We start from the raw sequence: 144,179 nt of genomic DNA on the forward strand, positions 1-144,179 counted from the left end.
TGAGGAAAGTTATTGTGTTTGAGGCATGATTTCTGATTGAAGACCAATTTGAGGCAACGAACCAACCACTTGATTAGCCATAATTTTGTGACCTCCTTTAAGTTTGTACCCTGGAGGATAACCACGAAGCTTATAGCATTTATCAGCTATATGACCTGTTAAACCACAATAGGTACAAATTGGTCTTTCTTTCTTAGAATGCCCTCCTTTACCACCATTGAAATGCTAAAATTGTCCTTTGTTGTGATTAACAAACATTGCAGCAACATTTGCTTCAATTTTATAACTTGTAATGCCATGACCAATGTTTCTTCTCTTTTCTTCTTGTATAACTAAAGAGCAAACTTTGCTTAATGACGGAAATGGTTCTATTAGCAGTATTTGACCAATAAGATTGCTATAGCTATCATTTAAGCCCATCAAGAACTTGAAAACATGTTCCTTGTGTTGAAAATCCAATTGAGAAGCCTTGGATCCACAAATACACGCGCAAGAACATACGGTAAAAGGCTAATAGTTGACAAACTCATCCCATAAAGTCTTGAATTTTGTAAAGTAAGAACTTACTGAGAGTGATCCTTGTGAAAGATGAGAAGTTTCTTTCTCAAGTTCAAACAATCATGGTGTATTACCTCGTGAAAGTCTATCCTTAAGATCAAACCACAAATCCTTTGCATTATTGATATACATCACACTAGCTTTCAATTCTATAATCAAAGAATTGGTTAGCCAAGAAAGAACTGTAGTGTTGCAGCGACTCCAAGAATTGAATAAAGGAGAAGAAGGATCTGGTTCAGCGATCGAGCCATTCACAAATCCAAACTTGTTCTGGAACTCAAAGCCAAGAACACTGATCTAGCCCAACTCATATAATTTTCTGGACCTATAAGAGGTTGAGATGTAAGAACAAAACTTGAATTCTCATTCGCAGGAAGAAAGTAAGGATTATTAGCATATTCATCCGCCAATGTTGTGCTTGGATTGGACACAGATTGCAAAGTAAATGTTGTCTGCGATAAACCAATAGCGGAAGCCATTGAAAAACTTGAAGAAACTCAAATTCAAGAAGTAAAGAATTCTTTAATGCTTGAAGAAGCTCTGATACCATGTGAAATTTATGAAAATATATTCATCTTCTGCATTGCAGTGAATTACTTCATATATTCTCATTATTTTGTGAGTTTACAAAGATCTATATATATATATATATATAGAAAAATTACAACTGAAATTGATAACTGATAACTGATATCTAAACTGACAAAGTTAAACTAACAGCTTAGTTGACTTGCTATTACAAATAACAAAAACAGTTAATTAATCTGCTGCTGTTGTTACTTCTCCTCTGCTGAGATTAACAAGATGCAAAGGGAGGATTGATGTTGTAGGTGCATATCTGATGCCTTTGTGTGATCTCAAACTGAACTGGACTCGTCACTCACTTTGAGAGAGAAATTAGAAATTTAGATAGGGACACGGAGAGACAGAGAGAGAAAAGTGCTGATACTGTAATAACTTGAACCGTGATAAATGGGTTTAAATAAATAAGAAAGGGACAAATTGGGAAGTTGGCAAATTTCGTCGACGAAGCCAGATTTCGTCGACGAAGGCCATGCATTTCTCGTTGACAAAATTCAGAGACTCGTTGACGAGGAGAAGTCGAGGAGTCTCGGAAAAATCGGAGATCCCAGATTCGTCAATGAGGCCATCAATTCATCGACGAAGTTAGTGAAAGATTCATCGACGAAGGCACCATTTTGTCGACAAAATTGGCCAGGGTCAAAGGGCTATAAATAGAAATTCCTTTACTTCCTCACTAAGAAAACTTAGATTCTCTCTCTCTCTCTCTCTCTCTCTCTCTCTCTCTCTCTATAAAACTCTCCGTACTCTCTCTCTCTCTCTCTAGATTTCTTCGTCGATCGTTGACAGAATCAAAAATCTGAAGTTACCACGAGGATCGTGGAAGGATTCTCTACAACTTCTACGGATCAAAATCTAGATTCGGAGATTTTTGGGTTTTGGTGTAAAATCGAGGTAAGGCTTGGTTTTCAATTCTGATTCAGTAATTTTGTAGGTAACTGTCTTGTGAGCATATTCTGTACTATGATTTGTAGGTTTTGGAACTCAGTTCGCTGTTTAGGGACCTAAGAATTCGAGATTTGTTTTTCAGGGAAAAGTTAAGGGGAACTATGTTTATATTGGTTATTTTTGAAATTGGACTTGGTGGAACTATAGTCCACGGTCCTGTGTGTGTTTTGAATACTCATTTGGGGGAATCTAACGGGGAAAGCTATGGGTTTTTCATTATTACAGTTTTAGGAAAAAGGAGGCGACAGGCTGCATCCCTGGTTTTGTTGAAAACCGTGGGTATATGTTGATTTATACTGTGATTAAACTGTATTTGTTTGGAAAACTATGATTTAGATTACCAAATGGGTGTGATTTTTTTGGTTATATGAGCATGCATGTGTGTGTGATATGTTAAAGTGCTAGTAGGAACGGGATTCTGAATTGTTCCAGGTACTGAGAGTGTCCGGCTCTATATCCGAGGGCGTGTGTTTATTGCCTACCACGTAGGCAAGAGTGTCCGAACTTATATCCGAGGGCGTGAGCCTATACCGGCAGATTAGGTCGAAGGGTGTGGATCCACTAGTTATGCGCTGGTACGATGCCATGGAAGTCGGGGATTAGCCATGTGCCAGTGGTGCCGTGCTTCGCGGGTTGGCTGGGCCAACGTCGGATTGTCGTGGACCGGCTTCGGGCTGAAGAGTGTGACGACGCTATGGATTACTGATCATGTGTATGTGTATGTGTATGGGTACGTGTATGCACTGTGGAAATTAGTACTGGAATGCATTTAACTGCGTGTATGTTGTATCATGATAACACTCAAATGCCACACACCGATATAACATGTATTCTTCCTTATTGAGAGGTGTCTCACCCCTGCTATACGTACATTTTTACAGGTCCTTCGAGTAACCGGAACTAGCATCCTGGTGTAGGGAGCGTAGTGGCCGGTGTACCGCGTTTAGCGCTAGGGTAAGTGCTAGGACTGTATTTTTGTTGGGATGCCATTTTGAGATGTATTTGGGCACCCAGTTGTACGTTTGATAGAGTTGTGTTTGGCTCGTGTATAGACTCTGGTATGATACTGTATATGATGTTAAATTATCTGAGAATGAGACCCAGTCATTAGATATATTGTTGTCAGTAGCTACACCATCAAGGTCAGTGATTAGATGTCAGAGGGTATTTAGGGGCTATCCGATAGAAATTCAGGGAAAAGTGCTACCAGCAGATCTTATTGTATTTCATATGTGTGGGTTCGATATAATACTGGGTATGGACTGGTTGGCTGCCAATCACGCCAACATTGATTGTTTCTAGAAAGAAATAATTTTCAAACCTCCTAGAGAGCAGGAATTCAGATTCGTTGGTTCACGGGTACGTGCTCCAACACAGCTGGTGACAGCCGTGCAAGCGGGTAAATTACTCCTGGACGGAGGTCAGGGGTTTATAGCATTTGTGAAAGAAGCATCAAAGAATGAATTAAAGATTGATAGCACTCCAGTAGTACAAAAATTTCTAGATATTTTTCCAGAGGAGTTACCAGGGTTGCCTCTTATGCGCGAGGTAGATTTTCCTATAGATTTACCTCCAGGGACTGCGCCGATCTTTAAGGTCCTGTATCGTATGGCTCCAGCTGAATTGGGAGAATTGAAGGAGCAGTTGCAGGATTTGTTGAACAAGGGATTTATACGACCTAGTGTATCGCTGTGGGGAGCTCTAGTGTTGTTCGTGAAGAAGAAAGATGGGTCCTTGAGGATGTGTATTGACTACAGAGCAATCAACAAGGTTACTATTAAGAATAAATATCCTCTACCCCGTATAGATGATTTTTTTGATAAGCTCCAGGGTACACGAGTATATTCCAAGATTGACCTCAGATCCGGGTATCATCAAGTGAGAGTAAAAGCGGAGGACGTCGTGAAGACAGCCTTCAGGACCAGGTACGAGCACTATGAATTTATCGTTATGCCGTTTGGTCTGACGAATGCCCTAATCGTGTTCATGGACTTGATGAATAGAGTTTTTCACCAGTACCTAGATCAATTTGTAGTAGTTTTCATTAATGATATACTGGTGTACTCAAGGAGTTTTGAGGATCATGAGATGCATTTGAGGCAGGTGTTGCAGACACTCAGAGAGGAGAAGCTTTACGCCAAATTTAGCAAGTGTGAGTTCTGGCTTGAGAAGGTGGCATTTTTAGGCCATGTGATCTCAGGAGATGGTATAGCAGTGGATCCTAGCAAGATTGATGTAGTGGTGAATTGGTATAGGCCGAGAAATGTGCAGAAAGTCAGGAGTTTCTTAAGACTAGTAGGTTATTATCGTCGTTTTGTTGAGGGGTTTTCAGTTTTGTCAGGACCTCTCACGCGATTGACCAGGAAGAATGCTAGATTTGTGTGGGATGAAGAATGCGAGCAGAGTTTTCAGGAATTAAAGCAGCGGCTCGTCACTACACCTGTTTTGACGATTCCATCGGGAGGCGATGGTTATGTTATCTACAGTGACGTGTCCTTGAAAGGGTTCGGTTGTGTGCTGATGCAGCATGGTAGGATGATGGTGCATCCAGACAATTGAAAGAATATGAAAAGAACTACCCTACTTACGATCTAGAATTGGCTACGGTTGTACATGCACTGAAGATCTGGAGGCATTACCTTTATGGTGAGAGGTGTGAGATATTTTTTGATCATAAGAGCCTCAAGTATTTCTTTACACAGAAAGAATTGAACATGCGGCAGAGGAGGTGGTTGGAACTCATTAAAGATTACAACTGCACCATTAGTTACCACTTAGGTAAAACAAATGTGGTGGCTGATGCTTTGAACCGTAAATCAGGAGACATAGCACAGCTAGCAGCGATAGTTCAGCATCTGATTCAGATGGACTTAGAAAGACTCGGTGTGGAATTAGTGAAGGATGAACCTCGGGCACTTATTTCCAGTTTGGTTGTACAGCCCACATTGTATGAAAAGATTAAAGCTGCTCAGAGTGATGATCCAGAGTTAGTGGAGGTGATAGCCAGAGTTCAGGACAGTCAGGGGGAAGAGTTCAGTATTTCTGATGATGAAACTTTGAGATTTCGCACCAGATTGTGTGTGCCTGCAAATGATAGCATCATGAGGACGATTCTAGAGGAGGCACACAGGTCTCTATACACTTCTCATCTTGGTAGTACGAAAATGTATAGGGATCTGCGAGAGTATTTCTGGTGGAGTGGCATGAAGAGGGAGATAGCAGAATTTGTGCGGTAGTGTTTGACGTGCCAGCAGGTTAAAGCTAAGCACCAGTGTAATAACCCCAAAAAGGGTTATAGAAGATTAGTGGAGTGGTTCCCAAAAAATAAAAAATAAAAAATAAAAATAAAAATAAAATAAAATAATTAATTAATTAATTAATCAGATTTAAAAAAATTTTATTTTTATTAATAAAATATATTATTATTATTATTATTAACATCTTGAAGCTTTAAGATGAAGTTTTTTTTTTTTAACTTCTTCTTCTTCTTCTTCCTGCGCAGGAGCAGACCCCCCCCCCTCTGAACACACACTCTCTCTCCTCTCATTCTCTCTCCCTCTCTCCTTGATTTCGTGACAGATTTTCGCCCGATCAAAAATCCGAAGATACCACTGGGCTCCATTCTCCGCTGCCGTCATTTCTACCAGAGCGGATCGGTGGTAGGAGCGGCGTAGGTGTATTCCTTGGGGTAAGTCATTTTTCCTTTTTTCTTTAATTTCTTGCAAAATATAAGCCCAATCGACGAACGGACACCACAACGAGAATCTAGGGATGATTCTCTACAAGTCTAGTGAGACGAAATTCTCGTGGAGGTGTCGGGCCAAAACCCCAAATTTGGGGTGCGGGGGTTATTAAGGGGTTTTTTTTTTTATTAATTAGTATTAATTTAAAAATGCTAAAATATTGAGCATCTAGGGCTGAAGTAGGATTTCTGGAATTTAGGGCCCAGGTGAGCGCCGCGGGTATAATTTTGGGACCCATAGGCAAAATTCAGAAAATTAAGTGGGGGTGTTAAATAATAGTTTAAATATTAATTTGAGGTATATGGAGCCTAGGGAAGGTTAGATGGGTATTATTTTGGAGAAATAGATTAATTAATCTGGGAAAAATGCAAATTACAAGAGTTAAATTTCAGGCACCAAGGGCGTAGGATTTGGGTCCTAACGAGTCTCTCAGTAAGTCAGATAAGGGGAACAAATTATAACAGTCTTTTTATGAAAATTATGGGTTGAGAAATATGTGAAAATAACGTATGTTATTTTACCTGAAATTTATTATGATATAAATATCAGATGAAATTTGTGTGACATATGATTTATATTGAGAAATGTTTGAACTGAGTTAGATGATTTACTCTGTGAAATATGTAATACTAAAATGTGTTTTAATATGAGAATTGAAATGTGGAAAAATGATGAAAGTAAAATGTGCAAAAAATGTATTCTCTGAGAAAATGAAAAAAAGGTGAAATATGGAAATGTCTTTTGAGAAATATTGAGTAATTGTGAAATAAGATATGTATATGATAGTATGAGATGAGATGAATTATGAACTGAGAAAATATCATTTAAATGATGAAATGTGTTGAGAATACTGATATTGAAATGTGAATATGTGAAATGAAAATATTGCAATGTTAATTCTGCAATATGAAAATGAGAAATGTGGGAATACGTGAAATATGAATGATAAAATGCCAATACCGCATAATGATTGCGGTATGTGGTGGTAAACCTTGTTGGATGGTTATGATATTGAGCACGGTACCGTTGCGAGTGGTGTTAGTGCAACCACATGGACTCTTGGAGCGTGTAGCGTGACAGTCGACTGTGTCATTGTGTAGGGTTGTTGGGCCCCCTGAGTCCAGATCAGGGTTATAGGCCGGCCAGTCGTACTACAAACGCGATATGTGATATGATATTTGATCTAACCGGGTCGGCCAACCACGATTAGATCCAGCCTTCGGGCCGCACAACCTTGACCATGGGGGGAAGCATGGCATGTATGGAAAGATCCTCAGGGTGGCCATGAGTTACAAATGCGATGTTGGTATTTGATACCAAGGATACTCATGACCAAAAAGTAAAGTGGAAATGAAAAGTGAAAGAATGATAAAATTGGCAAAAATGAGAAATGAAAGAAAGAATGGAAATTGAGAAATAAGGAACGATAAAATTGAGAAATGGGACTGCGTGAGTTAATAATATAAATAATTGAGGCGAAGTGAGACTCTTCGTCTGAGGGCTTACTGAGTAAGGTGAGTGGCCTGATAGGTATCAGATGTGGTTATACCTGGCTACATAACATGTTAGGGCAGAGGGAAACTACTTGTATGGGCGAGTAATCTTCTTTATTCTCAGGAACTTCGCAGGTAAAAATGTGTTTGAATGATCGATTTTGAGAAATGATTTTTAAAGCTTATAAAAGCTTGTGTTGTATATTTATACGATTATGAGAATGTGTATATCAGTGTATTTTCTCAGATGAAATGATGATTTGAAAAGTAAAGTGTATTATAATTGTACTCATATGGCCACACACTATAAATAATTTATTCCTTCTTACTGAGATGTGTCTCACCCAAATTATCTAAATTTTTCAAGGGACAGAGATAGGCCAGGTGGTAGAGCTCCGTGATCATAGGGAGTTGGGACCCTAATATACAGGGTGAGTTTAGACTAGGGAGGTGTAATTCCCTAGGGTTGCATTGTTTTTGGATATGAGATAGTATCGTGTATATGTGTATATGGATACTCTGGGTATTGTATTCTAACTTATATGCATATACTGTCTTCAGCTGTTAGGTTGTATAATAAAATAACTTTTCACCCGGTACCCAAAGCGGGTCGGGTCGTATGAATGATAGTAGGATTGTTGAGGTGGCCGATTTGTGGATTTATAACGTGATTATTTATTTACTTATTTATTTTTTATGAAAAATTTGTACGAAAATCAGGGCGTCACAATTTGGTATCAGAGCCTAGGTTGCTAGGTTCTGTAGACTTTAGTAGACAGCGAAATACAATACCAGAGTATAGGAGTGGATTTTGAGGAAAATAGGTGATGGGTAGATTGAAATGTGAGTTAGTGATTGTTTGAGGATGAGGTGAGAATTTAGGGTTCGATCTTGCGGCCTAGAGGCAGGAGTACTGGGGTTATTTCTGTGTTTTTCCTAGGGTGACGATTTCAGGAAAATCATGGACACTACCACTGGGTCTTGTTTCTGAGTGGTGGGACTGAATCTTAAATGAGAATTAAGGATGTGAATAGAAGAATAATTTATGAGTTATTGTAGCGTATGGGTTGTGTGATAGTGATTGTATGCTGAGATTAGTTGTTTCCTTTGCAGGATGGATCCTGGGAACAGTAACACGAATGCGGGAGGTGATGGAGCAGGACCTTCCAATAAGGGTGGTGCAGACCCTGAGGCAGTGTTATGTAGCGTCACTTAGCAAGTGATGGCTGAAATGGCCAGGAGTTTGGGGGAGCGTAGCTGCACGATCGAGCAGTTCACACGTATGCGACCCCCATTTTTTCTGGAGGAACGGACCCACTGGTAGCAGAGAACTGAGTTCAAGATATAGAGAACATACTAGTAGTCCTCTCATGTACAGACGAGCAGAAGGTATTATTTGCTACCTTTAAATTGACTAGGGAGGCAAAGCACTGGTGGAGGTCAGTGAGAGTACTAGAGGAGCAGAGGCCTGACCCTGTAGCGATGACGTGGAGTCACTTCAGAGTGATTTTCTTCGAGCAATACTTTCCCGCTATAGTCAGAAGTGCGAAGGGGTAGGAGTTTTTGTATCTGACACAGGGGTCTATGACGGTGCAGCAATACGCAGCGAGGTTTGTTCAGCTGTCCCGGTTCGCCCCGTATATGGTGTCAGATGAGGAGAGGAAGGCGAGGAAGTTTAAGGAGGGCTTGAGCCAGAACCTGTATGAGCAGGTGGTAGGTTTCTGAGCTCAGACCTTCTCAGAGATAGTAGACAGAACTGCAGTGATTGAGAGCAGCATACATAGAGGCACAGTAGCCCAGAGCTAGAGGAAGAGGCCCGCGCCTTCTCACTTTCAGGCAGGGCCCAATCGAGGGTCGTGGAGGAGATATGATACCGGAGGAGGACGACAACAGGGAGGAGGAGAGCGAGTAGTACAGGGCAGACAGATGCTCCCTCCATGTCCTAGATGTTTGAGGAGGCACCCAGGAGAGTGCCGAGAGAGAGAGAGAGATGGTTTGCTATCAGTGCCACCAGCCTGGGCATGTCGCGAGAAACTGTCAGGCACTACCAGCGGTGGCGGCTGCTCCTCGACCATACAGAGGAGGCTATCAGGCACCTCGAGGTGGACAGCAGAGGAATACTGCGCCAACGCGAGTTTATGCACTAATGCCGAGAGATGCTGATGCGGTGGGAGATGTGGTGACAGGTACGGTTTCAATACTTTCATTTAAAGCTACTGTTTTGTTTGATTCTGGGGCGACGCATTCGTTTATCGCCCGGGATTATGTTAAATTGTGTGGGTTTGAGCCTCAACAGGTAGAAATTAGTTTTTCTGTTGTTACGCCGACTGGGACTATAGGGGTATGTAGAAAGGTACTCAGGGACTGTCCAATGGATATTCAGGGGAGGTATTTGTTGGTAAATTTGGTGGTTTTAGACATGCATGTGTTTGAGATAATCTTGGGTATGGATTGGCTAGCTACCCACTATGCTAGCATTGATTGCCATCAGAGAGTGGTAGTATTCATACCTCCAGAGGGACAGGAGTACAGATTCGTGGGATCACGTGTGCGCACCCCACCTCAGTTACTATCTGCTATTCAGGTGCATAGATGGCTATCAGAAGGCTGTCAGGGATATTTAGCCTGTGTGAAGGCTGTATCAGAAGGGGAGCTAAGGGTGGAGGATATCTCAGTGGTGAGGGATTTTCCTGATGTATTCCCCAAGAATTCACCGAGACTACCTCATGATCGTGAGGTAGAGTTCGTTATTGATCTGGTTCCAGGGACAACGCCAATTTCGAAGGCGCCGTATAGAATGACACCAGCAGAGCTAAAAGAATTGAAAGAGCAGTTGCAGGAGCTGTTAGAAAAGGGGTTCATTCGGCCCAGTGTGTCGCCCTGGGGAGCACCGGTTTTGTTTATGAGAAAGAAGGATGGCTCGATGAGGTTGTGCATCGACCATCAAGAAATAAATAAAGTAACTATCAAGAATAAATACCCCCTCCCGCGTATCGATGATTTGTTTGACCAGTTACAAAGGACACAGATTTTTTCGAAGATAAATTTACGCTCCGGGTACCTTCAGGTGAAAGTCAGGGCGGAAGATGTTTCGAAGACGAAATTCAAAACACAGTATGGTCACTATGAATTTCTAGTTATGCCGTTTGAGTTAACGAATGCTCCTACAGTGTTTATGGATCTGATGAACAAGGTCTTTCACTAGTACTTGGATCAGTTTGTGGTAGTATTTATTAATGATATACTGGTGTATTCGAAGAGCCCAGAGGAGCATGAGGAGCATTTAAGTATAGGGCTGCAGGTATTGTGAGAGAAGAAGTTTTATGCGAAGGTCAAGAAGTGTGAGTTCTTGCTAGAATAGGTTACCTTCCTTGGACACGTTATATCCGGGGGTGGTATTTCTATTGACCCGAGCAAGATTGAGGTAGTAGTAGACTGGGTACGACCAAAGAACGTACACGAGATCAGGAGTTTCCTGAGATTGGTTGGGTACTACCGCAAGTTTGTTGAGGGCTTCTCTAGATTATCAAGCCCACTTACCCGATTGACTAGGAAGGGAGTGAAGTTTGAGTGGTCTGATGAATGTGAACAGAGCTTCCTGGAATTGAAGCAGCGACTCATCACTGTGCCTGTGTTGACGATTCTTTCAGGAGAAGAGGGGTTTGTAATTTATAGTGATGTGTCCCATAAAGGGCTCGGATGTGTATTGATGCACCGAGAGAGAGTGATAGCCTATGCCTCATGACAGTTGAAAGAATATGAGAAGAACTACCCTACCCACGATCTGGAGTTGGCGGCAGTTTTTTACGCTCTGAAGATTTGGAGGCATTATGCATATGGGGGTAGGTGTGAGATATTTATTGACCATAAGAGTTTAAAGTATTTCTTCACGCAAAAGGAATACAGGGCTTCATCGACGAGTGTATAAGGAAATTCGTCGATGAATACAGGGCTTCGTCGACGAGAAAATACCGAGAGACGGACGGTTTGAGCTACTCTGAATTTCGTCGACGAACACAAGGTTTCATCGAAGAATTTACTGAAGGATTCGTCGACGAAGTGACATGTCTCGTCGAAGAATCTGACTCTATAAATAGCTAAAAATTCAATTTTTATTCACTTTCAGTGCACCTCTCTCTCTCTACGTCACTCTCTCCTTCTCTTTTTGATTTTGGCCCCTCCAGTCGCCGGATTGAAGATTTGAGGCTACCACGATGCTCTTGGCGAAGTTCTCTACAAGTCTGCCGGAACGGATCATTGGGAAAACGACTTTGGAAATCATCCCTAAGTTGAGGTAAGGCTTTTTAAGCCAAATTTGATCTTATGGTAGTTATAAGAAAAGATGTACACGTAGAAATACTGAAGTTTAGTACTGTGAGTTTTCAGTTTCAGGGTATTGATCAGGAAATCCTGCGGAGGTTAGGCCAGAATATTTTAGGGTTTTTTCAGTAGTCAGGTAAGGGAAATATGTTATGCTAGGTATTTTAAAAATATTATACAGTTTATTAAATGATGAAAACCATGTATTAAAGTATCGTGTGGCTTGTGAATATGAATATAGTACGAAAATATGTTTTACGATATTTCAGTATCTTGATTTTACGATATTTCAGTACCATGATTTTATGAATCCTAGTACCATGATTATACGAATATCAGTATTATGATTATGCAGTTTCAATGTTATGATTATACAGTTCTCAGTATTACGATGTATGAATTACAGTGCAGTTATGCAGTATCATGGTTATTACAGTTATTTCAGAATCATGGTAAATTAGATAATTGTATATAGAAATACATTATATGGTATCAGACCCTATTAGACTATGCAGTTATAGAGCACAGTACCGTTCCTACAGATATTATGTTACGTTATGAGTGCAACCTTCTATTTAGATAATACGTGGTAGTAGGTCGATCACCTAGGCCCTTGACGAGGACAGACTCCCCATCAGATATGGGTTGAGGTGGGCAGATCGACCGATGGAGTATAGTGATTTATTCCTGGTTGGCCAGCCAGGGTAAATCTCGCCTACGGGCTGCATAACCCTGTCATGAGGGGGTAAGTCATGACACACATATATCCACAGGGAACATTTTTAGCTACTATTCGTCTTACTGAGCGTTGGCTCATCCCAGTGTTGAATCATTTTTCAGGTGATCTAGGTAGGCGAGCAGGCCAGGCTCGCAGATAAAAGGGCCACGGTACTGCCCTGTCAGTAGAGAGTGAGTACATTTTGGGAGTGTTTTTGTATATCCCAGCATAGTTGAGGGAAATTTTGGGGAAACAGATATATGTGTATATTTTGGAAAACATGTTAGTACTCTGGTATTGTTTGGTATTGTATGGATATGTTTATTTAATTTTCGCTTCTTGCTGCTTAGGTTTATGGTTGGGTTTACCCCAGTTTGGTATCAGAGCATGTAGATTATCACAATATTAAAAAAAAAAAAAAAACACCATTTAATTGAGCAGGTCGTTACAAGTTATGATGAGTTGGAAATTAGGGATACTTTAGCGTATGAGGAGATACCTGTTCAGGTTCTGAACTGTAAAGTTTAAAAGCTTCGTACCAGAGGGATACCGTTAGTGAAGGTATTGTGGCGAAACCACGAGGTTGAGGAAGCTTCTTGGGAACTGGAAACGGAAATACGCCGGAAGTACCCACAGTTGTTTTAAGCACTTGTATATGATCCTACTGTGGGTTGGGATAGGTGATTAGTCGTCAGGAGTATGTGTGTATTGTGAACTCCTGAGACCGATGTATATGTAACCACGGTATTCCTCCGCCATAAGTGAGGGTATGTAGGTGTATATGTATGATGGGACTGCATTGTAGTAGTTGCAAGTTTCTTGTTGGTAGTTTATATATGTGTATTCCGGATATGACTTTATGAATAAGAGATGGCAAATTTCGAGGACAAAATTTTTGTAAGGAGGGCAGATTGTAATAACCCGAACCGTGATAAATGGGTTTAAATAAATAAGAGAGAGACAAATTGGAAAGTTGGCAGATTTCGTCGACGAAGACCATGCATTTCTCGTCGACGAAATTCAGAGACTGGTCAACGAGGAGAAGCCGAGGAGTCTTAGAAAAACCGGAGATCCCAGATTCGTCGACGAGGCCATCAATTCATCGACGAAGTTAGTGAAAGATTCGTCAACGAAGGCACTATTTCGTCGACAAAATTGCCCGGGGTCAAAGGGCTATAAATAGAAATTCCTTTACTTCCTCACTAAGAAAACTTAGATTTTCTCTCTCTCTCTCTAAAACTCTCCCTACTCTCTTTCTCTCTAGATTTCTTCGCCGATCATTGACGGAATCAGAAATCTGAAGTTACCACAAGGATCGTGGAAGGATTCTCTACAACTTCTATGGATCAGAATCTTGATTCGGAGATTTTCAGGTTTCGACGTAAAATCAAGGTAAGGCTCGGTTTTCAATTCTGATCCGGTAATTTTGTAGGTAACTGTCTTGTGAGCATATTCTGTACTGTGATTTGTAGGTTTTGGAACTCGGTTTGCTATTTAGGGACCTAGGAATTCAGGATTTGCTTTTCAGGGAAAAGGTGAGGGGAACTATGTTTATATTAGTTATTTTTTAAATTGAACTCGGTGGAACTGTGGTCCACGGTCCTGTGTGTGTTTTGGCTACTCATTTGGGGGAATCTAACGGGAAAAACTATAGGTTTTTCATTATTACAGTTTTGGGAAAAAGGGGGCGACGGGCTACATCCATGGTTTTGTTGAAAACCGTGGGTATATGTTGATTTATACTGTGTTATTGGGATGGTCGTGCCTTAACTTGTTTAAACTGTATTTGTTTTAAAAACCATGATTTAGATTACCAAATGGGTGTGGTTTGTTTAGTTATATGAGCATGCATGTGTGTGTGATATGTTGAAATGATAGTAGGAAGGGGGTTCCGAATTGTTCCAGGTACTGAGAGTGTCCGGCTCTATATTCGAGGGCGTGTGTTTATCGCCTGCCACGTAAGCAAGAGTGTCCGACTCTATATCCGAGGGCGTGAGCCTATACTGGCAGATCAAGCCGAAAGGTGTGGATCCACCAGTTATGCGCCGGTATGATGCCATAGGAGTCGGGGACTAGCCATGTGCTGGTGGCGCCGTGCTTCGCGGGTTGGCCGGGCCAATGACGGATTGTCGTGGACCGGCTTCGGGCCGAAGAGTGTGATGACAATGTGGATTACTGATCATGTGTATGTGTATGTGTATGTGTATGGGTGCGTGTATGCACTGTGGAAATTAGTACTGGAATGCATTTAACTGCGTGTATGTTGTATCATGATAACGCTCAAATGTCACACACCAATATAACCTATGTTCTTCCTTACTGAGAGGTGTCTCACCCCTACTATACGTACATTTTTACAGGTGCTTCGAGTAACCAGAACTAACGTCATGGTGTAGGGAGCGTAGTGGGTGGTGTACCGCGTTTAGCGCTCAGGTAAGTGCTAGGACTGTATTTTTGTTGGGATGCCATTTTGAGATGTATTTAGGCACCTGGTTGTACGTTTGATAGAGCTGTGTTTGGCTCGTGTATAGACTCTAGTATGGTACCATATATGATGTTATAGAATGACCTTTTTCCACTGCATATATGATTGTGATTGGATGTGTTTAAGGTGCCTGGAAACCCCACGGAATCGGACCCTCATCCATTGTACTGTATCTTTGGATGTTTTTATTGGATACAGGGACATGTTAGATTACATTTCTCACCCCCGGGTTTGGGGCGTGATAGATACCATGTAAATAAATAAAGAAATTGTAGTACGGAATGATGGAAAAAAGTTAAAATGAATGTACAGTACATCAGTATTTATACTAATACATATAATGAAAATATACATTCTAATTATATCCCTCACTATCCAACTATTTACAAACAAAGCCAACTTTATTTCTAACAGCTGACGTGGGCTTAGGACGCTGATTTAAGTGGGTTGGGCCTGCACTATTTTCTTTGTTTTTACCTTTAGGTGAAGTCACCTCTAAATGGTCAGCCTAGAGATCCGCATATGGACAAGAAAGAGGGTTTTTTTTTTTTTAATTCCCTTTTTCTTTTCTTTTTTTCTTTTTTTTTTGATATAATTAATTGGACTTTGCATAAAGTTTGTAATGTGATGTGAAAAGATGCAAGTGCAATTCATTTTCACAATAAAGGAGATGAGAGTTAGAATGCTAGGCGAGAGCTGCATAATAAGGAAAGGCCTTAGAGGATATCTTTTATTTAACTATGATATTATTATCAAAAGAAAATTTCCATTTATTAAAACGCGACTATTTTAAAAATTAAAAAAAAAACACTTGAAATAATTTTGAAACTTAAATTTTAATATTCCATTTTGCTATATAAGGCTCATATAAAATTTTAATTGTTGTCATTGAGAAAAAAAAATTGCAAGAAATAAAGGTACCATTTTGTATTTACAGTTTATTAACTCATTGTATAATGTCAATGTTTTTTCTTCAAATGGGACCTAAATAAACTCATGTCTCCACTTATAAGAAAAATTTTAATGCAACACAATAAAATTATTACATTATAATCATACATATTGCTTAGCTCTTGAAGCTTTTTCTTATCTTCATTAATAACTTTTGAGGAAGGACATGTAAAATTTACACCATATCAATCTTATCAATTATGTTGCAATGACCTTTTTATTCAAGTGGAATTCACATTATATTCTAGTGCAAGTTTGTTCCATTTGTAAGAAAAAATACAAACCCAATGCAATAAGATTGATACATTGCTCCCACGGCATGGTGCGGTGGAAAGGTATCAGTAAGTAAGAAGGAGTATCGGAGGTTCAATTCCAGGTAGATACACTCACGGAGTCAGCGGTACCTATGGATGGTAAGAGTTTACTCTGTAAGTTAGCGGAAACCGTAGATGGTGAGAGTTCACTCTGTGAGCCAGCGAGAGCTGTGGATGGTAAGAGTTCTCTATGAGTTAGGGGGGACCGTGGATGATAATGGAGATGTGTCCCGGGGGTCGGGTTGGCCGAACGTCCAACTGATGCATAGAAGTCGTGTCCGCATCCTGACTTTACCCTGATCAGCGAGACCTGGGGGTGGAGGACGCTAATCCGTAGGTTTGATGCCACATCAGGGGGTCCGAAGAGCTCGCTGGTGACTGGAGTTCCTATGTAATCGAAAAAAAAAAAAAAAGAATTGATACATTGCATAAATGCATTTCAAAAATCATTTCTTTATGTATGCTTAATAATAAGATTACTTTCTTGCATTGGGTGATGACCTAGTGGTTCACTTTCCCATTCTTCAGATGGGAATTAATTGATTGCTTGAAAGCCTAATTATTTATGTGTTTAGTTCGACTTTAAAATTTTTTTAATATTAGTATTGTTGCTGTTTGTTGTTTGGAGAGGTATATTTTTGTTTCATCAAGTCAAAAATGAATTTTAGACACTCATGTGGTGAAAGTTATTTTTGTATTTGGAAGAATCCAAGACACCTGTTACACAGAATTCTCACATAAAATTTAAACATGAAGACAGAAAATTCAACAACATTTTTACCACCGAACTCCCTCCCCCACCCCTACACCCCAAATTATAGGTAAATTTTCAACGAAAAGGTTGGGCAATTACCCAAACTAAGCACCAATGAATTGAAAAGCTTCTCTGGCCAGAAGCTGTCCCATTGAATTGAAAAGTTTTTAGTTCACTAATCATGCAGCTAATTACAATAAATAGTATTAAAAAAAACAGCAATTTCTTTTTCTTTTAAAATGCTAATTTTAGTATATTGGTCTTAGCATGATGACCAGCACCCATGGCATTTGTCCATTAATAGATCTCCAAAAACTGCATGTACAATTCAAAATTACAAGAAGTCAATTTTGTTTCTCCCTTTTAATTGCATCTCGAATTATTTGGAATTCATAAGGATTCTGCTGGATTCATCAAATTTCTAATTCAGCTGTTCATCAGATAGACTAATTTCTCAGGTATATTGGCTTTTTCAGCCTCTTCAAATTTCTGCATTTGGGAGCATGATTAAATTTAAATTTGCACCGCATGAATTTGCATAAAACTCAACACAATATTCTATTATATTTCGTCCAAATTTGTGCAAATCCAAATTCAAAACGCCTCTCAAACAGTCTGAATCTATTATTCCATTCTCAATGAAGCATGCAACTTGCACCAAGCTTTCTAGCCTGTTTGAATTTTCTTGCGGAGTTTACTTGGAACTTTTATTCAAATCAAAACATCAAGTTTATACGATTTCTAACATTATACCGATTAAAAATTCATAACCGACAAAGATTTCCTTTTTTTCATTTTCTTTTGTAAATAGGATTGATGGAACGCACATTTGCAAAGCATTTATCATTTGTATATCAATATCCTTGCCTTTTGCGCTAAATATATGCAGAGATACATACACACCCATGGATGTTTTGATTTAGCAAATGGAATTTAGATATTTAAAAAACAAATTTTGGTTTGGAATCATGGCATTCAAGCCTTCGATTTTGAGCTAGGGAGAGTTTAACAAAATTCAATACGATTATGCATCATGGATTCAGGGCTTGAATTTCCTGATCTCAAAACACATGGTATTAAGTAGTCTAATCTTCTGCGTCTTCATAACTATAACAGAATTGGCTGATCATCATCAGTTTTGGTACAGATCAATTAAAGGTATGGGCATCAAAGGTCCTCAGAGTATAGTTTCTCCCAGAGCGGAGGCGGGAGAGATTGACACAAAAACTCAATTTCAGTCTGTAAAGGCCGCTGTTAATTTATTCGGTGCAATGCAGAGAACGAAAGCTCTAGCCAAAATGTCAAAACCTTCTACAGAGGTATATATGTGATCCAACGCCGCTTTAGAAACTGTTTGTATTTGGTTATGCAGTTTTCGGTTTGATGAAACTTGTGCTCTAAAAATCTGCACTCTTCTGGTTTGCAACAGAGAATGCTAGACAAGGAAACCCAACTTCACTTGGCCGAGAAAGAACTAACAAAAGTGAAGAAACAGCTGAAGAATGTTGAAGATACAAAAGCCAAAGCACATTTTGATCTCGAAAAGGCGAAGAGAACGCTGCATTATCTAACTAACAAGCTCGAAACCGTCATGGATTCAAAGAAATCAGCAGTTGAGGCTACCAAAGCAGCAAAAGCTCGAGCTAAACAACTTGAAGAAGCTCATTCCATGAAACCCTTTGGAAGCAGGAGAACATGGAGAGAGCAATTGGATCATGAGAGGGACCAGTATAGAACTGTTAGTAATGAGCTTGCCATTGTGAAACAGAAGCTCAGGAAAACCCAACAAAATTTTGATTTGTTCCTAGAAGCGAAAATTGCGGGGTTTCAGCAGGCAGCAGATGCCCAGCATGCAGTAAAGATGAATAAACAAAAGATGAGTGAGCTGACTAGGGACATAGCAGCAATGCAGGAATCCGTTAATCGTGTGAAGCTTGCCACACTACTTGCTAAAGAAGAGCAGGCAAAGATTATGAAAGAGAGAAGCGAACACCAAAAATCCCATAGAACTGTGATGGAGGAAACCGAGAGGAAGCTGGTGTCTTCAAAGAAAGAGTTTGATCCTGAACTCGTTAGAGATCTCGAGGATAAGCTTGCAGAAACGACCAAGGAGGTCGAAATTTTGCAGGAGGAAGTAAAAATTAGCAGGGCTTCAAGCCTAGATTTTGTGAGGATCCTAGGTTTGGAACTCGATGATGCTAAAAAGGTGCTGCAGAAGATTACGGAAGAAGAAAGCTCACTTCGAGGTGTGGTTGATTCCCTAAAGCAGGGGCTGGAGAATGCAAAGAAGGATTGCTTCGATTTAAAGGAAAAGGAAGCAGAAGCAGAAGCAAAAATCAGCAACAGGGAACATGCACGTTGAGGTTGGAAAGAGCAAGACCAAGATTGAAACTGCTCTTGCAGAAGAAGACAAAGCATGAGAGGCTTCCAATGAGATGAAACCAACACCAACAGCAGTCCTCAGAATCTCAAGACGCAAGACAGGAAGAGGAATAAGTATTGAAGAGCAAAAGATAGAAGCCCACACAACACGAAATGCAGTAAAGGAGGCAGAAGAAAAGCTACAGGTTGCAGTGGAAGAGGCTCAAAAATCAAGCAGAGGAAATTGCTCTGATCAGATTAAGATAAAAGTTTTGTATGCGAAAATCAATGCTGCTTCTGCTTCAGATCCAGAGGCTGGGGCCAAAATCAAGAGGAGTTCGATTCCGAACGCTGAAGGATATGAAAACTCGGCCCTTGGAAGAAAGTGGCAATTGCCATGGCTCAGATGCAAGCAAATCACCTTGAGGGAAAGAAGCAATTCAGAAGTTGGAGGTGTGTTTGAGAAAGATTGAAGCTGTCAAGACTATAACAGAGGCTGCTCTGAAGAAAGCAGATATGGCCGGTAGAGGCAGCAAAAATGGCGGGGAAAGGCAAACTCGAGGAAAAACAAAAGGCCTCTTACACTGCCTCCCCAGTTCTCATATTGTAAGAATGTGATTTAAAACATTGCCCAAACAGCTTTAGATTTGTACAGCAAAAAAAAATACATTAAAAGGACTGCATTTTTTTATTTTTTATTTTTTGGCACGAGATTATGATTGTAGTGCCTGAAAAGTTGTAGCTTTGAAAAGAACATTACCTTGCATTTGAGAAACTCTGAGAATCAAATGTACCAAGGGAAACAAAGAAAAAGATTAATTCAATACACAGGTTTCAATTCGTTACTTTTTTAATTGATTTTTTGGCTTCTCAAGTTGCATGCCTTGTCTCCCATTAAATTTCAAATCTTCCGGGTGAGTCCCTCTCCAGCCTTAGCATTGAGCGCATTCAGCAAGCAGCCGGCCCTTCATTATTTTACTTCCACTTACACAGAACCTCCGTCTGCAGCAGCACCTCACCAGCGCTGGTCGCCTTCTTCACTGCAGCAACCTGCTGCTGCTCTTCTCTTCTGCAACTGTGGCCTTGGATTATTAACAGAATTTTGGAATTTCTCTTGTTTGCATTTTTGGTTGGTTATTCTTTTGGAACTTTGTTCATAATATCTGGTGAGACTTTTTTCATCTTGCTGCATTTGTCACACACCATTGTGTATTTGTAAGGCTTGTGCCTTTTGTATTCACTTTGTACAAATCTGGTGATAGTATTTGGACTGCCTCCCGTGGACGTACCTTAACATTTGAGAAAACTACGTTAAATTTTTTTATCTCATTTTATTTATTATTTGTATTACACCATTGATTTACTTGTAAGAATTGTTCACATATATAATTTTTCCCAACAGATCCTAGTTAGTGGGAGCCTACGCGAATCAAGGTTATGCACAATATTCTTTGTTTCCTTTTTGTCAAGAAAATAAGAAAAGGATCCTCCCATGCCACAGCCACACTTGCACCACATTTCAAAAAGTGGCACATCTTCTCTCAAAGAATCCTGAAAAGACTAAGGGAACAGAAAATTAGACACTGCCTACAAGCAACGAACAAATGAACCCAATATTTAATATCAAGTCACTTTGTTCTCACCTAATCATAAATTGATTCCATCTTGACTCTACATCGACAAGTCCAGAGTCTCCAAATGATGAGATAGGTATGAGACATACTAAAATGCCTAACTGTGAGGTCCGTCTTGCACAACTAAGCCAGACATTAACTTTACCTTTTCAAGTACTCATTGTCATACAACTAACACCCAACGCCACTGCTGCTTGATTTCATACCTCCTGGGCAAAAGATCCAGTGCAAAACACATGGTCTAGAGATTCAATTTTGGCATTTGAACAACAATCACATCGAGAGGCCATCTGAACACCTACTTCTTTAGTACGAGTATCAATCGGAAGACAAGTAAACCAAGACTTCCACATACAAATTGACACCCTTTTGGGCAACATAGGATGCCAAATCCATTTTGTGTGGATGTATCTCAACATTTGAGGAAATCACATTAAATTTTTTTGTATCTCATTTTATTTATTATTTGCATTAAACCATTGATTTACTTATGATAATTGTTCGCATATATAATTTTTCCCAACAGATCCTAGTTAGTGGGAGCCTATGCGGATCAAGGTTATGCACAATATTCTTGTTTCCTTTTCGTCAAGAAAATAAGAAAAGGATCCTCCCCATGCCACAGCCACACTTGCACCACATTTCAAAATGTGGCACATCTTCTCTCAAAGAATTCTGAAAAGACAAAGGGAACAGAAAATTAGACACTGCCTACAAGCAACGAACAAATGAACCCTTGTCTAATCATTGAATTAGGTAATTTAACAAAAGTTCTGCCATGCTATAAAACTGTGAAATGGGATAAAGACAAGGCAGACATATCTTAATATGCTATATAGAGACAGCAAGTCCAGCATAAATTTGCCTTTCAGTGGAATTGGAAATCCTTGGTGAAACAAAAGGAGGCAAAACAATCATGGTTATTCTTTTATCTTTTATTTTTTTTATTGGGAGCATGGAAAACCAATTAATAGAATTACAAACCGGCCTGAACCTGAGGCTATTTAGATTGTAGATTGGAAGCTAACTTGTCTGACCATATCCTCCCTGCTGCGATTGACCAGATCATGCAACCCTTGGTGCAATATCATATCACAGGGAAGTTGTTTGAGGAACAGGCATTCACCTAGATACACCCTGAAGTATAATAATAAAGTACTACCAAACCACAAAATCATTCAAACAGAGCATTAAGGCCATTTGAAATTCAGAAAAATATTAGAAGAATGAAAGAAAAATATAAAAGAATTTATATTTTCATGTTTGATTATCAAGTAAAATAAAAAAGGAAATAAAAAATATACCAAATTTATGAATAAAAATTTTATTTTATAAATTATTAATATTTTATTTTCTAAAAATTTTTAATCATGTTAAATCAAGCTTTCATTTTTAATAATATTTCATATAAAAGGAAAATATACTAGAAATGAGTTTTCTCCTTATTTTCCTTTTTTTACCTTTCTTTTCAAATATAATCTTTAATCCAAAGGAATCCTAAGAAATAAAATGATGATAAAATGGAGGGAAAAGTTTTTTATGTGAGTATGTGAATGTATGCATGTGAGTATGTCTCTATGCCTGCATGCATGCACGTTTACGTGTAGGTATGTGAGTTCATATCACAACATGAATTTATAATGTACATGAATTCACACATGTATGACTGTGAATGAATATATTTTACATACATATAAGTGCATGACGTGCAACATGAATGGATGGAATGAGTGTACATATGTATGACTGTGTTAATGTATGTGTCAATACGTTCCAAAGGGTCACATTTATTGGGATGAATCTTCGAATCATCTTGACATGAATGATGAACTCAAAATATAAAATTGGTATTTGGAGGATGAAATATGAGTCAATAATATGTCAATGGAGTTGCTAGTAAAACCTACTGTCAACGCCAGATTTTGTTTAGGATGCGAACGAAAGGGGATGACTATCCCTAAATGAGAAAGAGTTTAAGAAAGGAGGAAAAATAGATAAAAGCACATGATACAGAGTCGTCACTTTATTTTTTTAAAGAAAACATGAAAAATAAAGAAAAATCCTATGTTGACTTTATGAGTCTAATCCTATTTTGATAATGACAAATCACTTGGTATTTTACCTGTGCATTGAGCTTTTTGAACAAGATCATGACTTTCCATGCACGGATGGTAAGCACGCTATAGAAGCCATGAGGAACACGAAGTACATACCCCTTGGCTCAATCCATGGAAGTCGAAGAGTAGAAGGATAAAGGCGCTCCAAATTTTCAGTGTAACGCCCCGATCCGTCACGTGGGCCCGGAGTGCTAGAAAATATAATATAAAACAAAATACTCTCTAATACCATAAATAAGAGGGTCCAACCCTGAAGGGTTCACGGTTGCCCTATCCATAAACAACATACAATAAAGTAGCGGAAAAGTTTCATTCTCAAAATACCATATCAGAGTTCTAAGTCAATACCATTACATAAATACTTCCAATGTTTCTATTACAACCCCAAAAAGATAACCTGACCATAGTCCAATACTTACATGAGTACTTACAAAAAGGACTCAAAAAACACTACGCTCCTGAACCCACTAGAACGCTAGGTCTGGTTTCCTATAGGACCTAAAACAAGATTTGTATATTGGGGTGAGACACTTCTTAGTAAGGTGGATCTGATTACGTCAGTGTGTGATTATATGAGTTTATTTCAATAGAAAACAATAGTAGTTTAACTAAAATGAATTATGCAATTAAAACATTCTCAACCCTGTAATATAGAAGATATATATAATAATTCCAGTAAAAGATAGTTCAGCTCGTTACGAGCGAGAATTCCCAAGGTTGGGGTAGGATACAAGCTCATACACTATGAAATCCCTCTCCTTGGTATTCAAAGCTATGACTTCACCCATTTTATTTTTAAATCATGTATATGCATATCGAACTCCTCCCTACCTTAGAACACCACATGAACACCATTTACTTCCCCTATGGTACGGGTTGTGCAATCTGTAGATCTGATCTAGCTCTGGTAGCCCACCAGTCTAATCACTTCAATGTTACAAGCCCGCTTTGATCAACCCCACCCTAGATCAAATACCAGAGCCATTCGCCAATCGACTTTTTGGATACCCACTCTCATCAATAAGGTGTGGTTGCACTGTATCACCCACTAGCAATGGTACCGTGCTTCCATAGTAATCAGTTCCTCAGGTGGTTCATACATCATATATACAATTTATAATGAAGGCACTGTAACCTGTCTTCATTCCATAAAGCATTTAATCAATTCCAGTATTATCACAAACTCATTCATTCATCAGCATTACCAGACATTCACAGCCCTCAGTCTTAAACCGGTATCTCGTTTTCCACAATTCCTAAAAACAATTTGGAACTCCAGTTCCCATATTTCATACCAAATATTTGACAAGTTCAGTTTATTACCATTTAACATCTCATGTCACACTCATTTGATTAAATATGTTATAATATAGTAAATGGTTCGGAAAATATCATTTAATTTAAAAATAATGGTTCAAGCATCTCCAACCTTTAATATAATAAGAATATATAAGTTTAAAGAAAAATGGAGACCATACCCCAAAACCATAACTTTCCCAAAACCATAAAATACAGTTTAACTGGTTTAGATTTCAAAAGCAACTTATGAAAGACAAATCCCCTTACTTGGCTTGCAACAAAGCCCCTTGGAAATCCCAAACTCCACGCCCTACAACGTTTGCAATTCAAAATCTTGAAACCACATTTTTTCCAAATAAATAAACACAAACTCTAGATCAACAACCATTAATCCTTTCCTAGGCCTTCCTATAGACTACAACAACCATAAAGCATAAATTAACCTACTTACCCTGATTTTGGAGTAACGCCCGAAAAGCTCAGATCAAAGATCTACTCCGCTAGACTTGTAGAGAATCTCCCTAGACCCTCATAGTAACTTCTGATCATTGAATATGTCAATGAGCAGTGAGAAATTGTAGAGAGAGAGAGAGAGAGAGAGAGAGAGAGAGAGAGAGAAATTATGTTTCTTAATGAAGAAGCAAACAAAATTTCTATTTATAGACCCCTTGACCGGGTCAAATTCGTCGACGAATGGCTCCTTCGTTGAAGAACTACTAAAGGTCGTTTGTCGACGAACGAAGGGCTTCGTCGAAGAACTTTAAGCCTGATATTTTCAATTGTTTTGGATCTCTTCGTCGACGAAGCTCTGAATTTCAGTGACGAACCTCAAAAGGGCCTTCGTTGATAAACACAAGGGACTCATCGATGAAGCTTGCTGAAATTCCCTTTTTATTTTCCTTTTCCTTCTTTTCTCATTTATTTCTTTATTTTCCGGATTCGGATCTCTAAAATCTTCCCTCCTTATAAAAATGTTGTCCTTGAAATTTGCTAACTAATACCGATTACCTCTTTATCTCATACTTCATCTTTGCCGAAGAGTCAGAAGCCACCCACATAGCAGCCCCATCCCAAATTTATTACCTACCCTCACTTATGGCGGAGGAATACTGTGGTTACATACACTGTCTCGAGAGATAACAATATCCATACAAAACTCTCCCAAAGACCAAACATACACCAAGCTATAAACAAACCTACTCTAAACACCATACATACAAACTGACACTTACTTACCGTTCCAATTACTTGTCGATCTCTTAGCGTCTCTGAATAACTATACGTACTTTTGACACATCTCTGACTCTAATTCCCATGAAGCTTTCTCCACTGCGTTATTGCACCACAGTACCTTTTCCAACGGAATTCTCTTCGTACGTAACTCTTGCTCTTTATGATCTAGGATCTGAACCGGTATCTCCTCATATGCTAACGCGTCCCCGAGCTCTAACGACTCGTAACTGATCACATGCAAAGGATCTGGAGCATACCTCCTAAGCATGGATACGTGGAACACGTCATGAATCCTATACAATGCAGGAGGTAATGCTATCCTGTACACCACCGAACCGACTCTCTCCATAATCTCAAACGGTCCGACGTAGGGCTCAGCTTGCCCTTCCTACCAAACCTCATCACTTCTTTCATCAGAGCAATCCTCAAAAATACGACATCACCAATCTCGAACTCCAGCTCTCATCGGAGAGTATACGCATAACTCTTCTGCCGACTATGAGCTGTCTTTATTCTCTCCCTGATAACCTGGACCTTCTCAATGGCCTGCTGGACAAACTCTGGCCCTAAAATCTATCGCTCATCCTCCTCATACCACTACAATAGAGATCAACATCTCCGACCATGTAGTGCCTCATACGGTGCTATCCCGATGCTGGCCTGATAACTGTTGTTGTAGGCGAACTTAACTAACGGCACATATCTAATCCAACTGCCCCCAAAATTCAGTACACACGCCCTCAGCATATCCTCTAAAATCCGGATGGTCCTCTCTAACTAACCAGCTGTCTGTGGGTGAAATGTAATACTGAATGTGAGTTGAGATCTTAACGCTTCCTAAAGACTCTTCCAGAACCAGGAAGTAAACCGTGGATCCCTATCTAAGACGATCGACACTGGTATTCCATGTAATCTGATAACCTCATGGACATATTACTCTGCTAGCTTATCCATGGAATAACTGACTTTAACTAGGATAAAATGGGCTGTCTTCGTCAATCTGTCAACCACAACCCAAATCGCATTCTGCCCGTGAAGTGTTGATGGCAATCCCATGACAAAGTTCATGGAAATGTGCTCCCACTTCCATTTAGGGATAAGAAGTGGTTGCAACGGTCCTGCTAGCCTTTGGTGCTTGGCCTTCACCTGTTGGCTTGTCAGGCACTGCTCTGCAAAATGAGCGATCTCTCTTTTCATGTTAGACCACCAGAAAGATTCCCGCAGACCCTGTACATCTTCATACTTTCTGGATGTACTATGTAGAGTGAACGATGTGTCTCATCTAGAATGACCCACTTGATCTCGGTGTCATTTGGTATGCAAATCCTGGTGTGGAATCTCAATACCCCATCATCTGAGATGTTGAAATCTGGTTTCAACCCATCTCGTACTCCTTCCATAACTTCTACTAGCTCTGTATCTTTCGTATGCGCTATTCTGATCTTTTCCCGTAAGGTTAGTTATACCACCAAGTTAGCAATGAAAGCCTGATGATTTCCTTCCACTAACTCCATGCCTAACCTTTCCAGGTCCATACCGATCTGATGCTGAACCCCAACTACAGAAACTAACGCATCCATTGACTTCCGACTCAGAGCATCAGCTACCACATTAGCTTTTCCTGAGTGGTAACTAATGGTACAATTGTTGTCCTTTATCAGCTCCAACCATCTTCTATGCCTCATGTTCAGCTCCTTCTTGATGAAGAAGTACTAAAGACTTTTATGATTAGTAAAAATCTCGCACCTTTCACGGTGTAGGTAGTGCCTCCAGATCTTCAATGCATATATTACTGCTACTAATTTCATATCGTGTGTCGAGTAGTTCTTCTCGTACTCCTTGAGTTAATGAGAAGCATAAGTAATTACCTTTCCCTGTTGCATTACAACACACCTGAGACCCTTCTTAGATGCATCACTGAAGATTATAAATCCACCATCCCCTGATAGAATGGTCAGAACTGGACCAGTAACCAGTCGTTGCTTCAGTTCTTGAAAACTCTACTCACACTCATCATTCCATTCAAATTTTACGTTCTTCCTCATCAGTCGTGTTAATGGACCTAATAGTCTAGAGAACCCTGCTACGAATCGTCGGTACTATCCTATAAGACCTAGAAAACTTCTGACCTCCTGAACATCCTTCGGTCTCGTCCAATTCACTACCTCTTCTATCTTACTCGAGTTCACTGATACCCCTTCCTTGGACACTACATGTCCTAGAAATGCCACTTGCTCTAACTAGAATTTGCATTTCTTAAACTTCGCAAATAGTTTCTTCTCCCTGAGTACCTAAAGTACCAACGTCAAATGAACTGCATGCTCCTCACGGTTCCTCAAATAAACCAGGATGTCGTCGATAAAAATGACCATGAATTGATCCAGATACTCGTGGAACACCCTGTTCATCAAGTCCATAAATGATGCAAGAGTATTAGTCAATCCAAAAGGCATAACTAGAAATTCATAGTGGCCATACCTAGTTCAGAATGTAATCTTTGGTACGTCCTCTGATTTCACCTTCAGCTGATGATACCCAGATCGCAGATCAATCTTAGAAAAGACCTGTGTACTCTGTAGCTAGTCAAATAGATCATCAATTCTAAGTAACGGGTATTTATTTTTCACTGTCACCTTGTTAATCTCCCTGTAGTCGATGCACATCCTCATCGACCCATCCTTCTTCTTCACAAACAACATCGGCACTTCCTAGGGTGAAACACTCAGTCGAATGTAACCCTTATCGAGTAGCTCCTGTAGCTGTTCCTTCAGTTCCCTCAGTTCTGTTGGAGCCATACAATATGGAGCTCTCGAAATCAATGTCGTGCTTGGAGTCAACTCTATAGCGAACTCGACTTCCCAATCAGGAGGCAATCCTGGCAAGTCCTATGGAAAAACATCTGAGAACTCCTTCACCATGGGGATATCCTCCAATTTACGTTCCTCTCTCGATGCCTCTTTTATGAATGCTAAATAACCCTGGAATCCTTCTAGAAGTAATCTCCTCGTCTGCATAGCCGAAAGGACTTGTGGTGCAGAGAGCACACACGACCTAACAAATATAAACTCTTGCTCCCCAGTAGGTTTGAACACTACCTCCTTCCTATGGCAGTTAGTACTTGCATAACTGACTGCTAACCAATCCATACCCAGAATAAGATCAAAGTCATGCATATCAAATATAATCAAACTGGCAGGTATCATTCTCCCCTGAATCTCTACTAAACATTCTCGGATTACTTTATTACACACTATCCCTGCCCTTGTCGGTGTGACTACCTCTAACTCAACATCTAATGACTGTGGTTCTACCCCGCACAACTTAATGAATTCCCGATAAATGAAGGAATTTGTTGCACCTAAATCAAATAATATAGTGGCACTATTTTAAAAAATGGAAATAGTACCTATCACCTTGTCACCAGCGTTCTCAGCATCACCAAGAGTTAAGGAATATACTCTCGCCTGAGTCATACCCCTCTGGTAGTTTCCACGTGATGCCTGGCTACCACCCTAATACTGCTTCTGTGGAAGTGAAAAATTCGACGGCGTGCGAAACTCTTGCATCTTATGTCCGAGCTTACCACATCGGTAGGAGTCACCTGGTCCATACTTGCATTCTCCTGAATGCCACTTGCCATACTTAGGACAAACAGGGTGTGATGTGGTACCCTGAAATGCCCTAGCACCCGTATCTTGGTGTTGGCCTCTGTCGTGTCCATACTTCCTCCAAGAACCCTACCTCGCACTTGAATACGAACTAGAAGGTCTTGGCCTCTTCTTCAGAATTTGAACCTATGTATCCTCCTGTGGGCTCTCCTCGCCGGTGGCCTTATCCACCAGCGTAACAAAATCTTGAATCTGCAGTATCATCGTCTGCTTTCGGATCTCCTTCTTCAGACCCCTCTCAAACTTCCAAGCTTTCCTCGCCTCATCTGGTACCATAAACGGAGCAAAGTGAGACAGCTCCATGAATCTGGCGGCGTATTGCTGCACTATCAGCTGCCCCTGAGTCAGGATCATAAACTCCTCCATCTTCGCATTGCTGACCTTGGCTGGAAAGTACCGTTTAAAGAACACCTCTATGAAACGGCCCCATGTCATTGCCACCTGTACTGGCCTCTACTCCTCCAACATCCTCACTAATTCCCACCATCTCTTGGCTTCTTCAGTCAACTTGAACGTAGCATAGAGCACTTTATGTTCATATATGCAACATAAAACAACCATAATCTTCTCGATCTCCTGAATCCAATTCTCTGCTTGGATCGGGTATGTACTCCGTGCAAAGGCAAAAGGCTTCAGTCGGGTAAACTGATCAATAAAACCTCCCAGCTCAGCCATGGGACGAGCCTGTCTCCTAACATTCTGCATAACTTCTGCCATAAACTGCTATGCGAAGTCCCGAAATGCTACTATAGAGTCGCTACCACCCTCGTGGGCAGCTCCCTCGCTGTACAATGGAGAAAATTATGTAGAATCTTAGTACCTTACATATCTGCTATAATTACAAGACCATAAGACTTACTTTTAATAACTTATCGCCCCTAATGACGCCATACTCTACCAGCTTAATACTCTAATTCTAACTCAAGTTCCGCCCCTCCACTCGGAAATAAAATCGTCAATGGATTGTCGTGATTTTCTGAACCCATCCACTGATCTAGAAAAACACAAAAGTCCACCAAAGGATTTTTTTCTCCAGGCTTACGAAGAAAAACTCAACATTCCTATTCTACCTGTTCCTATCTTCCTATACTTTAGTATGATGTCCTAACCTCGTCTAACCAAGTCTACAATACCTAACAACCTGGTTAGTTCTGATACCAACTGTAACGCCCCGACCCGCCACGTGGGCCCGGAGTGCTAGAAAACATAACATAAAACAAAATACTCTCTGATACCATAAATAAGAGGGTTCGACCCTGAAGGGTTCACGATTGCCCTATCCATAAACAACATACAATAAAGCAACGAAAAAGTTTCATTCTCAAAATACCATACCAGAGTTCTAAGTCAATACTATTACATAAATACTTCCAATGTTTCTATTACAACCCCAAAAAGATAATTTGGCCATAGTCCAGTACTTACACGAGTACTTACAAAAAGGACTCACAAAACACTACGCTCCTGAACCCACTAGAACACTAGGTCCAGTTTCCTTCAAGACGTGAAACAATATTTGTATATTGGGGTAAGACACTTCTCAGTAAGGTGGATCAGATTACATTAGTGTGTGATCACATGAGTTTATTTCAACAGAAAACAATAGTAGTTTAACTGAAATGAATTATGCAGTTAAAACATTCTCAACCCTATAATATAGAAGATATATATAATAATTCCAATTAAAGATAGTTCGGCTCGTTACGAGTGAGAGTTCCAAGGTTGGGGTAGGATACAGGCTCATACACTGTAAAATCCCTCTGCTCGGTACTCAAAGTTGTAACTTTGCCCATTTTATTTTTAAATCATGTATATGTATATTGAACTCCTCCCTACCTTGGAACACCACATGAACACCATTTACTTCCCCCATGGTACGGGTTGTGCTATCCGTAGACCCGATCTAGTTCTAGCGGCCCACCAGTCTAATCACGTCAATGTTACAAGTCCGCTTTAGTCAACCCCACATCAAACACCAGAGTCAGTTGCCAATCGAATTTTCAGATACCCACCCAATAATGACTCGAAAAATAATGATTTTTAAATAATAAAAAGAGAGGGAAATGGAAGCAGAAACAGAAGGAGGCAGTAGGCTTCATCGACGAACACACATTGCACTTTGAAGATAATAACCCGAAATATTTTTCCACAGGGCCTCATCGACGAACACAGGGAGTTCGTTGACAAGCAAATAAGGGGACCTCGTCGAAGAAGCCACACCTCGTCGATGAGAAGATACCAAGAAGGGTTTTTGGGACAGTCTGAAATTCATTGACGAGGGAGGAAGTTTGTCAACAAAATTATTAAAGGACTCGTCGATGAGGTGATGTGTCTCATCGACGAATCCAGCTGTATAAATAGTGAAAACCTGGATTTTTGATGAAATTTCAACGCAGGAAACCTTCTATTTCTCTCTCTGCGTCCCTCCCTCCTTCTCTCTTTGATTCCGGCCCGTTTCACGCCGGATCGACAATATGAAGCCACCACGACGCTCTTGGCGAAATTCTCTGCAAGTCTGCTGGAGCTAATCGTTGGTGGAGTTGGTTTGGATTTCATCCCAATCTCAGGGTAAGGCATTTTATTCAGTATTTGTCTTTCTCTCAGTTATAAGAAATACAATATACGAAGAAATACTGATGTTTTTTTTTTTGGAGGATTTGATTTTCACGGTGTTGAGTGGAGAATCGTGCAGGTATAGGGCTAGAGTACAGTGGGGACTTTTTAGAGATAAGATAAGGGAAATATGCTAAGTTAGGAGTTTTATAATGTTATCAGAGATTTATATATACATACCAGCTTATTACCCAATTTTACAGAATATGAGTTTTAAATGCTTATGTGGCCTGAGTAGATATTTATGTGATGAAGAACTTATATAGTTTTTACAGTATATCATACTATACTGATTACACAGATATAGATAGTATATTACAGATACTTATCCAGAACAATATATTACAGTTTTACTCAGATCAGTATGTTATAGTTTTATACAGATCAGTATATCACAGATATTTATCCAGAATAATATATTACAATTTTACTCAGATCAGTATATATTACAGCTTTATACAGAACAACATATACAGTATTTATAGTTTGTCATGTTTCCTATTACCATAACATATAGAGTATACAGACAGAGTATATAAATAGAGTATACAGACAGATATACAGAGATAGCATCAAAATGCAACTGATACAGAAAATAGAGATTACAGAGTTTACAGTACAGAAAGATAGCGTTATGGTAATTTTGGAAACATGATGAAAACAGTAAAAGAGTATATATATATATATATATATATATATATATATATATATATATATATATATAATCAGATCCCTGAGGAATGATTACAGATAGATACAGATAAAGAATACAGAGTACGGTACCATTACTAGATACAGATAGAGTGCAATCACATATCTCAGATAGTGTGTGGGTACGGTCGACCGTGCTCGAAGAGTATGCAGCTCCCTAGTTCGCTGGGTGGAAGGAGCCGATTTGATGAGGTAGCAGCCAGTCCCGCGCCTAGGAGAGTATGCAGTTTGCCTGGGCTGAGGTAGTGTAGAGTATATTGACTTATCTGGAGGGCCCACCAAATTAAGTCTCGCCTACGGGCCGCACAACCCTGTCATGAAGGGTCAAATCATGACATACAGAATTCTAGGGATAAAGCACAGTTATGTATATGTATACAATTTTACAGTATCTAATGAGTATAGTATGATATTAACAATACAAAAAGTAGTAAATACAGATGATACAGTTATATTTTAAATTATGAAAAGAAAGATATGCTTTACAGATTTACTATTGTATTATAGTTCAGTTGTTATTTAAACAGTTTTCCTAAATTAGTTGTCACACACTAGTAATAGCATATTTCTACTTACTGAGCGTCGACTCACCCCATGACTCTAACAGTTTTCAGGTGAGCCAGTTGGGCGAGCAAATCAGGCTTGCGAATAAAGAGTATATTGGTTACCCTGGTTTTGAGGGTAAGTTTAGGTAGAGTTTTGTATTTTGTTACAGATATTTTGGAGAGGGTTGTATTTTATATAGTTATGGTTGAGAAACACAGATACCCAGTACTGTATGATGTGTATGGATTACGTTTTCATTGCATAGGTATGATTTTATATTCAGATTTACCCCGGTGCCTTCCGAGGCTTGAGTTCCATAGCAGGGGATATTAGAACAATTTATATATAAATATATATATAAATGATATAAATTTTGAGGTCGTCACACACTCTCATCAATAAGGTGTGGTTGCATTGTATCACCCATTAGCAACGGTACCGTGCTTCCATAGTAACCAGTTCCTTAGGTGGTTCATACATCATATATACAATTTATAACGAAAGCACAGTAACCTGTTTTCATTTCCATAAAGCATTTAAGCAATTCTAGTATTTTCACAAACTCATTCATTCATTAGCATTACTAGGCATTCACAACCCTCGGTCTTAAACCGGTATGTCATTTTCCACAATTCCTAAAAACAATTTGGAACTCAGTTCCCATATTTCATTCCAAATATTCCACAAGTTTAGTTCATTACCATTTAACATCTCATGTAATGCTCATTTGATTAAATATGCTATAATATAATAAATGGTTCAAAAAATATCATTTAATTTAAAAATAAGGGTTCAAGCATCTCCAACCTTTAATATAATAAGAATATATAAGTTTAAATAAAAATGGAGACCATACCCCAAAACCCTAATTTTCTCGAAACCATAAAACATAGTTTAACCGGTTCAGATTTCAAAAGTAACTGATGTAAGAAAAATCCCCTTACCTAGCTTGTAAGAAAGGCCCCTCGAAATCCCAAACTCCACGCTCTACAACGTTTGCAATTCAAAATCTTGAAATCACATTTTCCCCAAATAAATCAACACAAATTCTAGATCAACAACCATTAATCCTTTCGTAGGCCTTCCTATAGACTACAACAACCATAAAGCCTAAAATAACCTACTTACCCTGATTTTGGAGTAACGCCTGAAAAGCTCATATCAAATATCTGCTCCGCTAGACTTGTAGAGAATCTCCCCTAGACCCTCGTAGTAACTTCTGATTGTCGAATCTGTCAACGAGCTACGAGAAAGCGTAGAGAGAGAGAGAGAGAGAGAGAGAGAGAAATTATGGTTCTTAATGAAGAAGCAAACAAAATTTCTATTTAGAGACCCCTTGACCCGGTCAAATTCGTCGACGAATGGTGCCTTCATCAACGAACTACTGAAGGTCGTTCGTCAACGAACGAAGGGCTTCATCAACGAACTCTAAGTCTGATATTTTTTGTCGTTTTGGATCTCTTCGTCAACAAAACTCTGAATTTCGATGACGAACCTCAGAAGGGTCTTCGTCGACGAACACAAGGAACTCATTGACGAAGCCTACTAAAATCCCCTTTTATTTCCCATTTCCTTCTTTTCTCATTTATTTCTTTATTTTACGGATTCAGATCTCAACATTCGGTTGTAATTCACATTAGGTTTGATTGTATTTGCATAACTCATAAGATATGATGCAAAACTCAAAATGACATATTGATTGACCTTAGGATGCATGTAAAGACCCGAAAAATTAAAATGATTAAAATAATTAGAAAAAAAATAAATAAAATAATAAATAAAGTTAATTAATTAATTAAAATTATTAATCAATTAATTAGTTAAATATTATTAAATTGATGTATTAAATAAATAAATAAAAAGAAATATTATGAAAGAATTAAAAAAAAAAACTAATTGAAATAAGATATATATATATATATATATATATATATATATATATATATATATATATATGTAAAAAGTAAACTTCCTGAAGCTTACTTCAGGAAGAATTCTGTTTCTGCAGAGAGAAGGCCACCAACCCACCCCCCTCCCCCGAGAGTTTCCCACGTCAACTCGCCTTCCTTCTCCGTTTCTCTCCCTTCTTGGTTCCGCTGTCGATATTTCTACTGGAACAGATTTGTCGTGAGAGTGGCGTAGGCACCATTCTTAGGGTAAAGCAATTTTTTCCTAATTTCTCAATTTCTCTTTAAATCTGTCATTAAATCGACGATCGGACACCACCACGTGGTCCTAGTCACGATTATCGTCATTTTGACATAGGTAAATTTTCAATTGGGATTTTCTAGGTCTCACTCCAAAGCGAGAGTGGGATTTGAGAAATTTGAAAATTTGGTTATATTTGAGGGTATAATTATTTATTTGGAAATTATGGCCTTAGAAAATATTTAAATAGTATTTTATTTAGGGATAATTTAATGGAACTAGAATTTTTGAACCAGGGTCCGAGTGAGCACTACAGGCATCTTTTCGGGATCCCTGTTGGCGTAGTACAAGAAATCAAGTAAGGGGAAAATATATATTAAATTAAAATTTTTATGAATTTAATTGAAAATGAATTGTGTTATATATATGTATATATGTTTCGATATGGGTTTAAAATGTCAACCATTTAAATTATGTTTTTCCCAGCTTAGGGCTATTTATTAGATACGTATATGCGAAAATGAATTAATGAAAGTGGAAAATATTTTCAGGATAATTATTTAAGAAATGAAAGGTATTTTCGGTATATAAATATTAAATGTTGGTTGACTTATTTTATAGGTAATGTATGAATTTTATTACTAAATTGTGTGGCATGAGATTCAGTGCAAATATATGTTAAATGTATGAGATGCAAGTTAAGTAAGTAAAGTATTGTGAATAAAACATGATATGGACTATGTTACCTATGTATGTTAAATGCAACCATGTAAATGTAAGACAACTGAAAAACAGTCATGTTAACAAATCTAACACGATTCTACGTAGACTAACTGATGACAGCTAAAAGGAGTTGTAGTAATGACAGCTAAAAGGAGCTGTAGACTAACTGATGATGGCTAAATACCAGTTGTAGTACGAAAGAAATGAAATGAAAATGTTATGCAATGACAATGAAATGACTTGGTATGAAATGACAATGTGAATGATGTAATGTTGAAGAATTACGTAAAGTGAAATGCAATGCAATGCTTAAGCTATGAACATGAACAGATGTGTATGATTGAATAATGATATAAAGGAATAATGTATTATGATATTAGAAGTATCTATGTATGTATAACATGTTACGATTAGGCGAGGCAAACTCTTCGCCCGAGGGCTTGCAGAGAAAGGTGAGTGCACTAGTAGCTTCAGATGTGGCAGTAGCTGCATAACGTACTAGGGTAGAGGGAACCTACTTATATGGGTGGGTAGATTTTCCTATCTTTAGGGCCTTTTCCAGTAAGTTATTGTTGAACAATGTGAGTACGAGATCAATTTAACACTTGAGAGCTTGCTGAGTAAGGTGAGTGCTCTAGTATGCATCGGTAGTGACCTTCGGGTTACTTAAGTATCAGAGTAGAAGGGTGCTACTTGTATGGGCAGGTAATCATGTAACAACCTGCTTATTAAATTAATTTTTTTTTTCATAATAGCAAATAACATACTCTGGTGCCATAGTGAGGAAAAACCCATTCATAAACCTAAGCAGCAAGAAGTGGAAATCATACAAACATAACCATAACCATTATATACAATACCACATAATACCAGAGTACTACATGTTTCCAAAATATGTACATGTATTTGTTTCCCAAAAATACCCTCAGCTAGCTAGGGTTTACAAAAATGTTCCCAAAATGATACTCACTCTCTCACAGGGCACTACAGACGCCCCTCTATTTGCGAGCCTAGTCTGCTCGCCTACCTGGATCACCTAAAAAATATTTCAATACTGGGATGAGCCAACGCTCAATAAGAAGAAATATGCTATTACTAGTGTGTGGCAAATGAGTTACTCTATATATATATATATATATATCATGAAATCTGTTTCATATAAACATGAATAATTGAGTACAGTACAGTACAAATAATAAAGTACACCACCCCTTTTTCCCTATTGCTTGACATATCAGTATTATGGTTATAATTCAAAATACTTCTAATGTATATAAGTAGGATCCCCGTTTCTGTAAATCAATACGTAAGTAATAGTAACTGAAATTGTTCTCTGTGGCTATCTGTGTCATGACATACCCCTCATGATGAGGTTGTGCGGCCCATAGGCTGGATTTACCCTGACTGGCCAACTAGGGATAAATCACTTAACTCCATCAGTCGACCTGCCCACCTCAACCCATATCTGGATGGGGAGCCTAACCTCTTCAAAGGCCTAGGTGGTCGACCTTATCACGTATTATCTGAATAGGTGGTTGCACTAAATAAGTAACATAGTATCTGCAGCAACGGTACCGTGCTCTGTAGCTGCAAGTCCAACAGGGTCTGATATCATATAATATTTTTCTATACATATTGATCTGATTTACCATGTTTCTGAAGTAATCATAATAACCATGACGCTGCAAAACGTACTGAAATCTAAATAATCATAACATGGAACTGCATATTCGTAATACTGGAATTCGTATAATCATGGTACTAAGATTCGTATAATCATGGTACTAAGATTCGTAAAATCATGGTACTGAAATTCACATAATCATAGTACTTAGGTCCGTAAAATCATGGTACTGAAATTCATAAAAATCATGAAACTACAATTCGTAAAACATATCCCTGTACTACATACATATTCACAAGCCACACCATACTTTAATACATAATTTTCGTAAATAAATACACTGTATAATATTTAGAATTTTCCTAACATAGCATATTTCCCTTACCTTAACTCTGAAAAGTCCCTACTGTACTCTAGCCCGATACCCGCAGGGCCTCCTATACAACACCCTGAAAACGATATTTGCCAGAACTAAACATCAGTATTTTTCTGCCTACATCATTTCCTATAACTGCCAGGAAATCAAAAACTGGATAAAAGTCTTTACCCTAAATTTGGGATGAAATCCAACTTCTCTTTCCTGACGATCCGCTCCGGCAGATTCGCAGAGTACTCCGCCAGGAGTGTCATGGTAGCTTCGGATCTTCGATTCGGTGACTGGTGGGGCCGAAATTGAAGAGAGAAGGGAGAGGGAGTCATAGGAGAGAGAGAGAGCGGCGAGAGAAATGAGAATTATCCCGGGTTTCCATTATTTATAGGGCCAGGTTCGTCGACGAGACACGTCACCTCATCGACGAGCCCTTCATAAATTTCGTTGACGAAGCCCTGTGTTCGTCGACGAAATTCTAAAGACCTTCGTCGACGAGACCCTGTGTTCGTTGAGGAAGCTAGGCAATTTCTTGAATTTATGATTATTTAATATTATCTCCAAAATGCAATGTCGTCGACGAAGTCTACGGCCTCCTTCTGTTTCTATTTCTATTTTCTCTCCCTCTTTAATACTTAAAATGCTATTATTCTTCAGGTCACTACAAATCACCCCTATCCTTGGGTAATCTCGTGGGTTAAACCTTTGTGTATGATTGTTTAGATTTAGAGAATGATTTCAAAGTTTATGAAAATGCTTTACACATGTTATTAAAATGATATTTATATACCTCATGTTAGCCACACACTGTGTTTAATATATTGTTTCTTCCCTTACTGAGATGTGTCTCACCCGAATATGAACTAATCTTTTTCAGGACCTCCACGAAATCGAGCTTAGAGAGCTCGAGCTGTGATAGCACTTTTCAGGAAAAGGGTATAATTTTGATAATACTTTGGGATGGAAATATTTTATGTTTTATGTTTTATGTTTTGAGTTTGTAGAGAAAGGGATGATTGTGAAAATACTGGTATGTTTTGGTGATGTATGTATTTATGGAAATACAAGTGATGGATGGAAATGATGGTTTATGGTTAAAATTAGGAAACTCTGGTATTATAGTATTATGTTATATGGAGATTATGTTTTTGTTTTTCGCTGCTTATATTATGAATTATGGATAATTAGGATTTTATTAGGTATAATGCATCGGACCCTGGTGGAAGGGTTCGGGGCATTACAATGCATGTTTTTCATGACATATTCATATGCATTTGACCTAAGTTGGATCGGGCTGAATAATAGCCAACTCGTCGATGATTCCCCTGGTCTCGTTGACGAATGCATGAAGGCCACTCGTCGACTAATGCTTAGTCTCGTTGGTGAGAAAATATCGAGAGCATAAAAATATCAGACAGCCCAATCGTTGACAAATCCTATGGTCCCGTCAACGAACTCATGAAGGACACTCCGCGACGAATGTATCCACTCGTCGATAAGTTTGAGGCGTAGAACGGCGCTTCAACGTAGAAACAATGGGAAATCTTTTAATTAAATGATCCAATGGTTGAAAATTGATCAAAGGTCGAGAATACTTATTTAAACCAACCCTAAACCCTAGGAAAACACCAAGTAACATTAAGAAGCAAGTATAAATACGTTGTGAAGAGTCTTGATGATGGTTCACTAATTTTTCTGTTGCTTTATGTTGATGACGTGCTGATTATTGTGAAGGATATAACTGAGGTAAATCGGTTGAAAACTCTCTTGACTAAAGAGTTTGACATGAAAGATTAGGGTGAGGTGAAGAAGATTCTTGGGATGGAGATTTATAGGGACAAAGTTGAAGGGAGGTTGTGGTTATCTCAGGATAGCTATATGGAGAAGGTGTTGGAGAGGTTTAGCATGGTTAATGCAAAACCGGAAAGTACACCATTAGCAAATCATTTTAGGCTATCTACCGCCCAGTGCCCAAAGACGGATGATGACATTTGTGACATGTCAAAGGTCTCATATGCTAGTGCAGTGGGGTGTTTAATGTATGTTATGATATGTAAAAGACTGGACCTGGCACAAGTTGTTAGTGTGGTAAGCAAGTTTATTAGCGTTGTGGATGTAACTAGAGTAAGGGATAGAATTATAAAAATCAAAATGGTATTAGGACAAGAGATAATAAATATCATTAGTACTTATGCTCCTCAAGTTGGCTTAGCAGAAAATCTTAAGAGACAATTTTGGGAAGATATGGATAGTATTATACAAGGCATACTAGGGACTGAGAAAATATTTATAGGAGGAGATCTGAATGGGCACGTTGGAAGAGATAATAAAAATTATGAAAGGATACATAGAGGATATGGATTTGGAGACAAAAATGAGTCTGGGGAGATGATCTTAGACTTTGCTATGTCATATGATTTTAGTATAATGAATACTTGCTTTAAGAAGAGAGAAGAACACTTAATAACCTTTAAAAGTGGACAAAATAGAAGTCAAATAAATTTTTTTTTAACTAGGAGGGTAGATCGTGTATCATGCAAGGATTGTAAAGTTATTCCAGGTGAAAGTCTAACCACACAACATAGAGTCTTAGTGTTCGATATATGCATTAAAAAATGGAAGAAAAAGGATAAAATAAACCAGTGTAGGAGAACTAGATGGTGGAACCTAAAAGGAGAAAATGCAATAAAATTTAAAGATAAAATGATCAAAGATGGGGATTGGACCTTAGAGGATGGGATAGATTCAAATACTCTTTGGAATAGATTAGCTAGTTCTATTAAAAAGATAGCAAAAGAGATTTTAGGCGAATCAAGGGGAAGATTCTCAAATAGCAAATAAAGTTGGTGGTGGGATAAAGATGTACAAAAAATCATAAAGACAAAAAGAATTTGGTATAAAACGTGGCAAAAATGTAGAAACAACGATAACTTTGAAAAATATAAGAAGGCAAGAAAAGATACAAAAAGGGCCGTTAGTGAAGCTAAATATAGATCATTTAATAGTTTGTATGATAGATTAGGTACAAAAGAAGGGGAAAGAGATATATTTAAACTTGCTAAAGCCAGAGAAAGGAAGAACAAGGATTTAGGAAATGTAAAATGTATAAAAAGTGAGGATGATATTGTCTTGGTTAAGGACGAAGATATTAAAGAAAGATGGCGAAGTTACTTTACTAAATTGTTTAACGAAAACCAAATAGAAGGCTTAAATTTAGAATTTTCAAATGAGGAAAAGACTAAAAATATAAGATTTATTCGAAAAATTAGAGTTAACGAAGTTAAGTTTGCACTAAAAAAGATGAAAAATGGGAAAGCTATAGGACCAGATAACATCCCAATTGAAGTTTGGAAATGCTTGGTTGATAACGGAATTATATGGTTAACTAATTTATTTAATACAATTGTAAAAACTAAGAAAATGCCAAATGAATGGAGGAAAAGCACTTTAATACCTATATACAAAAATAAAGGAGATATTCAAAATTGTAATAACTATCGTGGAATTAAACTTATGAGTCATACGATGAAACTATGGGAAAGAGTAGTTGAACAAAGATTAAGGTTAGAAACGAAGATCTCTGAAAATCAATTTGGTTTTATGCCTGGGAGATCAACCACAGAAGCTATTTATCTTTTAAGAAGATTAATGGAAAAGTTTAGGGAAAAGAAGAGGGACTTGCATATGATATTTATTGACCTTGAGAAAGCATATGATGGGATACCTAGGGAAGTTCTATGGTGGGTTTTAGAAAAAAAGGGTGTATGTTGTAGGTATTCCGATGTCATTAAGGATATGTACGATGGAGTAATGACTAGTGTAAAGACTATAGATGGAGAAACTAGAGAATTTCCAATTACCATAGGTGTACATCAAGGATCTGCTTTGAGTCCTTATCTTTTTGCTTTAGTGATGGACCAATTGACTAAGAGTATTCAAAAGGAGATTCCATGGTGTATGTTGTTTGTAGATGACATTGTATTAATTGACGAAACTAGGGATGGAGTAGAGGCTAAGTTAGAATTATGGAGAGAAGCTTTGGAATCTAGAGGTTTTAAGATAAGTAGAAATAAAACAGAATATGTGAAATGTAATTTTAGTAATGATAGGAGGAATATTGGAAACAAAGTTAAACTTGATGATGAAAAAATAAATAGCACTTGTAGATTTCGATACCTTGGATCTATTATGCAAACTGAAGGAGAAATTGAAGATGATGTAATGCATAGAGTTAAAGCAGGTTGGGTAAAATGGAGAAGTTCTTCAAGTGTTCTATGTGATCGTAGAATACCCTTAAAATTGAAAGGGAAGTTTTATAGGACAGTTATAAGACCAGCTATGCTATATGGATTAGAATATTGGGCGACGAAGAAACATAATATCCAAAAAGTAAAAGTTACCGAGATGAGGATGCTTAGATGGATGAGTGGTATAACATTGAAAGATAAATTAAGGAATGAACATATTCGTGGTAAGTTAGGTGTAGCTCCTATAGAAGATAAGATAAGGGAAGGACGACTCAGATGGTATGGACACTTGCAACGTAGGCCTTATAGTGCACCTGTGAGGAAGAGTGACTTAGTTACTGTGGGGGGCAGTAGAAGGGGTAGGGGTAGACCTAAAATAACTTGGGAGGAGATAGTGAGTAAGGATTTAATATCTTTGAATCTATCAAAAGAAATGGTCCATGATCGCATAAATTGGCGGAAAAGGATTCATATAGCCGACCCCACTTAGTGGGACTAAGGTTTGGTTTTGTTGTTGTTGTTGTTGTTGAGGGGTACCTCAGACTATGGCATCATGTTCAGCAAAAAATAGGGTGATCCTTCAGTGGTAAGTTATCTAGATGTAAACTATGCAGCGGACTTAGATGACAGGAGGTCTACCACAGAGTACGTATTCACCCTCATGAGAGTGTCTATTTGTTGGAGGTTCATGGTGTAGTCACTTGTTGCTTTATCTACTACTGAATCGGAGTTCATGACAGTGGCTGAGGCTGTCAAGGTAGAGTTATGGCTCACAGGATTAGTCAAGGAGCTGAGTATTCCATAAGGTGGAGTTCAGCTGCTTTATGATAGTCAAGAGTATTGTCTATTTGGCAAAGAATCAAGTGTATCATGCAAGGACCAAGCACATAGATGTGTGGTTTCACAAGATCAGAGAACTGGTTGCTTCTAGTGAACTACTACTTGAGAAAGTTCATACGTCTGAGAATGCAGCAGATATGTTGACAAAGCTTGTTCCAACGGACAAGTTCAAGCATTGCTTGGATTTGATCATCATCTCCAGTTGCTAGATGAGAGGCGTCCTAACCTATTGTCTTAGGTGGAGCTACGGGTAATTCTTTCAAGTGGAGTTGTGAGTTATGCTTTTGTATTTCTCCTAAGGAGTGAATATTTGCTAAGGTGAATATTGTTGGAGTTTGTGGCTCATATTGAGTGAAGCGTATGCATGGGGAAAGCATGGTGAAAAAATAAGTTGAGTTATAGGAGGAAACAGTCAACTGTTTGGTCAACGATTACATCGACGATTTACGCTCGGGAATAAATCGTCAACGGTTTCAATCCAAACTATTAACGATTAGCTAAAACCGTCGACGATCTAGTTTGGCAATGATTTTAAATTTTGAATCGGGAAGATCAATAGGTTAGGAATTTCGAAGAATTTTCCTTCGAGAATTGCTACAAAGGCACTTGGGGAACTTCCTAAGTCTTTTGCACGTATAGGGTATGCATATAGACATTATTGTAAGCCTTGTTTGATGATTGACAATGAAAATTCAGCCGCTTGCTCCCGTGAATGTAGGCACATTACCGAACCACGTATTCTCGTGTCATTGTTTATTTGTTTCCTCTATTATTTGTGTGATTGATTATTTCTGTATTGTTCATCATTGGTTACTGCATTGTACAATCCGTTTCAAATTCTCTACTAAGCATTGATACTTTGCACAACATTTTTAATTTTATTTATACATTTTTTTAATAATTAAAAAATATCACCTTTGAAAAAACAAAAAACACCTCTTTGATATTTATTAGATTTCTTAAAAAAATAAAAACTATCTCCTCAATATCTTTTTAGAGCATGAAATTCAAATCTTATATTTTTATGCATGAATTGTGTATAAAATTTCTTCTAAAATCCATTCAAAACTAAATTTTCAAATATTATCTTATATAAAAATTTAAGTATTAAAAAATAAATTATTTGTATAGTTATTTTAAAATCTAAAAATAAAAATAAAATTCATTTTACATATTTATACAAACTCTTTATTTTCTACATTTTTTATATAAATCTCAAAAAATGTTTAAAAGTTCAAATTTTTATAATATTTTAAAATTTTCAAAATTAAAAATAAAAACTATTTTCTACAGCCAGCAGCCAGAGAGCCCTACATTTTCCCCCATCGCATCCATTCCAGTTCATGCCCTGTACCAAACTCATGTAAAGCTATAAATAATCCAGACACTAGATGATCTGAACTTGCTGATAAAAACAAAAAACCAAAAACAAAAAACAAAATGATCTGAGCTGTGCCATAGAAATACTAACGAAACTGACGCCAGAAGCAATTCTCGTAGTTGCCATGGTATATAAATATTATGCTACTTTTAAATGAGCTTCGTTGAATCAGACAATTAATTATTATGCAGGAAATTTCTTGATCACCATGAAATATTGAATGAAGCTTCAGAATACAAAAGAGAGTAACAACACATCCAGATACACGTATAGAACATAATTACAGTATCACTCCGATCTCAACTTGATCACCTCAATCACGTCCTTCACTGTCGACCTTTGCATGTGTCACTAATTTTATTTTACTTTGACGAGGCTAAGACACTTAAAATGACGTGTCGCCTGCCTCGTGATCCGGAGTTCTGTGCAAAAATCCCGATTCATCACTAGGACGCCTTTGGACCACAGTAGCCCTTTGCATTAACCGAACCAGTGCTTGCACTACTTCAGACATGGGAGGCCGAAACTCCGGCTCGGGCTGTACAAAAACAAATATATATATATATATATTGTCACTTAATAATTCTGACTGATGATGATAAACTGTCAAATGCTATTACGCAATAAAAACTGAATAACTGAGCAATATTAAAAAAATAAAAAATACGTGTTCCCCCTAAGCAGAAGAGGCTAGATACAAAACTGAACCATAATGTAATGCTGTATCAGATAGACTCGCTGGACACACGTTCATTCAACAAGTTTTTATTTAAATCCTGAGGGACGTATTTTTTTCTGCCGCTTATGCTTTGCTCTCCAATGGGCATCCAGGCAAAATAAAGACCAATTAACAGGCACTTAAGTGGGCAACATCTAAATATTCATCAAGGCAGCACCTCTGCAACACCCATCCACCACCACCACGCGTTGAGTGCCGGTGCATCAGTTAAATGAATTATATTTTCTATGCTGTCAATACCATTAAAAAATAATGTCTAGGTTCACCTAATTTAACTCAAACAATGTTATTATTTTCCTACTGTCTAGCTTATCACATGCATTTATTCCTTAATTTATCAAGGGTGTAATTGTCTAGCTTATTATTTTACCAACTGTGTTCAGGATTCTAACTGAAATGCTGTTGTGTTAGATGTGTTAGGGTACTCGTTCATTCAATAAACTTATTTAAGAAATTACAATGAATTATAAAAACATCTCCAGCCATAGTTGCTCAAGCAAAAGTACAGTATCACTCTAAATCTAAAAGTAACTTAATAATGTCTTTTGTCAAAACTGGATGCCTACAACTGATGGTGATCACAAGTTATTTATAAACTAGGCCAGAAACCCTATTATACTCCCTACTCCCAACTCTTCCTACCATCAAAAAAGTTTATTTGATAGTAGAAATAGGATAACTATTTTCATAAAATAAGAATATGATAATACTCTTTAATTATCACCTAGATAGCTAATACTCTTCCTAAGATAAATATTGTCCAGTCTAGATGTGCGTGATAATGGAGCCACACTAATTCTCTTTTAGAATGTTTACATTCTCGCACTTGGCCCACTAGGCACAACCAAGGACACAGTATAATGTGATAAAGTATTAACCTGAAAATTATAATTTCTGGAGTAACTTTAGCCATGAAAAACTCCCACTCAAATAAAAAATTCAATACGTGAATCATGATGGTTGTCCTTTAAAAGAGCACTCTATAAGATAAGATGAATGAACTTCTTATAAGCCATTTAGGATCCTTTATTTATGACATACTCCGTATGTTATACATAAAAATGTACTTTATTTCAAAAATAAAGTCAGAAATAGAAGTGAAGAAGCAAATTTAAATACAAATTGAACTAACAAGCCCTATATGACATGATCTCTATATCATTTGTTCTGCAATCCTTTAGTCATGGGATTAGTGATCATTAATTCACAACTAATATGTTGGACATCCAATTTAAACTTCTTGACATGATCTCTAACAGTAAGGAATTTTATGTCAATATGTTTGTTGCGGCTTCCACCCTTATTCTTAAATAAAAATGCAGCAATCGATTTGTCATTGTTAGTGATTATTAAGTCATTTAGTGTTATTATTATGTGCTAGAGTTATGTTAATAAGTGTGAGTTGGTAAGAGTATTATGGTCATTGGCATTGTACTTGACATTATATTATAAATAGAGGGAGACCTATCACCGATGGAAGGTCTTCCATTTTACCCAATTATTCCATATGGTATCAGAGCAAGATTCGACCTAAACCCTAATTTTATGATTGCCACTAAATCAAACCTTAAACATCATACTACCACGCAATGTGTTGCAGTACAAGGGTCATCAGTATCACCAAAGTCCAGGAGAAGCTTCAACAGTTGCCAGAAAAAACTGCATGCAGCTGCCCTCTTCTACACCTGAAGAAATACCTCATATTTTGCAAAACTAACCACATAGCAAGCCACAGAACCTGCCAATCTTCTAGCCCTCAAAATTTCAGTCAAAAGATCCTCCATGCGCCCCTAGGCACCAGCAAAATGCCAACAGTGCCAAACCCACGTGCTGAAACGTGAGACATTTTTTAGCAGTCATTTTGCTCCAATTTCCTCCCCAATAGCTTGAATCCTTCCTCGCCGCATAATACCAAGTTGCCTGTCATCTTTTTTGTCCAAACGTATCACCTTATTTAGGTGTTCATGTGCTGCATTCTGGGAATGATTGCTTGCTAATGCCTAAAGATGTTGGTCAATAATTATAGAGTTCATTGAGGCCTAAAACAGTGATATTTATGTGTTCATTAGCTTTTTATCTTTCTTGTTCATTGCATGCTTGTGGTGGTTTGCTCCAGTTGTCGAACATTGTGTGTTGGAATGGTGTTCATGAATTCCAGGAGGATGTTTTTCGCTGTGTACTTCAGATGTTCTACAGTATAGAGGCTGTTTGGTACTGCATGTTTGTTTCTTGAGGAAGTGATCAAGTCTCTTGGAGCAAAGGCAGCATTTATACATTGATTTTGTAGGGTTGTGGCAGTGCTATGTCCAGCTGTTGGCGAGTGGTTGAATCAACAGTTGACTCGTTTGTGTTTGGTTCAGTTGGTCTAAAAATTCACTTGTGGTTGTTTCAAACAAAAGTTCACTTTTTAGAATCCCAAGAGCATTTTGTTCATAGTGTAATGCTGATTGCTGTTGTATTGAGGTTGTGTGTGTGTGTTGGGATCGCATCCTCAAAAATTACAAGTGTAATTCGATCGTCAGGCATATGTTCAGGTGATCAGCATACTATAACTATCTCGGAGGAAGAGTATTCAAGTTTCTTACAGTATCAAACATCCCAACAAGCATCTCATCACATTGCATTTTTTGCTCAAAAGGGTAATCCTACAGTTTGTATGTCATCTAATATCTCTTCCACTAGTCCTTGGATTATCGACTCTGCTGCTACTGACCATGTGACAGGATTAACCAACTTCTTTTCTACCCTCCAATATCCTAAAAATCTACCTCAAGTTACCCTTGCTGATGAGTCCACAATTACAATTAAAGGGATAGAAATAGTAAATCCTACTCCCTCATCTTTCTTTCTTCTGTTTTATACATTCCTAAGCCCCTTTTCAATTTTATGTTAAATAGTAAGCTTACAAACGCACTGAATTGCTCTATAACCTTCTTTCCTGATTCTATGATTATTCAAGATCTGAAGACAAGGAATGCAATCGGTACCAGATGCGGACGTGAGGCTTGTGGACTCTACTACTTTGATTCGCCCTCTTCTCCCATTGCCTACACAGCCGCTACTATACCACTTCAAATCCATTCTCGCCTTGGCCATCCGTCCTTCAACAAATTAAAACAGCTAGTTCCTACCTTGAGCTCTATGTCTAGTCTTAAATGCGAGTCATGTCAATTGACAAAACATCATCGAGTTCCCTTTTCATCCTGAGATAACAAACGGGCAGATAGTCCTCTCATGTTCGTGCGTTCTTATGTCTAAGGTCCAACTTGTGTCACAATAAAATTGGGGTTTCAGAACTTTGTTACATTTGTTGATGACTACTCTAGGATGACTAGGTTGCATTTAATGAAAGATTGTTCTGAGTTGTTTAATATTTTTTGTCTTTTGTTCTCAAATAAAGACTTAATTTGATATGCTAGTCAAGATACTTCTTAGTGATAATGCTAATGAGTACTTCAGTACCCAATTCAGTACCTATATGACCAATTCTATTGTGATCCATTAGTCTTCTTGTGCCCACACCCCACAACAAAATGGAGTTGCAAAATGGAAACATATTCTCAAAGTCATTCGTACCCCATTGTATCAAATGAATGTCCCCGAAGTTTTTTGTAATGATGTGCTCACTGCTTGCTCTCTCATTAATAAACTGTCATCCTCTCTCCTCGGTGGTAAAATCCCATATTTAGTTATCTTCCTAAGGCTCCTTTGTTCTCCCTTCCTCGTATATTTGGTTGTCCATCAATTAACTGCATAAACAAATAGGTTGGATCCCCACACTATCAAATGCATTTTTCAAGGGTATTCTTATACTCAAAAGGGATATCGATGTATAGCCCTACTTAACATCAATTCTTTGTCTTTGCTGATTTCACCTTTTTTGAGTCCACACCATACTATTCTGATTCCTTGAGTTTTGCTAACCTTAATGGGTCCCTTCCTCTGTCTTGTCTTCTAGCTCCTAACCTAATATTTGTGCCCAATCCTCCAAAATCTTTATCTAGTTTGGGTCCTTCTCATCCCTAGGGTCATCCCAATTTGTAGGTATACACACGTCGACTTAAGGGAGGAGAGCCTCCTCTAGCTTCCACTTCTACGCCTTCAGTTCCCTCGTACCATCATCCTATTTCCTAAGATGTTGGTCCGCCCATTGCAGTTCAAAAAGGTAAACATAATTGTTCCAACATCCAATCTCTAATTTAGTTTGTTATAATTTCTTGTCACCCTCATTACTATTCTGTTAGTACTTTGTCTTTCCTTGCTCTACCAAAATCTATTTCTAAAGCCATGTCCCACTCTGAGTGGAGGAATGCAATGATAGAATAGATGCTCCTCAAAAGGATTATGACACTTGGAACTTAGTACGTCTTCCTCTTGATAAGTCTACAGCTTATTGTTGTTGGGTGTACACAATAAAGGTTAATCCAGATGGTTCCTTGGCTCGAATGAAGGCTCGCCTTGTTTCTAAGGGATATACTCAAGTGTATGGCCTGGACTATTCAGATACATTCCCCCCTATAGCCAAACTCACATCAATACGTTTGTTCATCTCCCTAGCCACCACCTATCATTGGCCTCTACACTAGTTAGACATGAAGAGTGTTTTCCTAAATGGTGATCTTCAAGAGGAGGTCCATATAGAGCAACCACCTGGGTTTATTTGCTCAAAGGGAGTCAATCTTAGTGAGTCAACTCAATAAATCACTATATGGTTTAAAACAATCTCCAAGGGCATAGTCTGGTCGCTTCGATATGGTAGAATTCGAGTTTGCCCTTCAACAGTGTGCAGTAGATCATTATGTATTTTATCGCCATTCTCCATTCAAAAGGATTCTACTTATAGTGTATGTGGATGATATGTTAATTATTGGTGATGATGATCAAGGTATTCAAAGCCTAAAGGATTTCCTGCAGACTAAGTTTAAGACAAAGGATTTGGGACCATTGAAGTAATTCTTCTTAAGTATAGAAGTATCGAGATCTTGTACAAGAACTGTCTTGTATAGGAAGTATGTTCTTGATCTTTTATATGAGATGGGGTTGTTGGGATCCAAACCAGCTGATACACCCATGGATCCCAATAGTAAGTTACTGCAAGATATGGGTGATTTGTTGCGTAACCCAAAACAGTATCGAAGACTTGTTGAAAAGTCAAATTATCTTTTACTCACTCAACCAGATATATCCTTCGCAACAAGTGTTGTGAGTCAGTATCAAGATTCCCCGAGAAAAAGTCACTGGGATCAAAGATGTTATAATTCACATTTTTAGATATCTCAAAGGTGCACCAAGGAGAGGTCTCTTATATCCGGATCGGATCCACATTCATATTCAGGGATATACAGATGTATATTGGGCCGGATCGCCTTCAGACCGAAGATCCACAACCGGCTACTATATCTTTTTTATGGTAATTTGATGTCATGGAAAAGTAAGAAACAAACTATGGTGGTCAGGTCAAGTCCTAAATCAAAATACAGGCCTGTGATGTGTCAAATATTTTGTAAATGGCCGAACGAATTGGCCTTGAGTTCTATGTATTATATATAGACTTTACAAGAATGCTATTACATGGAAAGTAAATAAGGTCTAGCATGATTCTAGCCCCATACAATTAAACTATAATTTGTCAAGCCCTATACATGTAAACTAAATATATGCTAAATGTACAAAATAATAAATTGAAATACAAGGAAATAAATGTTGTAGAAGTACAGAAAGAAATATTTTGCTTGTTGTTTGTTATTCCATTGATAGCCCCCTCAAATTGATGCGGGTTTATCAACAAGCATCAATTTACTACTTAGGAAGCAATGTCGATGACAAGGGAGAGCCTTGGTGAAGATATCAGCAATTTGTAATTCAATGAAAATATGTGGAAGAGTGATAACACGAGCTTCAAATGCTTCACGGATAGAGTGACAATCAACTTCAATATGCTTCATGCACTCATGATAGACAAGATTGGCCTTGATCTAGATAGCACTCGTATTATCGTCATGTAGAGGTGTAGGATCGATCTCAAAAAAATCTAGCTCAGCAAGCAAACCTCGAAGCCATATAATTCCAGAACAAGCAAAAGACATCGCCCGGTATTCAAATTTTGTCGATGACTTAGAAACCCTGTCTTTCTTCTTACTCTTCCAAGAGATCAATGCATCACCTAATAACACACACCAACCAGTGATGGAGCGACGTGTATCCGCACAACCAGCCCAATCAGCATTGCTACAAGCAGCAAGGCGAGTAGAATTGCCTACAAGGCTTATAAACCACGGGCAGAAGTGCCCTCAACATAGCGTATGATCCTAACAGCAGCAACCAAATGAAGATGACGAGGAGTTTGAAGAAACTGGCTAACTTGCTGTACAACAAAAGAAATGTCCGGTCTAGTAATGGTGAGATAAACAGGGCTACCCACCAACTTCTAGTAAGCCACCCTCCTCTTTGCGAAGCTTGACATTTAATTCCATGGGAGTATCAACAGAAGTACCCTCCTGAAGGCCAGCTGTAGCCACCAAGTCACTAGCATACTTATGTTGATTGAGTGAAATACCAGAAGGACTACAATGCACCTCAAGACCAAGAAAATATGTGAGAGACCCAAGATCTTTCATATGAAAGGACTCTAAGAGATGAGTCTTCAACTGAGCAAGTAAAGCAGAATCGGAACCAATAATCACAATATCATCAAGATAAAACAAAAGAACAACAATACCCACGTCTGATCTCCAAGGAAACAATTAAGTGTCATACTTGCTCTGCTTGAATGAAAATTATAATAAAGTGTTGCAGAATTTATCAAACCAGGCCCTCAGAGCTTGTTTGAGACCATAAAGAGAACGACAAAGCTTACACCGAGGGTTGCTTCATATAAATACACTCTTTAAGATCCCCACGAAGAAAAGTATTCTTGACATCCATCTGATGTAGTGGCCACTCACTGGAAGCAGCAATAGCCAGACTCGTACGAACAATAGTAATCTTAGCCACAGGAGCAAAGGCCTCTTCAAACTTGACACCATATTCCTGATTATTCCCCAGTGCAACAAGGCAAGCTTTGTAACAATCCAGAATTCCATCAAATCGGACCTTGACTAAGAAAATCCATTTACAACCCAGAGGAACAATGGTGGGAGGACAAGGCTCAATGTCTCAGGTTGATTGGCATCTTGAGCGACAATTTCTCCCTGCATAGCTTGCCGCCAATAATCATGCTTGGCAGCGTGTGAGTAGGAAATGAGAATATCTAAATTGGACAATGTAGCAGTAAGAGCTAAAACAGAGTTACCAGAACTTGAAGAAGGAAACACATACCTGTCTGAGGGTACAAACACTCGAGAAGAGCGACGTACCAAAGGCTCTGGAGGTGCTGCAACTGATTGAATCTAGAGCGTGGTAGGATCAGATATTGGATGGGCTACTGGAAGAGACTGTGGACGGGGGCGCCACATATACACAACACCTGGTTTAAAATGAGAACTGACTAGATGAGGATCAGAGAACTGCTCCTCAAAGGAGAGGAGAATCACAGTAGGAGAGGAGGGTACAAAGGACACAGGAAAGAAATGTTGATTTTCAAAGAAAATAACATTCCTATAACTGAGTGTACGATGTAATGTAGGATCATAGCAAACAAACCCCTTTTGACACACATTGTATCCCAAGAATGCACATCGAATAGGTTGAGGCAATAATTTTTGTCTCTCATAAGGAGGTAAATGAACAAAACATACACAACCAAAGGTACGGAGATTATCGTAACTAGGTTGCTTAGCAAATAAACAGAAATAGGGAGACTCCATGAGTAGGAGTTGAGAAGGTAAACAATTAAGCAAGTAAGTAGCAGTTTTCAAAGCCTCAACCCAGAACAATGATGGAACAGAGGATTCCAGCAAAAGAGTACAAACCACATCTAGTAGACGATGATTTTTCCATTTGGCTACTCCATTCTGTTGGGGAGTAGCAGGACATGAACATTGATGAATATTGTCTTTAGAAGCCAAAAGTGCCTGAAACATAGTAGACACATATACACCATCAGAATCTGTATACACCATCAGAATCTGTGCGTAATGTCTTAATAGAAGCAGAAAATTGATTGTCAACATGGGCTAAAAACTCAATGAAAGTACGAAAAACCTCAAATTTAGAGCGAAGAAAGTAGACTCAAGTAAATCTGCTATGACCATCAATGAAAGTCACATAGTATTTAAATTAATGTGAAGTAACTGGGGAAGGTCCCCAAACATCACTATGGATAAGCTCAAAACACTGAGAAGCTCTACTAACATGCAAAGGGAAGGGAAGTTTTGCTTTTACCAAGTTTGCAAGAGGCACACTCAAGAGATAAAGAAGAATGTTCTTTATTACCAAGTAAACCAGAGTTCAATAAATGAGATAAGATCTAAGCATTGGGATGGCCTAAACAACGATGCCACACCATACTAAGATCTCAAACATTATTACAAGAAAAATACTTAATGGAAGAAACTGGAGAACGTGTTGAAACAGGAAAAAGTAGTGGAAAAAAGTGCCCCACTTTCGCGATCGGTTCCCCCATTACCTGGTCCTGCACAACACAACCATTACCAGAAAAATTAACAGCACAATTGTTATCAACTATAACCAACAGAAATAAGATTTGTGGAAAGCTGAGGAGCAAGAAACACATTAGTGAACTTAGAAAAGGCATCTCCGACAGTAGCAATTGGCAAAGAATTACCATTGGCAATCTGAATAGCAAATTGACCAACGTAGAGCCAAACATGACACAAGGTTGTGGGATTATTCGTCATGTGATTCGAGGCACCCGAGTCCACATACTAGAGATTAGTAGAATTGTTACCTTGGAGCCCCATTGCTGATAATGCCGAAATTTGCATCTATTGCACCATTTAGGCTGTGCACTAATTCGCTAGAGGAGGTGCGGGAATTGAGAAGTCACCTAAAGAAGAGTCGGGAGCCACAATCGTCACTGTAGGGGGTACACTAACAGAAGTTTGGAATTGCAAGGCCTAACGATTATGCAGTTGGATACGACATTCTTTGGTAATGTGACCCTTCTTCTTGCAACAAGAGCAGAATTTTTTGGAACAATTAGCAGTGATATGTCCAAATTCTTTCCAGCAAAAACACTGCAAACTGCTAAAATGCGCAGGCGGTCCTCGTCGTTGAGCAGCATAAGCCACAGGGACAGATCCAGAACAACCATGAGATTGTGTCAGAGTAACTTAATACTAAGTTGTTGTTTTTCACGAAGTAACTCACCAAAACAAATATCCAGAGAAGGAACAAGAGAGCGATTTAGCATAGACGAGCGAACATATTCATACTCAGGGCGGAGTTTCATAAGAAACGATCACGATGACTAGTCTCGTGAAGACGTTGAATAATGGGAAGAGAAGTCATAGGAACATCCGCAGTTTTCAGATCAGAATATTCATTCCAAAGAGTTTGAAACCCCAAATAATAGTCTTGGATGGAACGATTGTCATGTTGAAACATGGCAATCGCATGCTCTAACTGAAAATGACGGGCACCATTATCTTGATGATATACTGTTTTTAAATAAGTTCACATGGATTGAGCGGTGCGATAAGGTCGCAAGTTGGGGACGATTTGTGGCTTAACCGAGCCAAGAAGCCAAGAGATAATGCGAGCATCAAGCACAGCCCATGAAGGACAAGTTGCAGACTCCATGGATTTATCAGGATTGGGTGCACAATCTGTGCCATCAATATGACCCCAAAGATCATTTCCCTTCAGGAAAAGTTCAAACGAAAAAGCCCACGTAGAATAATTGTTGCCCGTAAACTTGACACACACAGGAGCGAAGTCCATGCTAAATAACAGAGAAAATCAAGAAGCCCCAAAAAAACATACTATGCCGAAAGAAACAGACCACCAAAAAATCTAGAAGCCCAAAATAAACAACGCAGGTACAAAGAAAAACCAAGAACAACCTCCTTGCACTAAAAAATTAAACCTTGAACCAGAAAACTGCACTAAAATTAAATCTTGAACCAAAAACCTGCTGTGCCAAGAAGATTTGTGCTAGAAACAGCAACAGAAAGTTGTTGCCTGCTTGCCAAAAGTCACAAACAGCAACAGAAACTGGAGAAATAAGTGGCAAACCAAAAACCTACTGTGCCTGCTTGCTGAAAGTCACAAGCCTGCTTGCCGAGAGTCACAAACAGTAATAGAAACTGGAGAAATAAGTGGCAAACCAGAAACCTGCTGTGCCTTCTTGCCAAAAGTCACAAACAGCAATAGAAAATTGTTGCATGCTTGCCGGGAATCACAAGGACATAGATTGGAGGAATAAATTGCAACCCAGAAATCTGTTGTGCTGACAGCCACGCAGCCACAGAAGTACTGAAAGAACAGAGAAAAAATTCCAGAAGAGAAAACAAAACCCCAACAGCCACGAAACTGAGAAGACAAAAATCGAAGGGGAAAAGAAAACCTAGCAGTCGGCTGGCTCTGATACCATGTCAAATATTTTGTGAATGGCCGAATGAATTGGCCTTGAGTTATGTATATTATATATAGACTTTACAAGAATGCTATACATGGAAAGTAAATAAGGTCTAGCATGATTCTAGCCCTATACAAGTAAACTATAATTTGTCAAGCCCTACACATGTAAACTAAATATATACTAACTGTACAAAATAATGAATTGAAATATAAGGAAATAAATGTGGGTTGAAGTAAGGAAAGAAATCTTTTGCTTTGCTGTATGCTGTTCTGTTGACATGATGCACACTACATGTGAGCTTGTTTGGTGAAGATCATGTTGAAAGAACTACGTTATCCACATTCTTAGCCTATGTAGTTAATGTTTGACAATTGAGCTGCTATTCATATTGCCTTCACTCCGGTCTTCCACGAGCAGAAAAAACATATTGAAGTTGATTGCCACTTTATTTGAGAGAAACTTGTACAAAAGATCGTTACAATCTAAAAAAAAAATGAACCGCCACGATGATCCTAGAAGAATTTTTTCTAAACACTGGTGAAAAAGTGTTATGGTAATCAATGCCTTCTTTCTGATTGTGACCACAAGTCTAACTTTATATCGTTCTACATTATCAGAAGAATTTCTTTTGGTTCTATAAACCCATTTGCAACCAACAAACTACAGATTTTTTGGTAATTCAATGAGATCCCAAACCTAATTTTTAGCCATAGATTCCAACTCTTCCTTCATGGCATCAAATTATAATGTGGAGTTTTCGCTACTCATAACTTGTGAAAACGACCAAGAATCACCCTTAGGCAAAATATCAAAATCAAGCTCTTGAAGGTATACAATAAAGTCACAGAAATTGTTGGTTTCCTTATTCATGAGAACCCCCTTAATTCACGTTCTTCATGTGGGTTTTCTATTTATTGAATTGGTTCCTAAATTGGCTGTAGTTCACTGATATTTAATTGATTCTCTTGAACAACAATCAAATTTCTTGTACTTAAAAGCAACTCAAATGATACTTGTATTTCCTCAACTTGTAACATATAAGGATCTTGAACAACAATCAAATTTATTGTACTTAAATGCAACTCAAATGATTTTTGTGTTACCTCAAATTGTAACATATGAGGAAAACTGCTTGAACTAGAAACAAGATCCTCAAGAAATTTGGCATATCTTGCCTCTAACTATTCCTGGAATTTGTGAAGGACAGTAAAACTTGAATCCCTTCGAGTCTACTACATAACCAATGAAATGTCCCCTAGTTGTTCTAGGGTCTAATTTCTTAATTTGACGATTATAAATCCTTTCCTCAACAAGATGACCCCATATGTGTGAATAATTTAAACTAGGTTTCCACCCATTCCATTGTTCAAAAGGTGTCTTAAGAGACAACCTTAGAATGGAATCTTGTTTAAAATATACACTGCAATATTTAAAGTTTCAGTCCATGGGGATTATGGAAGATTAAAATTACTCTTACCATATACTTAAGTGTATTGTTCCTTCTTTCTAATACACCATTTTGTGGTGGTGAAGCAAGTATCACATGTTGAGCCACAATACCCTCCTCCATAAGGAACCTTGCAAATGGACCAAACATTTGTCCCTTTTTTGTGTACCTTCCATAGTACTCCCCGCCTTTATTTGAACTCAACTTTATTTTTATTTTTTTCCTTTTGTTTCTCTACTTCTGCCTTGTAGGTATTGAAAGCATCTAGTGCTTTAGCCTTATCTCATAAAAGATAGAGATACATAAAATGTATGGTCATCAATGAATGAGATGAAATGTCTTTGACCATTTAGGCAGAGTATCAACGAACCATAGATATTAGTGTGTATGATCTCTAAAATTTCTAAGCTCCTCTTGGCACCTTTAGTAGACTTATTGGTTCCCTTTCCCTTGATGCAGTCCACACAAGTACCAAAAAAATAAAAAATAAAAAATAAAAATCAAGCGCCTTTAGAACTCCATCTTTTAGTAATTTTTTAATCCTTTCAATGGAGATGTGTCACAATCTCCTATGCCACAAAACAAAGGAATTCTCATCAATCATGCTCCTTTTAGTACCAACATTGACATGCATTATCAAATAGTTGAGCTCAAAAGTGGGGTATGAATCAATTTTGTAGAAACCATCAATTAATGTTCCACTATCAAAAAAATTTTTTATTTTTTCCAGATACTAATAGTTATTCCTTCAAAAAGAAAACCATAACTAGAACGAACAAGTCTCGAAATTGAAATTAAATTTCAAGAAAAAATGGAACATAAAAGACATTTTCCAAATCTAAAATAGATCCAGATTTCAAAATCAATTTAAAAGTCCCCATAGTTTCAACTTGAGATCACATCTAATTTCCCGAATAGATGCCCTTCTCATTTCCTCTCGGCTTCCTTGGGTTTAAAAAGACCTACATGGTATTTACAATAAGGATTGTATACCAAAATCAATCCACCATGTATTGATAGGAGCATCAACAAAAAGAGATTCACGACACGCTAAAGAGATGAGTTTACCTTCATTTACGAGCCATATTGGGTAATAGGGCAATCTTTCTTCATGTGTCCCATTTTCTTGTAGAAGAAACATTTGTTGTCATTTCACTTCATTGATATTTTTCCTTCTTTCTTCTCATATGAATCATTCTTACCCTTCTGGGCATTTTCCCTGAACTTGATAGCCAAATAAGCACTTTTCATGCTTCTCATGTTTTAGTATCTCCTCTTCGGACAAGAACTACTCAAATATCTCCACCTCTAAGGAGTTGACTTGAGCAGCAGTGTCCCTCCTTTCCATAATGTGCTCATGCACCCCCTTAAAATAGTAATGATTTATCCAAAAGCCCTTTCATCAAGGCGCTGGCTGCCTCATCAGAACAAACAAGTTGTTCTTTTATAATTTTCAGAAAATCAACTGCATCAGAGCATTTAGGAATAGAACCCCTGATACTCTTACTTGTGCCTGACTTTATAAGCATCAAACTTAAGCAATTATATCACTCTCACTACTCATAATCAGTATTTTCCTATGGTGTGCTTGAATCCATGAGAATGGGTGGTATATTCACATGGAGCACCAAATCCAAATCAAGACACCCCAAGGAAAAGAGAACAGTTCCTTTCCAATCAGCAAAGTTGTCACCATATAACATTGGAACATTACAAGTATCATAAAAGGCAATTAAAAAAAAACTACAAATAGTAATCAAGAAAAAGCTTTAATACTATGAAGCATAATTGTAATCTAAATTAATCAATACTTTCCTATGGACAAAGGTCATCATAGAATTTACTAAATATTTTACTAATAAGACTATAGAGGACTCTTTTGCTCTCACTCAGATTCTATCTCTCGAATCTTCTCCCAGACCGAAGGATAATCTAAGAGTCGGTCTTTTGATTGCTAATTGAAGCTCCTGAACAGTAACAGCATCCATGGTGCTGTGTTGATCTGCTTCTTGAAAAACTTCAAGAAAGATTCAACAGTGAGGTCTGTTTGTCTCCTTCTTTTCTTCTTCTTGATGCAACCCCATTTCTCCATTTGCCACTCATCCTCCCGCTGTGCACCGACGCCAGTAAGCCACACCCAATCCATTGAACCAAACTACCACCATCTCCACTGTTCTTCGGTCCTAGCCACCGTTGCCCGCGTGCCATCAACCCTGCAATTCTCAGGCATGCATCTTCTTATTCAATCCTATTATTCTTCTTCAATCTCACCCCCACGCCCCCCCAGGGGGGGGGGGGTAACCAACTGACATATGAATGTACCACTTGGAGAAACCAGGATAATGTCTGCTGGGTGTTGAAGAATTTCATGAGAAAGAATTTTTTAAAATGGGATTTAAAGAAATTTCATAGTGGGAATATATTCTTCTTCTTCTCAATAGTACTGTTTTTTTTCCTTTTGTGCATTGTGTGCTCGATAATATTCCTCAACCAACATTAAAACATTGGTGAATTCTGTTCATGAGAACCCAAGAACATTTTCATGAATAAAATATTGTCCAGGTTCCAAAAACACTATCAGTTATGAAATAGTCATTTTTCTGTTTAGAGCAGTTGAATGCATTGAATATATACTGTTTGTGTGGTATGCTTCTGTGCTACAAAGATTGCATGTACTTCGCACTTTCTTCATGTCAATAAATTCTGTTCTCTTTTGAAATTTGTCTCCGAAAAAAAATATTTGTCAGCCCTTCACCTGGAAATTTCTTAGATCTGAAAAAAATATATATATTTTCCTTTCTTTTCTATTCTTTTTTCTTTCTCCCATTTTTTTTTATTATGTTCTCTCTTTTTGGTTTTGTTTTCTCACCAACCAAACAGATCACGTCTCTGAACTGCTTTCCTTTCTTCTCTCCCAAAGACCCAAACAAATCCAAGAATTCTTGTTTCTTCAGTCCTAAATTCATAAAGAAGCAATAAAGATTCTATGGGTTGAGGAATCTTGTTTATTCAATATTTTGCTACAGGTCGAGACAGAGGAAGGTCAAGGAGTTCGAGCAAACGACCAGAGAGGAGAAGTGGCTCGGGCAAGAGGCTACGAGCAGACGACCAGAAGGGAGATTACAAGACTCAAGCCAAAGGGGGGAGTCCGAGCAGACTAAGGGGCTCAGACGAACAGATCGACTCTTTAGCTCGGACGAACAAACGGCTCTTCAGCTCGGACGAACGGGCAACTCTTCAGCTGGGACAAATGGACGGCTCTTCACAAAGGAGCTGTTCTTCGCTGAAGAGCTCGGATCTTTGTACGTGGACCGAGCAGGCTAAGGCGCTTCACAGGGGGGACTCGAACAGAAGATGCTGAGCAGCTTGAGAGGCTCGGGCGGGATGTCTCTTCCCAGGATGAGCACTTCGTGGGCCAGGTCATCATGGGCCGAGAGCGTTAATCACGTGGAAGCGGGGCTGAGCGCTGGGTCAAAGTCTCTTGAGTCTTCAACATCAATTTTACTGCTTTATTGTTGTCTTAGTGTAAATGGGCCAAATGTAGGCCAAGTGTAGTAAAGCCCATGGGGCATTCCAGAGTAGTTAGTTACAAGTTGTTATGTATAAAGCTGGGGGGCCAACGGGAATAGGGGGTTAGTCAGAAAATTGGGAATCTGTTTGTTTCTTTGTTTCTTTTGGAGAGCAGCTCTCTCGAACCAGCCAACCTGTAGCTTCATTTCCATTTTTATTACATTTAGTAAATCTCCATTCAATCATTCATTCCCTTCATTCCATTTTCCTGTGGAAATTCATCCAATCATACAACTCACACTAGCGGATTCATTACAATTGGTATCAGAGCAAAACTCCTACCACCATGGGAGAGGGAACTCGCATGAACCAGATGTTGGAGTCCATCGCTGCCCTGAAGAGATCACAAGAATTGCATCAGAAAGCTCAACAGGAGATGCAAATCACTCAAGAAGAACAGCAGAAGCTACTCATCACCGTGACTCAAAAGTTGGGAGCTCTTTCTGAGAGCATGAAGTTGCTTAGCAAGCAGGAGATCAACCAGCCCCTTAGTCTCACCACCAACAATTCCAACAGCAACACCCTGCTCGGCAGCGATCAGAGACAAATGGTGTCCTTGGAGCTCATCTCTGCCATTCACCAAATCATCATCAACGACGCAACTTTACTCGCCAGCACTCAAAATCTGGGAGCACCAAGCCCGTCGGATCCAGTCAAGGCACCTGCTAATCAACAGCTAGTCGCTGGAACCAATGCTCCTGATGCAAAGATTCTGATGAAAGGCGAGGTGGTCGACGAGGAGGCAGTTGATGAGATGGACGGTGACAATCAATGCGAGATCGTGGAGCTAGACGCTATGGAGTCGCTTGCCGAGCACATCCACTTCTGCGAGATCTGCGGAAAGGAGTTTTAGCCAGGACGCCGGTCTGAGAGCGCACATGCACGCACATGGAAATGCTACACATTCTTTAGGTAGGAAAACCCAGGTGTTTAAGGATAATTGCCTGCTGAATTTTCATTATGACCCTATTTCCGTCCTCAGACAAGGCTGCAGAAAATTAAGCCTTACAACAAAGATTTATGCCTTCAAGTAAACTACAAATTTGTTGTGTTTGACCCTGGAGACTACACTTATATCGATGGATCCAGAAAATATGTTGCGGTGGGAGGATATTATGTGTGTAAAGTATTCAAAGCCGCATCCCATATAGTGTCCAATCAACTTGGAATATCCTTTTATTTCCCGTGCAATCTGCAGTATTTGTTCATGGGTCTGGAGGATCATAGAGATAATGCCCACTACCTGAAGGAAGTAGAGGATGCTCAAAGGATCCCTAGGACTATGATCGATTGTTTTGAAAGAGCAAACCTTCCTAATGCAACTAAAGAAGAGAGGAAAAGAATTCTGCATTTCATCATTGTTGATGGTGGTCCAACAGGTGTGGAGTTTGCAACAGGGCTTCATGGCTTTGTAAATAAAGATCTAGCTAAGTTGTATCCTGCGCTTAAGGATCTTGTGAAAATAACACTTCTTGAAGCAGGCGACCATATCTTAAACATATTTGACAAAAGAATCACTGCTTTTGCTGAGGAAAAATTTCAGAGAGATCGTATCCATTTGACAAAGAAATTTCTACTAAAGAAAGAGGAACTAGTGAAACTTTATCCGTACCATATGGAATGGTAGTCTGGTCAATTGGCATTGGGGCTCGCCCAATTATAATGGATTTCTTGAAGCAACATGGCCAGACTAACAAGCGTGCTTTAGCAACTGATGAATGGCTGAGAGTGGAAGGCTATGTAAACACATATGCCCTAGGTGATTGTGCCACGATAAATCAACGCAAATTTATGGAAGATATTTGGGCTATATTTAGGAAGGTAGATGAGAACAACTATGGTAGTCTAAATTTAAAGAAATTTAAAAATGTCATGAATGACATTCGTGAAAGATTCCCTCAAGTGGAGATCTATCTAAAGAAAAAGCAGTTAAAAAATATTGATGGTTTACTAAAGAGTGCTCATGAGAATCCAGAGAAACAGTGGATCGATATTGAAAGGTTCAGACCGAACACAGAAACACCCCCTGAATTTGCTAATACTCTCTCTGAAAATGATGTCCATTGTTTTACCAGCTTACTTGGAGTTGATGAAACTGATGCCAAAGGTGCCATACTCATACTTTTGCCTAGAGTCTCGAAAATTTATGTGTTGCTTGATAGACTGACTGCTACATATCAATTTGGTGGGGCATCTTTTGATTGGATTCTTCCTTTACCGTCATCCATAGCTGCTGCAGATCGGGAAAAAGTGTTTCTACGGCCCCCTTATGATATACAAAAGGTTATAATTGCAACTAATATTGCAGAGACTAGCATAACAATGGATGAGATGGGATTTATTTCCTCAAATCTCACTTACAATAACCTCATGGGTCTCTACACACAGGTTGGCATGCTTGAGAAAATTCCTAACGTGCTATCAGGGATGAATAAGAATGGATTCTCTCCCAATAACTGTAGCTACAGAATTTGCAGTAACTCATATGGGACAGGATCTGATATTGAGAACATGGAGAAGCTTCTAGAAGAAATGAAGAGTGAACCTTACATCTCTATGGACTGGAGCACTTCCACCATGGTGACTAATTTCTACATTAAAGCAGGTATCAAAGTGAAAACAATTGCAGCCTTGAAGACAGCTAAGGATGAAAAAGAGAAGGTGGCTTCGTTGTTATTTGAGCTCCGGTTTGAAGAAGTCAGAGCAGGGGAAGTTTTGAAGAGAGCTTTTGTTGAAGTTGCTGAGGGACAAGAGAAGGAGGATGCATGGAAGTGGTATCATAAGTGGAAGGATAAGTTTCCTCACCTTGTGGGCAAGGTGCTCAAAAGGGGAGGGTATTGCTACGAGTCGAGACAGAGAAAGGTTGGGGAGTTCGAACAGACGACCAAAAAGGAGAAGTGGCTCGGGCGGGAGCCTGCAAGCAAACAACCAGAAGGGAGATTACAAAACTCAAGCCAAAGGGGGGGGTTCGAGCAGACTAAGGGGCTCGAACGAACGGACAGCTCTTCAACTCGGACGAACGGACGGCTCTTCAGCTCGGACGAACGGGCGACTCTTCAGCTGGGAAGAACGGACGGCTCTTCACAAAGGAACTGTTCTTCGCTGAAGAGCTCGGATCTTTGTACGTGGACCGAGCAGGCTGAGGCGTTTCATAGGGGGGACTCGAACAGAAGATGCTGAGCAGCTTGAGAGGCTCGGGCGAGACGTCTCTTCGCAAAACGAGCACTTCGTGGGCCAGGTCATCATGGGCCGAGAGCGTTACTCACGTGGAAGCGGGGCTGAACGCTGGGTCGAAGTCTCTTGAGTCTTCAGCATCAATTTTACTGCTTTATTGTTGTCTTAGTGTAAATGGGCCAAATGAAGGCCAAGTGTAGTAAAGCCCATGGGGCATTCCAGAGTAGTTAGTTACAAGTTGTTATGTATAAAGCTGGGGGGGCAGCGGGAATAGGGGGTTAGTCAGAAAATTGGGAATCTGTTTGTTTCTTTGTTTCTTTTGGAGAGCAGCTCTCTCGAACCAGCCAACCTGTAGCTTCATTTCCATTTTTATTACATTTAGTAAATCTCCATTCAATCATTCATTCCCTTCATTCCATTTTCCTGTGGAAATTCATCCATCATACAGCTCACACTAGCAGATTCGTCACATATTCTTCGATTTGAATCTTGAATTTAGATTGAATAATTCTTGTAACCCCTTGTTGCTTAAATATTCTTCGATTGATTTTTCGTTGGCAGCATCAAATTCTTGCAGCAAAAGGTACTTGCTATAGTATTTTTCAAGCAGTTGTCATTTCCGTTTTAATTTCAGTCACCGGTGAGATCTTCTCCTCTCTTGTTATTGCTTTTTTTATTACTATTATTAAAAAAATTTCCAATAGTTGGTTAGTAGTAGAGATTTTGTGTTTATGATTTGTAGGTTTAGTATATGCATTTTTGTGTTTTTATGTTTTTCATTTGCAAGTTCTAGAATATACAAAATTTTACAAAAAGTACTATTGCATCTGCATGGTTTTTTAATTGTAGACTACCTTGGATACACACCCAAAACTGTATGCTTAAAATCTTTTTTTTTAATGCATATTTATTGTGTGTGTGGTTTCTACTAGTTGTAGGGTGTGATTCAGAAAATTGTCTATGTGAAATATATATACACACACGAATGTGTATTTTGCCTATGTAACAAAAATTCTTTGTACACACAACCAGTCCCAAGCCCAAATAAAGGAGCAGGGTTGTGTTAAGTAGCTAACAATCAACATAAAACTTTGTCAGTTCTTATTATCATGAATTCTTACCAAATTCACCTAAGTTAAAGGAATAGACTGGGTCAGTATAAAAGGAAGAGGGTTAATAAGTTAGCATAAGAAACTACGATTAGATTAGCAACTTGGAATATAGGGACTCTAATGGAAAAAAGTATGGAACTAATGAAAATAATGTTTAGAAGGAAAATTAACTTACTCTGCCTTCAAGAGATGAAATGCTAGAGAAATTGAAAAATCAAAATTTAAACTTTGGTACACTGGTAAAGAGAAACATAAAAATGGGGTAAGTATTATTGTAGACAAAGACCTAAAAGATAATGTAGTAGATATTAAGCAAATAGGGAATAGGATCATTAAAATCAAAATAGTTTTAGACCTGAAGATAGTGAACGTCATTAGTGCATATGCTCCCCAAATAGGCTTGGCAAAAAATCTTAAAAGACAATTTTGGGAAAATATGGATAGTATTTTACAAGGGATACCAATGTATAAAAAGACATTCATACGTACTTATTTGAATGGTCACAATGGAAGGGATAATATAGGATATAAGAGAATACATGAAGGCCATGGATATGGAGATAAAAATGAGGCCAGTGATACAATTTTAGATTTTGTCGTGTCTTACAATTTGTTTATATTGAATACTTGCTTTATAAAAAGAGAAAAATACTTAATAACCTTCAAGAACCCATAATAAAAACCAAATAGATTTCTTCTTAACTAAGAAAGGAGATTGTCTATCTTGTAAGGATTGTAAAGTTATTCCAAGTGAAAGTTTGACTACACAACATAGAGTCTTAGTATTAGATATACATATTAAAAAATGGAAGAGTAGCATAAATCAACGCAAGAGAACTAGAAGATGGAACTTGAAGGGAGTAATATAATAAAATTCAAAGATTAAATGAATAAAGAGTGTGATTGGACAGTAAGAGATAAGGTTGATGCAAATACTGTTTGGAATAAAATGGCAAATTCTACCGTAAGGATCGCAAAAGAGGTTTTAGGTGAGAGTCTAAAGGAAGATACTTGGGTAATAAAGAAAGCTAGAGATGGGACCAAGAAGTCCGAAATTCCATTAAGACAAGACAAAAATAAATTGGTATTAAATATGGCAAATTTGTAGAAATATAGAAAATCTTGAAAAATAAAAGTTGTGAGAAAAAAAAAAAAAAAAAACTATTATTGAGGCTAAAAATAGAGCTTGTGATACTTTATATAATAAAGTAGATACAAAAGAAGGGGAAAAGACATTTACAAACTTGCTTGAGCTAGATAAAGAAAATACAAAGATTTAGGTTATATAAATATTGTATAAAGGATAAGAATGATAATGTCTTAATTAGAGAAAAAGACATAAAAGAGAGGTGGTAGAGATACTTTGATAAGTTGTTTAATTAAAATCAAAATGAAAGATTGAATTTGGAGGAAATAAATGAGGAGAAGACTAAAAATAGGAGATTCATTCACAAAATTAGAGTCCTTGAAGTGAATATGGCATTAAAAAAGATGAAAGTCGGAAATCTATAAGACCAGATAAAATACCAATTGAAGTTTGTAAATGTTTAGGGGATAAAGGATTTATTCGGTTAACTATTCTATTCAACACTATTATAAAAACCAAGAAAATGCCAGAAAATGGAGGAAAAGTACATTAGTACCTTTGTACAAAAACAAAAGCAATATTCAAAACTATAATAACTATCGAGGAATTAAGATGATGAGTCATACAACGAAATTATGGAAAAGGATAATTGAACATAGAATAAGATTAGAAATGAAGATGTCAGAAAATCAATTTAGTTGTATGTCTAGGAGATCAACAACAGAAGTTATTTATCTTTTAAGAAGTTTGATGGAAAAGTTTAGGAAAAGAGGGACTTGCATATGATTTTTATTGACCTAGAGAAAGTGTATGATAGAGTATCTAGGGAAGTTCTTTGTTGGATCTTAGAAAAGAAGGGAGTTTGCAATAAATACACGGAGGTCATTAAGGATACACATGCTAGGGTAGTGACTAGCGTTAGGACTATAAAAGGAGAATCTAGAGACTTTCCAATCACAATAGGTGTACATCAAGGTTCTACTTTGGGTCCTTATCTTTTTACTTTAGTAATTGATAAACTAACCAAGAATATCCAAAATGAGATCCCTTGGTATATGTTGTTTGCAGATGACATCGTGTTGATTGATGATACTAGGAGCGGAGTGGAATCTAAGCTAGAACTTTGGAGAGTCACATTAGAGTATAAAAGGTTTAGGATATGTAAGATTAAGATAGAATATATAAAATGCAATTTCAATAATATAAGCAGTAAAAATAGATTGAAGATTTAACTTGATAATCAAGAGATTAATAGCATTGATTAGATATCTTGGATCTATTATACAAGCTAAAAGGGAAATTGAAGAAGATGTAGTACATAGGATTAAAAAAGGTCGGGTACAACGGAGGAGTGCGTCACGTATGTTATGTGATTGTAGAATACCCTTAAAATTAAAAGAAAAGTTTTATAAGACGGCGATAAGGCCAGCTATGTTTAATGGTTTAGAATGTTGGGCAGCTAAGAAACAACACGTACAAAAAATAAAAGTTGCTAAGATGCAAATGTTAAGGTGCATAAGTGGTTTAACATTAAAAGATAAAATAATAAATGAGCATATATGCAATAATTTAGGCATAGCACTGGTTGAAAACAAGATTAAAGGGAGGGACGGCTTAGATGGTTTGGACATGTGAAACGTAGGCCTAGTAAAGGGCCTATGAAGAGGAGTGAGTTAGTTATTGTTACTGGCATGAAAAGAGGTAGGGGTAGACCTAATATAGTGAGGAAAGATTTAACAGCCCTTAATCTAATAAAGGAAAACACTCTTGATCAGGTGAATTGGCGGAAAAGGATTCATGTAACCGACCCTACCTAGCGGGACTTAAGGCTTCTTCTTGTTGTTGTTATTGTTTTAAGAATAAGACCAGAAAATAAAAGTATTAAGAAGAAATTTGTCTTCATAATGTGGGCTTAGGGGAAAAAAAACCTTAACACTCATTTACCATCCTATCCCAATTATATCATAAAAATAATAACCTCCCTGTGGGATCAAGTTATTACCTATATAAAATAATTGCATATTACTGGTATGTACCTTATGAGATTTATCATTTTACTTTCAAAAAAATTCTAGCAATAAAGAGGAGAATAGAGAAATCCCAATTTCATCTCCTAGGACACCACTTTTGTATAGAAATGGATATATCCTCCTTCCCAAAAATGATCAAGTTCAAGCAAAAGGTCATGCCAAACCCACAACTTCTTAAATGGGCAAATTGGTTCTCCCAACGGGATTTTGAAATAAAGCATATCCAAGTCAAGAAACATGTCCGTGTTGATTTCTTATCAAGACCCAAAATCATCCCTCCTTTCCAACCTATAGTCTACATACTTACCCCTAAACCATCGAACCCAAAATCCCTCCAACTCCAATGACTCCCAAAACATGACTAATTTTCCTGCACAGATTCAAGAAATGATAATTCATTAGTCACTCCACAAAAGAAGTTCTAAAAAGATCAAACAATTTTTAGAAGTTTTAGTTTCAAAATACGGGGTCTCCCACATCTCCAATATCATATTCCACCCTAAATATTCTTAATATATTCCGAATCTCCTCTCTATCACTTTAGAAAAGAACCAATGTGCCTCTTATGGTATCTCTTTAAGATATATACAATTAGTTTTGTTTTCTACGCTCCCAATCTTAGCCTAGCTTTTCCACTGCAAGGTCAGTCCCACCATGAACTAGAACCAAATCCTTGTACAAAAATGGCTTTCCTGCCTTTTCTCCCCTAATGAGTGGATCTTTCTACTTGAAAAAGCACATAAGTTGTACATATTGGTAGCCTTTCATAATGGGGCTGATTTCATCCATCATACCCAAATCAATCCAACCCCAAAAGAGGAGCAAAATTACATAGCTCATACTCCATGTACTCACATCGAAGCCTACTTTGACCTCAATGTCTCTTCCCCGCATAAACATCATTGACATTGACATTGACATTGACATTGACATTGACAGTATCATGACATAGACATCATTACATATACCAAAATAATCATGTGCAAAATATCCGGACTTCTGTAACTTTTTGTAAATTACTTTATCATGTATACTTGAAAAACACATTTACCACCAAGTCCCATAACAGATAGTCATATGTTTACAAAAAAAGCCATAATTACGATAGCAAGCAAAGCATAAAAAAGAGATCAATACAATATTTATACCAGTTTCATTTTGCATTAACATAGCTAATGACAATTTGGCATTTGATCAACTAGGTTAATCATGCAGAAGTTCTTAGTTGTATTGTTTTTCTTAAATCAAATAATAAAAAAGATAAGCCATAACTTTGTTCAAATGCCCATAAGCAATTATAAACACAACAAATCATATCATGTGACAAATCCATCCTACAAATCCATCTTAAACATGTACATAAATCCATCTTACAATATAACATGTGTACCATGTATATGTCGCACATTACAAAACATACATGCATGCATGATACCTATGGCGCGATATAAATGTGAATATTATTGTATTAATATATCATAAATTCTAAGCCACTTTCGCATACAATAAACATGTAGAAATTAAATATGCTCATCTTTTAGGCACCACAAAATGGCAAAACCCTATATCATCAATTTTCATTCCTTTTCTATCAACTAAACAACATGGAATAGAGTAGGTTCTTATTCCAAGTGTAAAAAATGATAGTGAATTATAAAGACATGCAACCGAATAGTTGCTCGAACAAAATCATAATACCACTCTTATTCTCACAATAACTTCAGAGTATATTCTAGCCTATGTCAAAATCGGATGTGTACAATTGATGGTGATCACGGGTTATTCATAGACTAGGTCAAGAACCCTATTAGACTCCAACTCCAACTCTTCTTACCATCAAAGAAACTTATTTAATAGTGGAGTGGCAAAGCATTGTGTGAATGGCCGAATGGTTTGGCCTTGAGTTCTATATATTATACAGACTTTACAAGAATGCTATACATGGAAAGCAAATAAGTTCCAGCATGGTTCTAGCCCTCTACATGTAAACTATAATCTATCAAGCCCTATAGTTGTAAACTATAATTTGTCAAAAATATATGCTAATTGTACAAAATAATGAATGGAGAAATAAGGAAATAATTGTGGAATAATTGTGGGCTGAAATAAGGAAAGAAGTGTGGACTGCAAGGCTTTTGCTGCTTGCTATTCCGTTGACAGCCCCCCTCAAATTGATGCAGGTTGATCAACAAGCATCAATTTGCTACTTAGGAAGTAATGTCGATGACGAGTGAGAGCCTTGGTAAAGATATCAGCAATTTGCAATTCCGTGGAAAAATGTGGAAGAGTGATAACATAAGCTTCAAATGCTTCATGGATAGAGTGACAATCAACTTAAATATACTTCATGCGCTCATGATAGAAAGGATTGGCCTTGATCTGGATAGCACTCGTATTATTGTCATGTAGAGGTGTAGGATCAGTCTTAGAAAAATCTAGCTCAGCAAGCAAACCTCGAAGCCAAATAATTTTAGTGCAAGCAAGAGACATCGCCCGATATTCGGATTCTGTCGATGACTTAGAAACCCTATCTTGCTTCTTACTCTTCCAAGAGATCAATGCATCACCTAAGAACACACACCAACCAGTGATGGAGCGACGTGTATCCGCACAACCAGCCATATCAGCATTGCTATAAGCAACAAGGCGAATAGAATTGCCTACAGGGAAGAATAAACCACGGGCAAAGTGCCCTGAACATAGCATATGATCCTAAGGACAGCAGCCAAATGAAGATGACAAGGAGTTTGAAGAAACTAGCTGACTTGTTGTACAGCAAAAGAAATGTCCGGTCTAGTAATGGTGAGATAAACAAGGCTACCCACCAACTTCCAATATAAACTGGGATCGGCAAGTAAGCCACCCTCCTCTTTGCAAAGCTTGACATTTAATTCCATGGGAGTAAAAACAGAAGTACCCTCCTGAAGGCCAGCTGTAGCCACCAAGTCACTAGCATACTTATGTTGATTGAGTGAAATACCAGAGGGACTACAATGCACCTCAAGACCAAGAAAATATGTGAGAGACCCAAGATCTTTGATATGAAAGGACTCTGAGAGATGAGTCTTCAGCTGAGCAAGTAAAGCAAAATCGGAACCAGTAATCACAATATCATCAACATAAACCAAAAGAACAACAATACCCATGTCTGATTTCCGAAGAAACATTTAAGTGTCATACTTGCTCTGCTTGAATGAAAATTGTAATAAAGTGTTGCATAATTTATCAAACCAGGCCCTCAGAGCTTGTTTGAGACCATAAAGAGAACAACAAAGCTTACACACATGTGAAGTCGGAGAGGGAAACAAGCCCGGGGGTGGCTTCATATAAATACACTCTTGAACATCCCCATGAAGAAAAGTATTCTTGACATCCATCTGATGTAGTGGCCACTCACTGGAAGCAGCAATAGCCAGAATTGTACGAACAGTAGTAATCTTAGCCACAGGAGCAAAGGTCTCTTCAAACTTGACACCATATTCCTGATAATTCCCAAGTGCAACAAGGCAAGCTTTGTAATGATCCAGAATTCCATCAAATCGGACCTTGACTGAGTAAATCCATTTACAACCCAGAGAAACAATGGTGGGAGGGCAAAGCTCAATGTCCCAGGTGTGATTGGCCTCTAGAGCGGCAATTTCTCCCTACATAGCTTGCCGCCAACCATCATGCTTGGCAGTGTGTGAGTAGGAAGTGGGAATATCTAAATTGGACAATGTAGCAGTAAGAGCTGAAATAGAGTTACCAGAACTTGAAGAAGGAAACACATACCTGTCCGGGGGTACAGACACTCGAGAAGAGCGACGTACCAAAGGCTGTGGAGGTGCTACAACTGATTGAATCTAAAGCGTGGTAGGATCAGATATTGGATGAGCCACCGGAAGAGACTGTGGGTGGGGGCGCCACGTATACACAATACATGGTTTAAAATGAGAACTGACTGAATGAGGATCCGAGAACTGCTCCTCAAAGGAGGGGAGAATCATGGTAGAAGAGGAGGGCACAAAGGACACAGGAAAGAAATGTTGATTTTCAAAGAAAATAACATTCCTAGAAAAGCATGTACGATGTAATGTAAGATCATAGCAAACAAATCCCATTTGACACACATTATACCCCAAGAATGCAAATCGAACAGATTGAGCAAATAATTTATGTCGCTCATGAGGAGGTAAATGAACAAAACATACACAACCAAAGGTACGGAAGTTATTGTAACAAGGTTGCTTAGCAAATAAGCAGAAATAGGGAGATTCCATGAGTAGGACTTGAGAAAGTAAACGATTAATCAAGTAGTAGTTTCAGAGGCTCAACCCAGAACATGGATGGAACAGAGGATTCCAGCAAGAGAGTATGTACCACATCTAGGAGATGACGATTTTTGCATTCGGCTACTCCATTCTATTAGGTAGTGGCGGGGCATGAACATTGACAAATAATACTTTTCGAAGCCAAAAATGCCTGAAACTTTGTAAACAAATATTCACCACCAAAATCTGTGCGTAATGTCTTAATAGAAGCAGAAAATTAATTGTCAACATACGCTAAACACTCAGTGAATGTACGAAAAACCTCAGATTTAGAGCGAAGAAAGTAGACCCAAGTAAATTTGCTAGGATCATCAATGAAAGTCACATAGTATTTAAATTTTTCACGTGAACTAACCGGGGAAGGTCCCCAAACATCACTATGGATAAGATCAAAGCACTAAGAAGCTCTACTAGCATGCAAAGGGAAGAGAAGAGTTTTGCTTTTACCAAGTTTGCAAGAAGCACACTCAAGAGATAAAGAATAATGTTCTTTATTACCAAGTAAACCAGAGTTCAATACATGAGATAAGATCCAAGTATTGGGATGGCCTATGTGACAATGCCACGCCATACTAAGATCTGAAACATTATTTCAAGCAAAATACTTAATAAAAGAAACTGGAGAAAGTACTGGAATAGGCAAAAGTAGTGGAAACAAGCGCCCCACTTTAGGTCCCTTCTCGATCGGCTCCCCCGTTACCTAGTCCTACACAACACAACCATCACCAAGAAAATTAACAGCACAATTTTTATCAACTAATCGACCAACTAGAAAAACAATTCCTGGAAAGCTCAGGAGCAAGAAACACATCAATGAACTTAGAAGAGGCATCTCTGACAGCAGCTATTGGCAAAGAACTGCCATTGGCAGTCTGAATAGCAGATTGATCAAGGTAGGGCCGAACATGACAAAGAGTAGTGGGATTATTCGTCATGTGATTAGAGGCACTCGAGTCCACGTAATAGATTTTAGTAGAATTGTTACCTTGGAGCCCCATTGCTGATAATTCTGAAATTAGCATCTGTTGCACCATTTTGGGTGTGCAGTAATTTGCTGCAGGAGGTGCAGGAACAGAGGAGTCACCTAAAGAAGAGCCAGGGGCCACAAAAGTCACTGTGAGGGGTACATTAATAGAAGTCTGAAATGTCTGGGCCTAACAATTCTGAGGGCGGATACGACAGTCTTTGATAATGTGACTCTTCTTCTTGCAATAAGAGCAGTATTTCTTGGAACAATTAGCAATGATATGCCCAAATTCTTTGCAACAAAAACACTACAAGGTGCTAGAATGCGCAGGCAGTCCCCGTCGTTGAGCAACATAAGCCACAGGGACGGACACGGACCCTGAACTACCATGAGATTGTGTCAGAGTAACTTGAGTACTAAGTCGTTGTTCTTCACGAAGTAACAACGATTTAGCAGAGAAGAGTGAACAGTTTCATACTTGGGGCGGAGTTTCATAAGAAACTGATCACGACGACTAGTCTCATGAAGATGTTGAGGCAACAGGAACATCCACGGTAACCAAATCAGAATATTTGTTCCAAAGTGTCTGAAACGCCGAATAATAGTCTTGGATGGAACAATTGTCATGTTGAAACATGGCAATTGCATGCTCTAACTGAAAATGGGCACCGTTATCTTGATGATATACTGTTTTTAAGTAAGTCCATATAGATTGAGCAGTGCGATAAGGCCGAGAGTTGGGGACAATATGTGGCTCAACCGAGCCAAGAAGCCAAGACATAATCCGAGCATCAAGCACAGCCCATGAAGGACAAGTTGCTGAATCCTTGGATTTATTATCAGGATTGTGTGCACAATCCGTAACATCAATATGACCCCAAAGATCTTTTCCTTTAAGGAAAAGTTCAAATTGAAAAGCCCACGTAAAATAATTGTTGCCCGTAAACTTGGCGCACACAGGTGCAGAGTCCATGCTAAATAAAGGAGAAAATCCAGAAGCCCAAAAAAAACAGTCCGTGCCAAAAGAAAAATACTACCAGAAAATCCAGAAGCCCAAAAATAAATCAACGCAGGTACAAAGAAAACCAAGATCAACCTGCCTACACTAAAACATAAATCGTGAAGCAAAATACCTGCTGTGCCGAGAATCACAAGGCACGAGAAGCACCAGAAACAACAACAGAAAGTTGTTCCGATCGACCTTCCTGCACTAAAAATAAATCACGAACCAAGAAACCTGCTGTGCCAAGAATCACAAGGACAGAGAAGCACCGGAACAGCAACAGAAAGCTGTTCCGACGCAGTCACAGAAATACTGAAAAACAGAGAACCAAAAAATTTCAGAAGAGAATAGACCCCCGACAGCCACAAAAACAATACACCTCCGAAACCGAGAAGACAAAAAAAAAAATTTGAGGTAGTTGGCTGGCTCTGATACGATGTCAATGTATTGTGTGAATAGCCGAATGGTTTGGCCTTGAGTTCTGTATATTATATAGACTTTACAAGAATGCTATACATGGAAAGCAAATAAGTTCCAGCATGATTCTAACCCTATCCATGTAAACTATAATCTGTCAAGCCCTATACATGTAAACTATAATCTGTCAAAAATATATGCTAACTGTACATAATAATGAATGGAGAAATAAGGAAATAATTGTGGAATAATTGTGGGCCAAAATAAGGAAAGAAGTGTGGACTGCAAGTCTTTTGCTGTCTGCTGTTTGCTGTTCCATTGACATGGAGATAGGAAACTGTCACCACTATGAGATAAGAATGTCATAGTAATCTTTAATTATCACTTTAATTATTACCTGAATGTAACAATACCATTAAATTATCACCAAGATGTGATAATACTCTTAATTATCACCTAAGATAAATAGTCTTATCTAGATGTGTGCAATAAGAGGACCACATAAATTCACTTTTAGAAGAAACACTTACATTTTGAGTTGAAATCATGAGGGACACATTCTTTCCACCATTTGGGGTTTTTGCTCTCCAATGGGCCTCTGGGCATAATAAATACCAAATTAACTCCTAAATATCCATCAAGGCTGCAAATTTGCAACCACCACCACCATGCAGTGAATCCTAGGTGGGCCGTTATATTTCTGCACCGTCAAGATCATCAAAAATCTAGAGTGTAGTCAAACTCTTAATCCCTACATTCATTTAATTCTAGGCCTACCCCTCTAGTCCCCCCATCATGCCTAATTTAATGTCGACGAAGTCCTAGAAAAGTCATTTGGCCAACATTGTAAGAAATCAAACCATCTTCTCATTTTACTGCTGTGTCTAGCTTACCACCGATGCATTTATTATTTTATCAAGGACGTGATTCACTGTTCCTAAATCGGGCTGGTGCTAAATCTTTTTTGGGTTGGGAAAGGGAGTTGAGCAGAGAAGAGGAACAGAATCAGTTCCACAAAGATTTTTGAAAAGTTAGAAGAAGAGTTGTCCATGATCACATAAATTGGTAGAAAAGAATTCATGTAGCTGACCCCACCTAGTGGGACTTAAGGCTTGAATTGTTGTTCCTGTTGTTGTTGTTGTGAATACTGCACTGGCCCATTCCAAGGACTCCCAAGCTAGTAGGTCAATATAAACTGAACTAACCAGTAACTTGAGTACATTAGGTCAGTCGAGTTTTGAAGCGCTGAAAGGAAATTTAATGAGAATGCCATATTGTAGTGACACAATAATCAGATTAAAACAGAGGACTAGTTCATCTTTTTCTTTTCTTTTTTGAGCTTATATGAAGCATTTTTCAATTACAAGCAAACATATGTAACAAGGTCAAAAGGCAAATGCCACTCCATTCCACAAGATACACAGGAGGTTGGATGAATTCAATGTCCCCCAAAAAGTCCCTAGTAGACAATTAGAAACAATACAGCATTTCAATTCCAGTATACAAACATAATCATTTCACCAAACTTGGAAAAAGTTTTAAGGGATTAACTGTTTCAGAGCCAGAGACCACAAATGAGACAATTAATAAAATTAAATTAAATGTGCATCCCCAGTCCACAAGGCTCCCTGCTTTGCAAGGATAGGAGAAGGGTCATCAAAGTGTACATAGTTTTACCCCTACTTTTATGCAGAGAGGCTGACTCTGAAGCAGTTAATCTTCTTAAAAAAATTTTCCAAAAAATTAAATCCTACACAATAATCTTTGACCCTGGCATCAGAAAATTTTACCTGAACACAAAGGGCAATGATGTCCGCAAAACGAGACAAAGACTTTGCAGGATACATGCCATTTAGGGAAGGATCAACCATTTTTGCCAATGCATCTATATCATGAAGTTGTGGGGTTGCCCATCTCACAAGGGATTGGTCTGATTTCACTCTTGAGCTAAGCATCAAAACATCCAAACAGCAAGACAACAAAATAAGTGGGTAAATAATAAAACAAATAAATAAAGTAGAATAATTTTCAATTAGCATGATTGTTCAACAAATACAGAGTAAGATTTATAGATTAACCTGTCTAGCGGCTTTCTACCAGTCAACAGCTCCAACATCACCACCCCAAAACTGTACACATCGCTTTTAACAGTGTATATTCCCGACAATGCAAATTCAGGAGCACTGTAACCAAATGAACCAACCATCTGAGTTGACATCTGCCAAATATTAATGAAGGGAACCCCATCAAAAGTGTATATGACGAAGTATTTAGACGAGTCATTTCTTCGCATGAAACATAAAATAACTTATTCAGATAGTCATTAGAAATGTCCAATGACCTTTGTTTACCTGCCGCTCAGTATTGGGTGTGAGGGCAGCTAGACCACAATCTGACAAGTGTGGGTTGAACTCTTCATCTAGTAAAATGTTTGCTGCCTTGAAGTTTCTATGGACAATGAAAGGCAAGCACACTTCGTGCAAGTACCTGATAACAGAGCTACAGCTTTAGAAAAATGATAATAAAAAAAACACCCGCACACATGCCAATGCACAAGCAGAAGGGGAAATAAAAATTCAGACGGACAGAACATACTCTAAAGCTCTAGCAGTACCAAGTGCTATTCTAACACGTTTATTCCAAGTCAATATCTTGCCATCATCAGAAAAGTGTAAAATATCATGCAGATTCCCAAATCCAATATACTCATAAACCAGAAGACGTTGTCCATGTTCTGCACAATATCCTATCAATGCTACAATGTTAGGGTGCCTCAAGCGTGACATGTTTGAAACAGCTTCAAGAAAGTTATCTTCCTCCTGTAATGATAGTGCTGCATTGTCGATCTTCTTGACAGTCATTGTCTAAATCCAACCAACCACAAAATGATTAATTCATCATTTCAAAATATATAAATATAAATAGAAGCAAAAAATCAAAAAAAAATGATAAATTGTTGCTTTGGCTGAGATATTGCATTGTTTCTGAACTCTGCCGATCTACAACCAAGACATCGCCTTTTTGCTGATCCCAGTCATTTAGATTGGAATTTCTAAAATCATAAAAGAACTTGGGCATCAAAAAAGTATGGAATTTCAATAATGTTGCATTCATGTGATATAATCCAAACCAGAGAATAGGAAGAGGAACAAAGCGTGAAGAGTAAATAAAATTATAACAGCTCAAAATACAACAGACAATTTAGACTGATGCATACAATAGATAACATGAAATGTTAATGGATGGAAACATACATATTGTATCCAAAACCATCAAGTTAAATGTAATTTGGCCATGGTATTTCAAAAATTATTTGGGTTAAGGTATCCATCAAACATTCCTAGGAATGCAATTGTCCGAACTCAGATGCCAACATTTGCTCATGACTTTTAATGGGAATATGCATTCTCATGGGCATCGAGACTCCAAAAAAATAAAAAAGACAACTCGGTGGGAATCTAGATACCTATCTAGAAGGGTGGGCTTGTGCATGTGCTTTATCATGAATAATGGCAATATTACACCTATTATTTAGACATAATCAAACATTATTTGTAGTTACATCCCAAACTTTGATGTCCTAATGTCCCAGCCTTCCACACTCCACCAATCCAGGCACCATGATACCCAAGAATCTAGATGCCAAAGGGCTCCAAAAATCCCTTAAACCAAACACCACTTAAGAGTAAATGGAGAAGATGGGGAGAAACAAAAGCACAAGGCTGGAAGGAGGCAACCCACAATGGTCCAATTTTTTGGCCTTTTGGAATGCTCCTGTACATCTAGTTCAGTTGCAGTCTAGTTTCTAAGGGGTCGTTTGGTATCACTGTCAAAAACTAAAAAAACAAAAACCAAAAACCAGAAACAAAAACTAAAAACTAGAAACCAGCAACCTGTTTGGTTAACATTTATAAAACTAATACAAATTAAAAACTTAATTTAAAAATGGGCATTTTCATTTTAAATCAAAAAAAATATATGATTAAAATAATAAAATTACAATTAATACACATTTAAAAAAAGTACTATAATAAAAATAAAATTTACAATAAAAATTTTATTGGACATGACAATTGAAAAGTAGTAAAAGTATTTTGTCATTGGCTTTATTATTATTTTTTAAAATTTATGCATATTTTTCTTTTAATTATATTTAAATTCATGTAATCATTTAAGTTTGATTTTAATTTAAAAAAGTATAAAATGAATAATTTAATCCAAAAATACTATTTCTGGATATTAAAATTTCTGGCAATAAGTTATCAAAACAATTAAAAACCATAAAATCTAATTTTCAGTTTTTTTGGCAAACAGCTAAAACCCGACAATAGAACCAAAAAACTGAAAATGGAAACAAATGCATTTTTTATAATTTGTTTTTCCACTGTGAAGAAACAAAAAAAAAGAAAACAGCAACAATACCAAACAAACCCTAAGGAAATGAATTGTTCAATATCAATTTGAAAAACATGACATGGTTCAATGCTTCCTACAAATGGATCTTGGAAGGCAAACATTAGAAAGGCAAATGGGGGGCTAGTGCGATGACAAGCAGGCTTGATAAGTTCTTGTTCTGTAGTGAATGGATGGAAGAATTTTTTAACTTCTCCCAAACTGTTCTCCAGCTGCCTACTTCTAATCATTTCCCCATTATGTTGAAATCAAGCAAGGCGCCTTGGGGTCCTACTCCTTTTAGGTTTAAGAATATGTGGCTGGGTCATGTGACTTTCAAGCCGTTCGTGAGGAGTTCTTGGGAATTGGATATGGAAAGGGGTTGGGAACAGGTTTATAAGGAAATTGAAATGTCTAAAGGAGAAGTTGAAAGTACGGAATAAGAAGGTGTTTGGTGATGTTGGAATTAGAAAATCCAACATCTTAGGCAAGTTGAATTCTTTGGATGGGAAGGAAAGTGAGTTCAATCTCTCAAAAAGTGAGGAGGTAAAAAAAATTTCTTTGAAGAATGAATTGGAATAGATGATTTTTAAGAAAGTGAAGAGTTCGAGGCAAAGGCCAAATTTAAAAGGGTCAGAGATGAAAACTATAATTCTAGTTTCTTTCCCAGGCTAGCAAATGGGAAAATGAGAAAGAATTTAATTGGGGAGTTGGGAGGTGGGGGAAGGGAGAATTACCACTAACCCTAAGCCAGATCACCTCTAAGATCACTAACTTCTTTGATAGTTTATATTTTGAGAAGGATGTTTGCAGACCGATGGTTGAGGGGTTAAAGTGGAATCCCATTTCTGGAATCAAATGCGAAGAGAGAAATCTTGATGAAGAGGAGGTGAGGGGTATTTTTTTAGATGGAGAGGGATAAAGCTCCAAGTTCGGATGGCTTTAATATAGCTTTTGTTCAAGACTACTGGGATTCATTAAGGATGGTATGTTTAAAGTCTTTATCAAATTTTATGGGAAAGGGATTTTGAGCAAGGATGTTAAATCCACTTTTATTGCTTTGGTGCCTATTAAGCGTAGATCTATCAAGGTAGAGGACTTTAGACCTATTAGTCTAATCTCTAGTGTTTATAAGATCATCACCAAAGTACTGACTAATATGCTAAGTACAGTACTTGGTAATACTACCTCAACAGCTAAAAGTGCGTTTGCAGGGGGAAGATAGTGGATGCTATTTCCTAGCTAACGTAATGATGGAGGATATTAGTAGGAGAAAGAACAGGAGGTTCATTTTCAAATTGGATTTTAAGAAAGACTGTCAGATTTAGTTGGTGAGCATTGGGGCCAGTTAATAAGGGGTTGTTTGTCTAATATGCAGTTCGTCGTTGTTGTGAATGGTGAACCTAAGTCATGGTTTAGGGCCTCAAGTGGGTATTAAACAAGGAGGCCTACTCTCCCTCTTTTTGTTTGTCCTAGTAGTTGATGTTTTAAGTAGGATGGTACATAGGGGAGTGGATTGGGTGTTAGTGGAAATGTTGTAGTACGGAGAGAAGGAATGGTTATTTCTCATCTTCAATTCATTGACGACGCTATTTCCTTTTTTGATGATCATAGCCCTTCTCTAAGGAGTATTTTTAGTGTTCCCCGAATTTATAAGAGGGTGTCTATGATTAAAATTAGCATGGGGAAGAGTGATTTAGCAGCTATAAATGTGTCTGTGGAGCGCACTAGCGAGTGCTCCTCTTATGTAGGCCATGATTTATTGGATTGGCTTTTCACTAATTTAGGGGTCCCTTGGGGAGGTAATACTAGATCTACTGATTTTTGGAATCCAGTAGCGGAGCTAAGCATTTAAATGGCTAGAAGAGGGCTCTTGTCTCTCTTAGGGGTAGAATCACTCCTATTGAGGCTTGTCTGTCTAGTATTATGTTGTGTTATTTGTCTATTTTTAAGATTCCAATTGGATTTCTAGTAAGCTTGAGAAAATTATAAGAGATTTCTTATGGTCTAGATTTAGAAGGCATAGGGATCATTTAGTAAGTTGGGAAGAGGTTTAGAGGTCTAAAATGAATGGTGGGCTGGGACACGGAAGTAAGGTTGGGTTGACTGAGAATGGTTGGGATACTAGTGTTATTTTAAGATGTTCTTTAAAGAGTCCATGGAGATCTCTCTCAAATCTATCCCTTACTCATTCCTCACACTAAATTTGTGGTTGGGAGGGGTTCTTAGATTTGTTTTTGGAAGACCTGTGGTTCGTATCTTATCCACATCTTTTCCTTGGCTCTTCCAATTGAGCTCAGGGCAAAATAGTGTTATTTCTTTCTTTGTGTGATTCCGTTAGTCCTTTTGTCTCTTTGATTTTTCATTTCAAGAGACCCCTTAAGGATAGAGAGTTAGTGGAGTTATCATCTTGTTGATTTTATTGAATAACTATCGCCTTTATTCAGGTACAAATGTTTGGTCTTTGTATTTGGATCATTCAGAAGTCTATTCTTGTGAATCATATTTTGAGTTCTTGACCAATTCCAATTTTTTTTCCCACTATATTCTATTATTTGGAAGGCCAAAGCACCACAGAAATTAAGGCTTTTATTTGGTGGGATGTGCTTAATAAAATCAATACCAATAACTTTTTTTACAAATCAAAATACTTGTGAAGGTTCTACCTACAAATGTTTGTTTTCTCTGCTACAAGAATTCTGAGACAGCTTCCCATCTTTTTCTGCACTGTGATTTTTCTTAGAGGATTTGGAATAAGTTATTTGGTGTTTCGCGAGAAAATTGGGTTTGTATGGTATCAGTGGAGGAATTTTTGGCTACTTCATTTGAGGGTTTTGGGAGGAAGGATAGGGTTGGGTTATGAAAATGTGGTTATTTGCAGTGCTGTGGGAGTTATGGTTGGAGCATAATGCACAAACCTTGTCAAGGAAAAATAATGAATTTGCGACTAGTTCTGGAAAAGATTCACTACTTCGCCTCTTTGTGGTGTGTTGGGATTGGGTTTTTTAAGGGAGTTAGCTTTTTGGAAGTTCAGTGAGATTGGAGGAATCTTTTGAGTTTATGTATGATAGAGTAGAAACTAGCGTTAGGGGTGTAATAGGTGAACCTAAAAATTTTCCAAGCACAATAGGTATACATCGAAGTTCTACTTTGAGTCCCTATCTTTTTACTTTAGTAATTGATGAACTAACTAGGAATATCTAAAATGAGATCCCTTAGTGTATGTTGTTTGCAGATGATAACGTGATGATTGATAATAGTAGGAGCATAGAGGAATCTAAGCTAGAACTTTGGAGTCACATTAGAGTCCAAAGGGTTTAGGATAAGAAGGAATAAGACAGAATATACGAAATGTAATATCAGTAAATGTAAGGAGTAGCAACCGAAAGAAGATTAAACTTGATAATCAAGAGATTACTAGCATTGATAAATTTGGATATCTTGGATCTATTATGCAAGCTGAAGGGGAAATTGAAGAAAATGTAGTACATAAAATTAAAACAGGTTGGGTAAAATGGAGGAGTGCATCAGGCGTGTTGTGTCTTGTGTGTTCATAGAATACTCTCAAAATTAAAAGGAAAGTTTTATGAGACAGCTATTATACCAGCTATGCTTTATGGTTTAAAATGTTGGGGAACTAAGAAGCAACATGCACAAAAAATAGAAGTTGTTGAGATGCAACTGTTATGGTGGGCGAGTGGTTTAACCCTAAAAGATAAAGTAAGAAATGAGCATATACGCAATATTTTAGGCATAGCACCGGTTGAAAACAAGATAAGGGAGGAGCGGCTTAAATGGTTTGGACATTTAAAACATAGGCCTAGTAGAGAACCTGTGAAGAGGAGTGAGTCAATTATTGTTTCTGGCATGGAAAGGGGTAGGGGTAGGCTTAAAATAACTTGGAATGAGGTAGTGAGGAAGGATTTAATAGCCCTCAATCTAATAGAGGAAAACGCTTTGGATCAAGTGAATTGGCGAAAAAGGATTCATGTAGCCGACCCCACCTAGTGGGACTTAAGGCTTGTTGTTGTTGTTGTTGTTGTTGTTGTTTTTATTTGTTGTTGTTTAGTTTTTTCCTTTGGTTTGTTCCAAGACTTTTACGAGAGATGTGTAATTCTCCTTTTTGTAAATTCGTTTCTCCTATTAGTGAAATCTCTTCTTTTTCTATAAAAAAATATTTAAAAACATGAAAAAGGCAAAATACAAATCATAAAACTTCAATAAAAATTCAAATCGATTAATATGAAAAGATATTGCTCAAATATGATATATTAAGTATATTTACTATTGAGCATGGTTTTAAATAACGGCCGTTACGTAACGTAACGGCCGATACGTAACGTAAATCAAGGACTCCGAAACCGATCCGGGCCGATAATGCGGTTCGGAAAAAATTCACAGCCGTAACGGCCGTTACGGCTCCGTAACGGTCCGTAACAGCCGTTACCCCTACGTTACACTCCGTAACAGTCCGTTACGGACCGTTACATACCGACAACTTGCAGAATCTGCTTTCTGCTGCGCAGCGTTCCTTTCCCCCTTTCCCGAGTCCCAAGCACCCATCTACCATTCAATCTACCTAAATCTAACATTCAAAAACAAAAATACTTACTTGCAGTTTTGTTGGCCGAGCCGCTGAAGCTATAAGATGGCTTCACGCCTTCACTCCTTTGAAGCCTGAGTTACTCATCTTCGCAGCCTTCGTTTCCTGAATCCTGAACCTAACAAAGTTCTTCGAAGCTTGAGAGTGGCCGAACGAAGGCAGCTTCATCCGCCACCGCCAGTCGTCGCACTCGCCGCCACCAGCCAGCCCTCTACCAGTCGTCGGCGTCGTCGCACTCGCAGCCACCAGCCAGCCCTCCGCCAGTCGTCGCACGAAGCTTCGAGGCTTCGAGGCTCCTCCATCCTCCGAGTCGCCTCCCCTCTCTCGGTCTCACTCAGAGTCTCAGACTCTCTGCCCTCTGCTCATCTCGCGTATGAGATAAGCTTTATTTCAATAACACTCAACACCCACAACCACATTTTAAATATTTTATTATGTTTTTTTTTTAATTATAATTTATTGTAAGTAATGTTTGTTAAATTAAATTAAAAAAAAAAAAAGTAATTTAATAGAGTAAAAAGCTTTAAAATTTCAGATTCATTTAATATGCAAGCATGTCATATTCTGTTTTGATTAACATACTTTTATTCATTCTTTACGTATTCTTTCTTTCCTTTTGGTTTCATTGCATATAAAATATATATTATTTTAAAATAAATGACTATGACATGGCATTCCAAAAATATGGAGTGGACAATTTCTCATGTTCTATTTCTATGCAATTTTATATTTGTGAGTAAAACAACATTTTGCATAATTATTTCCCCTAACAGCATTTTTTTTGTTGTAAATTATTATATTCATATACAATATCAATTTCATTTATATGGTATCGCATTAACATTTTTTGAAAGCTGACACCATTAGAAATAGACTAATAGTATTATGGTTACAGACTTCCAAGATACAACATTAGTACAAAAAATACTCTTTTCTAGTCTTATGCCTTGCCTATAGATGCAGCTCTTGTTTTTTTTTTCTTTTCAAAGATCAGAAATCTCCCACATCTTAAACTTTTTATTATGTTTTTTTTTTAATTATAATTTGTTGTAAATTATGTTTGTTAAATTGAATTAAAAAAAGAGTAATTTAATAGAGTAAAAAATCAAAAAATAGTAATAATTATGTAAAATAAAATTTTCTTAATTTATAAATATTTTAATTGTCTTATATTTTTTGAAAGGTAATTAGGAAAATTTAGTTTTATCACATATTTCCTATTTATAAATATTTTTTAAGTTTTAAAATATCATTTTGACGTTAAATTTAAAATTAGGTAAAATAAATCGTTACATGATCTATTTTTTGTTTTTCAGTTATCAAATAAAGTAAAAATTGATAACTTAATAAAAAACATTTTAACCTAATAGTTAATATATTAATAATTCAGATTTTTGCTAATTACTAGTTTACTACTGGAATTTGTAGAAAAATTTTATTTTAATCCATAAATTGAGAAAATGCTTAAAAAATTAAATAGAAATTTATACTGTATGGATCTCTATTAGTGATGCTGTGATGTATATAAAAGTAGAGCAAGTTTTTTCCACCTTTAAAATTACAATGTTAATTTCTTATAGTTATAAATAAAAATAAAATCAAGTTAAAAAAATAATGAAAATACCTTTTTAAAGATAAAGGAATATATTTTTTTGTAATAAAATATCTAATATTTTAATCCATATACTGAGAAAATGTTTAAAAAATTAAATAGTCAATTTGTAATGTATGGATCTCTATTTGTGATGCTATGATGTATATGAAAGTAGAGCAAAAATCTTTTTCACCTGTTAATTTCTTATAGTTATAAATGAAAATAAAATCAAGCTATAAAAAATAATGAAAATATCTTTTTAAAGATAAAGGAATATATTTTTTTTGTAATAAAATATCTAATATTTTATAATTTTGTTTATTTATATATAAAAATAATAAACATTACTTATTATTTTTAATCAAATATTATACTTATTTTTACGTAATAAGTATTTAAAATTAGGACTATTTAGTACTTATTATTTAATATTTACTAAATTACTAATTATATTATTCCTGTCATTGTAGGAAGGTTGTAACTTTGTATTTTCTTTATATTTTGTGTAGAGATCATCAAATTAAGTCTATCAATATGTCACGTGATAGAGGAAATGAAAACTTACCTAGTGAAGATATTGGATGGCATTTTGGTACTGCGGTAGACGGTAATAGACATGTTATTATGTGTAAGTTATGTGGGAAGATAATCAAAGGGGGCATTACACGCTTGAAACAACACTTGGCACATAAAAAGGGTCAAGTAGCTGGATGCTCAAATGTGACCACACAAGTAAGAGAACAAATGATGAAACATCTACAACAGTATGCTGAGAAGAAAAGAGATAAACAAAAAAGGCAAGAAGAAGCAGAAGCCCAAATTAGAGGAGATTTTGAGAATTTCAGCGATGAAGAAGACTTGGAAGAAGAAAGTATGAGATTCGCTCGACAAGAAAGCATGCGATCACAACAACAATGGGAAGAGAGACAAAGATTTCGAGCAAGAACAACTGGAAGGGGTAATATTTATGAAGAGGGAGGTGGCTCTGGCAGTGGTGCTACCAGTGGTTTCAATAGAGCAGGAGCTCGATCTTATAGTGGTCGAGAAGCTGGAGGTAGTGGACGACAATGGATCAATCCTGATGCCCCTGAAGCTAGACTAAAGGCAATGGATCCTATTTTAGAAAGAAGCAAGAGTGCGAAACAACCAAAACTCAACACAAAGTTACTGAAAGGTTTAAGAAGTAAATTAGGAAAAGCGGTTGGAAAATTCCTAATTTATAATCGGATTCCAGCGAATGTAGCTGACTCTCCATTTATGCAGCCTATGCTTGATATTGCTGCAGAGGTTGGAAAGGGGGTGAAGGGTCCATCACCCTATGAGATATCTGAAATTTATTTGGAGCAAGAGTATCAAGAAATGAAAAATTATATAGCTTCTTTTGCTGGAATTTGGAAGGAAAGAGGTGTAACACTTATGTGTGATGGTTGGTCAGGACCAACTAGAAAACACATTATAAACTTTTTAGTTTATTGCGATAGAGGCACCGTGTTTCATAAATCAGTTGATGCCTCTGATGTGCCAAGCAGAACAGCTGAATATTATTTCAGGTAATTTTCTAATTTTAATTGTATATGCAAATAGTATTATGGACTTGCATGTTTTTAATTAAATAGTAGTAATTATTGAATTTATAATTTCATTTCAGATTAATGGATGAGGTGGTTGAAGAAATTGGAGAGGAGAATGTTGTCCAAGTAGTGACTGATAATGAAGCTGCAATGAAGGCAGGAGGAAAATTATTAATGCAGAAGAGGCCCAATCTCTATTGGACAGCATGTGCAGCTCATTGCATAGACCTTATTCTTGAAGATATTGGTAAGAAAAGTAACGTGAAGAAGGTCTTAGAAGATGCAAGAACAATAACCTCATTTATTTACAACCACACATGGACAGTGAATTTCATGAAGAAATTCACAAATAATAGAGAGTTACTTCGCCCTGCCATCACTCGATTTGCCACAAATTTCATTGCTTTGGAGACTATTGTCAGGCATAAACAAGCACTAAGGGAAATGTTTACATCTGATGCTTGGAAAAACTCAAGGTTTGGAATGGCAAAATCAGGCCCAGCATATGATTCGAAGAAAATTATCTTAGGCAAAGAGTTTTGGCAAAAGGCCTCTGATATAATTAAAGTGCAAGAACCCTTGGTGAAAGTTCTTAAATTGGTTGATGGTGATGAAAAACCAACCATGGGCTTCATATACGAGGCAATTGATAGGGCGAAGTTGGCCATTCAAAAAGATTGCCGGTTTTACAAAGACTATTGGAAAATTATTGACAACCGGTGGAGTTTTCAGTTGCACCAAGATTTGCACGCTGCTGGTAAGTGTAAATCAAATACAATTTCTTATTATTTTAACTTTTAAATTATGCATGGTTGCATTAGAAAACTATTGATTAATATGTTTCTAAATTTAATTGTAGGGTATTTTTTGAACCCACAATTTCTTTATGGTGCCCCACCCTCTCCTGAAGTTGCTAGAGAAGTCATGGATGGAGTTAAAAAAGTGATAACCAAGTTGGTACCCGATATAGATACTCAAATTCGGGCTATTAATCAAGTAAGTATTGGTTCCATTAAATTGAATAATGAATTGTTCTAGTATTTAATAATACTTTTAAGAATAATTATTAATATATCTAATTAATTAATTATATTTCACAATCATCCTTTTTTAGTTGTTGCTATATCGAGATAGGCAAGAGACTTTTGGAACCCCGTTGGCTCAAAGGGCAGTAAAACAAACAAATCCTGGTAAATATGGCTATATAGCTAAATAATAGAGAATTACTCTATTTTCTCTCTTTGTGTTCAAATTTGACTTTTGAAATACGCTATACTAACATAAAACTCTTTTTAATTATTCATGCAGCTGAATGGTGGATTCATTATGGCTTGTGTGCTCCTGAGCTCCAAAGAATAGCAATTAGAGTTCTTAGCCAGACCACATCAGCTTCGAACTGTGAGCGTAATTGGAGCACCTTTAGCCTCATCCATACGAAAACAAGAAATAGATTAAAGTACATGAGACTACAAAAACTTGTTTTCGTACATTACAACATGAGGTTAAAGTTAAGACGTACAATGAGAAGAAGCCAACGAGAAATTGAAGAGGGTTTCAATCCTATCAATTTGGATTACATTTTCGAAGAAGATGATCCTTTAAGTCAATGGTTAGAGGAGAGAGAGACACCACTACTCGACGGTCAGGACAATTCAAATTGGTTAAATGAAGAGGTTGGTGGTACTACAGAAGGAGGTGATCAACCACCAATAAACGCGCATGATGATTCAAGTTCAAGTCCTGAACGCACACAAAGTGATGACAATCTTGGTTTGAGCCCACCAAGTGATGATGATGGTAATAGTGGTGCTGGAGCTGGGGTTGGGGGGGGTGGCAGTGGTGGTGGTGGAGGCGGCGGTGTAGAATATAATTATGGATATGATACAGGGACATCATTTGGAAGGGATATATATCCTTCTGATCCTTATGGACTACATGACATACCTGAAAATTATGACTTGGGTATTCCTCCAGGGAACCAATCTTCACAACCCAGGAGAAGGAGTGCTCGTGGTGACCCTAGCGATTCTACTGAAGATTCATATGGTGTGGTTCGTAGTTTTGGCGACTTTGGTTTAGATGGTTCATCATCACAATCATATGGATCTCATCCAGCATATCCACATTATGCATCTCGTGACTCACATTTTTATCCCAGTGGATCAGGAATCTCAGGATCTAGTGAGTCTTCTTCTACACACTACCCAGAGCCAGCCCCTGCCCCAACTTATAGACATTATTCAGGAGAATTTTCATCACCAGTACATTTTCAAGAGCAACAACAAAATGACGCAAACTTGGGTTCATTTAACTATGTATTTCCACAAGGATGGGGAGATAATTTCCCATCCCAATCTCAAGATACAGATGCAAATTATGAAGACCCTCCACGTCATTCTTTTTGGTGGTGACATGAGTTATGTTATAAATTTGTAATATTGTATTCATGTATTTTCAACTATTTATTGATATTTGATATTAATCACTTTTTAAATTCATGTATATGTAATCACTGTAATGTGTATATTGAGTATTAAGTCTATTGAGTATTGATTCATTTTTAGTAACTTTATGACTTTAATTAATTGATTCTTACATTTCTACATCTTTTTACTCATTAAACTAATGTAAACTAAAAAAAAATATGATTTTTTTTTTAAACAGCGCACTAAAATTAATATAAAAATCATAATGCCTATTAAAAAGCATTTGTAGAGTGAATGAAAGCCTGCAAAATTCATTAAAAATCATGTATTAATGGATTTCATGCTTATTTTTTAAATTTGGCATGGTTGTGCATGTGTGAAAAAAATTCACGACCGTTACGCCCGCTTCCCGTTACGTAACACCCGCGTCTCCCGCGACCCGCGACACCCGCGACCGTTTCGCGACGTTACCCGCGACCGCGATTTCGAACCATGCTATTGAGGGCTGCATTTTAACCAATGAAATGGAACCTAAAAGAAGGCAGGAGTGCGAACCCACATTAAGACTTGTAACACATTAACTAGATACTGTTTTACAAAGAAAGAAATCATGCATAACAAATTGCAATATGAAATTTCAGTACCAACACTCATTATCTGAAATATGTCAAAACCAGTCTCCATTACAGATTCATAGTTCTAGACATGTCTTAACATGTAAACAACATTTATCTTTTCTAGTCATAATATTTGGTCTTAAAAGATATGCATTCAATAATAAAAAAAACCGCAGCTAAATACTCATCTCATGTATCTATTAAATCACTAATAAATATAAAAACAAAAAACTATTCAGTTTGAAGATTTAATAAATATAAAAACAAAGAACTATACAGTTTAACTGTTACTTTTAAAATGTATTTTTAATTATAAAATTCATCTTCTAAAAAAATTTTGATCAATTAAAAAATCTGAAAGACACAAACCAAAAGAACTTGCATGAATTTTAAATATACCTTTCCATTGGGAAATTCAGCTCTGTAAACACGACCGAGGGAACCTTCACCAATAAGAAATTCTTGACTAAAGCTATTAGTTGATGTTTGGAGGGAAGCAACTGTATATGAAGTAGCAGTTATGGGGGACTTCACTCTATTTCCAGTTCCATTTTTCCCATGTACCCTTTCAACCATCAATTTTTGAGCCGGTTGGGGCTTCAAATCTGTCACAGTAACCACATGTTTTGCCCTCCGCTCTTGCATCTCTGTATTTACTGAAACACAGCACCGAATGTATCAAACGGAATTGCTTATTATAGACCAAAAAAAAGCACTACACATCAGCTATTGAATAATTAATGATAAAATGTAAAGCAAGATGTAATAAAGAAAGTTAGAGACAAAGAAATTATGTCTAAACTTTACAGACGATTAGCATAAAATTAGTTCTACAATTTGCACTGCACGAAGTTACCAAAAGAATAAATTAAGAATGCACAAGCTTATTTAGAAAACTAAGTGGTTCTTTGGCATCCATAGAGCAATGATCTCATTACTGTTAAGAACGTACAAAGAGATTTTAGTTATTTTTTTTATACATAATTTATTTTATTCAAAACATGCCCTGCTGAATGGGATTCATGCAGCAAGCAGGCATGGTAGCTTACTTGCTTTAAGCCTTTGTTGACATGAAGACAAATGTATGTATTGCTAGAATAACAGATATCTCAACACAATTTGCAGCATTTCTGGTTGGAATATAATATGTTCACCAGCTTACCTTTTAAATCACAAAAGTTATTGTCCTTAAAGTTGCAGAAACTTGCCGATCACAGTATTTCAATAACCTTTTTTTAAAATAATTTAACTGCTTGGTGCTTAAGAAGGAAATCACAAAAAATACTTTCAACTGTTTAAGGGAGCATTCTCCTCCCAAAAAATGAGTTCAAAATCAAAAAAAAATAGGGCTATTCCCCATGAGAAAAAATGGAGAACGATGATGGCGGAGGGAAATAAAGGTGAAGAAAACCAACCCTTTTCAGTGCCAAGAGAGATACTTTCTGTAGAAGCTCTTGAATGGGCTTCCTTCCTCCTGTTGTGTACGCAAAAAACAACAGCAAACAGAGCAAAAAGAACAACAATGATAGAACCAAAAATTATGCCCACAATAGGTCCAACTTTCACCGCCTTAGTTTTTCCACTATCTGGATGGGATGATTGACCATCAGAACCAGGGGACTTTTGCATGCCAGCTCCAGAATGATTATGATAGTTATGAGATCTACGAGGAGGAGGTGACGTATACGGTGGAGGTGGAGGAGCGGGACCATTGTCAAATGAGTTTCCAACATATCTAATATATTTTTTTATATTCTATGTCAAAATTTGTGGAAATTTTAATGCCAATAAGCACATAAGCTTAATAGATAAGAGAACCATAACAGCTTACATAAAATTTGGGATTGAACTAAGTTCATGTGGTATCCATCCACTGAAGTTGTTGTATGCAACATTTCTGCTAAAAAACTTGGAGTAAGAATATCAAAGATGCAAAAAATAACAACACCAAGCTCCAGTATAAGAGTATTAAACTCACAGATTAGTCAAAGGTAATCTTGAGAGGATATTAACAGAACCAGTTAGCCGATTATTCTGCACATAGCTGACATAAATTCAGATATCAAGAGGTGTTCAAGCAAAGAGAAAAAGAAAAAGGAGAGCAGAAAAATACAAGCGGATCATTTACAGGAAGTGGCAGAATAATACACTTACATAGAAGAAATATTGGATAACGAACTAATGGATGTAGGAAGATCTCCAGTAAAGTTGTTGAAAGAGAGATCCCTGCATTCACAAATCAGTCGATGTAAACCATAGAATATTGAATCTACAGAACATCGCGGTGGTTAAAGCTTCAAACATCCATGTTGAAGGCCTCAATCATGAGAGGGATGGAAAGAGTATGGGATGGGAGATGGACTACCTCCCATTGCATAGCCTAGGCACAGTGTGGGCTTCAAAGAAAAAAAATAGTATCTAGCGGCCGCTAGTATGATAGCAATAACTTGTTGAGATCAATATGCCATTATATTTTGAAAATTTAGTGTTAGAATTTTATGGACCAGAATAGCCCACTTCGTAAAACCTGAGTTAAATTGAATGCCAGGTCTTTCAGAGTACTAAAATTTAATGTTGTGATGGTACGTAATCATCATATATAGCATTGGGCCTTATGCACCAATGGGATTATGTTAGTATGGGCTTCATGAGTAGACAGCCCTTGATTGGTAAGATTTTTCTTAGAACTCTATAAACACAAGGAGAGGTCCCTGCCTTTACCCATCAACATTGTGGTTCCTCATCAAGTCACAACTAAATGAGACGGGAAGAGAGTCATCCGCTCTATGCAAATACAAAGTCTTTAAGCCCATGACAAAAACCGCTGTCATTGATTCCGTCAAGATGTCCGAATCATAGATGATCCAACTGCTTCAACTATAATGGAAGCTGTGTTAGTATGTGATGAAATCATGGGTTTGAGCGTTCAACAAAGAGTGTGGGACGGGAGATGGACTACCTCCCATTGCATAGCCTAGGCCCAATGTCGGCTTCGAAGAAAAAATATATATATATATCCAGTAGCCACTAATAGAATAGCTAAAACTTGTCAAGATCAATATGTCATGATACTTATGAATCTTTGAGCATTCAATGAAAGTTTCCACTAGCATGTTTTGACCTAGATGTGGTTAGATCACCTAATTAATACTAACATTAGCCCTAGGTCCAAGAAATCAATAGTTTTGGTCTGTGCAACCAAGGTAGGGTTCCGGAGTACAATCATGCGAGGGGAAGTTACAACGTCCCCTACACACTCATTCTATTAATGGTACCTAATTAGCCAACAATTTCCTTTGAATTCAACCAAACAAACAAGACTTGTCACTTTTCCATGCGTATTGGAATACAAAATTTTAAATATAGAACAATCTCAGCCATCTTGGAGGTCATCTTCACCACAAGAATCCCAAAAGGATGCAATTGTCCCACTTCCGAGTTCCATCATATGATTGATTTCACATTTGCAAATTCAAAAGAAAGAATGCAGAAAATATGCAAAAATGCAACATCACCTAATACATTCACCAAAACTCAAAGTAATTAACTAGACAAAATGCATCTTAGAATAAGATAAATGAGGTCTAAATACCCACCCCTAGTTCCATTTGGGGTTATACACGCATGCAGAAGATGATAAGTCGGTGATAAATAATGCAAAACGACATACACAACACATGAATTGACTTCAAAAGATCATATATATATCGCCTGATTTGGGCTTGTTCTGAATTTTTGAGCATTTTTTTTTAATTTTTCCTGCACAACGATGACAAGTACACAACAGAATGACAATGAGAGATACTCATATAAAAAATAACTGACACAAGGAAAATGATGAACCCAGCAATAGTGACATATTACAAGCATTCAGGATTACTAACTAAACACAAAACAAAACCAAACATACAAGCATAAATTTTGAAAACTATCAGTATAGATTTCAAACTAAGATAACACTAATATTAGAGAACCTTGACCAGAAATGTTATTAACTAACATACTAGTTTCAAAACAATAATTAAGACACATTGATTTTTTTAGCATAAACACATAGATTTTTGAAGGCCAGAACACTAAATTCCACTAATTTATGCATATTAAAGGCACTAACTGAATCATATACATGAAACATTAACATGTTCGCATTTAGACATCTATAAGACCAATTTTCAACATTGATAATGGCAACTGGTTACATGCATCCATTCATATCCTAACAACCCACACACATGTCTATCCTATTCACAAGTACTCCCCACATACTCTCACAAAGGTCATTTACATACAACACACAAATGCATGCATGCCACATCATCCATGCATTCACACGAGTGCAGGTATTGCATAATCATGCACACTCGCAAGTTAATTGACATGGCACCTTCTAATGCCACGGTTGGCCATTACACACATCCACTCCAAAACACACACACACACACACACGTGGATTTAAGCATGCATTCACACAAATCACAACCTGCCATGAGCCCATACATCCAGTCAAGCATTCTTCAAACAGTATTAAACTCCATGCACGCAACCATAATGCACACACCAACACACCAGAGTCATCCATACACCACCTGACTATGCACTCTATGTTCACCCATATGCACTTTATGCAAAATGGACACTTAATGCATGCACTGCAAAGCAGTGCCTGCATACACATTTGTGCACAAACTCACGTGGATTTAAGCATGCCTACTTAAACTGGCTGGAGAGAGAGAGAGAGAGAGATTACAAAGACAGGAGGTGATGGATGAATTTGGCTTACCAGAAAACCAAGCACAGGGGAGGCAGAGGGCTTACAAGTAGTTAGAGAGAACGATATAGAGAGAGAGAGAGTCAAAGTTTCTGCTCTATTTTCCAGGTGTGAGGGGGTTTTATAGGGGACATAGGACTGCGTAAGGACCAGGAGGAAGGGCCCTGAGGCTGAGGTTCACCGAGCAACAGGGGAGACCTAGCAGGGCTACCATTGCTGGAGAGGCTAAGCTCAGGAGCCCCCCTTACACTAGGACGGAGCCTTCGGGGAGTGGAAGGAGGGAAGGGGAGAGTTGACATTCCCTATTAGATGATTAGAGTGAGGAAGGATGCAAGGATTGCATGGGAGAACCTATCGAAAATCATGGAAGAACACACAAGAAGAAGGGTGATAGGGGGTGCCCAAAACAACTTTGTTTTTGCACCCCTCCATTTATTATATTTTTTTAAATTTCACTTTACAAATGGTGCCATTTCACCCTGCCAAGCACCTATGCATGGGCAGCCATGAACCAATTTTCATCTGAATTTTTTTAGAATTTTTTTTGAAGGAAATCACCAATAATGCTTGGAAAACACTTTAATTCCAAAAATAAAATAAAATAAAATAAAAAATAAAAAACCAAAAAAAGATTAAAAAAATGAATAAGAAAAACCCTAAATAAATAGGGGATTTATCAATTATCGTGTAATGAGACTCAAAGCTCCCTGGACCATTCTGCTAAAACCACAAGAAACAGGTAAAAAGGGTGAAAAGATCATGAAACAACATAAAAGACGTAGGGATAGAGAAATTAGGATTTCAAAGTGTCCTGCTTTTTGACTTAGTTTCCAAGTTAGCCCAGGTAAATTTCAGTGCTAACAGCAACCCCCTTTTCTTCATTCCTTCACTTAAAAGGATGCAACAAAGTTAAGAACTGTAAGAAATTCTGCCCTGGGATAACATTGGACAGTAGCAAGGGGAAACAAAAACTTCAAAGAAGTGGAACGGATGATATTACGCAAAAAGAAAACGCAATGGCTAGACATCTGCCTACCATCTCCATGCAGAAGAAACAGTGTAAGAGCAACGGCCGGATGGTTTGCCTACCATCTCTGCATGAAAGTAGGAAAGAAGATGCAATCGTTGGACAGATTGACCATAACATTGGCATAATGAAAAAAGTAGTGGCTAGATTGATCAAGTACCATCTCTGCACTGAGGAAGAAAGAAGACATGGTAGCTGGATGAATTGTCTACTATCCCAACATAAAAGGAAAAGATGCATTGGCTATTGGCAGGACAAATGTCTGTCATCTTTGCACAAAAGGAAGACACAATGTATGAACGGATTGCCTATCATCTTGGCACAAAAGGAAAAGATGCAGTATTCTGCATGGACTTCTTACCATCTACAATAAGCTGCAGCGGTTGGACAAACTACCTACCATCTCTATGTAAAAGGAAAAGACACAATAACCATCTCTGCCCGAAAGGAGGAAAGCCATGTCTCTGGAAAAAGAAAAGATGCAGTGGCTAGACGGACTGCCTACCATCCCAAAGGAAGAAAAAGGACAAAGCCATTGGATGAACTGACTACCATCTATACGTAAAGGAGAGATGCAGTTGCTGGACAACTATCTACCAATTATGCAGCAATAAGGGAAATAGGTAACAAATTGACATCTAGAAGAGGTGCAATATGACAGCGTGAAGTTGTAACATGTTAAAAATTCCGGAATCAGAGCCTAAAGTTCAAACGTGTGGGAAGTGCAATGATGACAGATCGAAACAGCAATATGTCAACATGAAGGTATGATGAGCAAAGCTGCAAGATGTCAAGAATAGTGTTGGACGAAATAATGTAATTACCAATGACAGAAAGTGCCAGAAACTGCCAAAAGACAACCACAGAATTCAGAAATGAGAAAGTGAGTTGAGAGAGTTATGGGAGAGGAAAGAAGAATATGGGACGTTGGAGGAGTTGCTGGCCAGAAACTGCCAAGAGACAGCCACAGAATTCAGAAAAGAGAGAGAGTTGAGAGAGTTATGGGAGAGAATAAGAAGATGGAAGGTTGGAGGAGTTGCTGGACAGAAACTGCCAAGAGACAGCCACAGAATTCAGAAATGAGAAAGAGGGTTGAGAGAGTTATGGGAGAGAAAATAAGAAGTTGGAAGGTTTGAGGAGTTGCTGGACAGAAACTGCCAAGAGACAGCCACAGAATTCAGAAATGAGAAAAAGAATTGAGAGGGTTATGGGAGAGAAAAGAAGAAGATGGGAGGTTGGAGGAGTTGCTGGCCAGAAACTGCCAAGAAACAGCCACAAAATTCAGAAATGAGAAAGAGAGTTGAGAGAGTTATGGGAGACAAAAGAAGAAGATGGGAAGTTGGAGGAGTTGCTGAACAGAAACTGCCAGAGACTGCCAAGAGACAGCCACAGAATTCAGAAATGAGAGAGAGTTGAGAAGAGGGAAGATTGCTGCTGGCAGCAGGGGATTATGGACAGGACAGGAGATCAGAAACAGAGAAAAAAGAGGAAGCAGCAACAGAGGGAGCAGAAGTTACAGAACAAAGGAGAGAAGGAAAGAAGAAGAAAAGGGAAGAGAAGAAGCAGCAGCAAGAAGGGAGGGAGAAGTCACAGAACAGAAGGGGAGAAGAAAAAAAGAAGTTGCAACAGAGGGAGATAGAAGTTGCAGCACAATAGGGGAAAGGAAGAAGGGAAAAAGAGGGGGGTAAGAAGAAGATTGAAAAGATGGGGGAATTGAAATGGAAGAAAAAGATCATGGTTGGGCTCTAATACCAAATGACGCAGGGCATCAAGGTTCTGCAGCCATGGAGAAATTAGAAGAGAGGAAAGAAAGGGAAGGGAAGAGAGAGGAGATACTACGGGGGAACTCAAGTTTAATTAACAATTCAAATTCATCAACTGCCTACAACATGGCTTTCACACACTATTTATAAGTAAGCCTCTTTACATGAAATTACACTTAAACCCCTAAAACTACATTACATACAAATGTACCCCTACTATACACAAACATTACTAACAACCCTCAAATACACATAATCTTATACTAATTAAAACTAAACACACACAATAAACTACTAACTTAACCCTACCCTTCTTAATTATTCTCTAGCAAGGATCTTCCCAAGGTCTTGCTTCTTGTCCTACATCACAGAGTCTTAAGCCCCATATAGGAATTACTCTTATGGATTCGATGGTGCAAGATATGCTTCGTCGATATTTATTCAATTTCGTGTTTATATACACGTGCACTAATTGGAAAATTGTTATTGGTGATTATTCGTGTTAAGGCTTAATATAGATTGTTGGCCCACAACTTAATTGCTTAAGCATTTAGGTAAAGTGGTATTCTAACAAGGTATCAAAGCTTGAGTTCTAGTCTCGTTGCTTGAGCTAATTGTGTGGTGTTTGAAAAGTTATTGTAGTCCCTATAATGGGAGTTATTTATCATGTTTTATCTCTCCACGTACTATTGGGCTACACATACAAGGGAGTGTTAAAGCTTTGATATACGTTGTTGACCGACAATTTAACAGCTTAAACTTTTAGATAAAGGGGTATTCTAACATGGTATCAAAGTCAAGTTACCAAGAGGTCCTAGATTCTAGTCTTGTTGCCCCCGTTTATTTTTGTTTGTTAAGAATTATCTTATTCCCTAAAATGAGTGTTGTTTATCATTTGTTTATCTCTCCACATGCTGTCAGGCTACAAGTGCAAAGGATTGTTAAGGCTTGATATATATTGTTGACCCCCAACCTAATAGCTTAAGCCTTTATATAAAGTAGTATTAAAACAATTCTAAGGGAAATTCATCGTTTAGTTCACCAATTCAAATTTTATAGCTCTGTAGATATTGCGTGGGTTACTCGGCCAAACATAGAAAAGTAGTATTCTTTTTTATCACTATTTTTAAAGCCATAGAAGATAGTGTTGTATATAGGGTGCACAAAGAATATAGTAAGGAATGAGGGTGCCCCAAGAGTAACAATAACGTGTTGCGCGCCATACAACAAAGCTAACCTAAAACTTCTTAACATAGCCACTCTGCCCACAACCCAAAAGACGCCTCCCACCACCACGTCATGCCACCCCCAAAACTCAATTTAGCCACCTTCAATCATTATTAATTTGTGCAAGTGGAATGGGAGAACCATTACATTCAAAACATTAAATTACATAACAGAAGGTGTAGGGGAAAGTCAAGAATATAAGTCCTCAGAATTTCTAAATGGGATACGCCTAAAGCCACATTTTATTCATTTGATTATGCATGTAAGATTAGCATCAATGCACACTTAGCATCCCAACCAAACAATTGTAATAGTGAATCTAAGACACACCACAACATTTGTTCAATTGGACAAGATTATAAATTTCCAAGCACATCCATGATTTTTATTTAAAAAAAATTAAGAGACAGAAACACAAAAGCAATAAACATGTGTTTAGTCAGTATCTTACAAGGTTGAAAGGCCAGCGAGTTTAACAAATATATCTCCAATTGACTGGGTAAGCAAATTATTACTGAAATTCCTAAAATCAAGAAGATTAGTGTTAGGAACAGGAGGGACTCCCAAATGCAACTCGAGTGTTCACATAAAATCAAATAAATAGTTAAATATACCAAATTTTGTAGCATTCAAGACAAGCCACTCACAGAGAATTAAGAGAAACCATTGCAGAAATGGAATAGGGAATGTTCCCACTTAAGTTATTGCTTGCAAGATTTCTGCATTGTACAATAAATAAGCAGTTCCTCATGAAGCAATTGGATTAGAAAAAAAAAATCAACAAATGACAATAAATTACCAGGAAAAAAAAAAGGGTCAACAAATGACAAGAAGTTACAAGTTTGTAAGATTTGGAGGTAACTGATATGGGATTCCATCGTGAATGCTGTTGGCACTCATATCTCTAGCAATTGAAAACAATTTCATAAATTAACACAAAAGGCCATACGAAAAAGCTAAAATTTCCATATTTCAAGGAAGGAAATACAACAACAAATTTTCTTACAATGTTCTTAATGACATAAGGTCAGAAAGCAAATATCCCATTGTCCCACTCAGCCCTAATCCAGAAATCTGACTGTCACAGGCAAGAACATAATACACCCATTTAGCAAAATCAAAACGATATAAAAACAACAAAATGCAATACCAAAACAACTCGGTAGCATAACTCCATACATGGAAACAACAGAAGAACCCTCACAAACAACCCCTCTCCATGACTCTCCACAAGGATCGCCACCACTGCTTTTCCAACCAGTTAGCTGAGCAGGGCTGTTCAATGTGGCGTACATAACCCGAAGAGCTTGAGCTGCAACACACCCACATAATACATATATAAACGTACAAAAAAACAACTTGGACACTAAAACGAAGAAATGAACAGCATATTGACTGCTAAGAAAATGTATGAAAAAAGAACAAAAAATCATACACAAAAAAATAAAGAAATGAACGGCGCATAAACATAACTTCTCCGCTTGGATGCGAAGAAAATGCATGAAAAAGGAAATAATGTTTTAATTACTCTATTTTCATCAGCTTTCTAGCCAACGAAACGCACCACATAAAAGCTAACTACAGCATTAGAACAAAATGAACCACGAAATCAAATATTCACAAAGCTAATGCCCATTTGTTGAGCTCACTACATATGATCTCATCTCACTACCTCAGTGAGTCAACCTCAAGTGAACCAATCTTAACACACCAAAATCTAATCAATCAATCGCAAGAGAGCAACAACTACTTGATCAGAGCAAAGAAAATACGAGACTACCATCAGAAGGATTAGTAGCACCCCGAACGAGAGGCAGAGCAAAGATCGTCGCACTAAACACAAAAATCGCGACCTTGGCAGCAAAACGACGAGCGGAGAAAAGAGAGAGAGCTCTGTACTCCGCCATTAAAGGCGCTTATAGTGATTTACAGCTAGCAAATATGCAAGATCGACATGGAAGTGAAACTGAAGAGAAAGCGAGGGGCTGGAGAGGGTCTTCTCTCTGGCTTGTTCAGACACTACCGGTGAAGAACAGGACATAAGAGTGAGAACGAAATGAGACGCGATGCATGTTGGCGTGACGAAGAGAGAGACGGGGGCCGTGTCGGCGAAAAAGGACGTTTAAAATTTTGGAGTTATTTACTTAAATATTTAGATTTGTTATAAAATATGCAGAAAAAATAAATAGAAATAAAAAGAGACATATTTACGTTATTCGGCTATCTCTACTCCACGAAAGATGAGATCAAAAATTCCACTATTTTGAGAGGACTATATGATAATTTGAAATCGGTCTTTTACAAAATTTCAGAATCGATCTTATACAAAATATTTCTAATCTTTTATCTTTATTTTTCTTCTTTTTTCTATATGTCTACTTACTTCAAACATGTAATATGTGTGTTCCAAATGTGAGGGGAAAGAGTACCTATTATAGGACAATAAGGATAGTAAAACATTTATTAGGGTGGAAGATAAATGAGTGAAAGATAAGGGGTGACATTTATATTTTTCATAACACTTCTCCTTTGATATCACTCATATATTAACTCCTTCAAGTAAAATTTTTAAGATGTCTCATTTCGATAAGATAAACAAATTTTCTTGAAGGTTGTACTATACAAAGTTTTGGTAAATAAATATGCTAGATTATCACTTTATCAGATCTACTAAACATTTATATCATAATTCTTCTAAAGTTCATATGTATAGAAGAATTTTGGAGAGATATATTTTGTTATGTTACCCTTTATATATTATTCTCTTAGTTTAGTTATACATGCAACATTGTCTTCATATGAAGTCGTTGGAATATCCTTAATTTATTGAAAACCGCAATTTGCTTGGATACGAGAAAACATTTATCTTAATCATATGCATTCTTTACTAGTTACGTGGATAGCTAGTGTTTCAGAATGATTAGAGGATGTTGTTGTAATCGTTTATTTTACTGATTTTCAAGATATAGCAATTTTTTTTAAAATAAATACATGTCCAGTTTGAAATTTAGCATTACGTGAATCAGATAAATATCAAGCATCTGTATATCCTACTAATTGAGATTTAGAATCAAATTAGTATAGTAAACCCAAATCATATGTACCTCTCAAATAACATAGAATGTGTTTAATTTCATTATTGTACCGCCGAGTAGGAACAGAGCTATATCTTACTAGTAGATGTACAGAAAATGTAATGTCAAGTCTTGTACAATTGGTCAGATATATTAGAGAGTCAATAGCACTTAAATACAGTACTTCAGGACCAAGTAATTTCTCCCCCTTATCATAAGGTCGAAATTGATTCTTCTTAACATCAAGTGATCGCACCATCATTAGATATCCCAAATGATGAACTTTGTCCATATAGATTTGCCTTAATATCTTTTCGGTATATTTAGATTGATGAACAAGAATTCCATCATTTACATGTTTAATCTATAGGCTAAGATAATATTATGTCTTTCATAAATCTTTCATCTCAAATTCTACCATTAAATAATTAGCAACTTTAGTGAGCTATTCAGAAGTCCTAACTAAATTCAAATCATTAACATAAATAGCAATTATAGCAAATTTGTATTCTGATCTTTTAATAAAAAAGCATGGACAAATTTAATCATTTATGAATCATTATTTCACAAGGTACTCACTTAATTGATTGCACCACATGCTTCCAAATTGCTTTAATCCATTTAAAGAACGTTGAAGTTTAATTGAATATAAATTTCTGGATTTTACTTTAGGCAATTTTAATCATTTAGGGATTTTCATATAAATTTAATTTTTCAACTATCCATATAAGTATGTTGTTACTATGTCCATAAGACGCATACTCAGTCGTTCAACGACTGCTACCTCGATTAAGAATCCGAAAGTGATTCCATCATTACGGGCGAATATTTCTCCTCATAATCAATTTTGGGTATTTGCGAGAAGCCTTGTGCTACAAGCCTTGCTTTATATCAAGTAATTTCATTATTTTCATTTCTCTTGTACACAAATACCCATTTGTACCCAACGAGTTGGACATTTTCTAGTATATGGACTATAGGTCAAAAAACTATTCTTTTTGATAGAGACTTTACTCACTCTAAAAATGAGCATGTTGACCTCGTAGGTCATACCCGATTTTGATAATGACAAATACTCAAGTATTTGATGACTATCTAGTTTGTGCGCAAGTTTATGTTAGCAAATCAATTAATGGCGCATGAAGTAAAGCCCAAAGATCCTGAAGATTATTTTATGTTATAATTTATATCATTATTCAATTAAAGTCTGTAATAGTAATTATAGGAAAAAATGTCTATAATAATCTCTCCATATCACGCATATAGATTTGTTATAAGCTCACAAACCTTAGAAAGACCTCAGGTCCCTACACAAATGTACAAAATAGTCCCCATAATCACTTACATTGTAGTGATCCTAAAAATATATATATATATAATAAAAAATTTAAAAAAATTAAAAAATTAATTAAATCAAAATTAAAATTAAATTTTTTTAAAAAAATAATAATAAAATTAATTAATTAAATTATTATTATTAATAATTAAATAATATAATATAATATTATAATGATATATATCTATATATATATATATATATATATGATGTATATCTTGTGATTCTTTACGAAGAAGAATTCCAGAGGAAGGGCGTAGCCCCCCTCTCCTCGTCTCCTCTCCCCCACTCTCCTCCATCTCGTCTCCGTTATTTAGCCAATCAAAAATCTGAAAATACCGTTAGGTTATGCTCGCCGCCATCGACATTTCTATCGGAACGGATTTGTTGTGGGAGCGACGTAGGCATATCTCCTAGGGTAAGGTCAAATATTAAACTTACCTCAATTTCTCTTAAACTATAAGCCCCATTAACGAATGGAAATTTTCAGGAGACTCGTGGGGAGATTCTTTACAATCTAGCTAGAGTGGGTTTTCAAATTTGAGTTCCGAGGTAGGGGTGAGCATAATTCGGGGAAAACCGAATTAACCGACCAAAATTGGTCGGTTCGGTTCAGTTAAAAAATTCGGTTCGGTCAGTTCGGTTATGTTTTCCAATATTTCGGTTAATCAGGTTTCGGTTCGATTAATGGAGAATATTAATTCGGTTAACCGATTAACTGATTTACGAATTAATTAAATTTTAAATATAAATTAGTAAATTAAAATCCGATTTCACTCATTCCCTTTCATACTCTCAATCTCTCACTTTCACAATCTCACTGCTCTCAGTCTCAGAAGTCATAACTCGTAAGGCCCTCACTGCCTTTCTCTCGCTCACCCGAGCTCGAACCTCTACACCACCAGGCACCATCTTCACGCGATGCCTTCGTCTGTGTCCATCTCCATCGTCGTCGCGTCGTCGACCATCATCACCAACACAGTCACTGCTCTCTGAAGTCGGAAGCCATCGCCATCGCCTTTCTCTCGCTCACCCGAGCTCGGTCCTCTGCACCACCAGACACCATCCTCACGCGATGCCTTCGTATGTGTCCATCGCCATCGCCGGCCATCATCACCAGCACAGTCACTGCTCTCTGAAGTCGGAAGCCCTCACTGAGTCACTGCCTCTCTCTCGCTCACCTGAGATCACTACTCGGCACCACCATCTTCACGTGATGCCATCGCCTGCACCCATTACCATCGCTGTCGCCACTGGCCAGCCATCGTCACCAGCACACAAGCTCCCTCTCATTCTCATTTTTCTTCTCTCGTGCACCGACCAGCTCACTAAGAACCACGCCTGACTCCTCATCGTCATCAGCATCAAGCTCACCCGAGCTCAATCGTCTCCCCCGACTCCTTCCTAACTTCCCCCTTCCCTTGTTCTGGATTCACCTTCCCAATTCCCCCTTCCCTCATTTCTCAATTAAATTAGGTTAACCGAATTACCCGAAAAATAAATTCGATCAGGTTCGGTGAGGTGAGGCCCAATGGTTCGGTCGGTTCGGTTAACACTATTCTTTAATCGAAATTTTTGGTTAATTCGATTAATTAACCGAATTTGGCCGAACCGACTATTTGCTCACCCCTATTCTGGGGTACCAATCCTAAATTAGGGGTAAGTTTGATAACTTAGGCTTTTATTAGGCTATTTAGGGTATTCAAAACTTAGGAAAATTTTAGGAAAAGTTACTCTAGGAATTATGATGAATAATATGATGAAATTTGAATTTTAGGGTTTGGGGGTTTTTAAACACTTGGGGCGTAGGCCAGGGTGCTAGCGGGCTTTTTCAGGAATCAGGTAAGGGGATTAAGTTAAGTCAGTAATTTTATGACACTTGAATCAATTTAATTATTATGTTTATATAAATTTATTTATTTATTTATTTATTTATTCATTTGGGAATTTAAAAACAATTTTGAAAACTAACCATTCGAAACGAATTTTACAAACCTGGGATATATGGTATGGTGTTTTTGAATAAAATGAACGGTGGAAAGATGGTTTGTTTATATGGATATTTTAAAATATGAAAAATCGTGTGCCAGATGATTTAATTTACATGGATTATTGTATATCTAGAATTGGGATTTTGAAATACTGAATTGGTTGAGAAATATTGGAAATGCTTGTGAAAATACTTGAACTATTTATGAAATGCAGGAATTTGAACTAACAGCCAATGGTCGGGTATTATTTGATTGGCCAAGGGCCAGGATTATTATTTGACGGCCAAGGGCCGAGTTTTAATTTATGGCTATACGCCGGATTGCATTTTGTGGTCGGGGGCCAAGTTTTTTGGAATAATAGGAAATATATGTGAATTAATATTTTAAATGGTGATTTCTATTATCTAAATTGCATGATATGCTTTAGGAACCCTGGGGACCAATGTATTGTGAGTACGGTACCATTGCTAGTTTGACCATATGCACCCACACTATCTGGATAGAAGTGTAGGGGGTCCAGCCGATTGCCTACGTGAGGTTGAAGTAAGGGCGTCGGACCTATAGCTTTGTTGTGGATGCCTGCAGATGTGTTTGCAGAGGATGTTGTTTTTGACTTTATTTGGGCTAATCACCTAGACTTGGTCCAGCTTTCGGGCCGCACAACCCATGCCATGGAGAAGAAAATTGCATGTTTATCACAGGGAGTGTCTTATATGCATAACTATTAATTCATGTGAATACGGTTAATTAATAAGATAATTTCGAGAGCTTATTGAGAAAGGTGAGTGCCCTAGTAGCAGTAATGGTACTAGAGCAGAGGGAAGCTACTTGTATGGGCGGGTAATCTTCCCTATCCTCGGCTAATTGTGTGTGTGAGTGTAAAATAAGAATGTTTTCATAAATGTGTTTATTTATTTAGTGAACTGGTTATTTTCTGTACACTAAATGCATGCTGGCCACACACTAACATTAACTTAGTCTTTCCCTTACTAAGTTGTGCCTCACCCCTACTTTACAAACTGTATTTTCAGGGAATCCTAGAGATTGGGTCTAGCAAGCTAGAGGAGCCGGGCTAGTGGTGTAAATTTTATATAGGTAGTGTGTAGATAGAAATTTTATTTTTGTTTAGTTTTATGGGATGTAATTGTGTGAAAACGGATATATTTGTGTATAAAGATAGTTAGAGCTTTGGTGATGTAATTTGAGGATTTTATATTTTATTTCCGCTTTGTATGTGTGTTTTATATTCGATGAATAAGGTATCGGGTACACTGACGTCACTAAAGTAGCACTTTGGGCCCACGTGGCTGGTCGAGGGCGTTACATACATTATCAGGGGAATCAATTGAAATGAATTGGACTTAATAGGCAAAAACTGTGAGAGGTTGGGCAACCGAACTCGTAGTGTTCAAAACACTTCAGGCGACTGAACCATTGACCATTCAGATGTTTTACTTGGTTTTAGGCAAACGAACTTAAATGACCGCACCGTCCTGGGGCAACCGAACCGTGCTCTGACCTTTCTCACAAACTCAGTAGCCCAAACATATATGTTCAAAATAGTCTCGGGTGACCAAACATATGAGTTTGGTTAACCGAACTCTTGTACAGGCGACCGAATCGTGGACTCTTTGGAAATTGCCTCGATTTAGCCAACCGAACCTTGACTCGGGCACTCGAACCTTCAAAAATATTTTTTTCTACTGAGTCTGTTCGGGCGACTAAACCATGGATCAGCCACCCAAAACTCTCAGGTTGAAATAATTTTTACCACTGTTAAATAGGGTTAATTTTGTTAAATGATTTTAGAACAATTTTAATAATACCCTACATGTCCTTAACGGTTATAATTTGCCCTATTTCTATATACAGGGGCTCATTTGTGAAAATTAGAAAATGATTAGTAAGATCATTAGTGAAAAATCCTCTCAAATTCAAATAGCCTATTTTTCCTATACACATTCAAATACACTCATACACTCCTTCCTTTTATCAATCAAAGTATTGTGAGAGTTCTTAGTGTGCTAATCCTCTATTATAAATTACTTAATACTCTCATTTGTGTTGATTGTTATTGATTTTGGAGAGTTAAGCAAAAGTTTACTGACAGCTTTAACTTGATAAATCTTGTGTTGGGAAAAATTCATTAGTTCGACGATCTTTGCATTGTTATTGCAAGATTCCTTAAGTAATAATTTTTGTGTGCAAATTATTTTTAAAAGCTATAGTTCAAACAACTCTTATAATTATTTCATTGAGGAAAATATTTTTGGGTTAGTTTGAATATTTTTATCATCATCTTTGAAACCCTAATCTAATCTTGAGATTTGTTACATCTTGTTTCAAAGAAATAGCTTGACTGTACACTCTTGAGCATATTAGAGATTATACATTGCTGAGTGTTGTTTGCACAAAATCACATCACCGAACTTACAATTCCTATACTATTGATGTGTGGTTGATTGATTATACTAAGCGTATTGTAGTACATACATGCTTGTTGTGTAGAAGCATATTTTTGTGTACACAAATTTTTATATTCGTATTATTCTAGGCGTTGGCCCGAAGAGGGAGACTGGCTCTGTGGAATAGTCTCGGATTGACTTAGACTCGGTTAGGAAAGTTAGATGCACCATCCTAGTAAGGTGTAGGTTGAGATCAGCCCCGTGAATTGACCTGATTGTAACCGGTGCCTCTCCACCTGTTAAGTGAGTATTAGTGGAATCCTTAGGCTTGTGAGCTAGAGGTGGGGACATAGGCAGTATTGGCTGAACCCCGATAACATATCGTGTGTGCACTGTTTTATATTTCCGCAATTTATATTACTGCTCGTGGAATTGAAATCAACCCATGAAGAAATATTAAATACCCAATTCACCCCCCCTTTTGTGAATACGCCAAAGCTAACAATTAGTATTAGAGTCAGGTTGCATTGACTTAAACATTTTTTGCTACAGATTGGGACGACTCACATTAGTGTATCCCCATTCGGAGAGGGATAGTCACCTTCTAGTCCTTTTTTTTTTTTTGTGGTGTAAATTACACCAATTGGAAAATTCGAATTACTATGCACTTCAATCTTCAAATATCAATATGAAATAGAATTGAAGCTCAAGTATAGAATTCACTAATTCCTTCTCTAGATGAATATCAACAGTAGGAACTGAGAGTAGGATGGATTAGTAACTTAGAAATTCAGCAAATCAGATTTTATAATGAGTGAGCAAGAGAGAACAGTAAAAGCTTTCAGCTAACAAACGGAATTTTCGATTTTTTTGTTCTTGATGTTGATGTTGATTTGCAAAACCATATATTTATAGGCTTAGAAAAGTGTTTCCGTGTTGCCCTAGTTTACTTGGAGTAATTCCCAAGTTTTCATTAATTTTGGGGCTCAAGTAACCTTATTTTGAAATTTAAAACATTTAAATTTTTTTACCATTAATAGTGTTCAGACATCTGAGGTATCGAGTTCAATCGTCTGAGGTTCCTTAATGCTTTGAAAAATATGAACTAGACACAGGGTCAGACGTCTAAAGTGTAGGTTCAGACTTCTGAAGTTCCTATTCAGACGACTGAACTAATTGTTCAGACGTCTGAATGTAATGACCCGAAGAATAATGGTATTTAAATAATAAGAGAAAAGGAAATGGGAAACTAAGACAAAAAGGAAGCTTTCGCAGTCGTCGACGACGTGGCACTATGAGCTCGTCGACGAGGGTGCATTTCGTCAACGAGAAAATACTGAGAAGATATTTTTGGCAAATCTAAATTTCGTCGATGAGGGGGAGAGTTGATCAATGAGAAGCCTTCTTGACCTCATCGACGAGATGATGTGGCTCGTCAATGAAGCCCATAGTATAAATAGCCTAAAACTCGAATTTTTTTACACAAAAAATCATAAAATCTCTTTTCTCTCTCTCCTCTATGGTTTCTTGCTCCTCTCTCTTTGATTTCGGCTCCGTTAGCCGCCGGATCGACAATCTGAGGCCACCACTACGCTCCCAAGGAAGTTCTCTCTAAGTCTGTCAGAGGAGATCGCTGGTGGGACTAAGTTGAAATTCATCCATGGTTTAAGGTAAGACTTTTTATACAAAATTTGGTCTTCCCATAATTATAGAAAATGATATTCACGATAAATATTGAAGTTTAGTTCTGGGAGTTGAATGAGGAACCCTGCGAGTGCAGGACTGGTATATTTACGGGGTTTCTTTTCAGTATCAGGTAAGGGAATAAACTAAAACAGTTATTTTCCATACAAATTATTATTATTTATCAACAAATTAATTTTCAATAAAACATGTATTATGTTTGTATATTATGACGAAAATACATATTTGGGAAAACACTGCTATTATATTGAAATGTATATAAACGTATGAAATGCCAGAAATTATGATTTCATAATATAATGTATGGTTTTATATAGCAATGTGTGACATGAATATTTTTTTATTTGGGAAGTATTATGATATGACAATTTTATGAATAAAGTATGTATTCAGAAATTATGAAATAATGCAGTACATCATGGTTTCAAAATACATGATAAATGAATTATTTATTCAGAATGATATGTATGAAATGTTTGGCGCAAGGCCGTATTTTACGAATGATTTTGGCGTAAGGCCATATTTATGAAATGTTTGGCGCAAGGCCGCAGATATGAAAGAAATTGGCGCAAGGCCGTATATATGCATGTATGTTATCATAGAAAATGCTATCAATCTTTTTATGTTAAACAAGTATATTATCATGTATTATATGTTATCAGAACCTGAATGATAGTTCAGTTCAGTTACAGGAGCACGATACCGTTGCTATACAGATCAAATATATATATTTAAACTTGTGCTAACCACTCCACAAGGGGGTGGGAGATGGATAGTCGATGTGACTTTCAGTGTAGAGTTGTAGACATCCACCTGGCAGTCTGGACCAGGATGTGACGGGCCCATCGTACTTACAAACATTTTTGACTCGGTAGTGGTCAGCCAGCCATTGTCGGGTCCCGCCTTCGGGCTGCACAACCCGTCATGGGGGGTAATACATGACATCAGCTAGCTATACATCCTAGGTAAAATTTCGATATTAATAGTTATATCAGACATTTCGTGATCAGTATGAATTATAAGAAACTATGAAAGTGTATGATTATCAGTATGTTATGATGAATATTTTCTAGCATATGAAATGTATTGTATATGTATTATAACATCAAATATTCATGTTGTCACATAGCTGTATTTAGTTTATTTTTTCTTACTGAGAAGTGTCTCACCCCCGAACATTAAATAATTTTCAGGAAACCCAGAAGGATCGGCGGATCGAGGCCGCCTTTAAGTCTGTTGTTATTACCCCGCTAGGAGGGTAAGTTTTTGATCTAGGGATAGGAAACTTATGTAATGGGTTCCTAGATATGTATACATTTTTGTATTTTTGGAGATTGTACATAAACACAGTATTTTGAGATGTAGTTGACTCTGGTATTATGTATTTTGTGGTTATGAGAATGTGATTTTCATTTATTGCTTCTTAGATATCCACTGTGAATGTCATATGTGTCCTCGTTACCCACGAGTTCGGGTTGACCTTATTATTAAATATGTTTTATTATATGATTAGATAAGCAGGTTGTTACACTGAAGGTGTTCTATCTGTTCCGTGTTTCAAAAATAAAATCTTTAGTCTTCTAAATTAAATCTTCAAACGTTTGAAGAAATTCTTTAGTCGTCTGAGGATTCTCCTCAATTGTCTAGGCAGACCACTTTCAATTTATTTTTAGCTTTCAAAAAAAATATTTTTGCTCTCTTGCTTTTATTTCTTATAAAACTTTTTTCGAAGTTTAAAATAAGGTCTCTAAGTCCATAGTTAACCCTAAAAGAGCTTCAAAAATATTTCAAAAGATATTCAAATATGAAGTACTTACATAAAAACTTCTTATGACTTTAGACATTCTAAGTGCTTGAATCTTCATGCTTGTTTTTCTTTGAGCTCTCTTGCTTTGCTTTTCTTTGGCTCTTTTGCTTTTCTTTAAGCTTTGATATACTTTAAGCTCTTTAACATCCTTGCTCTCATATTCTTCAAGCTTTGATAAGTCATCCTTGAATCAATGTTTTAAGCTTCATATGATTATTCTTCTTTGAAATATAAGTTTTCATGAATCCTTTTGAACACTTGACCTTGCTTTCTCATAGTTGAGTCATGAAGTGTCATCACTTAACCAAATATGTTAAGTTCCACTTGTTTGTTAGTATCAAAACAAGATGTTAAGCCTTGTAAGGCCAACAATCTTTCCCTGTTTGATGATGACAAACAAGGAGCAAAAAATTGAGTAAGCCTTAAAAAGGCTCCCCTTACAATAAGCATCATCTTAACAAACTTAACAATATCAAGATCAATTTCAAAAACTTTTTAATTATTATGCTATTTACACCATTCAAGTTCAAGAATATTCAATATCAAATACTTCTCCCCCTTTTGATACATATATCATGTTCAATTTTTTAATACCATGCTCAATTTTTGCTCAAAACTTCTCTCCATTTTGACATCAATCAAAAAGAGTAAGATATAAAAAATAATTAAGTTCAAATAAAATCATATTTTGAGCATATAAATATCAAACATGCATATCAAGCATATGTACACACTCAATTCATTATTTTTCAATATGACATGTGTAGTGTGCTTCAATAGTCAAATAGTCATGTATATTTCATATTTGTAATTCATATATGTGTTGTAACATATTTACTAACAACATTGTCCCTCTTTGAAAATTTCATTAATTCATTAATTCGTGATACCAATTGAACTTTTGAATTTGTGATATCAATTAAAACATTAAAGAATAATACTAATTGAACATTTCATTAATTCATGATATCAATTGAGAAATTATGGAGAAACAAAACATAGTACAAGCAATAACTCATATGACTCCCCCTTAATTTAATACATTCAGTTTTGATACCAATTATGTTTTTAAATTTATCATCCCATGTTTCAAACATTGATTCATATCATGTATATGCTCATGGATACTAATATGTGGTGTGTGTGTAGGCATTTGAGGAGATGCTAGAGTAATCTTTAGAGACTTTTGTAAAGTATCCCATGTAAAGATTTTTTTTCTTTGTATTCTCAACCCCATTAAATCCTATGTCTTCTTTATTTAAGGACATTCTTTGTGCCCCAATCATTTTTTCAAGATTTTCTTTTCCTTTTGTAAAGTTATAGATGATTTTGGCTTGATCCTCAATTTCTCTCTTAAGATCATAAATTTATGAATTTTGTATATTTTTGCCCTTTCTTGATTTTAAAATATTTTTCTGATTTTATTCTCTAATTCAGAAATATATTGATCTTTCTCATTTTCCATAGAGTATTGGGATCTTAAGTCTTCTAATTCCTTCATCAACTTTCCATTATTGCTTTGTAATCTCTTGATTTTCAAATCTTTTTCTTTTTCGGCAAGATTTTTAAATTCAAACTCTTTGATCACAACTTCATTCTTATTTTCTATTTTCTTAATTTTTAAATCTTTTTCTCTTCCAGCAAGTTTAAGGGATTCTAACTCTTTCATAACTCCTTAATTCTTGTTTTTCAATGATATGTATCGTTTAGTTACATTAACTAACATCTTATGCATCTTAAATAAATCATTTTGGCGCTCTTCATAAGAGGGCATACACTCATCATTGGATTCATTAGATGAATCACTACTCTATTCATTAACCGATTTGGATGAAGAGTTTTGTTCTTCATCATCGTCCCATGCCATAAAACAAGTATAAGCAACTTCTTTGTCACTTGATTCTCTTTCTGAATTACTTGTACTCATATTGTCCCAAATAGTGGCTTTCATTACCTTTTTCTTTTTCTTTTTAGAATTTTTCTTAAGTTTTGGACAATCCGGTTTTAGGTGTCCAACTTTCTTGCAATTATAGCATGTAGGTAGTTCTTTCTTTGTTTCTTTCTTCTTAGCTTCTTCCTCGTCTGAACTTAAGTTTTGGATTTTTCTTTTGAATTTATTTTTCCTTCTTAGTATTCTTTCAAGTTTCGTGGATATGAATGCTAGTTCATTTTCATTCATTTCATCTTCATCTTCCTCACAAGAGTTTTTGTTTAAAGCTTTAAAAACAATTAATTCCTGGGTTTTAGATTTTCCACTTCTTTCATTCATAGACATTTCATATATAAGAAAGGGATCCTATGAGTTCATCTAAGGAGGTATTTTTCAAATTTATTCCTTCGGTTATAGTTATGGCTTTTGGTTCCCATATTGGAGGAAGTCCTCTAAAGATTTTACAGATCATCTCATAGGTATGTTTTTCCTAAAGCATTGAGGGAGTTTATAATATGTGTAAACATTGTATACATATTTGTTATAGTTTCATCCGGGTTCATCTTGAAAGCTTCATACTCGCTTGTGAGCATGTCTATTCTACTATCTCTAACATCAATGGTTCCTAACTCACTCGAAAAATAAGCAGTTCGAAAACTATCCCAAGTATAGGAGTTATGTCATGTAATATTCAACCCAAAGGCTAGATCGTCTCCTCAGGGAATGCTTTTAATCTCAAATTTTACGTTCGTCCAATCGAAAATAAAAACGTACTGAACTTGGTTCAGATTTAGGATTTTCAAGATTGTTGAGATTCTTTTTGACCAATTAAATAAACATGCAAATTAAATCCTAAAACTAACGCGCACTGAATTAACAAGCAAAAATGGAAACCCTAATATCCTCAAGGAAACATTGAAACAACGTTAAATAAAAAATGGTAACTTTGAACATGGAATTAAACACGCAACACTGAAAATTCAATCAGACACATATGCGGACAAAAAAAGGAACTTTTAACAAAACCACGAAATTGAAGCAAGTACCATAATTTAAACGCGAACACGAACTCAACGAGAACTTAAAATACACAAACAATAACAAAGCACGATAAAAACATGAGTTTTGCTCAAACCGACCCTAACTATACCAGGCTTCGGAAAAAAAATTAAATCTTGAAAAGATAACTATTCTAATTTCTTTAAAAACAAAACGCTTCCACTTTTTTTCTTTTTGTATTATATTTCCTTTATTTATTTATTTTTAATTTTTTTTAGAAACAAAGCAGAATTTAAATCAAGCGAAGATAAATAAAACACAACTAATTTAAATGCTTTAGACCTAGTACTAATTATAATTAAGAACAAGACAAGTAAATAAAAAAAAAGTTAAACTTCAATAAAAAGTTAAAATCCCTTAACACATACTCAATTTCAAACTTCCAATGAACTTAAACAAATAAAAAGAAACATTAATCATTTCAATTTAAAAAAACAAAAAAGAAGAGAAAAGAAAAGGAGAGAGAGAGAGAGAGAGAGAGAGAGAGCAGGCCAGCTATGGGGAGCTTGGAGGACTCGACTACTGGTGTTGGCCATGTTGTGGCCGAGAGCTAGAGTTGTTGGCTGCTCTGGGACTGCTGTGACTGTCCTCGGGGCTGGCTAGAGAAGGATGGAGGGATGGAGTTCAGAGGAGAGGTAGAACAGGGGAAGAGAAAGGGAAGAGAGTAGAGGACACGGGAGAAAAAGGATAAGAGAGAAAAGAGAGCAGGGAAAAAACTAAGGAAGAGGAAGAGAAAGAACAGGGAAGAAGAGAGATAGGGAGCAGGGAGGAGAAGGGAGGTGCACTGGGGCACCACCCGCTGGAATGAAGAAGAGAAAGGATTAAATAATGGGGGGTACGCTTGCCCTAGACCCAAATTCTCTTAGCCCGACCCGACCATGCATGGTTGGGTCACATTAAAGCTAACATAAATTTTTTTCTTTTTTTTTTCTTCATTTTTTTCTCTTTATGATCACTGCCACGTTTGACCTGCTTGGGGCCCGTTTCGCTCGAAACTCAAAACACGGAAGTTACAAATAATCTTTTCCTCTTTCTCCAGAATTTGAATCGTCTCAATTGGAGCTCGGATGGGAAAGTTATGTGTGAATTACGAACAGGTGCCGATTTTGGTTCTCGGGAATTTTCTTACGATAAAAAAATATCAAAAATTCATAAATTGTTCAATAAAACTCAAAAATCATAAATTCGGTACTTTATTAAAATATTGGACGTAATTGGACATTTAATTAAAAATATAAGTCGTAAAGCCCAGGTTAAGATGCCCAATTATACAGTTTTGACGCGTAATTAGTTCCTTTATAAGTAACTTCTAATTTGTCCCAAATCTCTTTGGCTGATTTACATGTCATGACCCTATTAAATTCATTTATGTCAAGAGCACAATACAGTGCATTCATATTGAATTTACTTGTAACATCTTATGGTCATTGTCGGTCCAATATTTTTCTTCTTTGGGTATTTTTTTGCCATCTACGATTTTAGTAGGAATTAAGTCACCATGTGTGACAACCTTCCATGCTTTCCAATCCATAGTTTGAAGGTAGATTCTCATCCTTTGTTTCCAAAATGTATAATTTAAACCACAAAAGATGGGAGACCTAGTTGAGGATTGACCCTCTCCAAAAGGAGGTACTCCTACGTGTGTCATCTAGACCTTTATATGACTACTTGTTAGGATTTGTTATAACCCCGCTCTGATACCAGTTGAAAACCAAGGTGAAGTCCCAAACAAGGGGTGAACTTGGTTTTAAAAATTTCTTTTAAATATTTTATGAATTCTTAACCTCTTTTAATTCTTTTAATGAATTCTTAACTTCTTGTTGATTTATCCAATACACAACAAATACTTAAGTCTTTATTCAATTATCAAATACAATATTCAATCCACAATCATTCACCAACAAAGTAACCAATTAATCAACCAAACTTTAAACCATTCAACTACAATGTATTCAATCAATCAAATATTCAATCAAGATAGCTTTATAGGAATTCTCAACTTTTGTTAACAGCCCTGTGTATATAAATTTGATTTAAGCCCTGTAGTATTGAAAATTTTTTCTTTAATGCAAACCACAAGTCAAATTCCCAACAACTCATAATTTAAATAAACTCTAAGTTAATTTGTCTTTGAGTGTTAACCAATCAACGTACTCCCTTTGAGGTTTCCGCAAAGTATTTATCAACCAACGTACTCTCTTTCAGTTTCCACAATCCTAAAACCAAATTAAACTTAACTTTATTTAATTTCCAAATTACGCATTATTTATGATTAAGAAATTAAATCATCAACGCAGTTTATATGTTTGTTGGAAATTAAATAGTGTAAGGGAAAGAGAGTGAGACCAAGGCTTTTATGAGGTTCAGCTTATCCCCAGCCTACGTCCTCGCCTTAGGCAAACCACCTAAGGATTCACTAAACTAGTTCCTTTTCGGGCTTAACAAAACCGTTACACACTTCTTCAATAGGCTAGAGCGCCGCTTCTCTAGGTGATACCCCACACTCGGTCACCCCTTCAATAGGCTAGAGGTGCATCTCTCCAAGTGATACCCCACACTTGGCCAACAATCCAACAACCTGGAATTGTCAAAGAAACAAGAAACAAGAGCTGCGTACAATAATACTTTCACACAAAGCGGATTACTACAATTTCAATCACTATGCACTTCAATATTCAAATATCAATATGAAATAGAATTGAAACTCAAGTATAGAATTTACTAATTCCTTCTCTAGATGAATATCAATAGTAGGAATTGAGAGTATGATGGATTAGCAACTCAGAAATTCAACAAATCGGATTTTGCAATGAGTGAGTAAAAGAACAGCAAGAGCTTTGAGCTAACAAACGGATTTTTCAATTCTTTTTATTGTTGATGTTGATTTTATTTTCAAAACCATATATTTATAGGTTTAGAAAAGTGTTTTCGTGATGCCCAAGTTTACTTGGAGTAATTCCCAAATTTTCATTAATTTTGGGGCTCAAGCAACCTTATTTTGAAATTTAAAACACTTAAAATTTTTTACTGTTAATAGTGTTTAGACGTCTGAGGTATCGAGTTCAGTCGTCTGAGGTTCCTTAATGCTTTGAAAAATTTGAACTGGACACAAGGTCAGACATCTGAAGCGTAGGTTCATACTTCTGAAGTTCTTATTCAGACGACTGAACTGATCGTTCAGACATCTGAAGGTGTTTTGTCTGTTCCGTGTTTTAAAAATAAAATATTCAGTCTTGTGAATTAAATCTTCAGATGTCTAAAGAAATTCTTCACTCATCTGAGAATTCTCCTCAGTCGTCTGCGTAGACCACTTTCAGTTTCTTTTTAGCTTTCAAAAAAAAATATTTTTGTTCTCTTGCTTTTATTTCTTATAAAACTCTTTTCGGGGTTTAAAATAAGGTCTTTAAGTCCATAATTAACCCTAGAAGAGTTTCAAAAATATTTCAAAAGAAATTCAAACATGAAGTACATACATAAAGACTTCTTATGACTTTAGACATTCTAAGTGCTTGAATCTTCATGCTTATTTTTCTTTGAGCTCTCTTGCTTTGCTTTTCTTTGGCTCTCTTACTTTTATTCAAGCTTTGATATACTTTAAGCTCTTTAACATCCATGCTCTCATATTCTTCAAGTTTTGATAAGTCATCATTGAATCCATGCTTTAAGTTTCATATGATCATCCTTCTTTGAAATATAAGCTTTCATGAATCCTTCTCAACACTTGACCTTACTTTCTCATAGTTGAGTCCTGAAATATCATCACTTAACCAAATATGTTAAGTCTTGTATGACCAACATTTTTGTTTTATAATAATAATAATAATACTGATAACGCATTTGTTATATTTGGCCCGAAAAAAATGGTGTGTCTATAACTGCCCCTCTTTATAGGTTTGTTGTTTAAGATGACCAAAATTTATCTTTTAGCAAGAAATCTATAGATACAAAAGACACAGATTTTGGACTGGGCCAAATATAACAAACGAGATCAAAGTGTGATCTTACTAAAGGATCGGTGAATGGGTAAATAAGAATGGGACTGCGGAAGGGTCAATAGGATCTGAGAAGGATGACTTGCATCGAGTGTAAGAGCCAAAGATGGCCACTCAGATCTGGAAACAAAGTCTCATGCCTCCAAGATAGTCAGAGCATTTTGTAATTGGAAAGATGACTATTCAGATTTGGGAACAAAGCCACATGCCTCCAAGATAGCCATAACATTTGTTTTTATTAGAAAGATGACTACTCGGATTTGGGAACAAAGCCACATGCCTCCAAGATGGCCAGAGCATTTTTTTTAATTAGAAAGATGACTAATAGGATTTTGGAACAAAGCCACATGCCTCCAAGATAGGCAGAGCATTTTTTTTTAATTGGAAAGATGACTACTCGGATTTGGGAACAAAGTCACATGCCTCCAAGATAGCCGAGCATTTTTTTTTTTAATTGGAAAGATGATTACGTGGATTTGGGAACAAAGCCACATGCCTCCAAGCTAGTCAGAGCATTTTTTGATTGAAAGATGACTACTCGGATTTGCAAACAAAGCCACATGCCTCCTAGCTAGCCAGGGTATTTCTAATTGGAAGATGACCCTTCAGATTTGGGAACAAAGCCACATGCTTCCAAGAAAGCTAGAGTAATTCTAATTGGAAGATGACTAACCAAATTTGGGAACAAAGCCACATACCTCCAAGATAGACATAGTAATTCTAATTGAAAGATGACTACTCGGATTTAGGAACAAAACCACGTGCCTAAAAAATAGCTAGAGTAACTCTAATTGGAAGATGACTACTCGGATTTGGGAACAAATCCACGTGCCTCCAAGATAGCCAGAGTAATTCTAATTGGAAGACGACTAAGTTTGGACTGGGTCAGTGCCCTAGTTTTGGAGTGGACGATGCAATTGGACTTGGGTTAGTGCCCCAGTTTCAGAGAAGATGACTTCATTTGGACTGAGTCAGTGCCCTAGTTTCAGAGTAGACAATGCAATTAGACCTAGGCCAGTGCCCCAGTTTTAGAGAAGATTACTTAATTTGGACTGGGTCAGTGCCCCATTTTCAGAGAAGACGACTTCTTTTTTTGGATTGGGTTAGAGCTCCAATTTTAAAGTAGACAATGCAATTGGACTTGGGTCAATGCCCCAATTTCAGAAAAGATGACTTAATATGGATTAGGTCGATGCCCTAGTTTCAGAGTAAACAATGCAATTGGACATAGGTCGGTGCCCCAGCTTAAGAGAAGACGAATTTTCTTTTGGAGTGGGTGTAGAGACCCAAAGAATTATAGTAATTAAGTTATAAAAGAAAAGAGAGAAGAGGAAAATTTCAAAAGGGACTCACAAGGTCTCGTCAATGAACGTAGGGCGCTCGTTGACGAGCATCCTTCTTGGGCTCGTCAACGTGGACACGTGTCTCGTTGACGAAAAATTATCGATAGGGCTGATTCCAGGGACTGAAACTCGTCCACGAGGGTTAGGTGTTCGTCGATGAACCTCCTTCCTGGACTCGCCGATGAGATGACGTGGCTTGTCGACGAGGCCATGTGGACAAGCATTCTATATAAGGCCAAAAATCACATTTCAGCAATGATTGCATGCAGCTCCCCCTCTCTCTTTCTCTCTCTAAAATTTGTTCCCCTCCCCTGTTCTCTACGATTCCGGCTTCGTTCTTCGCCGATTCGACGATCAGAAGCCTCCACACTACTCCTAGGAAGATTCTATTCAAATCTATTGGAGTGGATTGTTGGTTGGGCCGACTTGGGCACCATCCCAAAACTAGGGTAAGTTGATTATTTAGGTATTTTCAGTATTACCAAGCTTATCTGAGTTTAGATTTTGTGTTGTATGGGAATATACTGGTGTTTTTTTATGTAAAACTAGGGTATTATTTTTTTGGGATTAGGATGTTTTTGGGACCCTGCAAATATAGGTTGAGGACCCCAGCGGGTATATTTCCAGGAGCTCGAGTAAATTATAGTTTAGAAATGTTAGGTGATTTGGGGAAAATACGAATATGATAATTGTTATGGTAAATTCAGTTGTTTGACTGGAAATTATATGGGTGTTATTTCAGGATGTTGAAAATTATGAACGCCGTATGCGTAAGATTGTTAGATAGTATCTGGAGATAGATAGTTAGGTAAGGGGAATGCATGTTATGCCAGCATTATTATATATTTTTTCAGTATAATATAGTATTTGAACAAAACATGAAAATTATTCAGTTTTACATAACATATTTATAAAGTTTTATTGAATTGCATGCATGAGAAATACTGGAATATTATAGAATATGTTATACATATTATAGAAGCATGATTATATAGCCCAAAGAGTTATGAAACATAGCTTATACAATTTTATATACAGAGCTACGACTATATAGAATTATACAGAAATACAGTTTATATGATATACAGTATTTTATAGAATCATGCTTACACAGTTTTTTACAGAATTATGATTATGTAGTATATTCCAGAGCATGATTGTATAATATTTTACAGAGTAATTAAACAGTGTATTTATTACCATGATTATACAAAAATATACAGAACCATGATTATACAAAATTTCATAGAACCATGATTATACAAAATTTTATAGAATCATGATATACATAATATGGAATCATGATATATAGAAATACAGATCATACAGAATATAGATCCATGACATATAGAATACAGAAATACAGTTATAGAAATACAGAATATACAGATATACAGTTGTTATGGCATCATGGCTATACAGTTTATATAAAATCATGGTTATTACAGAAATACAGAATCGTGGTAAAACAGCTAGACTTATATAGAAATATTATTATATAGTATCAGATCTGAATGGAATACAACAGTTTACAGAGCTCGAAACCGTTGCGTTATAGTATAGACAGTGCAACCATACGTCTTAAATAGAGTATGGTACAGCCTATTGTGCCCTCGAGTAGAGTAGTTAGCTCTCTAGCGTCCGAACTAAACGGAGCGAACCTTTCGTGCTATAGGCATATAGATATGCATATAGTTAGCCTAGCACTGGAGGACCAACCAGTGTTTAGCCCCACCTACAGGCCGCATAACCTAGTCAAGAGGGGGTATGTCATGACATATAGCCATCTAGGGGGAAATTTACAGATATATAGTTATATATAGTACACACAGAAAGCAAAGATTACGTATTATAGATAGAAGTACTTTGAATAGATAACTCATAAATTTTTATATTCTATATGACATAAGCATGTGCTATTATACAAATGTTTTCTTGATGTACATTGTATACAGTATTAATTAAATGATATGTTGCCATTAACTCATATGCCACACACCGGTGATAACATGTCTCACCCCAAAATTATTAAACATTTCAGGTAATCCAGAGAGGCGAGCAAAGTTGGCCCAGAGGTAGTGTTGGTGTAGAATCGGCGTAGTTTTTGGGGTGAGTTTTGGGCTGGTCTATGGAGCCTAGAGTATTTTGGGATTTTTGGGAAAAGTTATGTATATATGTGTACAGTTTGGTGTATAGTACTCTGGTATTGTATTTTGGAATATGTTGGATATGTATGTTCTTCTGCTGCTTAGGTGTTATATGAAATGCACAGAATTTCACGGTCCCACTTTGGTTCGTGATGATGACAACTATGTTCATGCAAGGTATAAAAAATCATTTATTAATATAGAAAAGAAAAAAAAATTATGAAAATTTTAGATCGTTACAATTTGGTATCAGAGCCTAGGTTGCTATATTCAATAGACTATAGAGTGTAGCGGAAACAATACCAGAGTATAGGAATGGATCAGGAATTTAGTGAGTCAATGTTAAGGAAATTGAGATTAATATTTAGGGTTTTGTTCCGCGATCAGGAAGCAGGATTTCCACAGTAGTTTCTGTGTTTTTCCTCGGGTGACGATTTCAGTAAAGTTATAGTAAAGTATTGTAGGGTTATTTTTCTCAATTGCTGAACTGAACCTTAAATTGAGAGTAAGAATGATAGATTAGTATGTGATATGAGATTTCAAGTAGGTGAATATATTAGTTATGTTATACAGAGAGGGTCCTCAGATTATGTTTATTTTCCTTTTCATGATGGACCCTGGAGGTAGTAGCACTCATATCAATGGGGATGATGGGGCGCCCCTCTAGTGCAGATGGTGGGGATTCAAATACAATTTTACTTAGTGTGGCTCAGCAAGTTATGGCTGAGATTTTACGTAGCTCCAGAGAGCAGAGAGGACCATCGATAGAGCGAGGTTGTACTATTGAAAAGTTCACGAAGATGAATCCTTCGGCCTTTTTAGAAGGAGCCAATCCTACAATGGCTGAAAATTGGATGCAGGAGATCGAGAAAATACTGACGGTCCTCTATTGCATTGGCGAGCAGAGGGTTCTTTATGCTACTTATAAACTTACAGGTGAAGTCAAAAGGTGGTGAACGACTAAGAGGTTATTACCAATAGTTATGACCTGGTGCCGATTTAAAGAAATCTTCTTTGATCGGTATTTTCCCGCCATAGTCAGGGAGGTGAAGGTAACATAAATTCTGGGATTAGCTTAGGGAAATATTACAGTCCAGCAGTACGTAGCAACGTTTATTGCACTATCACGCTTTGCCCCTTATATTGTTCCAGATGAGGTGAAAAAGACTAGGATGTTTGAGAGGGGTTTGAGACGAGATATTTATAAACAAGTGGTTGTTTTAAAGCTGCAAAATTTCTCTGAGCTAGTTGATAGGGCTACTATGGCAGAGGAGAGTGAGTAGAAAGATGCAGGAGCACCAAGTTAGAGGAAACAATGGATTGGAAAGCTTGGAAGGTTGTCGCACATGGTGACTTAATCCCTACCAAACTTGTGAATGGAAAAAAGGTACCTAAAGAAGAAAAAGAGATGACCGAAATAGATCACAAAACGCTGCAAGTTAACTCTAGTGCAATAAACGCCCTATATTGTGCACTTGATATTAATGAATTCAATAAAGTTATGGCATATAAAACAGCAAAGGAAATTTGGGATAAATTAGAAGTAACCTATGAAGGTACTATTGATGTAAGAGATAATAGGATTGATATGTTGACTAGTGAGTATGAAGCCTTTAGGATGAACCTGGATGAATCTATCACTAGTATGTACACTATATTCACTCACAAAATAAACTCGCTCAATGTTTCCGGAAAATCCTTAGAGGACTTCCTCCAATATGGGAATCTAAAGTTACAGCAATTACGGAATGAAGAAATTTAAAAAACACCCCTAGATGACTTAATAGGTTCTCTCCTCACATATGAGATGTCAATTAATGAAAAAAGTGGAAAAACTAAAGCCCAAAAATCTGTTGCATTTAAAGCCTAAAATAAAAGCTTTTGTGATGAAGATGAAGAAGATATAGATGCAAATGAAATAGGCTACATATCTAAGAAACTTGCAAAAATCCTTAGAAGAAAGAATAAATTTAATCGAAAATTTTGGAACTCAAAAATAGAATCAGATGAAGAAGGAACCAATGAAAAGGAATCAAAAAACAAAATCCCTATATGTTATAATTGCAAGAAAATTGGACACATAAAATCAGATTGTCCACTGCTCATGAAGGATTCTAAAAAGAAAAATAAAAAGGCAATGAAGCCACTACATAGGACAATCTAAGTACTAATAGTTCAGAGAATGAATCAAGTGACCAAGAGGTTGCTTATACTTGTTATATGACATGAGATGATGATGATGAAGAACAAAACTCTCATCCAAATCGGTTAATGAATATAGTAGTAATTCATCTAATGAATTTAATGATAAGAGCATGTCATCTTATGAAGAGTTACAAAATGAATTATTCAAAGTTCATAAGATCCTAGTCAAAGTAACTAAACAATATACTTCTTTGAAAAATAAGAATGAAGGTACAATAAAGGAGTTGGAATCCCTTAAATTTGCTGAAAGAGAGAAAGATTTGAAAATCAAGAGATTAGAAAGTAAGAATGAAAAGATGATGAAAGAAATAGAAGATCTAAGATTCCAAACCTCTATGGAAATTGAGAAAGATATATATATTTTTGAATTAGAAAGTAGAATCAATAACTTGTCTTAAGAAATAATGAAATCACAAATGAATATTGATGGCAAGAAAGATATAGAGATAAATTATCTCAAAGTCAAATTGAAGATAAAGAAAAGATCATTCGCAACTTTACTAGAGGAAAAAAAACTTTGATAAAATGATTGGCTCACAAAGAATGTCATTAGGTAAAGAAGGCATAGGATTCAATGGAATTAAAAATAAAAGGAAGAAGAATCTTTACATGGGATACTTTACAAAAGCCTCTAAAGATCATGCTAGCACCTCCTCAAATGCCTACACACATACCACATGTTTTCTATGTAATAAAAAGGAGCATGTTAAGTTCGAATGTCCCTTAAAGAGGAAATGTGTGAAAACTAGACAAGTTTGGAGAATTAAAGAAACATCACTTGTTAAACCATCCGAATCCAAGAAAGTATGGGTACCTAGATGAAAAGCCAAAGTTCATAAACTAAGGATCCGAAGATATTTGGATTAGTCATTCCCCTTATAAATTAAGAAAGTCACTTAATTCAATTTTCAACAAATGAACTAGTTGAAATAAAAGACGAGTTTAAGAGCTTATTGACAATTATATCATTGAGACAAATAAAAACAAAAATGGCATTGTTGGCCAAAATCATAAGATGATTTGTACAAGGCTTAAGTTAAGAAAATATTAAGATTTTGGTATTCATATGAAATCAAAAGAAAGAAATTATGAAGCAAATTGAGTACTTTGATTAAGAAAAGATAGTTAAGCAAAATAAGATAAGATACTATTGACATGATAATATGAACTAAATGCTGAGCTATGCTATACTAAAATGCTGACATGTATGATATCTATATTTTGCCAAAGACATGATCATAACTTGACTTATATTGATGATTTATGGCTTACTATACATTGCAAATTTGAGCATGAAATTATTAAGCATGATTATGATGCATGAATCTTGGTATGATATGTTATTGGTATTGGTATCTATGAAATATATTGGTATACATGAGCCTGACATAAAATAATTAACATTTGAAGCAAGACATGATAATTTTAAAAGCACAATTGGTAATCTTGGTATTTGCATGCATACATAGTTTTCAATTGGTATCACAAATGAAGAACTAAATTTATTGAATATAAGATACATTTTAGGGGGAGTTAGACTTGTTAAAATAATGATATCATGACTTATGCTTATTACTTAAAATCATTGAACATTATGATATACAATCCTTTATATTTTCTCATGCTACTTTGAATCTTGTTGTCTTAAAACCTATTTATCCTTGCTTATATTTCCTATGCTTGTAAAACATAAGTATGCTCTTTTATGATTATTGTTTGCTCAATGTCCCTTGATTCTTTTTGATTGATGTCAAAGTGGCAGAGAATATTAAGCAAATGTGAAGCAAAAACGAATGTTAAGCAAAAAGAAGTGTGAGGAAGAAGTAGGATGATAAGCAAAAATGAATGATAATATGAGAGCAAGAGAAGCCAACTATATTAGCATATGATAAAGTGTGAGCAAGATATGTTGAAACATATGCTTTATATATGCCATAGAAGCTTGTGTGTTCATATGCTTGACATATGCCTTAATTGTAATTCTTTTTGAACTTATACATATCATCATTTTTCAAAATTTGTTAAAATGCATGCTTATTGTAAGGGGGAACATTTTCAAAGGTTCTCTCACATTTGCTCCTTATTTGTCATCATCAAAAAGGGGGAATTTTTTGGTCTAACAAGAATTTCAAATCTTGTTTTGATGATAACAAATGAATGATGGATTAACATATTTTGGTAATGTTTTGATGATAACAAATGAAGGATGGATTAACATATGTTGGTAAAGTGGTGATGTTGCAGGAATATTTAAATACAAGGTTCAAAAGAAAGTATAAATGCAAGCTCAAGATCACTAAAGGTCTAAACAAGACATATTCAAATTTAAAGTGATCCAAAAAAAGCTCAAGCAACACCAAAATGATGAAAGCATGAGGATATCTAAAGCTGACTCAAGCTCAAGTCAAAAGGAACTCAAAGCCATACCTTGGAAGACTTAAAGCTTGGGGTATTAAGGGCTTTCGGATGTATGATGTAAGCACTTCAATTATGGAATATCATATGAGAATATTTTTGAACCTTTTCACAGGTTATGGACTTAGAGACCTTATTTTGAAAACCTCGGGAAAAAGTTTTATAAACAAGCAAAGCAATAGAGCAAAGAGGTTTTTGAAAACAAAACTGAAAAATTGAAATTTGTCTGCCCAGATGACTGAAGATGAAACCTCAAACATCTAAAGAATTTCCTCAGACGACTAAAGATTTAGTTCAGTCTTATAAAGATTTTTTCTATCAAAATCTTAAAGAGTTAGTAGAGGCCTAGGTGACTAAAGTGAGAACCTCAGACGTCAGACCCTGTGTCCAGAAGAGATTTTTAGAGTTTTAAAGTGTCTCAGACGATTGAGCACGACTCCTCAGACGTCTAAACACTGTTAATGACTAGAAATTTTAAAAGTTTTAAATTTTAAAATTAAGTTTCTTGCGCCCCAAATTTTTTAAAACCTTAGGGGACACTCCATAACCTTGGGCAGCACAAAATTACTTTTCTAAGCCTATAAATACATGGTTTGTGAAATCAAACATTACAAAGCAATTGAAAATCTATTCTCAAGCTGAAACTCTCACATACTCTTAAAGCTCTCTCTTGCTCAACCTTGCTAAATCGAATTCCTATGATAATTTTGAAGCAACTCGTGATTCTTTTCGAAATTCTGAACCACTGAGTCTTATCTAAGAGAAGAAACTTGGTGATATCATATCTTGAGCTTCAATTTTATTTTCTTGTTAATATTTTTTATTGAAGAATATAGTTTGAAATTGTACTAATCCGCCCGATCTGAGGGTATTTCTTTGTACACAAATTCTTGATCTTACTTTTGTAGATCGAGACAATTCCAAGTTATTGGATCGTTGACCAAGCGTGGGGTATTGCTTGGAGAGACGTTGCTCTAACTTAGTGAAAGAGTGTTTGAGCGTGGAGTATCGCTTGTAATAACCCGGGGAAAAAAAATTAATTAATAAATTAAAATTATTAATCAATTAATTAGTTAAACATTATTAAATTAATGTATTAAATAAACAAATAAAAAGAAATAGTAGGGAAAAAAAAGTTAAGAGTAATTATTAATTAATAAATTAGTTAATTAAATATTATTAAATTGAATTAATTAAATTAAGTAAAATGGTGGTTGTGTATATATATATATATATATATATATATATAGAATATAATATAATATTATTATCATATGTAATAAGTAAAAAGAAAGAGAAGACAAAAAAAAAAAAAGGAAGTTGGAAGCTCTAGATCTGTCCAAAGCGCAGAGAGAGAGACCACCCCTGAAAGCTCCGTCGTCTCTATCTCCACATCTCTCTTTCTCCTCAATTTCGTTGGCCTAACGAGCGCCAATTGGGAAACGAAATGGGTCGTTGGATTCCTAACTCCGCCTCCGACATTTCTACTAGAGCGGATTTGTTGTGGGAGCGACGTTGGCACCATTATTGGGGTAAGGAAACTTTTTCCTAATTTTTCAACTTCTTGTTAAATCTGCTGTTAAATTGACGACCAGGTACCACCACGAGGTCTTAGTTGTAATCGTCGTCATTTTGACATAAGTAAAGTTCCAATTGAGGTTTTTTAAGCCCCACTCCAAAGCGAGAGTGAGATTTGAGAAATTAGGCAATTTAGCTATATTTAAGGGCATATTTATTTATTTAGAATTTATGGGTTTAGGAAATATTAAAATAATATTTTATTCAAGATTAATTACATGAAACTAGGATTTTTATTTCAGGATCCAGGTGAGCACCATAGATATCTTTTTGGGGTCCCTATTGGCGTAGTTCAAGAAACCACATAAGGGAAATTTTATATTTAAGCAGATTTTATGAAATTAAAGCTAATAATTTACGTTGTATTATATGTATGTTTTGGTATGAATGATTAAAATGTCAACCATGTAAAACTATGATTTTTGAGCCTAGGACCACTTATTTAGTTATGTATTTGTGGAAATAAATTGAAGAAAGTGGAAATAATTTTCTGAATAATTATGTAAGAAATGGAAATTGTATTTTCAGTAATTAAATGCTAAATGTGGGTTGACTTATTTTACAGGAACATGTATGAATTTTTACTGTTAAATTGTGTGGCATGAGATTTTGTGCAAAAATATATGTTAAATGTATGAGATGCAGTCTAAATAACTAAAGTATTGAGAATAAAATATGATATGGATAATGTTGCTTGTGTATGTTAAATGCAACCAAGTAAACGTAAGATAACTAAAAGACAACCATGTTAGCAGATTCTAACGCATTTTTATGTGGACTAATTGTAGCAGATTCTAACGCATTTTTATGTGGACTAACTGATGATGGCTAAAGACCAGCTGTAGTACGAAGGAAATGAAATTAAAATGTTATGCAATGAGAATGGAATGACCATGAAATGAAATGACAAATGTGAACGAAGTAAATTGGAAAGAAACACTTAAAGTGAAATGAAATGCAATGTTTAAGATATGAACATGAACATATGTGTATAAATGAGTAATGACAGAAAGGAATAAAGTATTATGTTATAAGAAGTAATTATGCATGTAGAACATGTTACGATTAGGCAAGGGAAACCCTTCACCTGAGGGCTTGCCGAGAAAGGCGAGTGCACTAGTAGCTTCAGATGTGACAGTAGCTGCATATCGTACTAGGACAGAGGGAAACTACTTGTATGGGTGAGTAGATTTCCCTATTATTGGGAGCCTTCGCCGGTAAACTTTTGTATGAACTGTGTGAATACGAGATTAATTTCTCACTTAAGGGCTTACTGAGTAAGGTGAGTGCCCTGGTATGCTTTAACTGTGACCTTTGGGTTGCCTAAGTATCAAAACAGAGGGATGCTACTTGTATGGGCGGGTAATCACCCCTATCCTCGGGTAATCTCATGGGTTAAATCTTTTGCATATGTTTGGTTAGGATCAGAGAATGATTTCATAAATTATGTTAACGGTTTTCAAATGTTAAATATTATGTTGTTATATAAACTCATGTTAGCCGCACCCTGTTTTAATATATTGTTTCTTCCCTTACTGAGATGTGTCTCACCCGAATATGATTATTTCTTTTTCAGGACCTCCATGAAATAGAGCTTAGAGAGCTCGAGCTATTATAACACTTTTGAGAAAAAGGGTATAATTTTTATTATATTTTGTGATGTAAATATTTTATGTTTTATGTTTTAAGTCTTCTAAGAAACGAATGGTTGTGAAATATACTGGTGTTTATGAATACTGGAAGTGTAGGTTATGTTTTGGAGATATGAATATATGTGAATACAGGTGGATATATGATTTATGTTAGAATGTAGATAGATTTAGAAAACTCTAGTATTATATTTGTTGGAAAATTATAATTATATTTTTCGCTGCATAAATGGTATTAGAATGTGGAATATCAGGTAAATGAACGGATTTGTAGCACTTCGGGTCCACTTAGAGGGTTAAGGCGTTACAAATGGTATTAGAGCAAAATGGTAGTTACCCCCGATCCTTGGGAACTCTCGTTTATGAATGATTGTGGCGAAGTAAGACTCTCCGCCCGGGGGGGGGGCGCTTACTGAATTAAAGGACGGCGATACGTAAAGCCTCAATATCAGTGAATGCTCTGATAGGTACCCATTGTTGCGACAAGTGCAAGGCCCATAAGGAAAATGACAACACCCGAAAAAGGGATCATTACAAATGATATCAGAGCAATGTCCATCTGGAAGTGTGATTAATTTCACATCGCCTGGATATGGAAATTTTAGAGTATTAGGTTAGGAATGTTTATACCAAAGTATAAGATTAAGTTGCGATAAGGATCAGAATGGGTAGATTAAGATACCGATAGGAATTTTAAATTATGTTTCGTAAGCTTGGGGGCAGAAATTTCTTAATGGTCTTATGTGTTTTTCTGAAGAAGTAGCTAACTTCAGAAAGTCATGGTAAATCCATCGATGGTGATGTTTTCGAGCAGAGAAATAAGAACTCAGGATTTGAACTCGAAGGTTAGGTTGGTTGATTTAAGGAGAAAATTTTTTGAACGAGAATAATTTAAGTGAAGTGATCAAATGATTTGTGGTCAAGTTGGTGTTTGATATTTAAATTGGAGTATATGGAAATGTGTGGAATTCTCGAAATGAGGAAATGATTGATTAGTTAGCAAAATTTCGAGGATGAAATTCTTTAAATGAGGGAATAATGTAATAACCCGAGGAAAAAAAATTAAAATAAAAATTAATTAATTAATAAAAATTATTAATCAATTAATTAGTCAAACATTATTTAATTAATGTATTAAATAAACAAATAAAAAGAAATAGTAGGGAAAAAAAGTTAAGAGTAATTATTAATTAATTAATTAGTTAATTAAATATTATTAAATTGAATTAATTAAATTAAGTAAAATGGTGGTTATATATATATATATATATATATATATATATAATATAATATTATTATCATATGTAATAAGTAAAAAGAAAAAGAAAAAAAAAAAGGGGAAGCTCGAAGCTCTAGATCTGTCTAGAGCGCAGAGAGAGAGACCACCCCTAAAACCTCCGTCGTTTCCATCTCCACCTCTCTCTCTCTCTTTCCTTAATTTCGTCGGCCTAGCGAGCGCAGATCAATAAACAGAAGGTGCCGTTGGATTCTTAGTTTCGCTGCCGACATTTTTAGTGGATCAGATTTAGTCGTGGGAGCGGCGTAGGCACCATTCTTAGGGTAAGGCAACTTTTCTGTAATTTTTTAATTTCTTGTTAAAGGACGATCAGGTACCACCACGGGGTCTTAGTCATGATCGTCGTCATTTTAACATAAGTAAAGTTCCAATTGGGGTTTTTTAGATCCCACTCCAAAGCGAGAGTGGGATTTGGAAAATTTGGTAATTTGACTATATTTAAGGGCATATTTATTTATTTAGAATTTATGGGTTTAGGAAATATTAAAATAAAATTTTATTCAAGATTAATTACATGAAACTAGGATTTTTATTTCAGGGTTCGGGTGAGCGCTGCAGGTATCTTTTTGGGGTCTTTATTGGCATAGTTCAGGAAACCACGTAAGGGAAATTTTATATTTAAGCAAAATTTATGAAATTAAAGCTAATAATTTACGTTGTATTATATGTATGTTTTGGTGTGAATGATTAAAATGTCAACCATGTAAAACTATGATTTATGAGTCTAGGACCACTTATTTGGTTATGTATTTGTGGAAATGAACTGAAGAAAGTGGAAAGAATTTTCTAGATAATTATGTAAGAAGTGGAAATTGTATTTTCAGTAATTAAATGTTAAATGTGGGTTGGCTTATTTTATAGGAACATGTATGAATTTTTACTGTTAAATTGTGTAGCATGAGATTCTGTGCAAAAATATATGTTAAATGTATGAGATGCAGGCTAAATAACTAAAGTATTGAGAATAAAATATGATATGAATAATATTGCTTGTGTATGTTAAATGCAACCAAGTAAATATAAGATAACTGAAAGACAACCATGTTAGCAAATTCTAACGCATTTTTATGTAAACTAACTGTAGCAGATTCTAGCGCATTTCTATATAAACTAACAGATGATGGTTAAAGACCAACTGTAGTATGAAGGAAATGAAATGAAAATATTATGCAATGACAATGGAATGACCACGAAATGAAATGACAAATGTGAATGAAGTAAATGGGAAAGAGTCACTTAAAGTAAAATGAAATGCAATGTTTAAGATATGAACATGAACATATGTGTATGAATGAGTAATGAAAGAAAGGAATAAAGTATTATGTTATAAGAAGTATTTATGTATGTAGAACATGTTATGATTAGGCAAGGCAAACCCTTCACCTGAGGGCTTGCTGAGAAAGGCAAGTGCACTAGTAGCTTCAGATGTGACAATAACTGCATAACGTACTAGGATAGAGGGAAATTACTTGTATGGGCGGGTAGATTTCCCTATTCTTGGGAGCTTTCGCCAGTAAACTTTTGTATGAACTGTGTGAGTACGAGATTAATTTCTCACTTGAGGGTTTACTAAGTAAGGTGAGTGTCATGATATGCTTTAGCTGTGACCTTTGGGTTGCCTAAGTATCAGAGTAGAGGGGTGCTACTTGTATGGACGGGTAATCACCCCTATTCTCGGGTATACTCGTGGGTTAAATCTTTTGCATGTGTTTGGTTAGGATCAGATAATGATTTCATAAATTATGTTAACGATTTTCAAATGTTAAATATTATGTTGTTATATGAACTCATGTTAGCCTCACATTGTTTTAATATATTGTTTCTTCCCTTACTGAGATATGTCTCACCCGAATATGATTATTTATTTTTCAGGACATCCTCGAGGTTGGGCTTAAAGAGCTCAAGGGTTTTTAGACTTTTTGAGAAGTATTAAAAGAAAGGGTATATATTGGTAATACTTTAGGGAATGTAAATATTTATATTTTATGTATTTATGTTTTAAGTCAATTGTGAAAGGAATGATTGTGCAAATACTGGAATGTGTGGAGAGGTATGTATTTATGGTAATGCAGTTGTTGAATGGATAGTAAGGATGTTATATAGAGGAAGTAAACTCTAGTATTATTGATTATGGTTTTTATATTATATGGAGATTATGTTTATATTTTCCGCTGCGTATATCATGGAATATGGATTATCAAATATTTTATCAGGTATAACACGTCAGATCCGGTTTTAAGGGTTCGGGGCATTACATCGCTTGTAACGGTTTTGTTCCGCCCAAAAAGGAACATGTATAACTGAATCCTTAGGTGGTTTGCCTATGGTGAGGACGTAGGCTGGGGATAAGCCGAACCTCGTAAAAACCTTGGTCTCCTTTTCTTTCTCTCGCTCTCTTTATTTTCAACATACCTATAAACTGCGTGGATGATTTAATTTCTTAATCATAAAAACTACGTAGATTGGATTTTAAATAAACTGAAGTTTAATTTGTTTTTGGGGTTGCAGAAATCAAAAGGAAGTATGTTGGTTAATCAATAATTTGTGGAAACCATAAGGGAGTACGTTGATTGATTCAACACCCAAGACTCATTTACTGAAAGTTTATTTAAAGTCTAAGGTTTTGGAAAGAGTGTTGAATGTGATATTGCTTATCATGTTGAAAGAAAAATTTCATTATCTACAGGGCTTGAATTAAATTCATACATACAATGCTACAAAAGCTGAAACTTGTATAAGACTTGAATACTTCATCTTGGTTTTGTTGTTTACCTTAAAGTTAATTGATTGGTTGATTAAGCGTTTTTTAATTGTATGGTGTTGGATTGATTAAAGAACTAAAGTTTGATTGTGTGTTTGTTAAATCAACAAAAGGTTAAGAATTCTTGAAAATAATTAAAATAAAATTTTAAAACCCAATTCACCCCCCCTCTTGGGACTACACCTCAACGTTCAAGTACATTTCATAAATTGCTATAACATAACTCATTTCATATTTCTGTGTAAAATATGTCATATTAAAATTTATGAATAAACTATTATATATACATATATATCTTATCACGGCACTGAGCTGGCTGAGTTGTTATGACACTAGGCCGGCTGAAATATCACAGCACTGGGTTGGCTGAAATGTTATGACACTGGGCTGGCAGAAATATCATGGCACTGGGCCGGCTGATCTGTAACAGTATACTGCATAATATCATATTTTCTATGAAGTATGTGTCATTCTAAAAATCATTATCAAACTGCATTTGTTCAGTATGATCATAAAATACTCTGGTCTGTATGTACATACTGTAAAATAGTCATACTCAAGCCACACGAGTGAGTAGTAAAAATAATATTAAATATGTTTCTAGGGTTTACTCTATTCAAACAATAGATTTCCCAAAAACGTAGATTAATTTACAAACATCATTTCCACATGCCTGATTATTTAGAAAAATCATACATATAATTTCTGAAATCCAAAATTGCTTTTTAACTGGTAAATTTTCTAAAAATACCTAACATAATCTATCCCCTTACCTGATTCTAGAAGAAAAGCCTGTAGGGATCCTAAAATCGTACCTGCGGCATTCGCACAAAACCTTATATCCATAAACCCTATTTCAATCAACTCAACCCCAGAATAACAACCATTTAATATTCCCCACAACCACACATTCAAATAACTAAATAAACTTGAAAAACAACTTCCTTACCCTAGTTTTGGAGTGGTGCCTAGAAAGCTTGAATTACAAAATCGCTCCGCTTAAATTGTAGAGAATCGTTGCTGAGATCTCGAAATGATGTTTATTAGCTGATTCGTGCTTGCTTTGGGAGAGAAATCGAAGAGAGAGAGAGAGAGAGAACTTGATTTTTAACAAGAAAAATAAACTCAACCCTTTATATAGGGTTGCTGGTGCAGGAAAAACTGTCAATGGTTTGACTTTTTTAACCAAACCATTTCTACTGTTTTACCCTTACCTCCCCTCAGTAACTCAAAATCGTTCGACAGTTTTTTGAGCTCCAACAAAACCATCGACGCATATGTAGTGATCCTAAAAAAAAATTAATTATTAATTAATTAATTAAACATTATTAAATTGAATTAATTAAGTTAAGTAATGTGATGGTTATATATATATATATATATATATAGGTATAAAATATAAAATTATTATAATTTAAAATGGTTACATAAATAAAGGAAGCTAGAAGCTTCTTGAGCCTTAGAGATTTCAAATTGAAATCTCCATCTTCAATTTCTGCAGACAGAGGCCCCCCCCCAAGCGTCTCTCAACTCTCTCTCACCAACTCTCTTACGTCACCCCACTCCTCCTTTCTCTCCTTATTTTCTCGGCAAATATTCGGCCGGTCAAAAAATAGAAGATACCGCTGGGTTCTTATCTCCGCCACCGACATTCCTACTGGAGTGGATTTGTCATAAGAGCGACGTAGGCACCACTCCTGGGGTAAGGTATACTCCCTCTTTTTCCTCAATTTCTCCTTAAATCTTCAGCTAAATCAACGATCGGGCACCACCACGGAAATACGTCGACGAATTTCTGTGATTTTTATAAAGCAATCAAGATAAACCACGACAAATCTTAGATGATTCTTTTTCTGAGTTGTGGGACTGGTTATTAACTTAGAGATTTGGACGTATATTAGATTTTAGTTTAATGATGGTGTTGAGTAGGTTATGATAATGGAATTCTTAACTCTTTTCTGTCTTATTTTTAGGATGGATCCTAGAGGTAAAGATGTAGAGGTTGAAGTAAGAGATGACTCAGAGACTTAGAGTGAAGAGGATATTGATACTTTCGCGATGCTGAAGGGTATAGCCCGTCAGGTCAGGGCAGAAATGAGAAAGGATCCTAGGGAGCAGAACTGCCGAGCTGTAGATCAGGTGTAATGACCCGAAGAATAATGGTATTTAAATATTAAAGAGAGAGTAAAATGGAAATAGAACAGAAGGAGGCAGTAGCCTTTACGTTCGTCAATGACGTTATATTATGAGCTCGTCGACGAAGGTGTGTTTCGTCGACGAGAGGATACCGAGAGGATATTTGGCCCTCTGAATTTCGTCGATGAAGGGGAAAGTTCGTCAACAAATTTCCTTTTGACCTCATCGACGAGGTGACGTGGCTCGTCGATGAAGCCCCTTGTATAAATAGCCTAAAACTCGAATTTAAACGCAGAAAAATCAGAAAATCACTCCCTCTCTCTCTCCCTACGGTTTTTCTCTCCTCTCTCATTGATTTCGGCTCCATCATTCACCGGATCGACGATCTGAGGCCACCACAACACTCCTAGGGAAGTTCTCTCCAAATCTGCCAGAGCAGATCATTGGTGGGTTTGAGTTGAAGTTCATCCCTGGTTTAAGGTAAGACATTTTATTCAGAATTTGGGTTTTCCATAGTTATAGGAAATGTTATACACAAAAAAAATACTTAGTTTAGTTATGGGAGTTGTTATTTTTAGGGTGTTGAATGGGGAACCCTGTGGGTGCAGGACGAGCGTATTTAGGGGGGTTTCTTTTCAGTATCAGGTAAGGGAATAAACTAAATGATGGGGATCAACAATCCCCAAACATAACATTCGTTGAGAAGGTGTCACATGGATACATTCGATGGGATGAAGGCAACTGCGCACCTTTACGAAAAAATGCTTAACTTCATCTACAGAGGCCCAAATAACCCGATTCCAATTGGGTTGGAAAGAAGACCCATACCTTTCGTTGGGTATAGGGAAAACCATGAATTTCAAATTGTGTATGACTTGGCAGTCCAATAACAGTACCCATTCGTCCAGAAATTCTGAATCACATGGTCAGCTGTACACCTTCACCAAATATGTCATAACTTTCTCAAAAATCGTCCAAATGGAGTGGTTCAAAGTTTGTTGCAAAGAAGACTTCCATATATTTAATTTGGTATATGGTAGGTGATCTAATTCAAAGTATTTAACATCTATAAGGCCGAATAATGAGACTATTTGTTTTGAAAATTCTACATTTTTGACTTTTGGTTTCACTTTATCATTTTCCATTCAAAGCTTATTATATTTTATTTACTTATGATTGGGGGGTTGTTCTAACATCTCTATATATAGCTAGGCATGTAAGTTATTAGGGACATAGATTCAATTTATTGCCTTGTGCTTAAGCTTTAAGCTTGTTCCCTCTCTGTGAGTGAGTGGTGAGAGACCACATCCCCTTCTCCTTTGGAGATTGAGTGGTGAGAGGCCACGAGATTATCATTCTCCATTTTCCTTCTTACCATTCCAGTAGCTGTTGTGTGAGATTATTACTTCAACAATCAAGCAGATTAATCACAACCCCAAGAAGCGCCGAGAATCACCATTCGAGATATCGAGTAAGGTTCGAGTGTGTTGTGTTCATCATTGTAAGCTCATCTCAATCACTTCCAAAATAAACCCTAGATAGTCAATATGATATTTATCTTCCATTAGCCTTTTCAAAATATCCATTACATGTCTTTGAATAATTTCTGCAGACAAACTCTTCAAAGTCCAAAAGATTTTCATACTTGAATGCTTGATTGTGTCTTATTCTAAGGATATATAATTTGCATGTTTAGGCTTAATTCTAAGGCTTGAATTACCATCTTTCAAGTAATTATCTTATCCTACTTGATTAGGTCCTTAAGGACAAGTCTACATGAATCTTATAACTTTTTGAATTTTCCACAACCAGTAGTTTTCACATATAATTTATATTATTCATTGTGGTTAATTAAATTCTCATCTTAAAGTGTATCTGGTGTGTGCACATTTGTGAGAGGGTATTTGGTAGGACTAGGGTTCCTAGAATTGTCTTACATCACTAAAGCAGCTATTTTCCATGCAAATTATCATTGTTTATCAGAAAATTAATTTTTAGGAAAACATGTATTATATTTGTATATTATTAAAAAAATGCATGTTTGAGAAAATACTGCTGTTACACAAGAATTACGATTTTAGAATGAAATGTATGATTTTATTCAGCATTGTGTGGCATGAATATTCTTTTACATGATAAATATTATGTTATGGTAATTTTATGAATGAAGTATGGTTTTTTAGAAGTTATGAAATATTGCAGTATATTATAGTTTCAAAATACATGATAAATGGACTATTTATTCAGAATGATATGTATGGAATGTTCGACGCAAGGCCGTGATTGATAACTGGCGCAAGGCCGTGTATATGTATGATTTTGGCGTGAGGCCACAGATATGAAAGTAAATGGTGCAAGGTCGTATGTATTTACATTATTACAGAAAATGCTATCAATCTATTTACGTTAAACTATATATTATCATGTAATATGTATCATCAGAACCCGGATGATAGTTCAGTTCAGTTACAGGAGCACGGTACCATAGCTATACAGTTCAGATTAATATGTTCAGATTTGTGCTAATTGCCCCACGAGGGGGTGGGAGATGGATAGTCGATGTGGCTTTCAGTGTAGAGTTATAGACATCCTCCTGGTAGTTTAGACCAGGGTGTGGCGGGCCCATTGTACTTACATACATTTTTTACTCGGCCATGGTTGGTCAGCTATTGTCAGGTTCTGCCTTCGGGCTGCACAACTCGTCATAGGAGGTAATACATGACGTTAGCTAGTTATACATCCTGGGTGAATTTTCAGTACTATCAATTATATCAGAAATTTCATGATCAGTATAAACTATTAAAAATTATGAAAGTTATGTTTATTCGGATATGTTATGATGAATATTTTCAAGCATATGAAATGTACTGTATATGTATAATTGCATCAAATATTCATGTTGTCACACAACTATATTTAGTTTATTTTTCCTTACTGAGAAGTGTCTCACCCCCCAACATTAAATAATTTTTCAGGAAATCCAAAAAGACCTGCAGATCGAGACTGCCGTTGAGTTAAGTCTGTGTTACCCTGTTAGGAGGTTAAGTGTTGAACTAGGATCAACGATTTTGTTGTAGGATCCTAGGAAATACTTTTTGGTATTTTGGATATTTTGGAGATTGTATATAATTACAGAATCAATGGTTTATAGTTAACTCTGGTATTATGTATTTTATGGTTTGAGAATGTGATTTTATATTTACTGCTGCTTAGGTTTTCCGCTGCGAATGCCAGATATGTCCCTGTTACCCACGGGTTTGGGTGGACTGTATTATTATTTATGCTTAATTATATGTTAAGATAAGCAGGTCATTACATCAGGGCTATAGCATCAAGGAGTTTATGAGGTTGAACCCTCCTACTTTTAAGGGAGGACCCGATCTAGTGACTGCATAGAACTAGATTCAAGAAATTGAGGAGATAATGGAAGTACTCCGTTGCGTGGATGAGCAGAGGGTCCACTATGTCACTTTTAAGATGACAGGTGATGTGAAACGTTGGTGGCTTTCTGCGAAACTACTAGAGGGATAGAGGGTAGTGAAAGTGGCATTAACCTGGAAACGATTTTAAGGAGCTGTTATTTAACAGGTACTTTCTCCCATCCACTAAAGAAGAAAAGGTTGAGGAGTTTACCAACCTCACCCAGGGAAATATGATTGTTGGGGAGTATGTAGCGAAATTTATGGAGCTATCTCGCTTCACACCATTTATGATTCCAAATGAGGCGAGAAAGGCTAGAATGTTCGAAAAAGGTATGAGACGAAAGATCTTTGAACTAGTGGTGGGGTTCCAGGTCCATAACTTTTTGGACTTAGTGGATAAGGCTTCGGTACTAGAGAAGAGCTTGTAGGGCAGTACAGAGCTATCAGAGCAGAGAAAGAGGCTTGCACCTCCCAGTTTTCAAGATGAGGCTAGTAAGGGATTGTGGAAGAGAGAAAAGGACACGGTGGGCCCAAAGCAGGAGACGAGGGATCGGGGTTATTCTAGTTATCAGAATGATTCATCTTACCCTATATGCCATAGATGTAACAAAAGGCATAGGAGTGAATGGCGAGCTGGGGGTCCTAACTGCTATAGGTGCGGTAAGGCGAATCATATTGCAAGGAACTGTCATGTGTTGCTACCTAATGCCCTTGCACCGAATCAAATCCGAGGAAACCAGCACATACCCCAAGGTGGAGGTGGACCAGTACTTGTGTACACGATGATCCCGACCGAGGCAAATATTACTAAGGGGGTAGGTACGAGTTTATGTTTAAGATAATGAAAGTTTTATTTAATTGTAGTTAATGTAGAAATTCAGATGGTGTATATACTGGATTGTATGAGATATAGTAAGTTGATAATTGTAGAAATGTGAAAAATGATCGGGTAGCGAATTTAGAGGACGAATTTCTTTTAAGGATGGAAGAATGTAGTGATCCTAAAAAAATAAAAAATAAAAAAAAAACATAAGATTAATTATTAATTAAATATTATTAAATTGAATTAATTAAGTTAAGTAATATGATGGTTATATATATATATATATATATATATATAGGTATAGAATATAAAATTATTATAATTTAAGTTGTTTACATAAATAAAGGAAGCTAAGCTTCCCGAGCCTAAGAGATTTCAAATTGAAATCACCATCTTCAATTCCTGCAGATAGAGCCCCCCCCCCCCAAGCGTCTCTCAGCTCTCTCTTGCCAACTCTCTCACCTCACGCCACTCCTCCTCTCTCTCCTCATTTTCTTGACAAATATTCGCCCAATCGGAAAATGGAAGATACTGCTGGGTTCCTATCTCTGCCACTGACATTCCTACCGTAGTGGATTTGTCATAGGAGTGACGTAGGCACCACTCTTGGGGTAAGGTATACTCCCTCTCTTTCCTCAATTTCTCCTTAAATCTTCAGCTAAATCGATGATCAGGCACCACCACGGGGTCTTAGTCTCGACCGTCGTCATTTTGGTCAGAGCAAATTTTCAATTTGGGGGTCTTAGGCACCACTCTAAAGCGAGGGTGAGATTTAGGGAATTAAGAAAATTGGTTATTTTTTGGAGTTTAATTGTTTATTGGGAATTTATGGGCCTAGAAAATGTTAAAATAGTATTTTATTTATGGTTGATTTGATTGAACTAGGATTATTGAATCAGGATTCGGGTGAGCGCCGGAGGCATCGTTTTGGGGTCTCTGCTGGCGTAGTTTCTAGAAACCAGGTACGGGAAATAGATTAAACCAATTGATTTGTAAATTTCACCAGTTAAAATAGAATTTATATGTGTATATAAATGTACATGTTTAACATGTGAGTTTTAAAATAAAGCCAACCGTTTGAACTGTAGTTTTTGAGCCTAGGGTTATAGTTATTATCTGTGAAAATGGACTGATTAAAATAATGTGTTTTCTGGAAATGTTGAAGATAATTTGATGTGCATCTTCAGTAATTTGGATGATGAATATGGGTTGGCTTACTATTTTAATGAGATAAAATTATGCTTATTATTTGAAATGTGTGGCATGAGTAAAATAAAAATAGTGAGTTGAGCTATGAAATATATATATATTTTAAATGTGTGGCATGAGTAAAATGAAAATAATGAGTTGAGTTATGAAATATATATATATATATATATATATATATGTATATGTATATGTATGACATGTTAGAAATACTGAAATGTACTGGGATTATTTGCATGTGTATTATTAATTAGAGCAGGATATGAATGTTAAATTGTAATGTATTATTTAAAAACTTCAGCGGACCATAGTGAGGCACACTACTATTGCGTGTGATTTTTGGCAGAGATTAGTGCACCCACACGTCTCATGGAGAGTGTGGAGATAGGATGGTCGATTGTGTTGTGTAGAGTAGAGTTCTCCCTAGAGTCTAGGCTAGTGTGGGAAAGCCAATCTAACTTATAGACTAAAGAGGTTGTTTTCTAACTCAACTTTGGTGGGCCGACTAGGGTTAAATCCAGCCTTCAGGCCGCATAACCCGTCATGGGGGGAAGCATGACAGTGATTATCCATTTGGTAGTGAGTTCTAAATGCATAATTGTTTAATTTAAATAGTGTATAATATGAAAACAGATATGTAAATGTAGATGTAAATATAGAGTAGCATGAAATCAGAGTAATGCGAAATGTGAATGTGAAATGTGGATGATGTAAAACGTGGAAGTGAGATTCACGTGCATGAAATCAAAGTAATGCAAAATGTGAAAGTGAATTACGTGATGAAATATACTAAAAACATGAAAAGATGAGTAATACAGAGATAACAGATACAGAGTAAAGTAAATATGTATTGTATATTGTAGTATTATATTTATTTGGGGTGAAGTATACAGTCCGCCCGAGGGCTTGCTGAGAAAGATGAGTGCCTTGATGTAGCCATACAGGGCTACATAATGTATTAAGGCAAAGGGAAGCTACTTGTATGGGCAGGTAATCTTTCCTATTCTCAGGAACTTCTGCCAGTAAACATTTGTGTGAATGTGTGTGTGTACGAGATAAACGAAACACCTGAGACCTTACTGAGTAAGGTAAGTACCCTGATATGCTTCAGTTGTAGCTATAGGTTGCACAAGGTATTAGAGTAGAGGAGTGCTACTTGTATAGGCGAGTAATCACCCCAATCTTTGGGAACTCTCTTTGGTAAAATATTTTGCATGTGTGTGAGTAGGGACAGAGAATGGTCTCATAACTATGATACTTTTATAAATGATGATTATATATTTGTACTTAAACCTCATGTTAGCCACACACTAGTGTTAATTTATTCCGACTTACTGAGATGTGTCTCACCCGATATAGAATTTTATCTTTTTCAAGAGGACAATGTGATCGAGCTTGGTAAGCTTGGGGCTTGACGTAGCGTTTTTTAGAGAGAGAGGGTATAAACTTTGGTTACATTTTTTAGTTGTATATTTTTGGGTTGTATTATATTTAAGTTTTTTGATATGTATATATATGTTTGTGAATACTGGATGTTAAAGAATACCTTTTGAGATTATAGACATGTAGAAACTCTGGTATATTATTGAGGAATTGTTATTATTTTCGCTGCGTAATTGATGTGAGAATATCATATACAAGTAATGGAACACGTGGCACTCGGGCCCCACTTGGCGGGTTCAAGGCGTCACAAGGTGGTATCAGAGATATATTTTAAATAACACTCCGGACCCTAGTTTCAGGTACGGAGCATTACAGTATGGCCTCGCACCAAACAAATTTCTCCTTTTTCTAACTTCTTCTTCTTCTTCTTCTTCTTATTATTATTATTATTATTATTATTATCATTTTCCAAGTCTCTACAATTATTGGGAAAATCTCATTCTTGCTTGCGAATCTTTAACATCTTCATTGCAAGACTCAAGAGCTATACTTTGTCCTTATTGCTAAACAATTTCTTTTAATCTATATCAAATATCTTCTAAACTTAATCTTGAAAATAATGTTTGGAGATAATTTTTTAAGACACTAGATCTTTGAAGTGTTCTTGATCTATACATTTTGTTAACTCAAAGATCAATATCTCTCACATATTTCAAAAACTATCTTTGGAGAGACATTTGCACATATTTTTTACTGACCATAAATCTTTATCATATGTGAATGCATTGTACTTATTGGTGTATACATCTGCTTAGTGAAGAAGTGCTTTATTTGTACGTAAATTTTTATATTTGTTGTATTCCCGACGTGTGATCGTCGAAGGAGGATTGCACTGGCTTGGAACGTGCACCAGATTGCTTAGATCTGGTTAAGAAAGCACCAAATAGTTTAGACCCGATTAAGAAAACCAGGTGCACCTTTCTAAGGTATTGTTGTAAAGGTTGGGTCAGCATTGTGAATCTGTCCTAGGGTATTCCTCGCCCAGTAAGGAGAGGAGGTTTGTAATCGGTGACGCTCCACTCATAGGCGAGCACTTAATGGAATCCTCTAACTTGTGAGCTTCAAGCAGGGACGTAGGCAGTATTGGTTGAACCCCAATAACATATCTTATGTCCGCTCTTAAAGTATTAACTAATGTGTGCATGATTGGGAAAAACTGAGTTTGCTTTACTTGCTTTGATTATTTACTCAGTTAAATTTTTGAAGGGTAATTAGTATTTGTTTAGACAGACCCTAGGTTGAGCTATACTGAATGTAGATTTGAATTGAACCTAGGAACAAATTTTTAAATACCCAATTCACTCCCCTCTTGGGAATACGTAAATTTCAACACCCTTATTTTAAGATTATGTATCATCATGCATATAGAAAGTTCATTAGTCAAAGAAGGATTAGTGTGCATCATAAAAACATGTTTTGCATTGAACCTTCACTTAGTGAACAATAATTTTTACTTTATTGTCGGTAGTGGTTTCAAACTTGAACTATGGTTACTGCTCACATATAAGGATCTAGGTGTTGGCATGAGAATTAATAGTCAACACGTTTCAGCTGTAATAACCCAAAAAAAAAATTATTAAAAAAATAATTAACTAAAAAAAAATTAAAATTAAGAGTAATTATTGATTAGTTAATTAATTAAACATTTGTAAATTAATTAATTAAATAAACAAATAAAAGGAATAAAAAATTAAAATTAAAATTATTTATTATTAATCAATTAATTAATTAAGTATTATTAAATTTGAGTT

The 144,179-nt window shown here is 36.7% G+C and overlaps 3 protein-coding genes across 4 annotated transcripts; 2 read left to right on the plus strand and 1 right to left on the minus strand.

The window, feature by feature from the left end:
- The first annotated feature begins 18,026 nt into the window (after positions 1–18,026).
- Positions 18,027–19,228, plus strand: LOC131152908 (WEB family protein At1g12150-like). The gene is made up of 2 exons (XM_058104863.1): positions 18,027–18,185; positions 18,296–19,228. Exons 1-2 carry the CDS (start codon positions 18,027–18,029, stop codon positions 19,226–19,228), a joined length of 1,092 nt encoding a protein of 363 aa, XP_057960846.1.
- Positions 19,229–44,537: 25,309 nt separating this feature from the next.
- LOC131153335 (protein STRUBBELIG-RECEPTOR FAMILY 8) lies at positions 44,538–100,825 on the minus strand. Of its 2 annotated transcripts, none has more exons than XM_058105568.1 (16): positions 100,486–100,825; positions 99,885–100,017; positions 99,712–99,783; positions 99,568–99,609; positions 99,353–99,424; positions 99,157–99,228; positions 92,075–92,146; positions 91,899–91,964; positions 91,752–91,817; positions 91,336–91,655; positions 90,320–90,576; positions 77,313–77,581; positions 77,069–77,204; positions 76,796–76,935; positions 76,508–76,664; positions 44,538–44,916 (listed from the first exon to the last, which is right to left on the minus strand). In XM_058105568.1, exons 1-16 carry the CDS (start codon positions 100,610–100,612, stop codon positions 44,764–44,766), a joined length of 2,154 nt encoding a protein of 717 aa, XP_057961551.1. In that variant the 5' UTR covers positions 100,613–100,825; the 3' UTR covers positions 44,538–44,763. The 2 variants fall into 2 exon arrangements, with proteins under 2 accessions (XP_057961551.1, XP_057961549.1); XM_058105566.1 differs by having other exon boundaries at positions 99,544–99,609.
- LOC131153334 (uncharacterized) lies at positions 80,293–89,482 on the plus strand. The gene is made up of 5 exons (XM_058105565.1): positions 80,293–86,856; positions 86,955–87,634; positions 87,737–87,873; positions 87,992–88,067; positions 88,186–89,482. Exons 1-5 carry the CDS (start codon positions 85,841–85,843, stop codon positions 89,286–89,288), a joined length of 3,012 nt encoding a protein of 1,003 aa, XP_057961548.1. The 5' UTR covers positions 80,293–85,840; the 3' UTR covers positions 89,289–89,482.
- Positions 100,826–144,179: the final 43,354 nt, after the last annotated feature.

Source organism: Malania oleifera, chromosome 4 (assembly GCF_029873635.1).
Source record: "Malania oleifera isolate guangnan ecotype guangnan chromosome 4, ASM2987363v1, whole genome shotgun sequence".
NCBI classification, from domain to species: Eukaryota; Viridiplantae; Streptophyta; class Magnoliopsida; order Santalales; family Ximeniaceae; genus Malania; species Malania oleifera.

Excerpts from the sequence above, each read along its gene's own strand:
- LOC131153335 (XM_058105566.1), bottom strand. The coding sequence starts at position 100,612 with ATGGCGGAGTACAGAGCTCTCTCTCTTTTCTCCGCTCGTCGTTTTGCT. Across the intron at positions 99,784-99,884 it reads GGTTCTTCTGTTGTTTCCAT|TCAGATTTCTGGATTAGGGC; the intron begins GTATGGAGTTAT and ends TGCCTGTGACAG. Across the intron at positions 77,205-77,312 it reads GGTACTGCTAGAGCTTTAGA|GTACTTGCACGAAGTGTGCT; the intron begins GTATGTTCTGTC and ends CTCTGTTATCAG.
- LOC131153334 (XM_058105565.1), top strand. The coding sequence starts at position 85,841 with ATGTCACGTGATAGAGGAAATGAAAACTTACCTAGTGAAGATATTGGA. Across the intron at positions 86,857-86,954 it reads ACAGCTGAATATTATTTCAG|ATTAATGGATGAGGTGGTTG; the intron begins GTAATTTTCTAA and ends ATTTCATTTCAG. Across the intron at positions 87,874-87,991 it reads AAATTCGGGCTATTAATCAA|TTGTTGCTATATCGAGATAG; the intron begins GTAAGTATTGGT and ends ATCCTTTTTTAG.
- LOC131152908 (XM_058104863.1), top strand. The coding sequence starts at position 18,027 with ATGGGCATCAAAGGTCCTCAGAGTATAGTTTCTCCCAGAGCGGAGGCG. Across the intron at positions 18,186-18,295 it reads TGTCAAAACCTTCTACAGAG|AGAATGCTAGACAAGGAAAC; the intron begins GTATATATGTGA and ends GGTTTGCAACAG.